Raw genomic sequence first — 144,179 nt, 5'->3', positions numbered from 1 at the left:
CTCGTCCCCCTGGGGTCCGTTCGCCTGCAGATATTTCCGGGACCTGGGAATCCAGAACGCTGCTGGTTTGGTCCGATACCCAAAAAGACGTGGCTGTCCGGTGCTGCAGGGAGATGGAGTGACACTGCGTATGCGTGCACGGGGGGTGGGTGTTCTTGTACAGGATAAAAACATGTTGGCTGTGAATTGTACAGAAATCTTTACGTTTTTCCTCTGCCTGTGTTGTTGCTCTTCGGTATGTAGAAAGGTCTTCTCCATCTACTGCACGTAAGAAGAGTTATGAGCTAATTAAAAAAACCCATCAGCCCCCAAATCTAGATAGTTCCCATTTCCCCAGAAACCAGCAATTAGCAGATGTCTGTCTTGCTTTCACCTACAGCTTAAATACCAAAGAAGTATCTTCCCTACTTGCAGCAAAATTCAAGAAGCGTTAGCAATCAGCTTCCATGCTGTTTTCGGTGTTAGAGATGGATGGACAAATACAGTAACATTTGCTGCAGTTTATGACCTGGATCTCTGCATGCATCCTTTTTGAATACTTAATAAAAGTTTTCAGAGACCCTTTACGTGAGAAAAGAATTTTTAAATGGAAATGGGAGACCTGAACTTCACCGTGAAGTGGGAACCACCATGCTATCAGCAGGCCAGGAATTAGAGTTAAAATAAGATGAGAATAACAGATATTTTGAAGAACTTGAAAATATAGCGATCGCTTTAATGTTTGTATGAATTTGATGGGTTTGTGCATTTCTACTCAAGGATATTTTCCAAATTTGCTGACAGGTCTTACGAAGATTACACATTCTTTGGCTTAGGGACTGTGCTTTTTGCGAGGGTTGTGAAGAGCCTAGGAAAATACCCTTTTGTATGCGAATGGGCTTGCTAAATAAAAGCACTGCATAAAAAGATGACAAGTCCACCCAGTCTGCAGCGGGTGAACCTGGCATTTACAGGGCATCAGCCCGAAAGCTGCGTGTAACCTGTGGTATGGTAGCGGGAAGAATGTAAGTAGCAGCAATATGGTCTAGCTGGGGCCTTTTAAAAGCGTTTTTATATAGATCCATTACCAAGGACTCCAAAGAGATTGAGCTTTGGTCTTTGCTGTGAAGGGAACAAAGTGTTATGAGTTTGACCTGTCTGGAGAAGCAGTTCCTTTGCCTTGCTGCTAGGCAAGATTTAAATCCTGCTGCCATATTGCATTGATCCCAAATAATTGCTTTAATAGCAGTCCTGGTGTAGACAATGAGTAGCTTTCTGTCACTCAAGTAATGAAATTACGTACATTTTTGCTGTGAAAAAATTTATCCTGCAGCTCAGTGTTGTCTTCCCAGGATGAGGAAGCGCCTTGCTCTGAGCCCGGGCGGTACGCGCCCACATCTCCCAGGAAAAATGAATTAGGGGGAAAGATGGGGGGAGAGCAGAGGTTTGGGGAGATAAATTCTTTAAGGCATCAGGGCAGTTACTTCTGTCAGGCAAGAAGATAACGGATTGTTGCTTGTATTGTAGGCTGTAATTCCAGCAAAATGTCTCATGGTTTCCCTTTGTCTAGGCTCCTTTAGTAACACCCAGTGTGATTTCCCCTTTTACTGAGTAGCTGTTCTCCAGCTTGGGGTGATGCTCTTCAGTTCATCGTATGTAAATCGTATGGGTTTTGGTGAGCAAAACTCTGCAGCATCTTTCTCTTCCCGCCCCATCCCAGTCTATTTTGTGACCAAATACAGACCGCTTCTTGCTCTTCCCGTGACAACCTTGTATTGGTTTGCATTGCTTTACGTTTCTCAATTTCCAGCAGTGGGCGAGAAGCTAACAGAATTTGTAAGGTGGGAAAAGAGTAGTTTATGAACAAAAGGTCCAAGTTCAAGAATAAGCAGCACATCATCCCAGCTCAGCAAAGTGAGCCTTTGCTCCACCAGAGCTTTGGGACCTTGTTTCTTTTTTCTGTCTTTATATTTTTAAATACACACGAAGCCCTTTGAATGGCAGCCCGGGCTTCAGCCCTGTCTTTGTGCAAGCGAAGAAGATTCTAGCACAAAAAAAGACTCAGAAACAGCCCAAAAGGGAAATCATTAAAAAACCACAACAGTCACAGAGTCTCCGCATGCAATGGATGCCTTTGACTTGAAGGAGCGATTTGCAATGTAGCACTAACTGGCAAAATGGGTATGCTTGGGTCATAAATTCTCAGTAATGTGGAGCTCTAAACAGTTAGCAAAATTCACCACATCTTTATAAAGTGTGGAGAGTATACTTAAAGTATATATATGTGTTTTCTACAGCGTGGTAGTTTCATATGGGTCGATCTACTGCATACAGGCAATTTGCATGTGATTTAGTGCAACATTTATGCCAGGCATTTCATGTTGGTCTAAGTAAATGAAGTAGTGCTGGCAATCCTTTCCATTATTAATACCGCTAGAAGTAATGATTTTGTATACCAAGTTGCAGGTTTTCAGCAAGCGGATCCCTAGTTAATTTAATGTGTTTGACCTTCACGCTTAGCGGGGTGAGCTCTGATAGTCTATCTGTTGTGTAATTGCTTTTTGATTATTATTCACCAACCCTGGTATTGTTTAATGGGCAGATTAGTATCTTGCTTGTGAGCTTTGGTTCATAACCACGGCTCCACTAAACATTGTGCTATTTTGTCCTTAGTGAAATCACCATAGTAACATTGCAGGGAAAATAGTGTGCCTTATATTTTTATCCTATGCTGAAATATCCGGGCTGGCTAATATTTTTCTTACTTTTGTCCACCTCTGATCTTTAACACTTGCGGAGACTGGAGGAGGTTGTACCTTTGGCTTCAAGATGATTGCAATTTCTCATGTGGATACAGCTGGTCTGTGCAAGATCCTGTGATGCTCGGGGAGCCCAGGAGCGGGTTGTGTAGTTGCTCTTTATACTACGCTGCTGACCGCTACAAGCAATGTCTTTGAAGGCAAACTTATTTTCTCCCCTTCTTTGAAGAAGACTAAGGAATTTAGTTCCCCAGCAGACCTGTGTGTTTTGGGGGGAATATGACCACAGCTTTGCTCTCAACGATTGCTGAGCTCTCTTACCTTCAGGTTCAAAAGCATAAGCAGCACAAACTATGCTATTGCACCCAACGCGGCACACGGTGACCAAGAGCATCCTTGTCCCGGGGAGGAGCGGGGTCCGGGATCAGTCGGCCCATCCCGGTGCTGCGACGGCTGGTGCCCGTAGGTGCTGCGTGCCTCTTCCCTGTTACCCAGCCGTGGGGCTTCGGCGTGGGTTTCCCCGCTCGTTAAAGCACACTCGGCTGTGTTATGTGAAACGAGAGAAAGCTCTTGTTCAGTAATACATTGATAAGTTAAACTCTGTGATTCTGAAAATAATAATTGGGTTGCCAGTATGTGTTTAAACAAGGGATAAATTATACGTGGTTTTTGGCATGCAATTTCACCCCTACTGGTCCAGAAACTCATTACAAAGGTAGGAGTGATCGCTAGCCAAGATTTCCAGCTTCCATTCTCTTTCCAATAAGACTTTATACTATTGCCTTATAATCTGCAGCTGATATCAGCATGTATCATGCTCTAACTGCCACGGGTGATAAAACGTTTGACAGTTTTCCGCATCCCTGTTAAATAAAACCCAGTAACGGTAAATCATCTGGAGCAACGTCCCTTGGCTGGGTACAGAGCACGTTGTTTTTCAGCCTGAACCTCTCCGAGATGTGAGGGGTGATAATGTGTGTTTCCCAGCCCCGTGCAGCATTGCCCCCTTCCTCAGAAATACTGGGGATGGTTTTGGAAGACCTTACGGTTGCTGTTATGGCTCCTAAGCAAGGGGGATCCTCCTGCAGTGATTTTTCCAGGGAAGTCCTGCTGCGCGGGCAACCAGCCCAGTGTGGCCAAGCCGCGGTGGGAGGCTCCTCCACAAACCTTAATTCCTTCCCTACCCCCCCGGCAAATAGAAATCATCTGCTCTACTTGAGTTATTTTGCTTTGATATGGAGAAGAATACATTAGATGTGTTCCTTGGACTATGGCTGAATAGAGGGTCAAAAACACGATGGTATTTTTGCTTGTGATCTGAAAAAAAAATTACTCTCTGGGGTGTATGCTGAGAGATATCATACATACAGCTTCCACAAATAGAGCAGAGCTTTGGCAGGGCTTAGAAATCCCTCTTTGGCGTGATGATTTGTGACCGTGTTGCTGTGTTATTGGGTTGTCAACTTGAAAGAAAAAAATACCCCTCTGCTTTCATTTATTATGCCTGGAAAAAGGGCCCCCGCTGCTCTCCCTGCTCTTGTCTTGATTCATCACGATGTGTAACCCCGAAGCACGCGGGGAGGGCTGGCTGCATGCTGGGATCGCTGCTCCCCTCCTAAATACTTCTGTAAGTTATGGTTTCACTTACGGCAAAATGGAAGGCGAAACCTGGCCTCTTCCAGCTGCTCGCTTGCCATTTTTGAGCTATTTATGGGAGAAAACGGAACCCACATCTTTGAGGAAGAAGGCTAGAATATCGGCTGGGATATTCCTTGTAGAAATTCAGAGAGGGGAAAAAAATGGGCCACTCTGGGATACCTTTGACTTGATTTTTTTCCTGTCCTGTGCAGAAAAACGCTATGGGAAGACATGGGCCCAAAATCATTAAGAAAACCATCTGCAGATGGTACGTTGGCACAGATGGGCGTTTTGCTTCAGTTCTTGATTAATCGAAGACAAAAGTGTGTCTCCCTGCTCCTTATGAAGAGAAACTGTTCCGTGGAGAGCAGTAAAGCTTGTTTTGGTGCTTGAAGCAAAATCTCTTCTCCTCCTGGAGCAGCTTGCTTGGTGGTGTGACCAAGGTCAAGACCGCAAGCGTGGGACAGAGCCGGAGCGGGGCTCAATGCCGCGAGCTGGGGAGGCAGGGAAGATGCAGCTCCTGTCAAAGCAAGTATCTGTGCGAGGAGTTTGTGGTTTGGGTTGAAATAGTTTGATATATAGATAAATAATAGAAAAGCACTCAATCGTAATTGCTTGACATCAGGATATTTATGCATCTCCGCTGTTACAAAAATAGTATCACGTATTACTCCTCCTTATTGCCTTTCTTTCACTTACTATTCTTCTTATTGCCTTTCTATATGTGTTTTGGTTTTTGGGAAATGCATTTTTAATAGGCTGCTTCAGCAAACAGGTGTCAATCTACAAAAGCTCCAATATATAGCTCTATATATAGTATAGTAAAGTATAGGTATAGTAAAGTATACATACTTTTCATTAGTTCCTCTTTTAAGCCCAGGTGCTTCGGAGTGCTTGCACAACTCAGCATTAGTGAAATCTATCCAGGCAACACATGGAAGAAGATTCCCCTTAGCATAATGTATTCAAAATGGGGTTTAAACGTCCTGCAGAAAAAAAAGTACCCTGTGCAATTTCATTCCCAAGTCACGTTAAGTGCAATTACATTTATGTGGCTCTGAATCAGTTTCCTTAAATATCCGGGCTATATATTTAACTTCCCAATGAAATGGCTTATGCTGTAAATATTGAGGCCATCCAGGGTGATTAAATATTAAAAATGACATTTAAAGAAAGCCCCAGTTGCTGTGCAAGCTGAGCTTTCCCGGCTTTTGGCAAAGTGCAAACTGATAGCCAAGCTTTGCGTCCGGCCACTGATGCTTGTTTCTGTGGAAAAAAGTGGGAAATCCCCCAGCAAATCCCACCCGGGGGTTATGGATGGGTGTCAGAGCCCTCCGTGTCCCCAGGACAAGGGCAACGGGTCCTGAGCTTTAATGTCTTCTCGTTTCTCCCTTGCCCAGCCAGCATCTGGCCAAAAACTTCCAGCATTGCAGAGAAGGAAAAAAAAAATTCCCAGGTCTTGAGGACAGTCCTGGTGCTGGGAATGGCTTTGATGAGCTCAAAGAGGGGGCAAATGACCCTATTTTACTGTCAGCTTGCAAGGGGTTTCTCCTGCCTGTGAGCCTTGACAGGGGCATGGCATCGGGCAGTAGATTTACTCTGTGAGTTTCCAAAGAGCACAGCAGAACCAAACCACCCCAAACCCGCAGCAGAAATGCTTTCCCCTGCCTCGTGTGCCAGCTCCTCGGGCAGGAAGGTGTCTGGCTGTCCAAGCCTCCTCTCTTCAAAGGTTATAGCATCACGGAGGGCACCGGTGGAGGCACTGCTCGAGCGTGAGAGTTGTTGTAACGAGTCAGGCAGTGGGATCACTAGGTTATAAAGCACTTGGTAAATTCAATCTTATTTCGCATAGCCTCTCTTCAACAACTGGCATGAAACTCCTGAAGAAAATATATATAGAACAATTACAACGGTCCGTTCAAATGCTGCAGAAAATGAAGCAGATTTAAGGAGAAACCTTAAACCAGCCTACTTGCTTCAGGTATCGCAAGGTAATTCACTCCCCTACAAGGAGCATAGCAATAAAGACGAAAGCTCTCCTGCCCAGGGTTTGACTTCTCGAGGTCAGGACTTTCATGAGGAGAGAAGCTGCAGAGTAATAATTCAGGGAGAAGGCGCCTTACCCGAATACAAAGTCTTTCTATGTGTAATAAAAATCCAGTGCATGTGCAGCCCTTGGCTCCGTTGCAATCTGAATTAAATAGCCTGACAGATACTGTTGATTTTTCAAAATTACATTTGTACCATATTATTAAATTCCACAACTGACCTAAATGTGAAGAGGAGGATGGGGAGGGACGGTGGGTCTCCGCGCAGTGTACGCAGCGGGGGTACCCAAACGCGGGGGTCTCGTGCAGGGGCAGCTGCAGGCGGTCGGAAGGGAGGGGGTTATGGTCCAGCTCAGCCTCATCTCTGTAAGGGTACACCCCAAATCCAGCCTGGGCTTCCTGGAGCCCCACACAGGGCAGAGAGGTGGGCAGCGGCACCAGGAAAGCACTTTTCTGCACCATCCGGTGACACCAAGCATAACTTCCTGAATTACCCTCTCTGACAAGGCTTACTGTTTGTCAGGCTTGAAATAAAGTAGTATTAAAAGTCTGAAATTTATGGAATCTGAACGCCTGTGGGAAGGCTGTAATTTCAAGCCATTGATTTAAAGGGATGTGAATCAGGAGGGAAAAATAAATAGAGTAGATGTCAACTTTAAGACTGCAGGTGACATACGTTTTATTTGGTTGGGATTTTTTTGGAAGAGCGTATAGCCGTCGTTTGCTTTAAGTGGAAACGATGCAAATGGGTTGCACACTGATCTCTGTCCGAGTGGGAATGAGCTCCTGACCACGTCGCATTTGTTATCCCGCAAAACCCAAAGGGTGTCTGGGAGGCTCGTCAGTCTGAAGGTAAGTTGCTGCCTCTGCCATCTTTCATGACACCGAGGCACTTGTAGTTCACTTTGTTCAGCAAGATAAACCTGTTGTAAGCGAAACGAAGGAGACAGTGCATAAAGAGGCCCGGGATGTCTTTGCACGCTGGTCCTGCAACTGTTGTGTTCACCAAAGCAGAGTGTGTGGAGAGCACAGAGAAATCCATGGCTTCCAAAACCTCAAAAACCCAACTAAAAAAACCCCAAAACGTACAAATGACGGCTGTAATGCTATCACAGAAGCCATATACCGAATCTGAAAATACCCAACACAGCTAAAATTCTGAAACAAATTTTACAAACCATGGGAGAGAATAAAAATGTTGGTTTCCTTCCTTTGGGTGGTGAAATTCAATGCAACTGTGCTCATGTTAGTGGCTTCAGTGACGTACGGTGAATGCATGCTAATTTTAACTTTCCATTTGGAAACATCACTAGTTAAATGGTGAAGTGTCCTCATCATACTTCCTTTCACTAGGAAGGTACTTGAGGCTTTTGGAAACCTCAGATTTGAAAAGACATTTGCAGAATGGCTGAAAACCATTTACTAAACCTGTATTAAAGTGCACGTGAGATATACGGGTTTACCTGTGGAGCTGGAGGTCTGCAGAGCCAGGTGCGGAGGAGTGCTCCTCTGCGTGTCTGCTGAATCACTTCTTACAGTATTTGTGACAACCCCGTATGTTTCCAGAGGTCAAGAAATGTGAATGCCTGTCCCCTTCAATGGATTCCCATCAAGGACAGACATGAAGAAGGCCTTTTCTCAACTCAACAAGGTGTTGGGTTTTTTTTTCGAAACCCTCAACACGTTTTGACTCAGCAGGTGAGTTGCCACTTAACTTTATCCATCAATGGGCTTGGGAGAGACTTTTGTGATAAAAGTCAGTAGCTGAGATTAGTGAGAGGTTTTGTTCAGGTTCCTGTTGGGTGCCTGATTGCTCGCCAGCTGAGAGCAGATACTCAGTTTTGCCCTAGATCTTGCACTAGAATATGTAGGGCTGCCCACAGCTCCTGGTATTTCTTTTCTTCTATTTTTTTTTTCTCCCCAGTGTTTCTTTGAATTCATTTAGCCACTCGTGAATATTGTGAACAAAACTTCTTGTATGTTTTTACGCCAAATGATCTTTAGATCTGCAAGAGAACTGTGGGCTTTTTATGTTATCGCCGAGGTTACACTGAACCCCGCTCAATCTCCATCTCCAGTAGCGCTTCCCAACCCTGGAGATAATATTTCAAAATCCTGCTCCGAAGTTAACCCTTTCTTTTGGCTGCTACAGCAGATCAGCCAGGTCTGCATACCACCCCAAGCTGGGAACTATGGTAATATAAGGCAAATTAAAGATGATGAAACACTTCCCTGCTTCCCAGGGTGAAGGGTGAGTTGGGACACCACAGCTAACAAATTGGTCCCTGGTTATAGAGGAAATCTGGAGTATAGTAGGTACTTGAACCCACATATGAGGCAAGTGTCCTGTAATTGCATCCTTAGCAGGCTGTGGATAAATCTGTTGCTCAGCCATCAATGGGATAATGGACTTGCTTCTTCCTTGGCCTCCTCAGAGAGCAGGATTCAATGGATGTGTCACTGTGACCACAAAAGCAGTGGAAAACAGGGATTCTTCTTGCCTCCCCCCATTGCAGCTATGGTGGTTTGAAGGTGGAAGTAGTCTACTGAGTGTCCTCCAAACTGGTGATAACATGCGGTAGAACTGACGGTCTGACTGTGGGTGTGGGAAGCCCTAGTGCATAACCTGCTTTTAATGAGAAAGCATCAGTGGAAGAGTCATTAACTAGTTGGTATAGAGAGGCTCTGCCATGTCTGTTGGCAGCAGCAGTGTGGAGTGTGTGCTTCCCCCCGCGCAAGGACTGGAAGTTGATGTAGGCTTGTCATATCTGTGCTTTTAGGAAAACCGTAATGGAAAAAGGAACAGATGTTGTGACTAACTGTCTTTTTTTGTTCATTTAAGCTTCTCATCGCAAATGTCAAAGTATTAAAATCTCAGTCCAGGAAGTTACAGTAAGAGAATTGAACTCGTAAGCAAAATTTTTGCCTTGGCTGCTGCTACGTGTATTTCTCTGCAGCTGATTTTTTTTCTTGTCGGACTTGAATTCTACTTCTTGACTCCGTTAAAAGAATATCCAAATACGATGTGCCCTTGAATTAACTGGCACCATCACATCCAAAAGCATGTACATAGATTGCAACATACTGCAAGCTTGTGCCAGGGGAATCAGGCTCAGGTGAGGGACTTACTGTTGAGTTTTCCTGAGTGAGAAACGAGCTGAACGTATGTATATGTACGCACATTTCCTCCCCTGGACATCCCCTCTGCACCGCATCCATGCAGCTCATCAGACAGAATTATCTGAGAGTGTTTACTGCGCTGTTGTGTCCCTTCTGCAGTTGGCTGGAGAGATCATTTTGCAGTTTGTCCCTGAGACACAGGAGGGATGGTACCAACCCACTTGTCTTGCACCCACCACCCTGTTTTCCTCCCTCACTGTTAGCAAGGGGACAGCCGAATGCCACTTTTTTTGGGATAACTTTCTTCTATTTGCACACGTTGATTTGAAAACTTGGGTAAAAAGTTATGCTAACAAGTTATAACTTTCTAGGATTGCAGTACAAGAAAAACCTGTTGCTTGTGAGTACGCGGGGAGGGAATGTGAAACGTTCAAGGTGAATTCTGCAAGAAGCCACTGAAACCTTGGAGCTGGGGAGCATTGTGGAGCCCGTGAGCCCTCCCCTCTTGACCAGAAAGCACCTGCAAGCTGGTTTTTATTTACTCGCCCTTTCTTTCTGAGGTATGTGTGGTTTTCTGCTCTCTTCAGCCCCGCACCCCCTTAGGAAGCAACCCATCCGTGGCCGCACGTGAGCCAGCCTCGTGCTCGGCTGTGCGAGCTGCAAAGGGCACTGCCGTGTTTCGCTGCAAACCACTGCCGTGGCCTAATTAGCTACAACCTAATAAAGTGTCATTTTGACACGCTGGGAAGCGCTCATCGGTTTTGTGCCGTGAGAAACACTTATGATAGAAAAACTGTTCTTTTGCTTGGTCTGCGTGCTCGGCAGGAGTAAATCCGATCGTCAGTTTTAACGGGGGCTTACTTGATGGCAGGCTTTCTTCTGCTATTGGGACCATTAAAGAAGAGGCTAAATAACATCCACCTCTCCCCAGATCTGTGGATATCGCTTTTGCCCCAATGCCACCCACCCTATCAGGCCGGCACCACGGCCCCTGGCTCCTGCCTGTCTCCTGCCTGCGGGCAAGAGCTATTGATTAACTCGCTGCCATTAACTGGGTGCACACAAGATGGAAAATGCCAGCTTTATTTTAATAAATGCATTTCAGTAAGTGTTTTTTATAACACTGATATATATATATATATATATATTTCCTATAAGGGTCTGTGATACTGCAGAATCTCCTGGGGTTGTTAATACAGTTTAAAAACAAAACCGAGGTGGGTAATAGTATTCAAAATAATCCAAACACTGCTATTTTACATGTGAAGTCGCCTCTGGCTTTGTTCCAGTATAAATCTACCTGGCTATTAAATCTGCCATGACTGATGCGGTCCTTATTTTTCAAGGATGCATTAAGGGAACTGTGATTGAAAGATGACATAAAAATTACGTGGTGTTATTGCTGAGATATCTCTGATTATAGCTGCCTTTTACATCTTCCGTAAATCCCTGTGTTTGCTGTGTTATTTCCCTGCAAGGGTTTGTAAGTATTAAATTAATTTGGTGGCGTGGGGTTCTAAGAAACAGAAGATATTTGCGTGCCAAGAAAAACTGTAAACACAACCTCATCTGAACTTCATCTCCCGCTCAGAAGCCTTGTTCCTGTGGTAAGTGAGTAGCTCGAGGAAAGGACCTAATCCAGGATGCAGTTGGGGGACTGTTGACTGATTTGCAAGAGGAGGCATTACAGCAGAAATGGATTTGCTTTAGTTAAAGTTAATTTTTCTTTCCATTGTTTCCCTGAAAATCTAGGGTGTTTATCCGTAGGGCATCGCAGAATATATGTCTGTGTGCATGTATACGCACACGTGCCTCATTTGTTAGCTACTTCTGCGGGGTCTGTCTTTCCTCTGATGGTTAGGACGTGGAGCAGCACCAGGAGGATTTTAGTTTATTTAAGATGCAAATGATGGAGGTCACTCAGGTGTTTATAAATGGCTTTCTGGCTAACTCCAGAGTTGTTGCAGCCTGTTTCAGAAGGGCGACATCAAATAAGAGGTGAAGGTCGGAACTGTGTAATTGAAAAATAAGGCGAACGCAGCATCTGGTTTGCTTTCTGCTGCAGCACGAGACTTCACCTCTACCTTACTAAATAGCTCTTAAGAGAGATTATCATTAAAATCTGGCAGTGACTCAACTGGCGTACATCTGTGCAGTGTGAAATCAAATCTTTGTTTGAGTGCGGAACACTTGGATCAGTTGACTGCCCAGTTCGTGGGTTTAAAAAAAAGACACACACACAAAAAAAGGAAATCTGTAGAAACACTATTAAATAAACCCCATTTTCAGTGCAAAGCTGGAACAATGAAGGTCACTGCAGCAATTCCTCCTTCGGTGAGCGACCAGGAGGGAGCAGCGGCTGGGTCCCCAGTGCTGCCTCGTTCATGGCTCCCATTCGCCCTCACACCCTTGGGAACCAGCTCAGGAATTGTTGTAATCCAGTTTTTCCCACTGCTGGTGCATGTAGAAATACACCCCTGCTATAGAAAGCCCTTCCCGGGGCTGTGCCTCTTCCCAGGGCTGGATGCCCGCGGCCACGAGAGGAGGGCTTGGGCTGGAGCGGGATGACCAAACCCCAATGATTATCAAATTAAAGCAGCAAACAGAGATATAGAACATAGAAACAGAATGGATTATTAACTAGTCTATATTTGAATAACACGCATTTTATTGTTTTTGCATGTTTTATTCAGCAGAAATTCTTCTTACGATTAGGAAATTAACTGATGTATTGACTGTGACTATAAATTCTTACGTTGCTGGATCCAGCTTCCTTACTTAAAACAATTCGATGAATTATTATTTTGAATGAAGAATTATTGTCTGATGAAGAACATAATTGATTTTTTTGCTGATCATAATGCCAGAACTTGGGTATTCGGGATCAACAACGTTTGCTTTTAAAACATCAAAGCTGCCAGCTTCTGAATTGTGTGCCTACAGGAACGAGAATGTCCTTGGTGTGAAAGGCTTCGTAGAGCGATGCTTGGTATGGTGGTGCCTCGTAGGGTTAGACACCAAAATCACACCTTGGGGTTATTCTGGCCCGTAAGAGCTAATTGGCAAGTGCAGATGGAAAACATTGACTGCTGGCAAAGAGCTATCCATTATAATCCTTGCAGTGATCTCGTCTTGGAGTCTATCCTTTATCATTGCCTTTCTCCTATTCGTCATGTTCAGTGATAAAACGGAGGAGAAAAAGAAAAAGCAGTAAATGGTTGAACAGAAAACAGTGGAATACAATTTTTTCTGTACACACGTTCACTAAATATTTAAATGACAAAAATCCTCTTTTTAGATACTGCAGGTTTTTTCCCATAAGTAATATTTTTTCCAGTCATCTCAATTCAAGTGTACTAAATACAGTTCAAGTAGTTACTTTTCTTCTGCGTAATAGCAATCTGAAGAAGATAACATGCTTGCAACTATTTTTTCCATCAGAAATAAACCTGAATTTTGTGGATACTGAAAGTTATGAACTTGATGTGTGCAATGAGGCAGAATGCTATTTTTTTAGGTATGTAGTCATTTAGTAGTTGAAAGCAAGAAATAATGGATGAGCAGTACTGTTTTTGAATAAATATTATTCCATTTCCCTCACTAATTCTTGACCTACTGCAAAATTTCTTGTTACAAAGATTAGGTCATTAATTATATTTAAAAAAAAAAATAATCCCATTACATGCCCTGTCTTTAAAGAAGAAACTTGTGGATATGTAGAAGCTTGGAAGTAATGATTTTAATTTTCACCACAGCTTTAATGCTTCACGGAAGACCTGTTTTTTGTCATCGTTAGGCAGACGGTGCCCTTTGCTTTAGAGGAGTGCGGCCAGCTGTGGCCTCCATTGAAAGTTAGGAGTCACTGCCACTACACAGGTCTTTCAACGTGGTCCCTGCTTTGCACAGATGTTTTGCTGGTATCTTCTTTATCCTGTTGGTGAGGAAAGATGCAGCTGCCTGGGTTGGCGAGAGGCACGACTGCGGTTTCTGCAGGTTGTGCCGAGGGTGCTGGGCTCCTGGGAAGAGCTCCTCGAAAAGCCAGTGGTTCGTCCAAAACATCGGCTTCAGCAAGACCGTGCCTATGCATGTGAGAAAGGCTCGTGGGTGTGCAAGGAACGATACGGTATGGGGTTGAAGTGTGCCAGCTGTGCTCTTTGCGCCAAGCAATGCCACTCTGTGCGCTCAGCCCCATCTCTGAACCCAACGCTCGTTGAGATGAGAAGTAGACCGTAGTTTGCCTGCCATCAAGAGTAAAAAAAGACATGTTTGAAAAGGTGTCTCAGTGCAACGAAGCCATAAATGTCACACGGGCTATCGTGCTGGTTGACACAATGGTCTTATGAAGAACTGTGTGTGTATTTTGGATTCAGTTTCAGGAGGTCTGTCCCTGTGCAGATACAGCCTCCGGCATTTTCTCCTTCACTAGTAAGGATGTAAGCTTCCTTTTGAGGCTCCCTAGGACTCCAAAAGCTTTAATGTGCATTAAAAATGCACACTTTTTAGATTCCTGCTTCATCACCTTGTCAGCTGCTATTGAGCTGCCGTGGGGAAGGGGAGGGATGGTTTTGCTGCGTGTCGAGCAGTTGGCTAAAAATGCCTCGGCTCTACGGGGGGTGCTCTGAATGAAGGCTTTGCAGCGCAGCGCTAATCGCTTTGGGAGGAAAGACTGAATACTCTTCAGCTGGGAGGGAAAATTATAAATACAGATATCAGAGCAAACACATTTTTGATGACAGAGGCTTTAAGACCCCTGAGAGGCAAGAGATACAAGTCATGATAGGTGCACCTCATCTCTAAAATTAATTGAAGGGCAAATGAGAGGGAAGGCTAATGTCTGTGGAGTCCTTGGTGTGACATAGTGTTGCTGAATTCCTCGGAAACTTGTAGCACTGTCTTAGTAGTGAGCTTCCAAAAAAGCTGAAAGGATTAGATCCAGGGGGAAAGAAGAGATAAGAATGATTAGGTGGCTGAGAAGCCTGGTGGAGGGGGTAATTGCTCACTATAATTGAGGAGGAAGATCAAAAGGACTTGACACGGATGCTTGACTTAAAACAGTGGGAGGAATTATGAAGAGACTTCAGAAAAAGTAATTAATAAGGGAAAAAATTCTGCCTGTTTTGTAGCTGGAAGAAGTCAGTTAGACATTTAGCTGGTCCAAAGACCTTCTACTCTTTATCCTATAGAAAGGTAATTCATCATCCCTCCAGTCATATGTGAGAATTTGGTGTAGGATGCTCTGGCTGCTTGCTCTTTGGCAGAGGAGCAAGCCAGGCTTCATGGTGCATCAGCTTATGGAAGACCATATCAAACTACATGTAAACTATTAAATTATTATTTATACCTTAATACTTAATGGACTAAAATTGTAGAATTGGGTAACTTTGAAGGTTGAAAAACAGTGTTACGAAAAAGACGGGGGAGAGAAAGTTCAGGAAGGGGAATATTATTTTATTCATACAGGGGAATAAAACCTCTCATTGACATTTTCAAGCTGTGGAACTGCCCCATGAGAACAGCATATGCTAAATTAAAGCTAGAGTCTGATGTGCTTGCTTCTGTTGAGTAAGCACTTTGATCCTGTTAATTTTGGTGTACTGATGCATGCTCATGGTATTTTACTCCTTGAGGTACTTAAAATCCCTGGTTTCAGTGAATCACTTGAGGAGTAATCCTGCTTAACGTGAGGAGATGTATCAGGAAACAGCAAGGCTGTTTATGGAAATTCAGGTGGTCTCAAAGTATTGGGTTTCTGTCCTTTACCAGTGACTTCAGAGTTACTTATAACTCTAAAGAGGTTTAAGCATTCATTTTCACTTGGGCAAAATTTATCATTGACTCCCTTATAAGAAAAATGGATGTTAGTTCAGAAGCTTGCAAAGTAACAGCTTCACCGTAGCTGTCCAAACATTGTAAAAGCCCTGCAACTGGTACGGAGTGTGTGACAGGCAGGAAGATTCAAGGATTTCCTTTATGGCCGGACGGACGCAGACCTGACCTGAAATAAAGGCTGAGCATAAAGGACTTTAAGAAAGCCTACAAGGCAATTGAAAAACAAAGATGAGTGATGATTTGTGCGACTTCCCTTGTGCAGGTATGATTTAGTTGCATCCAGAGATGCACCGAGGTGGGAAATGATGCTGTCCTTCCCTTTCAAGTCAGGAGCCAAACTAGCGAGAGGCTCCCACGAGCCCCCTCCAGCATGTCACAGAGCAAGTGTGCTGCTCCACGGGGACGGCAAGGTTTTGCCTGAAAGGAAAAACACGCCGTCACCAAGGCTAATAAAAATGTCTATTCAGTGTCATATAGGCTAGCCCAGGCACCTTCCTTCAGCATGCCTGCGGCTTTTGAAGTCTTAATTTATGTTTCAAGTCCCAAATAACTAAGATCAGCTCCTGGGAAAGAATGCAAAGATGTTCGCTTTAGTAGCATTGTTTAACAACCACATTTACAAGGTACTTTGAGATGGTCCAGTGGGCTAGCCCATGTGCATGTACCTGAGGACGGGCAGCCCAAGCTGCCCCCCAAAACTCAGCAAGACTCTTATACAACTCTCCCCTGCCCAAAACATACACAGTCCCTCCCAATAACTGTGTTTTACTCAGATGTTGCCAGGAAATTGGCCAAAAAATCCAAGCGTTTTTGAGAGACGCAGATAATTGTAGATGGCTAAATATGTTAAAAGTGCATTTAGCTACTGCCCTGTGTCAGAGCTATTCCTTTTCCTTTACCTGGTGTTGCATTGTAACTCTGGGGGACTCTGATCATGTCCTGATTTGTGTGTGAAGAGTTCCTAGTCTCAGGGGGACTCTTCAGAAGGAAATATTTCTTATTTAGGGGGAGATCGAAAGTCTTTTTTGGATATTACACATTGAACGCTCAATGTGTAATACACATTACACTCACCAATCCAAAGACTAATCTTAATTTTCCAAAGAGAATATTGTAGTTCATTTGCTGCTTCTCTGCTTGGGTACTTGCTAATGCTTCCCTTGATGCCATCAGCTTTCCCCCAAAAGAAGCCAATATGAAGATTTTCCAGTGCTTATTGTCTTTTTCTGGTAAGGTCTTGTTTGAAGGTAGATCGCTTTAGACGTTTTCCCTCTGCAACGTAAGAGCTTGTTGCCTTTGAACTCTTTGTCTTTGCCGTGTCCTGATTGATGGCACGTCTTCACCTCCGTAGGTTTGGACCACCATGGACTGTGCTTGTATTTCCGTGTGCTGAGGAGTGGAGATGGCACCAGAGTACCCAGCCTTCTGCCGTTGTCTTCTCCCAGCTCCCAACGGAGGGTTTCTTAAGCAGTTTTCTAAGAGCAACGAGCGAGAAAGTCAGCGAGATATGCCCTGTATCTTACGTATGTGTATACATACACCTACACATAGAAATCAAGACAAAGGCCTTGTATGTATGTAGATGTGTGTATATATACCTATATATACATACAAATATAACCAGAAACCATCCTAGAAAATGACCTGTGTTCCCTCTTGTCAGAGATTCACTTCCATCTTTTTCTCTGTTCAATCTTTTTTCCACAGCAACCGCCACACTGTAAGTGCTTTTGAAGATGAGCGTTGCACTTTGGGCTGGATGGGAGGGTAAATGAGGGAGTCGTGTAGGACTCCTTCTGGAGGTGAAAATCAAAGGAATATGTAGCTTTTTATTTCCTCGGGAAAGAATTTATGCACATTGTTCAGAAGACAAAGGCAGATCAGTAGATTGGGTATGACGGAGGTATTTGAGATCATAGCTTGACTTTGGGTGCTTATTTTCTTTTTTTTTAATACTATAACAGAAGCGCTGCTTGTCTGCAGTGCTGGTGCAGGGAGGGGGTCGTGGCTGCATCTGCACCAACTCCCTTTTCCTGAGCGTAAAGCGCAAGACGACTAATAAAAAGCTGTATCACCCACTTTCCGGAGCTCCAGCACACACCTTCTGAAAAAGTCTGTAGAGCTTAATAATTTATTGCATGTTTTTACAGATCTCACCTGCATTTCCTCTGCTGCAGCAGAATGGGCAAGCTGGTGCTCAACCCCCCAGCGATCGGGACTTCGGGCACAGGTCAGGGTAGGCAGCGAGCACCCGACAGCGGCCACTTCCCAAATTGCTGCCCTGAGACCCCCCTGTTCTGGAGGGGAGACTGCTCTTGGGGCACGGAGCTGCCGTAGCTGTCCTGGCACACCTCAACGTGCACAGGGCACGTGTACCTTCCTCTGGTCCTTTGGATTTAATTCCTGCACGGCAGCGAGACCAGAGCTGCATTACAAGAACTTAAAATTGAGAAAAATTTTGTCACACACATATGTATTTTTAACGGGGTGTTGAGTTAACTCTTTGGGGTTGAAATGGGTTTCCTACCCAAGGTTTCAGCGCTGCGCTTGACTCAAGCTGGCCTGGGAGCCCCGACTGGCATTTGCAGCTATGGCATCCTCAGCTGACAGCAGGAGACCATTTGCATGTTTTGCTCTCATTCCTTGCATCTTCGTGTCTGGAAAGCAGATCATTTTCTGGGAAATGGTGAGTGGCACTAAGAAGAGCAGAATAAGGAGACGGGGGGCAGGTCGTCTCTGTTCACGGGAAAAACTTAATAAATGATGTGACAGGATGGAGTAGCATGAACATAAGTCTCTTTTGATCTTCACCGCTGGCTTAGGAATCACGTGAATTTAAACAAATTTGGTTATAGCTCAATCTATTAGTGATACATGCTGTCGTTACAGGTCTTTTGCATTGCTGTTTATAAAGCCCTATTTAACATACAACAGTCAAACTGTCATCAGTCAGACGGAGATTTATTGTTCAAACCACAGTTCATCACGTAGCTTATTTCTTCCTAGACACTTCTAGGTTTGTATGTGAATCTTTATCGTTCACTAATGAGAGTTGTGGGGATTTGCAAGAGTGAGATCTAGTTCACCTTGGCATTGATGAAATGTCAGTAGCAATAAATACAATACTTGCTTTGCAGCGGAGGAGAGGTTGTTTCCTTAATGAGTTAAGATATAAAGGTAATAAAGAAGCCATCACAATTTTCTTTGATACATGAATTAACCTGTTATTTAGCATTGCTGCTGTACATTATCATCCATGGTGATTTCTGTTTAGAAGCAGCCGCAAGCACGTTAATGCAACCCAATCCCCAACTGTCTGCTTCTGCAGAATGAAGTGACTATTTTCGAATATAGTCTTCCATTGAAATTCTATCAATATCTGATGTAACTATACACTGCCCCTTATTTGGTGTATAATCTTCAGCCTGTTCTCTGTGGTACTTGAGTCATGTAGTAAATTTTGAAAACAATTAAGTGTTGCCATAGCTGTTAGACGATGTCGGTCTTCTGTGTTTGACTTTGGAGAGACTTTGTCGCATTGTCTGTGGCTCTCATCCAAATCCTTGCAACAGATGATTTCACATATAATTTTGTGAGGGATTGTTCAACAATACAGGCACAGCAGGCTAGCCTGATGGTGAAATGATAAAACAGTCCTCAGAATGAAAATAATAATAATTAAAAAAAATCCAGGACTCTATAAAGAAGCGGTTTACAGCGAAAGGGCAGATTCTTTACTGTAAATATTTGAGCTGGTAGAAAATCAACAATATAGTGGATGATACACCAATTATTAATTTTAAACAGGACTTTAACTACTTAGCATGCTGTGCTGGTTGCTGCTGAGTGCCCAGGGGGTGGTGGAGGTTGAAGGAGATGCTGAGGAGCGCGGCTGGGAGCAGGTCCCTGCCAGGCCAGGGGCAGGGGGCCAAACCGGACAGCCCTGGAGGTTCCCGTCGCTTGGAAATTAATTTTTGGGGTAGTCACAGGGAAGTGTGAAGTCAAAAGTTAGCATTTTGGAATAAACATGGAAATCTGTGGCTTTAACTTTAGTTAGACTTTAGGGGTATGTTTTATTCAAACTGCTGCTGAGTAGAGAATTTGTTTAATAAAATGGCCAAAATCCTGATTAGGATGAGCCTGAAGAAAACTCAACTGTGGATCCACACGCATGTTAATAGCATCGGCCTCACCTCTAGCGAGTTGCGATGTGTTTCCTCGTATTTCGGAAGCTGAGCTGGCTGTGTAGTCCGTACCTTGCTGCGATAATGTGCAACGCCTGCAGCAAAGCCACACTTGCCTTTTGGACTACTGCCGTTAAGTGCTGACAGAGGTTTATTACCATTTAAAATAGCAATAGGATGAATTAAGAGTTTCTCTGGGGGTTCATTATTATATGCTACCATGGCTGGAGAAGTATCTTGGTGCGGTGCAGCAGCCGGACTGCACAACAGCTTTTGCCCCAGGACGTTTCATGGTACGTTATGAGGCGCGACGCCAAGCACTGTCCACTTTGGTGTGTGTCTGATTGAAATTCATTTCACAAAGGGAGAAAAGGAGTAATTTCAATTAAGGTGAACAGGGAAGACAATTAGCGAGACTGGCTCTGAACTCACGTTAATTTGTGGGTGTGTATTAATTTCTACATTTAGTGCCGTGGCTTATCCTCCTTCATTTTCCCCTTCATGCCAAGGAGCAAGTGATGAGCGCGATTCTCTGCCTGCCTGATGCTGGGCCAGGGATGCGGGAGGCGAAGGCGCCGTGTCTCTGCCCGGGGGGTGCGAGGGCAGCAGCGAACCTTGCCCGGGGACTTGCCTGCTGGGGGCACCCTTGGTATGGTCACTGGTCGTACTGTGTGCACGGCTACTGTCCGGCTGAGGTCTGCGGAGGTGATAGGTCTTAATAAAACGCGGTGGGTTTCAGCAGAACAGCATTGGACCGCGCAGGAGTGCGTGCGTTTTGCAGCCCACTGCCCTGCCGGTGGAAGCTGCTTAGCGGCAGGTTACGACTTGGGATCTGAATTTCACTTCAAGAAATCTAAAGAGGCTCAGAGGGAGGTCCTAATGGGAGATTATTACATGGCGTTGAACATCGAGTAAGACGTGAATTAGAAAAGATGTTACCACGGCTCAAAAAATGGCTTATGAGCATTTTTCTAAATTAGAGCAGAAATTGCAAGTTTTCCCCAGGTGACATTTAATTGACATAAAAAATAATAAATTCAAAATTCACTCATCTATTATTTCATAAGACAAGGTGCAACGCGTTGCTCACATTTGGCTGTGCTCTGATTGTATTAATGGACTTGTTGCCAGTGTAACGTAAACACGTCCATGAGCGGTCAGAAACCTTCCTGCCCCACGTGGAGCTGCGGCCCTGGGGCAGGGGACTTCGCTTGGAAGGGGAATTCAAAATGAGACGTTCATGGCTAAAGGATTGAACCCCGATGTAGAGGTGCAATGTTTTTTTATAGGTTTATACGCAGATCAAAATACCCTCTTTTCACCCAGCTGAAATGATGATTTTATTTATTTTTTTTAGCCCATCACGTGGTATGTAGTAACAGATTGCCTCTAGCAAAAACTATCGGTGCTGTGATGTGAAAGCAGTCTCTCGCATTAATCCAGACTGATCTATATGGATTAATGTATTGATTTTAGCCTTAGATAACAGAGAGTTTCTTGCAGGGGTGATGGGTATGAAGAGATGTGGTGACGCAAAGGTCTTTGCTCACTTTGCTAAAACTCGTTATGGTCTTTCTTGCATAATCTGGTATTATGCAATTTCATTAAAAAGAAAAGTTGAGTATATCTAAGGGTGGTTCCTATAATTACCAAATTTCTTTGAAAACTCAATTAAGAAGCCATCTGGCCTAGGGATTTTATTGACCTGTCACTGGCTAATTATGTTGAAAATTTAATCTTTTATGATTATCATTAGTAACTGCTCAGTGCTTTGAAAAAACCTTTTTGTCTTCAAGTGTTGCCATCTTTAAATTTCAAAAAGTAATTAGGGGAATGTTTTTATAGCATTAGAGGAAATGTTCTCTTAAGAGTGAAATCCAATATATTATAAATATAATTGAAATGTGCAGCAGTCAGGAAATGTGAAAGCTTGTTTTTAGAGCCCTAATTCAGAAAACACATGGAAGAGCTTGAATATGCATGTCCTTTCCCATAAAAATATCTTGAGACTGTGGGATTCGAGGTGGGTACTTTCTGTGCTCTGGCAGGTGGGGATGTCCCGTGTCCTTCCACGTGCTTCATCTCTTGGTGTCCCTTCTTCACACAGAGCATGTCCAAGGTCGTGCAGGTGTCTACAGACTAGAAATGAAGCCGAACCTGGAAACCAACATTTTTGGGAAGAATACTTTTGGATTGCCGTTGTCATTTTGGTTTTGTTTCATGTCTGCGTGCTGCTGGTGCTTCCCTGTAACTGCCAAGCCCCTGGCCCACTGAGCACCGGCTACGTGAGCATCAACAGATCAGCCTGAAGAAGCCTTGCTTGGGAATAATGAATCCACATGTGAAGTATGAATGGAAATTCACAGACTTCTGAATTTTAGGTGGTGGCTGGGAGGTGCCCAGCCTGACTGTTCCGCTGGAGCAACAGCCAGGGATGCTGGAGGGATGTGCCACCACCCTTCTCCTGCTCCTTGCTCTGGATTTTGTCTGTGTGAGCTTCAAACACCCCTTTGGGTTGTAGCCGAAACGTGTATCAAATCCTGCCCAAGGGGGTGAAACCCTGCTCATGTCCTGGAGCGGGAGAACCCAGGTGTGCGTCTCCCTGCCCATCCCAGGCATCCCATCTAGGCAGTGTTGCTGGGCCAGTACAGAGGATTTCGGCTTCAGGGAGGCTGAGTCCAACCTGTCCCCATCAGTCACAAGGAGATGGTGTTTCCTTGCTGGAACACCCTCTGGAAAGCTCCATCCCCCCTTTCGTTCCTTTGGCTCTGATTATTTTCCGTCCTGCCCTTGCATACCGCGAAGAGTTCCTCCATCATCTTGCTATTAATTATGGATAGTATGCCAATGTTCTTGAGTGTAAACCAATTAAAATAAATTACATTCAGGTGGGCATTAGGGCATATCACTTTCATTTTCCTGAAGCATCTCACAGCGCTTGCCAGCTGGAGACAGCTCCTTCCTCCCTGGGGACTTTCTCTGCCTGTCTTGCATGGAGAGCATCCCGTGGCATCATTTTAAATGGGATATTTACACTATCGGTTATTTCCTAGCACAGGCCTTCTCACCACTGCCATCGTTTTGGAGGCGTATCGCTATGAGGCAGCTGATAACCATCGCTGCAGACCCCTGGACCAGCTGGGCAACAGCGGAGGCTTTTACGGTGGGTCCTCCGCAAACAGGTGGAATGTGGCCAATTATTAAGTACTGTAAGGATCCAGGAAAATAGTTTTCTATCCCACTTACCCTTATCAGGACAGCCACTTCTTCTGTGTAAGCAATAATTTATCAAAGGAAGGCACTGTGCTAATCTAGTATCATTTGGTAAACCCATGTTGCCTTATAACCCATTTTTCAGCCGTTCTTGCCTTTTAAAATCTCTTTTGAAGTCTCACGTATGTTCGAGGTCAGACTAACAGGTCCCAATCTCTTTCCCTTCACAGCTTGTCTAGATGTAAATGATGCATTTGGGATTCTTCAATGAAATATGTAAAACCTCAGTTTACTAGATAACAGTAGAGGTGCTGAGTTCTGGGCTTGTTTTAGGATATATTGGATTAAAAAAAGAGTTTACCTATTAATGACTTATTATCTTCTGCAGTCCTTTAACATGAATTGCTGTTACCAAAGAAGTGCTATTTTATCTGGGTTTACAGTTAGCCTTCCTCCATTGGCTCCTTAGTGCAGCTAATTTAGCAAAATTGCATTTAAATGAGTCCCTGATGAGAGACCCAGAGTTCACATTTTTCTTTTAATAGACATGTTAGTCTTCCTGCATGCTAAAATTCCATAAATGGCTCTTTACTCTTCACATGCGAGACAGCTATTATATATCAGCCAGTGCATTATATTCCCGGCCTCACCTTGGGGAATTACTGAGTAGTCATGGCGCTTCTTTGAGCTGAAAGACAGGCTTTTTAAATTGGATAATTTATATTTATATAGTGGTTGGTGTCCTTTATCAGGGAAGTCTTGTAAAAAAGCTTCTTTCAACAAAGTTAATTTCAAAAAATAAATTAATTCAATACAAATAAGATTATGTCTTTCTTCAGGCTGAAGCCTTTGAAAGTTCAATTGTTTTAATTTTGAGCTTGCTGTGGGCAGCGTATTACATAGTCCTATGAAATCCCACAGCTGATGTGTGAAATATTTAGCTGGTGAAAATATTGGGATGATGCAGGGATTCTCTCCTCCTCAACCTCTGTTTGACTTCTGTGAAAGCACCTTTTTGGCTAGAGATGAAAAAACATGTGAGCAAGGTGGGTAAACCTGTCCTTTCTCTTTAGGCAGGGTAGCTGTAGGTAGAAAAGCCAGCTAGAATAAAAGGAATGAAGCCACAAAGTTCTCTGTAGGGTTTTGCCCTGTTTCATGTGTAAGAGGATCATCTGCTCTACAGGCATGTTGGTCTGCGGCCGCTCCGCTGCTGTTTTAGTAGCAAAAGTTGTAAGTCCAATTAAAATATTCCTCCTATTCCTGCAAGTCTGCTGCTGCGCTTTGGTGCTGGGAGGAAAAAACCTTGCTTTTCTCTAATGGGTTTCTACCCACAGCAGTTTAAGCTGGATTTTGTGCTTTGCAGGGTGGAATATTTTCTGTGAGTTTAGTGCAATGATCACAGTGTGCACCCAAAGTCAGTCTCTGAACCAGCCCCACCTGTGCTATGAGAACCAGCCGTTGCTGATATATTCTTAATTCTCCGTACTTAGGATAAGCACAAAGAACATGCTCTGGTCCTAATTACTCAGGTGCAGGCCCTGCATTGCCTGCAGCTGTCCAGAGAAGGGCGACGGAGCTGGTGAGGGGTCTGGAGCACAAGTCTGCTGAGGAGCGGCTGAGGGAGCTGGGGGTGTTCAGTCTGGAGAGGAGGAGGCTGAGGGGAGACCTCATCGCTCTCTACAACTGCCTGAAAGGGGGTTGTGGGGAGGTGGGTGTTGGTCTCTTCTCCCAAGTGACAAGTGACAGGACAAGAGGGAATGGCCTCAAGTTGTGCCAGGGGAGGTTCAGACTGGATATTAGGAAAAATGTCTTTCCTGAGAGAGTGGTGAAGCACTGGCAGAGGCTGCCCAGGGAGGTGGTGGAGTCACCATCCCTGGAGGTGTTTGAGGACCGTGTGGACGTGGCACTGCGGGACATGGTTTAGTGGGCATGGTGGGGTTGGGGTGGTGGTTGGACTTGATGATCTGACAGGTCTTTTCCAACCTTAGTGATTCTGTGTAACGTGCAGAGGAATTGGCCTTTTATACATCAAGAAAAAATAGTAGGGCGGTTGCCATCCTGTTTGCAAGGGAAGAGGGGCTTTGCATCCTCACAGGACATATATTTTTCAGATGGTCCTTGGCCGAGGCAAAATGATCTAGAAGTGGTGGATTTTTTTTATTTTCTGTCTGAAGTGTCTTAGATTGAATGTAGTAAAAAAAAAAAAAAAAAAAGTCATATTAATGAAAAGTCATTTTCTTGCTTGTGACCGTCTGTGCTACTAATTTTGCAAACCTGTTTGCAAAGTTCTCATTTAAGGTAAGGCTCTCTCTATTCTCTAACATTTGCAACTTTAGGGGGTTTTCTTGCCCCAGAAGCTGTGTTTCTGATGCATGTGAGAAGGCTCGCCAGCGGAGGATGGATGAGAGATGCTGGTGAGTAACGGTGATGTGGGATGCTGGGGGCTGGGCAGGAGAGAAGCCTGTGTCCCTTCTGCGCACCATGGATGTGCTTCCCACAAAATCCGAGCCTTGAAATGGGAGTCTCACGTCAGTGCATCAGTTGTGGGAAGTGGCACCCGAGTCCTTCATTACTTGAAAAATGCACGTGAAGGCAAAGCGTGGGTACAAAAGGTACGTTTCTGTTTAAATTAATTTTATTCATAACGTGGATGCCATACTTCACATCGATCGGCAGTGTCAGGTCCCCCTGTACCTCAGTGTCGCCTGAGCAGTCTCCCGAGGAGAAAATTCTTAAATTGTCCCTGTAAAGTCAAAACCTCTCGGGCAGCCGGTAGAACCACAGCAAATGTTTTGGCTGCCATTCCTTGCCCAGAAAAAAGGGAGGTGGTGTGGATCAAGGGAAATATTTTATGAATTCCTATGGATCTTGGTTGGGAAACATTCTACACAAAAAGTTTCATTTTGGTATTTCAAAGGAAAACATTGATTTATTTTTTTTTTCCCCCCATTCCAAATTGTTTTATTTCTAGTGTAACCGTCCTATATATTAAGTGCTGGTATTGATCACAGAGTTCTTGTGAACCATGTTAAATTGGCTTTGGCAGATGTTGATGCCTGTATAAAAAAAAAAGAAATTACGGCAACATCCCGCTGCAAAGAGGGACTTTGCTGGCGTTGCCTTTCCTGCTCGGTGGGATTCTGTGACAGCCTCCGGTGGCCCTTCATGGTTTAGTTATACGTTGCCACCAGGACAATGTGTTTGCAAAGCTGGTGCCTGCTGCTGTGCTGATGTCGAGATCTTCGCTGCACTGTGAAGCTGATGCTGATTCCCGCAGTGCACGGAGTCCCGTTTGCAGGGTGCAAGCGTGTGCTCCAGGGAATGCAGATAAATCTCCCCTGCTCCTTATTTTTGGGGGTGTCCTATATGTCTTGTATACCATCCTGGCAGCGGAGCAACTTGTCGTGCTGCGCCTTTTGGAGGAGGCTCCCCGTCAATGCCATCCAGGCTCCCGCAGCAGCGCATCAGTCAGGTCCAGGCTCAATTAGTGGTAATCCAAGGTTTTACTTTGTTTAGACTGATGCAATCTTTTAAATTTTATAAATCAGAAGAGACCATTTATCTTATTCCCCAGGCACCACTAATGACTAATTAAAAACCATAATTAACTGGAGCAAAACCATGAGAAATTGCAAGGCAGCAGAAACGCAGCTCTCAGCCACCTGGAATGGAAGAGCATCTCCCCCGGCACTTGCACCCTGAGGGCTGGCCTGGGAAGGGGGCTGACAGAGGCAACGTAATGACTTTTTTTTTACTGTTTGCTCTCCAACATAAAGGTTTAGTATATAAATAAGGTGATTAATTTTTCTAGATGAATTTTGGCTCAAAATTCAGAAAGGATGATGGGCTTCAGTTGGTATTACTAAAGCAATAGAGCCAATGAGCCGACCTGCCCTAAACAGCAACGGTACCTACACGTGTATGCAATGATGTATATACTCAGTTATTTAAGGGCTTTGTCTCTCAACAGCAGCCGAAAACCCAAAACCTTTCATTAATGCATCACTAGCATTTACTCACACGTAAGACTTCACGTTCCCTTGCAAAGGAACATGTGGATGAGGCATTGTGGGACATGGTTTGATGGGCATGGTGGTGTCAGTTGATGGTTGGACTTGATCTTACAGGTCTTTTCCAACCTTAGTGATTCTGTGATTCTGTGAAAGCTTTGGTGTTTCAGCTGGCTGTAATCCTGGCACTCCTGAAGCTACAGGCTGGAAAGAGCATTTGAAAGAACTTTCTGGTAGGAAACAGGATGGTATTTTGAAGTTTTTCCATTCATTCCTAATTCAGACTGACAGATGCGATGTCTGGATTTGATCTGAGCTCCATGGGAGTCGGTCGGGATCGCGCTTTAAACGAACAAGGGCACCTCGCTGAGTAGCCTATGGTAAGACAAATGTCGTACTCTCCAAGTGCTTCCACTTGTCTTGCACAGTGCAAGGACACATTCCAAATAAACATCTTTGAGATAAACGAGTTTCTAAAATATATCACTCACTCAAAGTGCTGTTGATCGTTGCTCTGGGAAGCCTCTTGAATGAAAAAAATAAGCACTGCGAAGCTTTAAATAGAGCAGGATTCACAATAAAATCAGAAAGGGGAAGTATAGCTGAAATAGGTCGTGGACAGGCTAGTTAATTACAAATGACAGCTAATAAAAGGGATAGGAGTGACAGCACCGAGTTTAAAGAGAAATTCATGTGAATCTGCATTATTTCTGCTGCTTTTCCTAGGCGGGCTGGGCTTTGCACCGCACAGCTCTGCTCCGGGCTTGTAAGGGGGTTTTGTGCTACAAATTTGTTGGGTTTAGAACGGAGGTGTTGAAAACGTACCATTATTTCAAAAAATGTGGTGACTCTAGTTGGACCAATAAATATATAGCAGACTGAACCAGAAACATTATCAGGGGAAATGACTTCTAAATTAGCCGTGGTATTCGAAGAATAATTAAGCAGTATTTGCTTACAATTATATCCAATAACTTTTTTGCGCTGTGATTAATTAATTTCTAAGATTTCCTCATAGTGTCTGCATACATTAAACATGGAAATTAATTTTCTCCAACAACTCATTAAGGTCCTAAAATGCTGTGGATTCCACTTTAATCAGTTATTCTTTACTTTGCATTGTAAATCTTTACATGCGCATCAATCAGTCTGAGCTCCCAAACAGAGCCAGTGGGGAGCTGCAAATTATGGCCGAAGCCACTTACCTCTGCTTTTATACAGTAAATTCTCGCTCTGTGTCTTTTGAGAAAATAAAAGCAGTTCCCACTTAAGCCATTAAAATTTTTTTTGAACATTGGGTTTTAGTAATCTACCAGGTAGGAGTGAAGTGGGAATTTCACGCCACCAAAATGCAGGCACTGAAGTTACCCGCTGATGTAGACGGGAGCATGCAAAGTCATCTCCGGCTGCTTTCACGTCTAAATCCAGTATTTGCCAGGCATTTCTATATGGAATGGGTTTATTTTAAAATAATTGTTTAATCATAAAATCTTATTCAAATACACAAATGCTTCTGTCTCGTGCACGAAATAGGTGAACGCTCCGTTTTCATCCAGACAAGGAAATCTGAAGCAAAAGCTGAGGTCTGAAAGCGGTGAGTCCTGGGGGAGCTGGGACTGGGGCTCTGCAGCTGGGGCACATCGCGTCCTATCAGAACAGGGGGGTTTTCGCACATACGGCTCGGCCCCCTCAATCCCCTTCCCCTGGCAAAATGGGAGGTGACACCAGCATCTTCAGGGATGCTAGGAAACTGCGTTTTCCAGGCTTAAAATGAAACCAGCCATTTTGAACGCAGTTAGAGACTGGTATGGATACCCTCGTGTGATAACACCCCAGCGAGCCACGTGTAGGATTCATTTTCTGTTGGATAAACGTGTCTGGAAGCGACTGAGCGCGGGCGGGATGAGACAACTTCTGCTTAGTACAATATTTGAATTAGACAGTTCAATAATTGCATTCTTAAATATATTAAAGTCTGTTTCTTGAAATTTGGTGAAGGCTGTTAAAGCCGTCCAGTAGCTTTTGTTTGGCTGTAGGATCTAAGAGCTGAAATCCCAAACAGATACAGTACTAAGAGATTGCTGAAAATTTCCAGCAAGTGTTTCCACGCTAATTAGCTCCCCAGAGGTATGAGATTTGAGCAGAGGGAGCCAGCTTTGCTCTTCTTTTCCATTGGCATTCAGGGAGTGTAGAGCTTAAAATCTCAAGCCATAGCTGATCGCCATAAATGATTAATATGCTATTTATAGGATACAATTTCTTCTGTATACAACAGGCACATTTTAGTCAGCCTTTCAAGGCTCTTAAAACCAGATTACTGTGAAAGACTGCTTGTTAGGTCCAGCGCCGGTCAAAAGCCTAAAACAATTCAACGTGTAGCCTTGCAGTCTTGTGAAGATGTATTGACACAGCATATACAACACGCGTCCTGTCTGATGATGTCAAGGACGGACCTTACAAATCCCGTTTCTTTGATAGGTGGCAGATTGCCCTGGCTGTGGCTCGGGAGGAGTTGCCCGTACCACAGATACGCCCCGGAGATGAGGGGTGAGATGTGCCTGGTTCTTGCCCCGAGAGCTGGGGATGCCAAGGAGCATCCTGCTCCAGCCGGACCACCCTGCTCCAGCCCTGCTCGGGGAGCGAGGGCCAAAGCACCACGGCTCGTAAAACACCGCAGAAATAGAGTTAACTTCAGCAGATGGGAACTGCTTCTTCGGAAAAAGCTGGTTAAACCATGTTGTCCCTAGTTAAATTATATATATACACATGTATGGTTGTATGTATATTTAGTGCTAGCTCTGCAGACCACATTGCCTATCTCTTACCCGACTACTTAGTTGGGTGAGAAAAATACTCCTTTAGCTTTGTTGATTTAATTCCTGGTTTTAAGGCTATTTATAAGAGGGTTCACAGACAGTATTGGGTGAGGCACAGGAATGCAGGTTTTTGGCTGAGTGGCTGACTTAAAATCTGCTAGTCAGGCAGAGAGCCCTCGTTATTTAAAGAAGCAAATAGGAATTAAGCAGATTGGATACGAGCAACTTGCACAGACCCTCGCTTTCGCAGCTATAGCTGTTTGCATCCTTCCTGCTCTACCAGGCACTGAGCAGGAACCAGCTCTTCCTTTCCATCTGCTGTCCCAGGGCCATCCATCAAACTCTTGCCGTGGTCGTGCTGCTGGGTCCTCAGCTCTTGGGAGTGTGGGGAAGGGCGACCACGGCTCCTGGGGTGAGCAGAGAGGGTTTTCCTGTGTGGAGGGGTGAGGAAGGGGGGCTGAAGCACAAGAGACCAAATAACTTCAAGGAGAACTGGGTTTTGGAGGCATGAAGAAGCACCGAGGGTTGGTTTTGTCCTCTTGGCATCAGACTTGGGTATGAACTGAGGAATGTATTGCCCATTGATGAACCGTCAATCTTTCCAGCTTTGTTTTGCGCTTAAAAATCAGGGTTTCTGGCTGAGAGCAGACACACTTGTACCTTTTGTGTGGCATGGTGGGAGGCAGTCGTGCAGCCCGCTGGGGAGTGCCTTGCTGTGGCTTGCAAACTTTCTTGAAAAAGGCTTATGTATGTAGTATTTGAGATGGATTTTTCTCATTTTTTTTTATTCGGGGTATAATGTGGCAGGCTTGACTCTTGCAAGGCATCATCTGCAGCATCTGGACAATGTCTTACCCCCATGGTGCCTGCAGGGCAGAGAAAATCCATCAGGTTTCTCAGTAATTCTGTTCATTCCCGCTTTAAACAAACCAGGTGTTAAAAAATGGGCATCTTTGCAGCGGCTGTCAAAGAGCAGTGCTCAGGCTTCATTTGCAGGAATAGGCGAATATTTGTTTCCTAATTCACACAGATGATTACAACATCAAAAAGGCTCTTAAAAACTAGGTTTGCTGTAGACGGGATAAAGAGAACTATCACTGCCCTGCATGGACGGTGGTCATCTCTCCTGCGAGGGGCTCAGAGTGTGCGAAAGTCCCCTGGGACCCCTGGGCAGGGCTGGAGGGAGAGCATGGGGAGGGGAGGCAGTTCGTTCTGCATCTGATGGAGCTGATATTGTCATAGAAAATAGATCCTCCTTGCCTGATCTATAATTAGCTGGCTTTGAATTATATTAAACTGCAGTTAATTTTAATTTCTGATAAAAATTGGATAATAAAAATCAGATCTTTTTCTTATGGTCCATTATTATCTTACAGATAGAGTAATTCAGCTTATTAATTACTGCAAGGCACCCAGGGCTTCCTTTCTTTAAGAAGAAAACCCACATTTCTTTTCTTCCATAATCTTGTCTGGGACAGATTAGTAAAAGTTGGCACCGTAGGTCTTGTGTGACTGTATTTTGCTGCAAAGCCTGGTTTGGGATCCCTTTCTCGGAGGCGGCAGCAGCCTGCGGCCACGGGATGTGCAGGGTCTGCCAGGAGGATGGGGATGCTGCGATGGGGTCATGACAGCCCACCCCGGGGACAGGGAGGGCCCATCGGCCCCACTGGTCCCAGCCTCAGGCGGGTGCCAACGCACCCGGTTCAGGTCCTGTGTCTGGAGGAAGAAGCACCAAGCATCATCAGCTGCCTAAAATACTTTGGGGCTGATTTCCAGGTGAAAACTCACTTCCGTGAGGAGCCACCCAGTTTTATCACGGCGAGGCCAGAGGAAAGTCCTTTTCCCTCTCTGCATGTGGATTTGTGCACGAGGTGGCTCATCCGTGGTAGGCATGATGGTTGCAAGATTGCTGTTTACTTTGCTATTTCTTTCTTCTTTTGAATTGTTTTTAGTTTAGTATGTGAAAAAGTGATTATGAATACAACCTCAGAAATCAGGTGAAACCCAAATCCTTCTGACAGAGTGTACAAAACCGAGCTGACCGTAGTGCGGCAGGCACGGGGGTGAGCACGGCTGGGTCAGGGCAGCTGCAGCCCTGCCAAAGACCTTGTTTCCTCTCTTTTTTGCATAGGCATATGATAGAAATGAGATCTGGGATCTTGATAAAGCACTTGGCTCAAAGAGCAGCCTTCTAGTGATCTTTTTATTTGCAGGAAAAATTAAATTTTTCTCTAACCAGTATTATCTGGATTAGATATGCACCTTTTTATGGACGTAACTTCAGTGCTGTTATAAAAAAAATTATAATAAAAAATCAAAATGTAAACCAAAGCCTGAATTTGGAAATGCTGTCACTGGTGCTAGGGAAGCTGGGGGGGGGGTGGGGTGTGTGCAACGTCCCTGGGTGCCCTGGCGAAAGGGGTCCAGTGCTCCTCTCCATGGCGCTCCCCCAAGTTCCCGGCACCAGTTGACCATAACTTTTTGGCACTGGAACTGGGCTTTGACAGCATGGGAGAAGGGCAAATGACTTGTTTTCATTTGTTATTTATATAAATTATATTATATAAAGTTTTATAAATTATATTGCTCTGCACAAAGCTGCTCAAAGAAGGGAGAGAGTGTTTTTCAGTCAATCATCTGCTGTTATAAATTGAGGGGAACTTTGTAAAGTGTCTAAAAGCAGAAACCCAATGCTCTGAGAAAAAAAGCCTCAGGCTCACATGAAGGATAGCAGAGGCCTTAAAGCCATTTCAGGCCAAGGTGTTTTGAGTTCCGTCTTTGCTGTGGGAGAAACAATTGCGTGTAAAGCCAAAGGAAGAAGTGCTGGAGCTGGAAGTTCCGGCTGTGCTGGCGTGCTTGTTGGGATACACTGGCTAAGAGAAGTGATGTGCACAGCACGCTGTCAGACAGCAAATAGAAAACCAGCAAAAAACCCCAACGGCAAATGACATTAGCTCCGAGCAAAACATGCTTCATCAGCTCGGCAGCTTTCATTACCTATTGGTAACGATCCCTCTTCAGTCACAGGGAGACAGAGGACAAATTAAAAAGAAAAAAAAAGTAATCTACTGAGCATGTTATACATTTTGGACTTTCAGTGCAATATGTAATTTAGGCAGAATCCAGCTCAGGAAAATCCCTTCTAGAGCTGGTATTCACACGCTGGCTCTCTGCTACCGCTCCTTCCTCTGCCCAGCCCCTCGGAGCCCGTTACCTCTAACAGCTTACGACAGCCTCAGCATCTTCCCAGTCAAAAGAAGTGTGTGTTTCTTTCATATGTCAAAATATTTGACGGAAACGGGTATTCTAAATGTACAAATGTAGCAACAGGGACCGTGGCTGAGGATAGGATCCTTTCCAAATATTTACTCGTGTTCATCGCGAGGCGATGCTGGGTCTGCGTGGCTGGATCTCGGACGTCAGGGGCTGCAGGTGGAAAAGTCTTGTGGTGCAAAGAAGGAACTTTGTCAGTTAGTTTTGCGAACTCCAGAGTTGTTTGTGCTGTGGGACAGCTTTTCTCCCCAGCTCCCCCCCAAGGTGTGGAGCCATCGTTTTGGGGGGATGCTTTAAAATTGATGGACTCTTGCACAAAACCCAGGAATATTTCCCGCGACGCAATTACTCCTCAGATTAAATCCTGCAAGTGGTAGGAGATTCTTTTTAATCTTGATCCTTAGAAAGGACCATTGATCATCTGTTATGACCTTTTCTTTATCACAGGCCATTAAGCCTCAGCCGGGTGCCTCTGTATTAAACCCACAGACGTTAGTTAGACCCAAGTGTTACAGTCCTTGAGAAACTCACTGTGCCACGGGAGTGTGAGGTGCCTGCAGAGGCAGGGAATGGGTGAAATAAGATACATGATCCTACCTTTCCTGGGTCTCCCAGCCTGCACTTCCTCCATGCAATCAGAGATTTCATCCATTTTTATAGCCCTGATGAGTTTTCTTAATTTTTGGTGAGGTTGCTTGCTAGACGGTGAAACTGGCTGCTTCGGTCTTTAGGTCCTTTCCTGCCGTGGCAGCAAGAAGGCTTGGGGGGAGCTGCCGGTGCTTCGCGGGGAAAGCGGGGAGGGTGTGAGTGAGCAAGTGCAGCTATCGCCAATGGTTAGGGTGGGAAAATTAAAATAGGATGCGGGAAGTGTGCTGCAAATCAGGACTGCCAGTGAAAATATTTCTCAGGTGATCGGCGGAGGTGAATGAAGATGCGTGGAAAAGCAAACTCGCCACAAAAATTCACGGAGCATGGAGGAGTTCTTAGAAAGTCAACCCGGATTCACATTAAAACACACAAATCCATGCAGATGTGAAAAGCCAGATGCTGTCCCCCACCCGCCCGGCCTCCCTCGTCCGTCCCCGTCTCAGGGGCATGTTCCCGGGGCGGCTGCTGCCAGTACCTTTCTCTTCATTATTGATTTATTAATAAATAAGGGAGCGGGGCTTTGCTGCTGCTTTGCGTGCAAGTCCAAGCAGGCTTGCTCTGAATTCAAGCGCTGCAAGCTCAGTCTGGCCTTGGGAATTCACACTTTTTTCTGCTCCCTACTTGCTGCCAGCAACAAGATCCCCGGCCGAGAAGCCGGTGGGTGACTGTGCTGGTGGACGAGGCAGGTGAGGAGACAGCTCGCCCCGCTGCAGCATCCCCGGCTCTGCCCCTGAACCCGCCCAACCCGGGATCCTGCTGGGAAATGAAGCGCAGTTTGTAACCAGGTCTCCAGGTGTCGACCGTCCCACCGATGCTCTGTCTGCTTCTGCATCAGTCTTCAGTTTCCTACGTTCGTGTTGCCAGCCTGTGGTTTGCTCAATAATTTCAGTCCAGCTTGGAGGCAGAAAAAACCATCAGCCCCATGCCCAAAGTGGAGTTTGCCAGTGGTTTTAGACAAAAATGTCCAGTATGAACTTGAAAACGATGGTACATGCAGTCTCCAAATTGCCGCTTGTGCCTTCAACAGTAATACTGCCTGGGCCAGTTTCTTCACGTCCTGAAATGCCTGATCTTCCCTACTTAGTTAGAGATACCCCCTTTAGCTTGTACTAATGAAGCTATTAAAAAACCAGGTTATCTACCGACATAAATGCCTGTATTCCCTAGTAAGAAATGCAGATTTGCAACGCAAACCGGAGAGTAAGTTTTGGACAGTTTTCAGCTTATGTTTCGGGAGCTGTGCTCTGCTGGGTTGGCGGCTCAGCCACTTCCAGGAAACCTCCTCCTTCCCAGCCTACCCGCGGCATTGGCTTGGCTTCAGCGTGTGTGTCCGTGGGGAAGAAATGATCTGAGATCCGGAGCAGGACACCCAGCTAGCCCCGGGATCCGCACCCGGCAGTGGGGCTGGAGGGTGGCCAAGCCGGGATGCATTTCCCCGGCGCTCCCATCCAGCTGCGGCGTGCCACCGTCTTTGGAGGCAAAGGGAGGTGCGTACGAGAGAAGACAAATGGGATTGTTTGAAAAATGCCTTTGTGCTTACCCGGATGGCAGATGGATGTGGCTGGTGACTACCAAACGCAGCCATGTTCCCAGCGCCGGGGCGGTGGGGCCAGCCTGGGCTCTGGCAGCCATACGGCGCCTTCCTGCACTTGCATCGGCACAGCTGGGCACAGCTGGCGCCTCTCGGCCACTCCATCTGCAGGGCTGGAACCGAAAACTGGAGATGAACCTAATGTTGTAGCGTGGCTGACATTAAGGGTGTTTTTGCTTCTACATATCCAAAAATAGGTGGCAAATATTTTGCTCTTTGTCACAGAGCTCTTCTGCCTTCCTCGGCATCGCCTTCTGTGTCACTAATGAATTCCAGTTTGTTTGTTTGTTACTGTTTGATTTTCTTCCCACAGAGGACTGATTTATTAATAGGAAGAAAACAAGCAATAAAGAATCCCTCTAGTTATTTAGCTTAGCTTGACTTCTTACTCTTCTTTGTTAGCTAAATTAAAAGCAATCCAAATCTACAGGAACCTTACTTCTAATTTGGAGAGCTGTAATTATTAGGAGCTATATTTACCAAGACACTGTCTGAACTTGTAACCAGATTTTAAATGAGTGCATTATCAGGGTAGGGAATAAAAGAAGCTGAATTCAGTTACGCAGTTTAACCCACACTGTGTGGAGCCTCTTTTCCCTTTTCATGCCAAGAAAGTGTTTATTTACAAATTTTTCATGAGTTGACATTCGCTTTGCATATACACGACTGCAAAATATCTAAACACAGCAGACTGCACATCCCTGAGACGTGCTGGTGCCAGGGTTCAGTGCGAAACACCATAATTAACCATATTCACTATGAGCATTTAAAAACACCAATTCTTGCATTTTCCACAAACTCAGATTTAAACGCTTTCTTAGTGATCATGGTTGCTTACGCCTTACGGAGTCCTTTGACCTATGAAAAATTTGCAGCTAGCAATATTTCTTGCCTATTATTTCAACTACGGACTCGTTTATTTTCCTTCTATTGGCTGAAAATGCATAAATGTTTGGACAAGTTTAGTCTCAGTGTGCTGACACTTTTGCTACATGCTTGAAAACATCAGAATTATCTCTGTAAAATGTATTTTAGCTTCCTGGCAAGACCAGAAAAAACCTAAACAAATTTGTTTATGGGCCTAAAGAGCATTATAAAACCCTGTGAATCCACTTAGATACGTAATAGGAATTTGAGTTGCCACTGTAACTCTGTGCTGGGTTTAATAAAATTCACAGCAAATAGCTGATGGAATGAGCCATTTGAAGTTTGTGCTTGGCTTATATATGTGTGTGTGTGTGCATATACATACCTACCATGCTATTTAATTTTCGATCCAGCATTGTTCGTAGATGAGCCTTGTAAAATGAGCTGAGCTGCAACCTGCACATCTTTGCAGAATGATTAGAGCAGGATCCAAATCCGCCTGTAAATTCAAGTTTCCCTTCATTTCCATCGCTATACGTCTCTGAATGACAGCAAATTCATTCCTGCGCTGGAGACTTGCCAGAAGTTTCTCATCTCGCTGTCTGTGGGCTGCTCGCTCCCGCTCTGGCTCTTTTTTTTTTTTTTTCTTTGAGGTTTTTCTGATGCCTATAGAGTGAGCTCAACTCAAAGCTTTGCAGCTTCGCTCTCGTCTGCTATTCTGTACGAGCCAGCCTGGGTGCCGGTACAGTCAGGAGTAGTGTGCGAACGTCGGATTTCTGCCTTATTTCCCCGCAGGTGACTCGGAAACTTCACAATGCGGCTGGTAATGTATTTCATTTTCCAAATAAATACTTAAGCGGTTCTCTTGTGCGGCTTTGTCAGCTTTTGGATAGACCGGCTTGCTTAGAACTAATTAAATGAAGAGATGTCGGGGGGTGGCGGATGCCTACTGGGACATGGATGCTGTTTGTTTTACTCGCCAGCCAGAGATGTACAGGCAGATTTCCTCAAGGAATCTTAAATCAAGCAGCACTTTTTCCTGCAGATAAGGAGGCTTGAACAAATACAGATTAGCAGACGCAATTCCTAATGTGTGCAGAGCTGCAGTAAGTTTATTAGGGAAACTGAAATTTAAGGCTGCGTTACGTTGTAGGCGCAGAAAGGAGAGAAATTGTCTTCGTGTGCTAACAATTTAAAACAGTGTTTGAAAAAGCTGCCTGAGGATTCGGAGGGCTGTGCTGAGCAGTGGTCATGCTGCTGTGGCAGAATTTCTCTAGGTTTTACTGCCCTTTTCTTTTTGCTCTGCAATTATTGGGAAAAAAAATGTGGCTACGGTCCATGGGGTAACCCTACAGGGCTTTTCAGCTTCGGTATTCAGCAGGCATTTCAGCTCCTCTAAATACAAGCCCTTGAATAGTAAGCAGATCAATGTAGGGCTCCCGTAGCCAAGAGTTCAGCTGTTTGTCAACACGTAAAACCTCATAGCTTTTGTCGGGTGCAGCACAGGCAGCTTGCTAGATTCGTATGAAGTCATCCAGGAACCGCTGCGGGGACCAATCCTGGCTCTGACCATGGGCACAGGAGTGAAGTAATTAATCTCAGATTGGGGGTGGGGGGTGGTGGGGGGGTGGCATTCCTAAGACAGTAGTTGTAACGGGCAGAGATTTTGTTTGGAGGGGCTAGTTGTATGTTTTTAGCATCAAAGCTCTTTTTAGAGCAAATTCTGTCTGTCTTCCTTTAGCAATACTTCCCTCAAGACTAGCTTACGCAGTGTGTTATCTTTACACCTGATGCAAAACGGTCCATCATCTCAGTGCGGTGCTGAAATAGCCCATGAGGCTTTTTCATTTTCTTCTGCTTACAAACAGACCGCTTAAATGTTGTAATGCATCATTACAAAGCTCTCCATCAGAAGGCGACGTATTGAAATGACTACGTGTAAACACCACAGGGTGATAAATAAAACTAGGTGCTGTTAACTCTGAAGAGAGAGAGCGGAGTAACGTGCTTCTGAGACAACACATGGGAGTTAAAGCTGATTGTGAGCGGTAGCTCAGGCATTTCACGGTAAGGTTTCTGGCGCAGCAGGTGAGGATACATCCCGCACAGGCAATTCCTTACCGCGTGGTATCCGCAGCTCCTCTTAATTCAGTGGGAAAGGAGGAGGAGGTTTATCATGTTGGTATTGATATATCTGACATGGCATTGAAGATATGGCTCTTAGCTCCTGTGTGGGTGGATGTAAATAGGCAAATATTAAATTATCATTTCTACAAAGCTAAAATTAATCTGAACTTTTGTGTTTTCCAGGACAACTTGTCAGACAATGTAAACTAATTTGCTAAATTGCATGGAAAAAAGAATGCATTAGGAATATCTAATTTACCTAGAGTTGAATATATTTTGATTCCCTTTATTGCCTGCTTCAAGTTTTTCAGCTTTGCAAAAGCCTAGATAAGCTCTATAGGTAGTCTTATAAATAATAAAAAAAAAATATATATAAAGAACTTACCCCGGTAGTAAGATGCTGGGATTTACTTAATGTTCACAGTGCAGCATTGTCAAGCCTCATGCATTGTGTCAAATAATACTTTTCTCACCTGCTTGTACTATGCATTTCAAAGTACAGACACTATATGAGACCTTCACTTGCTTTAATTCTCTGGCCTCTTAATACTCTGGTTTTATGTTACTTAACGGTCTTGCAGGTTGTCACTCTTGCAGTCTGGGTACTCATGTAATCTCAATGAAATGAAGGAGACTATTTATTTGCCCAAGGGCTAGATCATCTGGTTTGTGTTTAAAAGCTTGTATAGACCTGCAATACAGAAATGAGATCAAATGAAAGGAAAATGTTTGTACGTACAGTAATTTCCCTGGATGCCAAAGAAAATACTGTAAGAAATGCCATTGTTTGTTAGTATGCCCTCTGAAGTTGAAGTCTTATTGTTTCAGAATACCTGTAACTATGATAAAGACTTGTAGCTGTATGTAAGCTTCACGGTAAAACCAATATTTAACACTTTTTACATCTGAAAAGCCAGCATTGTAGCATCCCGGAGCATTAGAAAGGCAGTAATTCAGGTGGATAGGAGAGGTGTAGCCTTCCGGTGTTGTCCCAGGTCGCTGTGCCATCCACCAAGCAACGGGGCTGTTACCCGAGTTCCAATATACTCCTCCACAACAGGTTGGATGAGTAAATACAGCGTGCAAAATCACCCGCAGCAATACCAGAGGTAGCATTAACATTTCTCATGAAACAATGATGTTGTCAGGAGTTTAACTAGAGTTTGGTCACAAGACAGATGAAGTCAGCTCTGCTTTCCCTGGATTCGGCAGAAGCAAGATGTGGAGACACTTTCATTTCGCAAAGTCGGATCCTTCGAAGAGTACATAATGTGTTTTTGAGAAAAAGCAGTCCTTGGGAAAACACCTACTAGGCAAGAGTAATGAGCAGGTCTCCCCTTCAACATCTCTATAAGGATGGGAAAGTCAATTGAACTTTGGCAATACTTCATTTAAAGGTATGTCAAATAAGTGAAGATAGATGTAGCCTAAAATTGTCCTTAGGAAAAACTGTGTGTGATGATAAATGGGTGTTGGTAGAACCAGGCTAACACGGTTTGTACATAGACACTGAAACGGGCCATTAAATTGGACGAGACGATCTAGACTGAGCTGTTGGGAGACAAAGTGGAAAGAAGCTCCCAGCCCATACGACTGGGTGCATTTCCCAGGCGGTCTGCGTGACGGAGGTAGAAACCCCTTGAAGCAAGAGGCTTCAAAGAGGAGGCAGCTACCCTTGGAGACGGCATTTGACCCCGAGCATCGACCGTAACGATGCGCCTCAGCTGCGGTCAGTCCTCCTGCCAGCCACGATGGCTTGGAGGAGCTGGTTCCTGGGAAGATTCTAAAAGTGAAAGACACATAATTTGGTTAAATAGGAAAGGATTGGGAACATAAACCACCCACCAGTCTGAAACTCTGTCATTTTCAAGGAAGGGAATTGCAAGGAATTATTTATTGCGGTAGGAAGAGATGTAATGAATAAGATGATAAAGCCATAGTTATGCTGAATATGGGAAAATTTTCCTGTTGTAGGGTCTTTTTTATAGTATGCAGAATAACCTCTACAGGGAGCCAAATGAAATTTTACTACTTAAGCACTGAAAAAGAGCTGTGACGAGTTCTGTGCCCAAATGAATACGGCACATATTGGATCAGGTAACTGGATTCATCTTTTTAAAATCTCTATTACTATTCTGTGGCAAAAGAAATTTGTAGTAAAACTTGAAGTTATTTTCGGAATTCAATGAGGTGTTTAAATAGGACTATTAAATTATAAGTGTCTAAAACATCTATAAAATGTAGGTGTTCAACAGGACTATCAAATGCAAAGTGTAGCTGAGGTGCATTTCAACATCAGCAACACCGTTCAACCTTTCTGGCAAGAAATTGGAACAATAAAACCAGGAGAACACGGTAAACTTCTCCCATAATTCTTGCCCAGGACTGAGAACCGTGTCTGATGCTCTGTGCAAGCCAGCTGGATGTGGCGACTGGGGTAATCAACCCACCATACCCAATTTTAACTGACATATCTGAAAACAGCTAAGCTACTTAAATGCAAAGGCATTTGCAGGAAAGTGCTCCTGCGCCCTTTGCCTCTCTGAGGGGCGGCAGCACGGTTGCCAGTCACTTTACGGAATTACCCGAAAGTGCGTGTAAAACCACTTTGTAGCATCGGTACAATTCGCAGCGGCACGAATCCACTGCTCCCACCAGCAAGAGATTTTGCTGTACTTTCTCCACCCAAAGCTCTCCTTCCCACCCGGGGAAACAGCACAGGAGCAAGAAGAAATGAAATGTGTTGGTGGTCTCCGAGCACATTTCCCTCCCGAGAGGTTTAGTTTTTGCAGCGACTCTGAGGTTTTATGAAACGCTCTCATCTTAGTGCATCAAGCTAAAACCAAGAGAGGGTTCTGCTGCAGGGTTTTCTGTTGTAATTACTCTTATTGCTGCACCTGAAATACCTGTAATTAGCCCCAGCCTGGCTGGCTGAGGGTCTAGGAAGCCAATTACCCAGGTGCCAGCATCTCCACCCCACGGGGGTGGGAGCCAGCACTGTTCCCTTCCCTGCCTGGTCCCTCGGGTAAGAGCCAGTGCCTCCCGGAGCAGGGAGAGGGCAGGTTTGCCTTTCCATCGCCAGATGTTAGAGCTGTCCTTCGCCTCCTGTTTTGCTGTTGTACTTGAGTGGTGGTGGGGAAAAACAGGTAAGAGAGTGTTATTCCTCTTCTCTTCTTGGAAGGGCTGGGGATGGGAGTGCTGCGCCTGCTTGCAGGAGAGGACTTTCCTGTGGTTATTTGCCTTTCATATTTGCACCTTAAAAGAAGGAATCTTAAAGCACATGGGGGGGAAAAATGTGTAACTTATCTAGAAATATCCTGCGGTCTCTGGAGAGAGAGGACTGCTTTTCTCGGGCACTCCCTGCCTGCACGGGTCCCAGATGGGTCATCCGGTGGCTCTCTGGAAAGCAGCCTTTCTCCCCAGGTTGTGGTGAGGTGGGAATGGGAAAGTCTGTTGAGATGCTGTTGGGCAGAAGCGGCTTTTCTGAGCAAGTAGGTTACAACCATATTGTCACCGAATCATTAAGGTTGGAAAACACCTGTAAGATCATTAAGCCCATGTCGATGCAAAGCTTCTGTGACTCCCCATACTGGATGTTGTGGCTGTGACCTAAAGCTGAATTACCTCCACAGAGCCTATAGCTAGTGTATTTTCTTTGACTAGATGTCAGTGGGATGTACCTGACCTGGCCACGGTTGCGTCACTGCTTCCACGTTTAATGACTGTGTTTGATCAAATTTTTATACGTGGGAATGGACTGTACTTTGTAACGTTGTTCACGTGGTACATTTGTCTCCCTGCAGAACACAATGTAGTATTTTCTTTAGAGCTAGATATTTGCTGAACTCCAGATTTGAGAGGAAGCAGTTTCCCCTGATCACAAACTAGAAAAAAAAAATATAAAAAAAATGCCTTTTGTTCTTAGCTGTACCAAACACACAGAAGCTATTCTGTTAGTGTGTGCTGATGCTTGGATGCTCCTCTGGTTCATGCTCTCCATCTGCTACGGCATCGTGAGGGGGTGCAGCCAAGGCCTCCTGCATAAATGGGACCGAGGAAGGCCCCACCACAGGTCCTCCTCAGTGGAGCAAGACCCACCAGGGATGGGCTGTGACCAGATCTGGAAGGGACCAGGGGCTCAGCGAGGGAAGGGGCAGAAAGCTCCTGCCTCTCTTTCCAGAAGCCACATAGCATTTTGGTACCTGGAGACGTTGCAATACCTGTTTGGCACTATTATAGTGACAGATCCGTGGTACTGCTGTTTCCAAACCGTGTGTTGAGTCAGAAATCTCCTGGAGTTTTTACAGAATACAGCGTTACAGATGGGTGAGATACGGTGCAGATATGAACCATCATCTATAGTCCTGACGAACCTTGTAATGTGGGCAGGGCTGGGGCTAGAAAGTTCGTGGTGGTGAAAGGTGGCTGCACCCGTGTGTTGGTGGGTTTTGGCCCTGCCAGACCCTCCTGCCGAGGGACTCGGGTGGTGGCAGCATCGTGGTGTCCTGGTTATACCATCTAGCAGTGTTCTGCTCCAAGCCATGGTCATCTTGGTTTGCATATCTAGAGGGCCAGCAGTTTCTCTCATCTTGTATCTCACTTTGTCACCCGCTGTTTGCCGTCTCGGTGCTGGAGATGGCTCCCGAGTCCAGGAGCTTGGCTAGTGTTTCCAGCGGCATCAGCTGAAAGATATTAGCTCTGCCCACAAACCTGCTCTCTCCCACAAAAGGGAAAACAAACACACCCACTGGGAAGTTGAAACAGGTGATTTTGTTCCCTCTGTAGTTTCAGGGCAAAATATTTTTCCTTTCCTGTATTAAAGACGCGCTGGGCAGCGCTGCGTCTTGGGAAGAGTTGCAGGGGTTACCTGCAGCCGATTTAATTGCAGATAAACGAATACTGTTTGCAAGCCGCCCCACGGTAACCTTTGAGTGAGAAGTGATATGGTATGGCACTGTAAAGCTTGATATTAATTTTTAATAGTCTTTAGATACCCTTTGGAGGGATGGCCTCTATAAAATATTAGTCCCCGCCCTTCAAAGCTCCAGCTTTCCTGCGGGATAAATTGTACGGTAGCATATATCTCTTTTGCCTCACAATCTTCTACTTTTTTGAAAGTAAATGGCAAGGACTGTGTGTCTCCTGTCCAGAGGCATGTCTGGTTGCAACTGCTCAGGACAGAAACTTTTGATTATAGAAAATATAAGTTGTTCCTAGTCTGATAGGAGTGTTCTGAGAAACTCCTAAGGAAAAGGTAAAGCAATTAGTAAGAAAATGAAAGATACCTTTTTTCTATTTTGAAGAAAACCTAATAGACTGCTTTGTAGGCTTTTCTGTGCTAGCTTTGTTTACTAGAACAGAAACATCTTTATACCGTGCTAGAATACATCCAAAAATGCAGTTTCTTACAACTTACAACTCTGCTTACTCTGAGAATGATCAGAAATGAGGAAAAACCTTTTGGAGTGACTTTCCGCCCCCCCCTCCACAAGTTCCACCATACCTTCATCCATGTTAGTGAGTCCTAACTCTGGTGTCTTAATTTAGTGCACGTTACTTATTCTTGATAAGCATGAAACAAATTAGGGCATGTTAACATCTACTGCAGTCCTGCCTCAGATTGCCTCTTGGCAGATATCCTCACATCAATTTCTGCAGCACTGAAGGTAGCTGAGCTTAATCTTTCTTTGGCCATCCTGGGCATAATCCCAGAAACATTAGGTTTGGAAATTTTTCAGTAGAAATTGCTGGTGATTATGCTAGCTGCCTGCCAGCACGTCCCTTGCCAGGAAGCGTCAGGAATAACGGCCACACCTCGACAAATGGCCTAATGAGCTGAATTCACGTCCGTTTGGGAACAGGTTATTCGTGAGTGCAAAGCAAACCCAACAGCTCTTGCATTTCCTTTTAGACCCTTCTCAATATTCTGTTTTCTTGCTCTTGGTAGACCCGTTTTGAATAAGCAACTACTTCCGTGTTGATACTTGAGCGCTGGTGGGACACTGGTGTCGCAGGAGGAGCTCAGGGGCTGACGATGGATGGCCTTTACTAGTTCCCCAGCTGACCCGTCTCTGCTGCTATGACGTGATGTGGCCAGCTCTGCCAAAAGCCCATCTCGCGTAATGTAAGATATGGCAGACTTTCATATTTAAACCAGGAAATAAATGACTCATAAAAGCTCAAGGAAAAAAATATCTTGAATGCAAGCTCAAGGGATGTCGAGATTAGCAGAGCATTGCAACCTGTAAACCAGTGAAGGGCAACCAAGGGTGTTCTCGGTTCCCAACACTGACCTGTTGGTACCCGCTGCTGACAGGATTGGGTCACGGTGGACGTGTCTCTGTCACCAGCTGTAGGACTTCTCTTTTCCTTTGTGTTTTCACATCCTTCTCCAGGATGAAACTGCAGCTGCAAAGGTCGCCAGACGTCAGATGCTGCAAGTCGCTGTTGTTATCCTTGGAAGAAAATCACATCACTTAAGCTAATTACCAAATGGCATTTCTCCTCTGAAAAATTACATACCTGGGCTCTCTAGGAACACAGAGTGCACAGCTTTGGAAGCAAAGTCATTCCTAAGGTTTTTTGAGCGATGTGATTTAGTTAACCTACTTCCTAAGGCACAATTAAGTGTAGCTGAATAATGGCTGTACAGGAATGACCTTTCCTCAAAAAAATCTGGTCCTTGTGCATTTGGTATTTCCCTAAGAAGGTTTGCACAGCAGCTAGCATACCTGCAGTGCTCAAAGAGTTACCAAAGTCATTCCCTGGGAGGGTGAGCTCCTCTCCGCTCTTGATTTCATCTTGGCTGCAGAAGGGTTAGCACGTACGAGCTGCCAGCCAAAGCACCCTCCCTTCAAGTTATCAGTTTCATGGAAAGCAATGGAATGAAAATCTCGGGGGGGGGGAAGCAGAGGTGTTTGGGGGTGTTGGCTGGTCTATAGGTATCTGTTGGAGGGGCTGACAAGCAGAGCAGCTTCTAGGGTCTGTGGATTGTATTTGTTTTGATGCTTTTTTTTTTTTTTCTCCTGTAAGAGGATGGGTGAACAGATTGTTCCCCTTTTGTATGTTCCCAGCAGTTCATAATTTACTCTGGATAAATTATTGCACAAGCCTGGATGTTAACAGCAGTGGTACAACCCAGCAGAGGTTTGGTCTTGTTTCTGAGTACTTTTGGATATTTTAAAGCCAGATGCAAAATTCTTAATTTATCCCTTTCTTTCCTGTGATGCTTCCACATCCTTTATTAATAAAAACCCCCTCCTCTAATCAGTACAAGTGAACAAGTTTTGAAATGTTGTAGTCAAAAATGTGACCTCGGCTCTTATTTCTCAAGCCAGTAGGTTATCTCGCAGTCTCTAGTGTGAGTCCCAAAGGCAGGTTTTAATGTGGCTTTTTGCCATCAAAAAAAGTACTGGAAGAGCAAAACCTGAAGAGGGAAGATTGGCTAAGATCGCACTTTGCAGATTCGCAGAGCTTTGTGCATCAGATCTGCTGGCAGGGTGGGATGAGATACTGTTGATGCATCAGTATTAAGAAGAGCTTGCTGTTTGTTTTCCAGCTCCGCATTTTGCAGAAATATTCTTGCTTCACATTTTTAATGAAAAAATATATTTCTGGCCTTCTGTGTTTGCAGAGGGTAGCTTACAAACGTGAAGCCCAAGGGCTCAAAAACCCAAAGGCAAATAAAGCACCAATATTTACAGCTGTTTAGAGTCACTCTTTTTAAACTGAGTTTCATGACATTTGGTGTGTTGGTTTATGGATTTTGAATAATACTACTCCAAAACCAGTATATCTTGCAAATTACTAAAACTGGATCAGGTTTTGTAAGTTAAATGTAAATGTTATAAACTGCCATTTGAAAAACACTGATTTTTTTTTTTTTAAACATAGAATTATATTCTATAAATCCCGTTTTGAGATATTTCCTCCCATCTCATAAATTACTTGGAAATTATTTAAGGAAAGAAGAAACAGAGAGTAAAATTGAAACCTTTGATGTCCATTTTTCTCTATTTTTATCTTTCTCCTCACTTTTTATCTCCTTCCCATTCCAAGTCTTTCATGCAGTGACTGAGGACAGCATCCTTGTCCTTTGTATAAAACGTAATACATGGTAGGCTTATTTTTAACTATTCCTACATTGTCTAACCGTCTAGATTTACCAGCTATTATGTGCGTTATACTGGCAATGTGCAGTCTCAAGAAGGAAAAAAAAAAATATCCCTCTGTTCTTATTTTCCTTTTATTATATTTAAAACAATCTGTCTTTCGCTGAAGCCGCAGGCTCCGGGCGCTGCACTGGCCATCGTGCAGAAGTGCCCCCGCCGCAGCGGTGGCAGCAGTAGCCTGGATCCCGAGCGGCGGTGGTTGGGGCGGGCGACATCCTCTTGGGGGAAATCATCCACTTCACAGTCCAGCAGCTCAGCTGGACTTACATCCTTCTGTGGTCACCTATACATTGCGTTATCCTTTCTCCCTGTACGTCTAGACCGGTCTTGCCCTTGGCATACCGCTGAGCTGTGTCTTCTCCTGCCCAGGAGCTCCTAAGCTCAGGGCCCGTTGTATGAGAGCATTTCTCCTGGTCATATTTGAATTTGCTGCTTATTTTCCAATGAATGCCAATATTCAGTCCTGAAAGTTGCTGACCTACAGTCCCTGCAATGTGCCGGGGGGTTTATGGGGACCGCTCCTCTCCATCCCCTTTCTGGTGGGAGAAGCTCCAATGCTTTCTCTGGGGGTGAGAAGCTTTCTCTATAGCCTGGCCAGTCTGGTGGCTTGTCTACAGGCTGTCACTTCTCAGTGAAGGAACCTGGGTCTAATAACCCAGCTGCAGGAACGTTGCCATTAGGTTTGCTTGTAAATCTAATTACATCCTCTGGTGTCTGTTGCATTTCATTTGTTAATGGTAAGTTTAATCTGCCCTCAAGTTCACCAAATTTCAGTGCTCTTCATGGTCTTAGGTTTGACAGAATACTAGCATCATCTGCAAATCTTGCACCCTTGCTGCTCATCTGTTTTTCTATATCAATAATAAAAGTAATACTGTGGAGCTCTGTGAAGCTCTTTTCAAGCTGTGAAAGTTTTGCTCATTTTATTCCTGAATGCTGCACATGTAAGTCCTGATATTCAAGCAGGGAATTCATTTACATGCTTTGTATAGCTCAGCTACCCCTCAACTACTGCCGTTTTGTCCCTGTTTCAGAATATTATTTACATTTATTAAAAAACAGTTGAACAATGTTTGCCCAAGTTAGTTTATTTAAAAAACCCAATGTAAACCAGCTGCTTTCAGAAATACATGGACACTTCAGACCAGTTTGCTATTAAGACTTTAAACAGCTTCAATTAGCCTGTTTTTAAAGTATTTAAAGTGTTTTACATGCTTGTAACTGAATAAATGGGCAGTTCTTTAAGCAAGTTTTTAACACAATCTCTGCAGCTTGTGCATCTTCTGTAGAAATACACGGTTGCCAGGTGAGAGTCATTTTAGGTGATTCTGTGTTTGTGCTCCATGGCAAATAGTCTTGATTCTGGTAAAAGGTTACTGGATTTTACGCATATCTCAAAGAATTTATTTTCCTTGAGCAAAAGCTTGTTGCACAAAGGTAATTTGGTACCAGCGGTGCTCCTAGATGGGCAACTTTTGATTTATATGGAAATAAAAGTGGCAGAGCTATACTATTTCCTACCTTAGGAAACATCTCCCCTGCCGTTCTCTTGTCATTCCGAACGAGGCCACTCTTGCTGGTTCTCACTGCATAAACCGAAATGTTCCAACCCCTTAATGTTGCTGGCCCTATGGTATCTGTATTGAACTTAAATGCTTCGCTTGCTAGAGCTGATGCAGGGGTTTGCTTCACGTGGGAAATGTGTTGTCGTTGCTGTCCGGACCATACATTACTCATCTGAATTTCATATATGTGCATGTGATACACAAGGTATGAAGAATATCACCATCTTTTCACCGTGCGAGAGGGAGCAGGGAAAAAAATAATCCTCAAAACTCAAATAAGCCACATAAACCCAAAGGCTTGTTCTCTCGTTGAAAGTAATGTTCTCGTTAACAGGAATGCTGATTTTTCTGTTAACCCTACCGGGAACAGGCTGAGGCAAACACTGAGAGCATTTAAAATTCCCTTCTGTATATTTAATATAATACTAAGAAAGATCTTAGTGTCACAAAAAAGTGTCAGATTTACTACAAAAGTTGTCATAAATCACACAGCAGCTGAGTTATCGTCTCACTTTTGAAGAGACATATATCAAGATGGGGCCAGTCTGGCATGTCCTACCTATTTTTATATCATCACGAAGAGGTAGAAGGTGCTTTGTGTAGCTAGGCTTGTCTCTCAAATATGAAAGTCTTGTTGGTTTTGTAGGCTGAGTGGGATTTAGTGGTGAAGCACTGGCAGAGGCTGCCCAGGGAGGTGGTGGAGTCACCATCCCTGGAGGTGTTCGAGGAACGTGTGGACATGGCACTGCGGGACATGGTTTAGTGGGCATGGTGGGGTTGGGTTGGTGGTTGGACTTGATGATCTGACAGGTCTTTTCCAACCTTAGTGATTCTGTGATTTCGCCCTTTAAGTTCTGTAGGCGATTTTTCAAATGTAATCTGAATACGTAGTTAAAACCGAACATCTTCTGTGTTACTTTGTTTGGATGCTAGCTTGGTGCGGTTTTGCATCTTCTCTTGGTGCGGTTTTGCATCTTCTCTTGGTGCAATGGACAGGAAAACCTGTCTGGGTGAGCAATGGGTCTTCCTTGCGGCTCATCTCTCTGGAGTCAGTGGGCACCTTTCAGAGCTGGTGCTTGGGCTGGGGAAGGCTTTCAGGTAGCCCATTGTGCATGCGTTACTTTTGTTGTCTCCCCACCTCCTTCACCACTTCTGCTTGGGAGAGAGCATTGTGACTTTATTCCAGTCATTTTGTCTGTTTATTTTTGTTCTCTTGCCTTGGATGAAAATTGCTGGTCAGGGCAAATGCTGGCTTCAAGACTCTGTTTCTACTACACAGTGAGGGTGGCTTCCTTTTGGGCGCTACTGTAATGATTGCTTTTTTTGGTGGGTTTTTTTTTTTCATTTTTTATTAATGTTTTATTTTAAATCCACAACAGAAGTCCTTGAGGCTATAACTTCCTGTTCTACTAGAAACCTAGAGAGTGTAGCATTCAGTGTTTCTTAGCACTTAGCTAGGTGCCCCTAAATTTTAGGGTAGTATTTAAATAGCCTACCTTCTTTTTCCTCTCCCCAAAATGTCCCCAGCTACTAGCCCCTCTCTTTCCTTCTTTCTATGGCAAACGCAAGAGGCAACCCGAAAAAGCCAGCAGTGCCTGATGGGGCATTTTCCATCAAACAGCAACGCGGTGGTGGCGATTATTGATCTGAAATGTGGGCAGCAGCATCATTGCTTCCAAATCATGATGGAAAATGTCCACTCGCAAAGGAAGAGATGCAAGAGCTGGCTAGAAATGCCGGTGGATTTTAGGCTCAGCAGAGATTCATGTGGTGTATGTGTGTGTAAGCCCCTCTCGGGTACATTTTTTGGTAAGCGTTTCAGCAACCTGTTAGATTTGTGTCGAACTCCTCATCCTGCTGGTCTTACAAAAACGGGATCTGCTTATACGCAAAAGTAAAGACCCCAACTGGGTAAAATTAAACTGGAGTGTTAAAACTGAAATGTATGTCCCAGGCAAAATGATTGACCTTAAATTATCCATTTAGAAACATCGCTGCTAATTGAAAATGATTGTCAGTGGAGGCCTTAGTTAAATGGAGTATCACAGGAAGCATGTGGACGCAAAGTGTAACTAATTTTAAAGTGATTGTGACTTTGGGCAAACTTATCTTTTCATGAAGTCTGAAAGCAAGGTAACATCATCTCTTCCTTAGTACAAAGAGCACCAGCAAATTAATGTCACTGAAGCAGAGAATTTAATGGCTGTTCTGCAAATTAAAAGCTACTTTCTCCTTAGGTTTATGATTTGAAGTAACGTTGCTGAGTGAAGTGTTGTAATTAAAAGTAAAACAGAGGCCTGAGGATGATAGATGTGACCCGCAGCGCTCGCATGCTGAGAAGTCTGTGTAATTTTTCCCCAGCAGAAGGTAGATGGGAGATTCATCATCAGGACAGCAAACATATTCAAGCAGGGGTGGGGGAAGCAATTACATAGAGACCTGTCACTGTGAGAAGCCTATGAATATTCTCACACAAATTTTAATTTAAAATATTGGTTTAATTGTCTGTTGGGGAACTTGATGTTCACTTCATAAGCAAAGCAATGAGTTTGGTGATGGATGTGCCCCATCAGACTGGGAGGTGTTCTTCCCTGGCGTGAAGATGAAGTGGCCTAAGACACTGAGTACTAATGGTGCCTGTCACAACCCTAAAAATAACAGCATTAAGTAATTTAGCATCTTACATTTATAACTGAGTATGACTTATCCCATGATCTCTGACAGTGTAAATTGTATTGTACTAGGGGAGCCCCAACCAGGGGACAAGATTAATGGCCATATAATGGGAAGAGAAGTCTGAAAACACTTTCTTCATACAGAAGTTAAGAGGCATTAATTTAGACATAAAAGGCATAAATGTTTGAAGACATTGGCTTGCTAGGAGTGATAACATGTATAATAACAACACTTTTCAAGTTTATTACTGTTTTCAGTATCACAGATGGCTGCAAATTGTAGGGCTCTCTTCTATTGTGTCTTTCCCCTCTGCCAAATTAACAAAAGAATGTTAAATCTTGGCTAGCCTTAATACGGTGCATATGTTAACGATGGAAATTGCTTCATTGTGCTGCTAAATTGATGGAAGCAAGATAAGATGTGGGGAAATGTGTGTTTTAGTTGGTACTGGGTATTATTTTGGGATTCAGACTTATGTTCTGTACATAGAGGGGCTCTCTGGAAGATGAATACATTTGCATTTCATGTTTGCCAGCACATTTCTGTTTTGAGTGCTTTCATGTTTCAGTTGCTACTGGGTGTATTTTGGGACAGAAACTTATGTTCAGTATAAACTGGAGCTCTCTAGAAGGTGAATAACTTCATATTTGGCAGCAGGCTTCTGTTTTGAGTGATTGCATCCCAACTGGCCACGCAGACACACATTTCTGATCAATGTGTTGCTTTGAATTATAAAGAGGCGATTGCCCTGATCTCAGCCTGGCTTCTGGTGACTGGAGAGGCAGACTACGAACAAGTCCTGGAGATAAAGCAGGGCTGTAGCGTGCAGGAGGTTATAACTGGCCGAGCCCTGTGTCACTTGTTGCAGATTTTGGAAAGTGTATAGGCGAGACAAGGGACTGCAGATAGGTAAGAGTGAATGGATTTGAATGCTGGGGGTGGATCTTGTCCTCTAAGCTTATTTCTATGACAACATTTGTGTGGGGGTCACTCAGGTCATGTTTCGGAGACCCTGGTGTGATCTTTGCTCTTCTGGATGCTCAGCTAATGACCATGGGGTCTGAGCAGTTACAGTCACATCTGAAAGCTATAGGTACCTCCAAGTATTCTCCAGTTCTCCCTCCCTGTTCCCCACTCCAGACTGCGTACCCAAAATGAAGGAAAAGCTTTGGTCTTGGTCTCTCTGTGCCTCTGACTGAATTTTGCTTCCATTTCTTCCCCAGACTGGATAATGAAATGCCCTGATGATACTGTGATGAGCCACATAGGAGAGACCAGAAAGGAAAGTAGCGATGCAGACTGAGGTTTGAAATGTATGTGCAAAGATGTTGGTTCCCTCACCAAACAAAGAGAGGAAAACAAGCCGTATAGACTAGAGTATTGCTTATAGAATAAAACAGCTTTTTGTGGAATAGTTTTAACTTTGATGGACTCCGTCCTATGGAATAGGCTGGGGGTGGGGTAGAGTAGGGTTGTGTAGTTAGAAAAAGTATCAGGAACATGTGAGGGGGCTGAGTGTTTGGGTGAGCCTACTTAAATGCCAAATTAAATGCCAGAATTCAATTCTCGTAACTTAAATGCTGACATCTAGCGTGACATCACTTCTCGTGCTATTCATGTAAGGTCTAAGACCTTTCCGCTCGTCCCAGCTTTCCAGGCAGGCACAAGAGCTGTATCTCTGCTAGTCCTAATCTACATTGGACCTCGCTGGCAGAGGTCACTGGGCCAAGAAAGCATTGCACCTGATGGATTTTGGTGGTCAGCATAACTTTCTATCCTTGCTTTTTCAACTGTGTGCTCTTAGTAGTTCCCTTATCAATTTGCAAAGCAGATAAGAAATTCCTATATATCCATATACCAGAAGAAATTTTTGTAGGGACCATTGTTTGACATGGAAGTCTTCCCTTGTAAAACCAGTAGAAAACTGGATATTCGTATATTCTTACAAATAGACCTGCCTCTGCTAGTGGAAAATGTTTCCTACTCTTATATACCCATGGTCTAAGGAAAACAGACTGATGTGAGAGCACAGCCGCTTTGCTCTGCACTGGTTTAGTATCACTTTTGTGCGGCTCAAGTTGCTCTTACTGAAAGTCTTAAATTATGTGTTTAGTGCTTCTTTCCTGCTCATTTTAGGCTCAGTGGGAACAATTGCATTGCCTTTGTCCACAATTTCTTGGAGAGTCAGCAACTGGGCTTTCCTGAAGCCAGTCCTCTTCATTGTTCAACAAAACAAAGCTCTGTTTTTATTTATTCTGCTTTGAAGCCATTCTGTAAGGCATTGTGTGGCAGAGAAGGATGGGAAGAATGCAGGATTTTCTCGTCATATTGACTTGCTGATCACGTGGGCGTTTTCATGTCTTTGCCCACTTGTATATGTACAGGTGCAAGTTGGAACAAATGCGTTGGTCTTGGTATAGATCCCCCTTCAAACTCCACCTGGAGCGGGAATGTGATGATCTCCTGAAGATCCCAGAGGCTCTCTGAGGTCCTCCTTAGTGTTTATCTTGAGCTGTAACAATATGGTTTGCCAAATAAAGACCAACGCACTAATCAAAACTTGATATAAATAGATTTCAATGAGGAAAATATTTGCAGGGAGGTGTATTACATTTTCTTGGAAGTTAATAAATTGAGCTAAAAATGTTAGAACTGTGTTCTTTAAATAATAATTGAACTCATACTCTGTGTAGGAATGGTAAGGAAGAAGATATTCACTGATAGTGTATTTATTTCAGCCTGCTTGGAACACAACCTGCTTTATATTTTGTCTTGTGAGAAAATCCAAATGCATAACCAGAAGCTCTCCTTGACCTTCTTGCACTGGAGTAGCCATCCAGCTAAGTCTGCTAATGGAGTTCACTTTAATGCAGTAATGTTGGTGTTTGGAGCACGTTCAGATATGAATTATGGCCACAAAGAAATCTTTTTCTGATTCAGCTCTTCCACCTGCAGAGCTGCCCTGTGCAATTGCTGAGCCTGCACCCCAGCGCGGCTCTCCAGGGCCACCTGCGATCCATCACCGTGCACAGGCGCTGCCGAGACCTCGGTGCGAGCAACACGGGGAGCTGAAAGAAAAACCCGCGGTGTGTTGTGACATAATTTATGCTAGTAAGCAGATTTAAATTATGTAAATTACTGTCTGCACTGAATCTGCCATCTGGAAAAAGTTATGCATACAAAAAACTGTCGGGGCAATGCGAGGGACAGAGTATCATTGAAAAGGGAGAAGGGTTGATGAAATAAAACCAACCTGCTCTGGGAAAATTTATTCACCTGCTACAGTCCAGTGGTAAAGCTATTCTTCTGTAATAGCCAGTTTAATTTAGTAGGACTGAAACAATTGTTTAAAGCTACTTTGGAATTTGAAGACTTCCTTGTTATTGGGACCAGATAAACGCTGGTTAGGGTGCGAAGAAGGAGCAGGAGGGAAAGCTGGTATATCCAGAGCCGCAGGTGTGCAGGGGCCAGTCAGCAATGTAAGGGTAGGCACAGAGGAGACGAGATCCAGCTTGACAGAGGATAGGTTCTGCAGCCACCCTACATGTAATGTTTATTGCAGTAAATGAGAATTAGAGGGGTAAAAGGCTACAGCATTTACTGCCTCTCTAGCATGTTAGCCATCCTGGTGTCTCTCAGGTCAGAGCAGACTTGCCCAGTTTCTTCTCTCCCAAAGCAAGAGCTCCCATGAGCTGGAGGAGTGTGCATCTTGCAGTTGCATCACCTAATGACATATGCTTTCTGGGCAATATGTCCTTTTATGAGCAGGTATTACCTTACCTTCTGCTCCCAAGAGGTCCCAAGGTAAGACCTCTGCAGAGCATGCTACAGAAATCAATGTTGACAGGGGGATAAGGACTTCACAGAATCATTAAGGTTGGAAAAGACCTGTCAGATCATCAGGTCCAACCACCAACCCAACCCACCATGCCCACTAAACCATGTCCCGCAGTGCCACGGCCACACGGTCCTTGAACACCTCCAGGGATGGTGACTCCACCACCTCCCTGGGCAGCCTCTTCCAGTGCTTCACCACTCTTTCAGGAAAGACATTTTTCCTAATATCCAGCCTAAACCTCCCCTGGCACAACTTGAGGCCGTTTCCTCTTGTCCTGTGGCTTGTCACTTGGGAGAAGAGACCAACACCCCCCTCCCCACAACCCCCTTTCAGGCAGTTGTAGAGAGCGATGAGGTCTCCCCTCAGCCTCCTCCTCTCCAGACTGAACACCCCCAGCTCCCTCAGCCACTCCTCATCAGACTTGTGCTCCAGACCCCTCACCAGCTCCGTCGCCCTTCTCTGGACATGCTCCAGCACCTCAATGTCCTCCTGGTAGTGAGGGGCCCAAAACTGAACACAGCATTCGAGGTGCGGCCTCACCAGCGCCGAGTACAGGGGCACGATCCCCTCCCTACTCCTGCTGCCCACACCATTTCTGATACAGGCCAGGATGCCGTTGGCCTTCTTGGCCACCTGGGCACACTGCTGGCTCATCTTCAGCCGGCTGTCAACCAGCACCCCCAGGTCCTTTTCCGCCGGGCAGCTTTCCAGGCACTTGTCCCCAAGCCTGTAGCATTGCATGGGGTTGTTGTGACCCAAGTGCAGGACCCGGACTTGTAGGACTGCCTAGAAAGGCAGAGTTTTGTTCTTCACATGCTCTTAAATAGTAAAGCCTCTTGGCTTTTCAACAAACCCGCTTACATGTTTCAACTCGGCTACTTCTGTGTGCCTTCAGTTTAAGGCAGCAGCAGGCTCTCAGTGATGTGTCATTCATTACAAGAGCGGCACAGTACGTGTATTAGTAATATTCTATAAAGGAGAGCAGTAATTACAGAATGCTTTGTCAAATTTTATTATCTGTTACTACAAAGTATTGTGTGCACTATTACATGAACTTATAGAGAAACCTTACTGACTGCACGCCTGTTAACTCAGTAGGCATGGCGTTTAATTTAAAAAAATAACAGTTGGAGACTGTCAATGATGCTCCCATAAAAAGTACGCCAGCTTCTGCTGCAATGCAGAAGGGAAACAAATGGTTCCCATTTAGACTTGGCATACTGTAACCCTACGGAGCTGACTTACCATGATAAACTATTGTCATTGAATTGTATTCCCACAAGCCATTACTATAGCCTATTTAAAAAGCGTAACGCGATCTCATGTATTTCTAATTATTTGCGAGATGAAGGGATAAACGCTTCACACTGCTATTTTTTGCTTACCATTCTCATAACTTGCGAAGCAGCTCCGAGTGCCTTGCCCCTTTCCATTACCGTTTATTAAACTGCTCTTTAATGAAATGGGTCAGCAATATTGTGAGACACTGAGCTTTTTGCCTTGGACTGAAAAGTCTGTATTGATAGCTTTAGAGAGTGGGTTGCTGGACAGTGGAGGAGCAGCATCAGTTTTTGAGACAATAATGCTGGTTAAATTGAAGATTACAGAGCCCTGAAGAGGAGAGCCTTTGCAGCTTGGTTTTTTTTGAGCAGGCTTGCTCTTCACAGCATACACTCACGTCTTTGAGGATTAGGTTGTATGTTGCTGAGCTAATGGACTGGCAAAGTTGGTACTTTTTTTTGAGGCAAGCTATGCGTGGCAAGCTTTGCAGAGAGTATCAGTAAAGCCTGTTGTGGCAGGGATAATGAGGGAGGAAACACATCACCCCCGTGCTGCATGCTGCGAGTCACTCCCTCCTTCACAAAGAGACTTGGGCAAAGCAAAGCTGGTCAGTGGGAATCATGCGGGAAAGGACTAAGGGGATAAATCAGTGCTTGCGGTGGAGTCCGAAGTCTGTGTAGTAATTCAAGCTTAGATTCCCCAGTTCACCATCTTTGAGCCTCTAAAAAGACCGGCAGCAGTGCACTCCACTGCTAATTAGTTGCCTCCAAAGCTCATGTTCTTACAGTGTGGTGTTTCCGACTGTATCCTGTCCTAGCGCTGCTCGTTTCAACCAGGGCTGTTGCGTGCAGCGCAGGGCATGCATTCTGTTCACCACTTCCTCCACCATGAGTGTTTGGGTGGTTTGTTTTGTGTGTGGTTTTTTTTTTTTTTTTTTTAAAAAAAGCCATCCAACTTTCTTCACTGAGGAAAATCTGTAGTCCCTGCAGGTAGTCCTAGAGGAAGGATGATTGTACCTGTGCTTGATGCCACGGGGCTGCTTTAGGAAAGATCTCCTGGGAGGAGTAGCTGCAGCACATCCTCTTTGCAGGGTGCACAAGCTCAGCTCAGTACCCTCTGCTTTCTGCACTGTCTTCCCACAGGGCATCGGGTCTGGCTCACCTGGACAGCCCTTATATCTCAGCTTCCAGAAAGAGATGAATGCAAGTAGAAAATGAGGCCAAAACAATGACATTTGTAAGGATAATCAGTGACCAGAGCCATTTGACTATGGGTGTGGTGGGTCCTCTCTTTCTTGGAGTCCCCTCATTAAGGCTTGGGGGTCTGGTTTCTAGCAGAGGTGTCTTTGCTCAGCCAGGAGTTATGTTCTTCGGCGCTGGAATGGATAGGAGAAATTCTGTGTGCTGTGTCAAATAGCAAATGAGACTAAGCAATCAAAACTGCTTTATGTCCTTAAAAATCCATTACATGAAACTGCTACGAACAGATGGCTTGGTGCTTTGGTGTAAGAAAGAGCAGCCTGTTCCTCTAGCTAGGTCAGTCTCTGGATTCTAGCCAGGCAATTGTCTCAGATGTGCTTTGAATATGTTTTCAGACCTTACAATATTTAAATAGAAGGGTCTGATGCAATAAGAGTCGAAAAGCTTGTTCTACCCATGAGAAGAATCAGGCCCAGAACAAAGCTCCTCCATCTGCACTGTAGACAGGGCTGTCACTCCAGGGTGTCTCACAAAGCCCACGCTACTGATATTAGGGTTTTGAAAACGTGCAACAACCTAATGTTCAATGGCAAGAAAAGTAATGACTCTACCGTAGAAGCAATAAGTATTGATTAAACGTATTGTGCTGCTTCTCTGTCTGGTGAAATTAAAAAGGGAAAACATAAGATTTAAATAGAAATCCATTTACTTTCTCAATAGCTTTTACTGCCTCTGTGCTAAATTTAGTGATAATTAAGTTCTCTGTGCTTGTAACAATGTGCTTCCTTCTCCTGGTAGCTCTTTCCCAGTGGTCAATCCTTCTGCAGAAGCACACGTGTTTCCTGGTATCAAGTAGCATTGTGACAAGCAATAGTTCATGTTATCCTGTAGTATGGGGACTAGTCTGAAACAAATGATCTGAGTAAAACCTTTCCCTTTGTTACAGGGTTTGGGTTTCTTGAGTAGGCAAGAAAACCTCCTTGAAAAATACCTTAGTTTTCCTCTAAGCATCTCACAGGAAAAACTTCCAGGTATAATGTTTATAATAGAGATACAAATGTTTGTATAGCTCCTTGTATTCTGTTATGAAAGCACTAAATTATAAAGAATCCATACCAATTTGGACAGGAACCTCAACTGATGAGAGCCAGACTTCCTTTTGGTATTTGGCTCTTAAAATAGTATTTCAACTTTAAGCTAATTTAGAAAAATACTTCATCCCGGTTGTGGTTGGCTTTTTTTGGTGCAGAGATGAGCTTGGCTGTGCTCATAGAGGAGCATAGAGATTCTTGTTCACCTCTTAAGAAACTACAAGTCCTCTTGTAAGGGAGCATCATAAGAACACTGTGGCCTTACGGTTGTTTCTGGCTGCTCAGGAGGAGCTGCTGGGCTGGAGGCATCTCCCCACTGCCTTCCCCAGCGGGAGAAGGTGCTAGGGAGGCTTGGGTCTCAGCAGAGGTTGCTTGGGTTGGGATTGCAGTGCTTTGGGGTCACAGTGCTTTTGCATTTTGGATGTTGGCTTCCTCTGCCTATAAAAATGGACTGCCCAGCAAGGGAGTGCACAAATGACCAGAGAAACCTCTTGCCTATGAGAGCCATTTGATACATCTAGGCTTAAGTCCTAAGCCTAGGGCTTATGTTTTGTGGTAGCTTGTAATGCTTTACAAAAGACTCTGATGGAGAACTAGATGTTTAAAATTAACCCAGCCCATACCTCCCTTTCACACCAGAGAGCCCAGCACAGGGGGTGGAAGGGCTGGTTTTCCTTTGCATGGCTGGTACCTGCTGGCATGCCCAAAAGTGCCCCAGCAACAAAACGATCTTTGCAATCTTCCAAATCACAGAATCACTATGGTTGGAAAAGACCTGTCAGATCATCAAGTCCAACCACCAACCCAACCCCACCATGCCCACTAAACGATGTCCCACAGTGCCACGTCCACAGGGTCCTTGAACACCTCCAGGGATGGTGACTCCACCACCTCCCTGGGCAGCCTCTGCCAGTGCTTCACCGCTCTCTCAGGAAAGACATTTTTCCTAATATCCAGCCTGAACCTCCCCTGGTGCAACTTGAGGCCATTTCCTCTTGTCCTGTCACTTGTCACTTGGGAGAAGAGACCAACACCCCCCTCCCCACAACCCCCTTTCAGGCAGTTGTAGAGAGCGATGAGGTCTCCCCTCAGCCTCCTCCTCTCCAGACTGAACAACCCCAGCTCCCTCAGCCGCTCCTCAGCAGACTTGTGCTCCAGACCCCTCACCAGCTCCGTCGCCCTTCTCTGGACACGCTCCAGCACCTCAATGTCCTTCTTGTAGTGAGGGGCCCAAAACTGAACACAGCATTCGAGGTGCGGCCTCACCAGCGCCGAGTACAGGGGCACGATCCCCTCCCTACTCCTGCTGCCCACACCATTTCTGACACAGGCCAGGATGCCGTTGGCCTTCTTGGCCACCTGGGCACACTGCTGGCTCATCTTCAGCCGGCTGTCAACCAGCACCCCCAGGTCCTTTTCCACCAGGCAGCTTTCCAGCCACTCGTCCCCAAGCCTGTAGCGTTGCATGGGGTTGTTGTGACCCAAGTGCAGGACCCGGCACTCGGCCTTGTTGAACCTCATACAATTGGCCTCAGCCCATCGATCCAGCCTGTCCAGATCCCTCTGCAGAGCCTTCCTGCCCTCCAGCAGATCAACACTCCCGCCCAACTTGGTGTTATCTGCAAACTTGCTGAGGGAGCACTCGATCCCCTCATCAATAAATACATTAAACAAGACCGGCCCCAAAACTGAGCCCTGGGGGACTCCACTTGTGAGCGGCCGCCAACTGGATTTGACTCCATTCACCACGACTCTCTGGGCTCGGCCGTCCAGCCAGTGTTTTACCTAGCGAAGAGTGCGCCTGTCTAAGCCATGAGCCACCAGCTTCTGCAGGAGAATGCTGTGGGAGACAGTGTTGAAGGCTTTACTAAAGTCCAGGTAGACAACATCCATAGCCTTTCCCTCATCCACTACGCAGGTCACCTGGTCATAGAAGGAGATGCACGTTGGCTGGCTCTGAGAGATTACATAGCATTATTGATCTGACCTTTCCTTCCTGTGGCCAGAGTTTATCCACTTGTAAGGAGTTTTCTGTAGAAGTAATGATTTGACCTTTATCGCTTTCAGCAATCCATGATAAATGGAGCAGATGAACAACCAGTGCCAACATTTGCTTTTTTTAAACCTGAATCTCCAGATTTTGACAGATATATCCTGTTAATACTGCAGTTTCCAGAGATATAACCATAGCATTAAGGCAGCATCTTCAGCTTAACATTTATATAACATTTTGCTATAGCTTCCACCCTCACCCCACCATACGCACACACACAAACTGAATCTGTAGGGATGTGACTCTTTGTGACCGTTTGACCTTTTCTTCAGCTTTTCAGTCAATAAAGTTCACTTCTGTGACCTTATTGGAGCTTGGCAGTGGTTCTGTTTTATGATAGTGGTATTTCTTACTTTCTTGTAGTATTAAACTTGGCAAAAATGGGGTGTTTCACTTGTAGGCTCAGCTGTGAAAGATCTTTGGTGTAATGGGCTGACTTTAAAAATCGAAGGCACTATAAAAGCACCTTGAAAAGAAGAGGTATAATCAGGCAGGTTCTTTCATGTGCGAACCTAAGGGCTCTATCTTGCTTTCTGATGACAGAAAATTACAAACTTCTGGTGAATTGAGTTTTTGTCCTCTCTGTCACTTAGATGGAGGAAAGACGCAGGCATTTAAAAGGAAGGTTTTTGCTGTGCTCTTTCTGGCATTTCATGCTTTTGAGTTCAGTCATATTCAGTTTTGCTCTTGGGAACCCAATGTAGAGGCTACAGTGTCCTTCATGGCAGAGACCCATGTGGTGATACCAGACAGTGAGAAAAGGGTTTTTCTTGTCACTAAGTATTTGGGTTTTCTTTTACCCAGAATAATTATTGCAGTATTTTTGTTTAGTTTGGAAAAAAGGTGGATATGGAGGTTCAGAACAAGATACTACCCCTGGGGGTTTTCAGTGAGTGAAGAGTGGTGTTGGTTTGGGGTTTTTTTTGAAGCCATCCGAAAACTCAATTACCATTATCACAGTGTGCAAGCTGCAGCCGTATCGCACCTTGTGCAGCAAATGAAATGACAATCCCAGCTGCGTAGGATATCTCAAAGTAAACCCACATAAATATCCTCCGGACTATCCAGCTTTGCACACTGTATCAAAGACTTCGGTCTCTCTTCTCATTGACCAGCCAGGCTTCTCTTAGAGCACAAATTAATAGGCTCATTAGTGGAAATGGAGACTACGTCTTCTGCCTGCCTGATTTACTAATGATCCGCAGGTGCCTCTCTGCTGATCCCCATCATGTAGTGAAAGAGGTGGAAAGTATTTACAAAAATATATTGAATTGGGGGCATGGTTTTTGTCTTTGCCCTGGCCATTGCTCAGAGAGTGTATCCACCATGGTCTTCTGCTTTGCGTCAGGGAAAACCATCGCTTGGAGTGGTGGTGTGGCTTGGGAAAGGGGAAGGGAGGCCTCGACATCCACCAGCAGCTCCAGTGGGTGCATCAAGGGTGGCCCAGGGTGGTTTTATTCCCAGAGCAGCTCCCATGCCATTGCTCAGGATTTTAATGAGACTTACGGGTTAGGTCCAAATCCGCGTCCTTGAAATGGTGACAAACCTGAGTGTCAAAAGGAATGGGCTGGTTTTACCTTTCCCAACTGACACAATCTGCTTAATGTGTGTAGTTCTTTTGTTTGTGAACACCGTGATTTTTATTTTTTTTCCTTCTTTTTTTATCGGATCTTGTGACATTTGGGAGATGGGACCTTAATTTCCTGTCCTGTTGGATCTGTCCTTTAAAGCTTTCTAAGAATGTATATCTTCAGGAAACTGGGAGTATGAAAAGGCCCCATCTGCACATTTACTCGACAACAATGCAGCCACAAATCTCACATAAGGAGGGCAGAATTAACAAACCAAATCAAGCCAATATTGTATAATGCGGTCATTATAGACTGACTGCATCTGACTGAATTAGCTGAAGATACTGCAGTTCATGAAGTCACCTTTAGATTTCACAGCAAGAAAGTTCAGTGGACCAAGACGAATGCTGCAGAAAGCCAGCAGCTCCGAAGGACAGGCTTTTTGCTCCGTGATTGCAGAATCAAACTTCGCTGGTATGTCTCAGCTGGGATTATTTGCTATTAGATTCTCAGCCGAGCAGCAGCAAATGCAGTTTTATCTCTTAGGGAAAGCTGTAACCTGTTTAAAAACTTCAAGGTAGTTATAGTCTTGTCAGACTGGGGACTCCCACAAAGTCAGAGGTTTTTATTTCATGACTCTCTACTGGCTTCTCAAATTATATATATATAAATATGCACACGCACACACACATATATGAGTGGCCCTATGGCAGGTTTCACTTATTCAGTATTGTAGAAGTGTAAGTGTTGAGTCTGGGACTTGTGTGTCTGCTTGGGTAGAAAAGCTTTGAGGAGGAAAACCTTTTCAAGCTTTTCAGGATGGAGCAGCCACAGAAATTACGAGCGACAAAAATTCTATGAGATGTTGAACAAGCTTTCCTGCCAGCTCCGGGTCAGCTCAGTGGAGCTAGATAAAACTGTTGCCAGGTGAGGAGCAGGGTTTAGGGGCACCTAGAGATTTTTGAAGAAAAGATCAATTTTAGTCTGCCTACAACCTTGTGATTAACTTATCCTGACTCTTGTTCTTTAGAGCAGCAAGTCTGCAAAATCAACACAAAATCACTCTGGAGATGATCCTATTTCCACTGTCTGGTCAACATCAATAGATGTATATTTTCTTATTACTTGAAAACTCATTAACAATTAAACGTTGATGCGAACATTTAATGCATGTGGCTGAGAGGAATCTGCTTCGCGCTAATGCCATGACTGGTGCAACTTTAAAAGAGATGTTCTGGGGCTTCTTCAAACCCTGTCAGTCCACGGTCCATCTAACCCTGTCATTTCAAAATCTCCATGAATCCTGCCCAAACAAACAAACAAAAAAAGCATTGAGGGAAAATTCTGCAAGGAGGGAGGCTGTGGGAGGAAGCCCTGCAGCAGACCAGGGTGCACGGAGGAAGGCTGGGGGTGTCTGGAGCTTCTGGAGCCCTGTTGCTAGTTCAGGGCTTCCAAGAAAGGTTTCAGTGTCTTATCAGCCCTAGTGACTCTGTCTCCATTTCTTCTTTAGACATGAAGCTCTTAGGCAAAATGGAAAAATGTCTCAGCAACAGAAAGCCAAGTGATTTTTTTTTTTCTGCTTTTCTTTTAATCGAGCAAAGCAAAACCAACAAAACCCCTGTGGCTTTATCTGATTGACATTGTCTAAAACCATAAATATCTACAGCTCCATTGCCTGCAGCTTTTCAGTAGGTGCTTTTCAGGCCCTGAGCTGCATTTCAGCACTGCAGGAGTGCTAAGGCTTACACTTGCAAAACGGGGGCTTACACACTTGCTTTGTCCTGGAGGCCTTTTTTCCCTCCTTCCTGTTGCTCTCAACTTGAATGAGGTCTGTATAGGTGGATTTTCTTGAAGATCACAGTTGAAACATTTTTTTTTTCTACTCCTGGTAGTGGTTAATCTGCTAAGCATGCTGATTTATGCAAGATGTGTTGAAATTTTCACTTGGATTTTCTTAGTACTATGCACCTATATAGCCAGAAAAATAATTGCAGTACAAGTAGTAGTATTTCCTGAGCCACATTTTCCTCTCTTAACGTTACTTCCAAACATGTGTGTTGACAAATAAATGGCAAATTCTCTGTTTTAATAAGTCAAATGCTCTATTATAGCATCTTGCAATTTGACACGGCCTAAACATGTGCATAAGCGTGAACAGCATACCATGACCATGAATTAGCAATGCAGGGCCTTAGGTTATTTAAACCTTGATACCCTTGTCCAGGGTGACATGTAGGAACGCACAACAGAAGATATCTGTAGAAAAAAAATAAATACCCGATGTCTGGATGTTTTCACGTAGCCTGTGAATTTTTTCTCCAAGCCCTGAGGATGACTACATCTGTAGCCCCTTTTGGGTTTGATTTATCCTCCCACATGACCACATAGTTGAGCCTTCAGTCCATGCCTAACCTCAGCCTGTCCCCACCATGGCCCAAGGTCTTTGTGTCTCTACCTCCCTCTGCCCCAGGTCTCCCACAGACCTGCGGTGCCTCTTGCTGGTCCCTCTCCCACTGAGCCATGCAGGGTCCTCTGCAGTCACGTGGTCACAGGGAGGTTGGACTACGTTTCTCTGGGGATATTCAGAATATCACAATATTATTACTGCGCTTCTCTCAGTAACCACCATAGTAAAGCAGGGTGTTAGAAAGAATGGGAAACAAAAAATCATTGTTGGCTTAATAAATCAGGATAAAAGATCAAGACCAAAATGATGAATCACACTGCAAGATACCTACTGAAAAATTCTGATGGCACTTCAACTTCTGCCTCAAGCAAGCTGCGAGATTAAGCTCTAAATTTGTTTTTAAATCATAGAATGGTTTGGGTTGGAAGGGACCTTAAAGATCATCTAGTTCCAGCCTGCCTGCCATGGACAGGGACACCTTCCACTAGACCAGGTTGCTCAAAGCCCCGTCCAACCTGACCTTGAACAACTCCAGGGTTGGGGCATCCACAGCTTCTCTGGGCAACCTGTTCCAGTGCCTCACCACCCTCATGGGGAAGAATTTCTTCCTGATATCTAATCTCACTCTGCTGTCTTTCAGCTTAAAGCCATTACCCCTCGTCCTGTCACTACCTGCCCTTGTAGAAAGCCCCTCTCCAGCTTTCTTGTAGGCCCCTCCAGGTGCTGGAAGGCGGCTGTAGGGTCTCCCCGGAGCCTCCTCCTCTCCAGGCTGAACAACCCCAACTCTCTCAGCCTGTCATCACAGGAGAGGTGCTCCAGCCCTCTGACCATCTTCGTGACCTTCTCTGGACTTGCTCTAACAGGTCCATGTCCCTTCTCATGCTGGGGACCCCGAGCTGGAGGCAGCATTCCAGGTGGGGTCTCACAAGAGCGGAGTAGACAGAGAGAATCCCCTCCCTTGACCTGCTGGTTCTGCTTCTTTTGAATATTTGTTCTTATTTTCTTTTTTTCTGTTGGTGCAAATCTGTTTCCTGATGGTAGAACTACAGAAAAAATGCAAATCCTTAGACAGCCTTTTAAGTTTCTACAACAGTTTATTGCAACATGGAAAAGAATAATTCATGTGTAGGTGGAGAGCGGGGGGGGGGGAAGAAATCAGACCTGAACAAAGTATTTTTGGTGAGCTTTTTGCCTTGTATGTGTAGATGTGTGTGCATGTATGGTTATATGCATAGTACATACACAGACGAAGTATAAATATGAGTTGTGCTTGGACATAAAATCCAAGAATCAAAAGACAATTACAGGATGTTTCTTATCAGACCCTTTCCCCCTCTGAGGGAGAAAAATAACCCTGCAGTACTATGTGATAATACCAGTAGGAGTTTTATTGTGATAGTGGATCAACCAGGCTGATACAGATCTGGTGATAAATGACAGACTGCGTTTTCCCATCACGCTTAAGCTGGTCTTGAATCTTGACTTATGACTCTGGGATCTGGAGTGTAGTTTTCCTTTCCATTTGCTTTACATAGCTCTCATCTTCTGACTGTACAGAATTTCCATTTTCATAAGCCAAATCAAATTCACTCCACTCTTAAACAGGGACGGTTGTGGGAGGTTTCTTGCTTTTGTTTTTTTTTTTTTTTTTTTACCAGGCTTGAAGTGGAATATAGAAAACTGGAACATGTTTACTATTTAAGGTCTGGATGATTAAGAAATACTTTCTGCCAGGTGTTTGAAATCTAAATTTCTGTTGCTATTAAAACATTTCTCTTAAATGCTGAGTGGAAGAGATACGTCTGCTCAGGTCGATGAATAATGAAGCAAGATATCCTTTTTCCCTTTGGAGTTCCAAATAAGAATAAGCATGATTATCTCGTCGTAAACTTGCCATTAGAAAGTATCAGTGTATGAAATGGCGCTAGGTGACAAACTAGATATTCTTCTTTCCTTTGAACCACATTGATAAAAACGTAGATGTCTTACTAGAATCTAATTTCTCTGCAAGCCTGTCCTGAGAAATGGACTTTTATTTCAAGATTGGGTCAATAAGTACACCTAGTTACCTCTTTGAAGTTTTATCTTTGGATTATACAGTGGCAGTAAGCTTTGAAAATTAAGTGGCTGTTATTTGAAGATTTATTTACTGCCCAATCACTTGCCAATATACTACCTATTTTATCTGAAATTTTTATGTCCTCCCATGACTTTCTGAAAAAAGGGGTGACTAGGGCAGTTGCAGTTTCCTTAGGGTGCTACATTATTCGGGTTAGTGAAGGTGGTTGGTTGTGAAGAATGGCTATACAAGCCAGTGGCCAGGCATTACATTTGCAGATGAAGTACACTATGGAGAATGTAAATTGATGCGTATATATGTGGGGGGAAAATCTGCACTTCACATACAAAATGATGGGCTCTGAGCTGATCGTTACCACAAGGGAGTGAGACATTAGCACTGTAATAGATATCTTGATGAAAATGTCAACTCAATGCTCAAGAGGAGTGAGAAAAGCAAATACAATCCTAGTCATTATTAGCAAAATAACAGAGGAGGACGTCATGACTTTATCCTGATGTTACTGTATGCGGTGGTGCCCCTGCATCCCAACAGGACAGAGCAGAGCTGGAAATGCTCCGAAGGAAGGCAGCAAACAAAATCAGTTGCAGAGGAGCCTCTCTACACGGATGAATAAGCAAGGGCTCTGCAAAAGGAAGAACTGAGGCTAGGCATGGCAGGCGGTTTATAATCGTGATTGCAATGGAAAACATGAGCAAGATCAGTCGTTCGCTGCTTCTTCCACTAACAGACCCAAGGCACAGGCAGTGGAGCTGGCAGGTACCCAGCTGGAAATGAGTACCATGGGGTGAGGGCCATGTCTCTTCCTTTGGTGCATGCTTATCCAAATAATTGCAAGGGGTAACTGCCCATCGCCCATTCTGGTAAAACTGGGCTCGAGCAGCTTCTGGTGGTGTTTCACAACCATGTGAACAGGCCAGCCGCACAGCCCCTCAGCTGGGCCTGCTTTTTTAACTGTGTATTTTCTGTTCTGAAATCTGTTTGTTACTCGGGCATCCCATTTAGGGAAAAGAAACCAGTAAGAGTCAGCAATAAAGTTATTAAACCATAATGTATGCAGCTAGAATTATGTTTAAAATGGGAAGGTGAGAACATTAATCTTCCTCCAGATTAATAAAGAATAGTTTTCAACCAAAGGTATTGTATGCATGCCAATCACTTTTTTTAAGGGCAATTTCACAGAAATTTAAAAAATGGAGGCAGTCAGTTCCTTAACCAGAACATGACTCTTTCTCTAGGCAGGGAGTAAGGTTCAGATTTTAAAAGTGAGACACTTTGGGTCCACATGAAAGTGTTAATTTAAATAAGTGAAATCACTCAATAGAGCATTCTAAGAACAAGAATGAGCTTTTCCTGTTGGCAATTATAACTGTAAATATAAAGAATGAAATTGTTTAGATGACTTGTTCACTGTCAGTTTGCTCAGCATTAAGACTTATTAACAGGAAGCCTAGATAAGGCAGCTCTGGTAATCCAAATGATAAATTATTAAAATTCCCATTAAAAACATGGAGCTAATATTTGGAGTTATACTAGTGTGCTGGGGAAACTCCATTAGTAAAACCTCCTTCATTGCAGTGATGCTGTCTCAGGCATATGTTAAGTAAAGGAAAGTCAACCGAACTCTTGGAGCCAAGGTCCTTCAAGTTCACAAGCCATGGTACGAGCAACTATCAGCTCTGATGGTGCTCATCCCAGTCGGGGAATTTAACTGTTGGGAGGTATGCAGCTGCTTGTGAATATTTTTATTGAATTCCCCCTGAAGTGCAGCCACTCCTCCAGCACAAGCCTAAGGGAAGAAGCTGGGCAAGTAGCAGGACTGATTTCTGGGAAAGGCAGCAATGTCCAGAAAAGAAGAGCTGAAACTATAGTGAGTTGTTGCTGCGGACATGTAGAGGGTGTGGACCTGTGCAGGGATTGCTGGGCCTAAGAAAACCTTTCTTTTCAACAGACCAGTTTATATAAAACCCCCCAAATTCCTATTGTGCATCAAATGCGTCTAAATGAGAACACATCCCATAAGGTTGTGTTCCTCATAAATATTCACCATGACAACCCAGTTTCTAGAGTTACAAGAAACTGTGAATTCATTTTGGGAATTAGTGTTGATTATAATAATTTGAGTTTGGGGCCCAAATATGTAAATAATTTCTACAGAATTATGAGGCTAAAGCTGTTTGTCGCTTGTTCGTACAAAGTACCAGTTATGCCACCTGACAGAAGTGAAGGGTTTCTGCTGGCATTGCCCAGGTGTCACTTCTAGCAGGGTAAATTGCTGTTTTAATTAATAGAAATGTTACTTGCAAAGATCTGATCCAAGAACCACAGAGCGATTAAGTTGAGGAATCTTCCTTTTCCCGTAGTATTAAAGAGAACAGAGCTTGATAACTGATTTCTCTAAAGGTGAAGTTCTATTAAAAAGTTACCTGCATTTGGGACTTTTGTCCATGAAAGCAGTCTTTCCTCATTAATTTTCATTAAGCTATTGTATTCACACAGGTCCAGAGTGAAAGCAAGCCATGTGCAGCCAAAATGATGCTTGAAACTATTTAAATCCATATTTTTTTCACTTTGCAATGCAGGCTGCTAGAGTTCATAAATTACGTCTGTCTTCTGAATGCATCTGCTTCCTGGTGGAGAAATCTAAATTAGCACAAAACTTAATTTGTCTAAAGATATTTCTAGTTAGATGGAAGTTCACCTTCCTCATTATGGAGAGAGGAAGGAAAAATTCTTTTCAAATCTGCTCTTAAGACCTTCACAGTGTCCTGGCCATAAATGTTTTGTTGTATGTGAGGAATCCTTTTTTCCCTTAGAAGTGTTTTGAAACTTAATTAGTTCCAAAGAGGACAGAGATGGGCTGCGTCTAAAAATGCTGCTAGTTTCCAGCTGGAAGGGCGCTTGTTGGCTCTTCTGTTCATGGCCAAATTGCTCTGACTTTGCTGGATACGCACGTCCGTCACTTGGTGTTTGGCCAAGGGGTTCGGGAGTTGTAGGGCTGTGGGGTGGGCGGATATGCAGGTGCATGAACATAGATGATGGGATTTTTTTAGGGAGCAGCGCCGGAATAATGAAAATAACTTTGCTCTTCTGAGGGCTTGTATGCTGATAATTATCCTGGTGCAAAACCTGTGAGAAATTTGAAAGGCTCCAACCTTTGGACAAGCACGCTTGGGTGGAAGCACTGATGGTGTAATTACAGTGGGAGAGGGGTGGAGATTTGCAGTGTTTGCAAGGATCTGCATGGTTCATTGCTCCAGGAGGACAGCACGGTGCTGCAGAGAAGGACCCCATTACTGTGTGGTTGATGTAAATCCCAATTTCTCTGCAACAACTGCTTTTCTCATCCCACCAGGATTAAGGACCTGGAAGAGGTGCTAGTGTTTCCACTAAAATGAATGATTGCTCAGCAGTTGCTTTTCATACATAATTTTAAATATGTGGAATTTCTACATGTATGCACACTATCTACAAAATTGTGCTTGAAAACAAGTGGGTATTTTTTTTTTCCCTTTCCTCTTCTCTTTTCACTTTATTAAGGGTTCAGAGGATAATTCACAATTTGTCGTAAAAGGCATAACATGAAATTCAGGATTTACTTCTGGGCAGAGCACTCCCAGCCTCTTGGGAGAGCAGGCATGAGCAGCCCTGGGTTTTTTTTTCCACAAGGAGGGCCCTGGAGTCCCACGGACAGGCATAACTTAATCACTGTGACTCTATGTAAAGTGAGAAGCATAAATCATTGGTTTAAACTTGCGCTTAGGTGTTGTTTCTGATGATGTTCTAAATCTGCTGTATTTTTGTGAAGTGTAGGTCAAGGGAGGAAAATTGTTTTTAATGAATCACTTAATAAAAATGGGCTTCTGCTTTTCACCATGTAGAAAACTTTAATTCAGAATTGCAGTGTGTTTTGCAGGGCTATTTATATTAATACTTACTATGCAGCAAAACTAACTCAGATAAATGGACAAAATTAGAATGTCTTATTTTCTCCTAAGTATCCTTAATGCAAGGGCCAATTCTTTCACCTTGGGGGAGGGAGTGAATCTCAACTCCAATAAACCTCCTCCCATGATGATGCACGGAGCAGTCTCCTCCCGGGTAGCTGTGCATTCAGCTGGCAGAAGCCATTGAAATGACTTAGGTAGTCTTCGCTGCTCTTCATTTCTCCAAATCCAGCCTAGCTAACACAGCCAGGGGAATGAACATGCTGTATTTCTTCTTTTGGAAAGCATCAGCAATATTGTTTACCTTGAGAATCTACCCATAGTAACTAGGTTAAGATGGAGCTTGTACAGATGTCAGGGACAATTCCTAGAAATAATGGAATTAAAGGCTCAGAAAAATGTTTTTAATCAATGTTTTTATATGTCGTGTTCCAATTAAATGCTAGAAATGCTTTTTGACATAACTTTGTTTTGTTTTGGGCTTTGGGATTTTCTCTTCTTTCTTTGTTCTCATCCTATTTCCTTAGGAGAAGCTATCTTGCAAAGAGCTATGAATATTTGGGAAGAGAAAGACTGGCTTTATAAGCATGTTAGGGTTTCCACTTGCTATTTTTTCTTTTTAATTTGCTGATAGCATTAACTGATCCGCAGCCCTCTGTAGCAGTTATACAGCCTACAGCACTGATTTCTTACATCCAAAGTAATTAGGAATGTGTGTGGGAATGTTTTGGATTCCTTCTCTAACCTAAGGTGACCTTTTAGCTACTGGAATTGCACCGTGTTCATGGTTACTCACGTTCCTTGGCAGACTATACAGGTTTTTTGACATTTTCTGTGCTTGACTGTTATTGTGTTAAAATCTTCCTACATAGCAAATAGCAAAGTGGAAGACTGACCATGAAGAATGTGTTCCTCAGTATGCAAAAGTGTTTTGAAGCAGATGCGTTGTCTCTTCGTGCTCCCTCTCTGTGCTGAGCAGAGCGGTCTGGCTGGCAACTGCTGATGGGTTCGATGGGAGAAAGATATGTGGGTTGGGTGGGAAGTGCCTGAGCAGCAGAGGAGGTGGTGACTGAACATGATGAACCTCAGCACCCACAAAATGGTCTCTCTCTAGTTGATGTCTAGCCAAATCATCTAGGACAGGGTGAATATATTGTGAGTAGATAACATATTGTGGAAAAATTGCTTGGGGAGAGTATGTTTGGCTCTCCCCTCCGGGATCTGGGGCTGACGGCAAGCGCATCTCAGTGGGCTGAATAAGCCTGGTTGGTAACCCAAGGCATGGTGGTGTGGGGACATGGACAGAGGAGGGTGAGCAACCCAAGCCCCTTGTCACAGTGATGCCTGAACTTTAACCTGAGCTGGGCCAGACCCGCAGCTAGCTGCAAAACCTCAGTCCCACTGCTCTTGCATAGAGAGTAGACACAGTCCTCACTTGCTAAGGGGAGATATCTTAAAGAAAAATGTAACAAACATTTTAAAAACCGTAATGGATAAGTATTTCTGAATACACAATTACCATTGATGTGCATTGCCTAGGAAACCCACAGCAACTTATCCAGCAGGTTCTCGCTACATATGCTGTGGTGGCACTTAGTGCTTAGGTTTTTCTCTATGTAGTTGAATCCATCAACTGATATTAAAATGGAGATGACCCCCTGTCTTTGAAACATAGCATCAATGTGGAATGACTGTGTCTTAGTTTGGAGGTGAAACTCCCACTGGCTGGAGTTTGTGTGGGGCGGTGGAGTAGGTTATGGGTGCTGGTGGGGCTGGGAAGCTGCAGCTGAATTCATGGAAGGGCCATGGAAACAATTCATAGAATAATAGGATGGTTTGGTTTGGAAGGGACCTTAAAGATCACCTAGTTCCAACCCCCCTGCCATGGGCAGGGACACCTTCCACTAGACCAGGTTGCTCAAAGCCCCGTCCAACCTGGCCTTGGACACTTCCAGGGTTGGGGCATCAACAGCTTCTCCGGGCAACCTGTTCCAGTGCCTCACCACCCTCATGGGGAAGAATTTCTTCCTTATATCTAATCTAAATGTACGCTCTTTCAGCTTAAAGCCATTAGCCCTCGTCCTATCACTACATGCCCTTGTAAAAAGTCCTTCTCCAGCTTTCTTGAAGGCCCCTTCAGGTACTGGAAGGCTGCTAGAAGGTCTCTGTCTCTCTTCTCCAGGCTGAACAACCCCAACTCTCTCAGCCTATTACTGACTTCATCTGTAAATAAAGATCCAACAGCCTATTTTTCAAAGCGTTGTTGAATAATATCCAAAGGCATATCTACAATTTAGAAATCTGGCATATTGCACAACGTCTCAGCAACAGATCTGGGCAGTGGAGTCATATCTCTATAGATGTTGCATAAAAGTAGCCATAGCAATGTTAATTTGTGTGTAGTCTAGGGAGCAAACAAGACTAATCTCCCTCTATGTTTTTTCTAATAAAAAGGAAGACCACTAAATAATTAACATAAACAAATGAAAACTAATTTGCCAATTTTTAATTTTTACCCAGTTGCATGATCCATGTTAATGAATAATTTATAAGTCAGAAACGAATATAAAATCAAAATATTTCTCTGGGGTCTGCTGTACATGTTATCTGAACATCCTATCTGACTGTTTGTGTGTGTGTGTGTGTATATATCTGTGTGTGTATATATATATAAAAAGAGTAAAAAATAACCCCAGAGAAAACAGCATTCAGCACGAACCAGGCTGTAATAAAAAGAGCTGCAGACTCCAGAGGTTTTACCATTTCCTTATAGACCTGGGATCATTTGTCTCAGGCTGTTTTTGAATTATTCATATAAACTGTAGCTCTTTGCTTTCAGAGATTGAATGCGACCAGCTTCTATCGTACGGTTTCACATGCTGCTTTTTTGTTTGCATTTAAGTTTTTTTTATAGGGTGCCCTTTATTCAAAGGCTCTGCTGGATGCTGCAGGATTCTATCAGCCACACATTAAACATTAAGAACCTGTATTGTGGTTAATACTGAGGGTTTCACACAGCAAACAAGGCAGCTGGTGGGAGGGTGAGCCAAGGAAACAAGGGAATGTAATAACTGAAGAGCTAATAAACCTTGGAAATAAAGCCATGGTTCTGCTTTGACTTTGGAGTGCTACCACCGAGGAAAAAGTATTTATTATTTTAGCTCCAAATGCTACATGTTGGTTTACGAATCTTCTGCATCCTGATGCCCCAGACCTACGTAAGACTAACAGGACATTAGGTTGACAGCAGTGTCTCTATATTAACATTTTAGTTTGGATCAGGAGAGTGTCTTTTGAAACGAATTTCCCGATTGCCCTCCCTTACTGTACTTAGAACATCTTGCACTGCACAAACTGTATTTGTTGTGGCTGGAGCTAAGCTGAGAGCCAGGAATGGGTGTTTGCCCCTAGGACCAGGTTGTTGATACCCTCAACTTCTTATCAGACCATTGGTTTTGCCATGCAGATCTGCTCCCTTTCCATCCCACTACTTGTTCACGTAGACACTGCCATGGGTCCAACCAGGGCATCACACCACCCCTTCAACCTCCCCACAAGAAACTTGTGATGCTAGAGGGAAATGCAGTGGTTTAACTTTCCTACCCCTGCCGATGGCTAATCAAGTCTGAAGATGGCAAAGAGGGAAGGGAAGGTCGTCTTGGCCCTATCGGAGCTCCTTAGACCCTGAAATACAGGTGTGGATTGCTCTTTTTAGAATTAGAAGGGCATATTTTGGGAGTAGCTGTCTGGGCTGGATGACTACATAAGGCTTTAAATTTTTCTTCCATCTTAGGTGGATGACTTCTCGTTTTTCTAAATAAAACTGAAAATGTCAGTGTCCGAATATCTTGCTGGCAATATTCTGGTCAAAAACAAGGCAGCTCTATAGGATCTGTTTTTGAGGAGGGAAAGAATTTCCTTTGGCTATCTTTATTTTCTCCTCAGTTGCTCAAGGACAGAATTTTCCAAATATTACTTTAACTTCCTTTTAACCATCAAATAGCAGCATCCGCATGTAAAGTGTTACAACCTTATTGTCGTGAGATGAGCGGCATTCAAAACTGGCAACTCCCTTAAGCTACTCCTCTGTGCTTCACTTGCCTCGTGTCAGGCATGTGGAAAACTGTCCCGTCTCTCAATTTTCAACTGCTTACTAGCTCTGTTGAGATGAGAATGAAGATCTAAACCACGGAATAATAACAAAGAATGGAGAGTTATCTAAGAGATTACAGAAGATTAAATGGAAAAGAGGAAACTCGGGCTTATCGTTTAGTTGATTCACGTGGTTTACAACCAGTGATTCAACATGATTCATCCTGCAGTTAAAGAATACTTTGGATCAAATTCTCTATGGTCCAGGCTAATTAGTACTTTGTCTACATTACAGTAACAGCCCTCCAGAATCTGCACTTCAGCAAATATCTCAGTCACTGCAGCCAAGCTCCAACAGGGATGTCCTTGGCTCAATGTTTTTGAAGCGATATTAGAAGACGTGACAGAGCCCTGCTGTGTATCCTGATAGTTGTACCGTGATACTGAGATGCTGCATCAAAGGCAGTCTCAAGAGTACTTGCCAGGAGAACACACATTTTGTAGCCCACTCCTGCAACACCAGCTGAAGGTTTGTGTGACTCACCCTGGGAGAGCCAAAAGCCCAGGCTTTACTTCTCATGGCGAAGGCTGAAGCTTGGTGCGTGTAACACTGAGAGAGACTTCTATCACACAGAATCACAGAATCACTATGGTTAGAAAAGACCTGGAAGATCATCAAGTCCAAGCACTAACCCAACCCCACCATGCCCATTAAACCATGTCCCACAATGCCACGTCCACACGTTCCTTGAACACCTACCACGTGCTGAAGTTCATCCTAATCCTAGACAGCAGATTAACATGTTTTTCCAAGTCCTATTTGACATGAAAAATCTAAACAGATGCTCGAGTACCAGCTGGAGCAGAAGGGTTTTTTCTGAACTGGGACCTTTGTGGTGGTTAGGTGTTCAAATCCAAGCCAGGTAAGTTAAACTTGCCTTGAAAACCCTCCCAGCACACCTTCTTCTGGGGCTTGCTCTTAGTAACTTTCCAGGAACCATTGACCTTCCTGGGAGCTCTTTTTGCAATTGTTTTTTTTTATTTGAAATGTCAAGGCTGATGAGAAATGTCCCCTGCTCCTCAGTCCAGCTGTCTGGATTACAATCTCGCGCTCTCTCCAGCCCCCCTTGCCACCTCTTGCCCCCGTGGTACCAAGCCAGGCTGCTCCCCACCCCATAAGCTGGAGTGCTGCTGGCGAGCAACCCTCCGAAGGTATCTGGAGACCTGAGCGGTGCATCTCGTGCGCATGTCTCTGAGCATTCAAATAGACAGTTCTCTGGGGACTCATAGCCTGTTACTCTGCAGTTGGTATTAGGGGTTTTTTGGAACATAATAAAGGCAACAAGAATAGCCTTTACTTGGCAAGTTGCATTCTGGTCATGGCTGGGACATGCAGCTGACTTGCAATGGATGGGGAAATGCATACGAATCTTTTCTGAATCTTAAATGCTTGATTGGTCATTGAGTGTTAGACCCCGACATAGCAGATCACTAACATGACAAGAGTAAGGGATAAATGTTAACATTTATACTAACATTATAGAGCAAAGATGTTAAAAGTCAGCTATTCAAGGGCTTAATACTCTTTGTTAGAAACGCAGTAGTAGCACCAATAGCCAGCTCTTAAGCAGCTTGTAAAGGCTAGTACAGTAGCAGTCTTTAAATAGTCATGTCCAGTTAAAAAAGTTATGAGGATATCTTTTTCTTAGTGGTCTGGAAATGTGCTTTTTTTTGATGCTTTGCAAATAATCTTAGGCCTGTTCAGAAAAACATCTGTGCGTGGTTGCAAGTGCTCTAGTATTTTATCATTACGTGTTCAACTGCAGCGAAATCTTTCGAGCAAGAAAAATCCTGCCAATGCTATCACCCTCTTGATAAGCTCCGGTTGTGAGAAGCAGACCGAAACGTTCGCTGGGCAAGAGGAGAAGGGAGCCCTTCTAACCTGCAAATGAGTTTCATCGGGTTTTCCCTGCTGATGGGTATCAGGTTAGAAGCATAACTTCTGGAAAGGCACTTGCATCTCGTTGTAGCCAGCGATTTCATTGCTGCTAATCAGATTTGTAAAGTGCCATCCTGATGTTTATCTGCTCCAGGTGAAAAGCATCGCTGCAGCACACGAGATGCAGTTGCTAAGCAACCGCCTTCAATTAAAACATCTTCTTAGATAGCTGCAGTATAGAGAAATTAGACTGAACTCCTCAGGAGCTCAAACAAGAGCAACCTCTGAACCTAGCAGATACTGCCATAGGTCCCTCCTCCTTCACATCAGCGGTCGCTGTCACTTCACCTATAATATAAAGCTTGGGAGTGTTGTTTTATTTCTCTCCAGGTTAGCGATGTGTCTCTTGCACGTGCTTGTCATCAAATATTTTTGGAGTTGCAGGCATCTTGTTAACGTTAGATGACCCTGAGGGAGAGAGGCTTGAACCAACCTCTGACCTTGGGATTTTTGGACTTCTGGCCTGGGAAGCATGGAAATTCAAAAGGATCAACCATAGCCTCAAAACAGAGCTCAGATCTCAGTGCTGGAAGAGTGCTCATTTAAAATAAGCTCTGAATAGATGAACCTTTCAAAACAGATTCAAGCCTAGATTTTTGAAAGGAGTTTACTGCCTCTGCCCATCACCGCCACCTGCCTCTGCTCCATCTACCCTGGCCGTGGTGGTCACAGCTAGTCCCTTCCCCTTGCTCCGAAGGACTCCAGCACGGACAGGCTGTTTTCATGCTCCGACTCTTGGTGATGCAGACCTTCACGTAAAAGCTTGCAAACACGACCTTTGCTTCCTAGGCGCCACAGACTCCTCGGGTTTCCTCCTACAAGCAACAGAAAGGTGGTGTTTGGAAGTGCTATCATTTTTTGCATGCTGCTTTCAAGCCTCCCAACAGCTGGAGTAGAAATATGAGGGGGTTTCTTTTACAAACTAGAAATATTTGCTGCTCGATTTTGTGATGTCCTAAATTTCCCGGCTGGTTTGTTGTTTGTGAAAGGTGAAAAAAACCCAAAGAAATGGAGAGCACTTGGAAGGTGAAGTGCTGCTGAAGGTTGAGGAGGGACTGGAAACACAAGAATGAGGCGCCTTTTACATTGGGAAGTTCAATAATGTTAAACTCTGAAAATCCCACTTTCTAATCTCCAAAGTGCTCAAATGCCTAAATTTTGTTGAAAACTGAAAGGATCTCAGTGCTTTTTCTTGTATCCTGTGAAAAATCCCACCTGAGCTGCTTCTGTCCTAAGATCCCAGGCAGGACCACGGCTCTACTGTGGGAGACGTTTCACAGTATTTGGAATCTACCTCAAGCATTTTGTTTAGGACCTGCGTGGCTTTTGGAGAAGCCTGGACAAAGCCAGAGTATTCTGCTGCTTTTTTGAAACAATCTCCTAATCGCTTTCCTGGATGAAAGTGAGCCTCCTGAAGGTGGTATTGGAAGCCTGGAAGTATTGGAGGGAGTAGATAGTATTCGAAGCTTCTACATGTTGGATTTTAGAAGTTAATACTAAGAAGCATAAATACAGAAAAGCAGCAAACATCTGTTTCATTATATTTTTACAAGGTCCAGTGCCTTCACTCTTTCCGCTCTGTTGGAACACCCAACACTTAGCATCCTCCAGCACCTCAAATTACCTAATAGAAATAACTTGAATACTGAATAGCAGCAGAAATTTAGCATAGGCTGTGAAGTAACTAAATCCTAGCTTTTAAATGAAATAACTTTGTATACCTTTTGTGCTCTTTTAGTCCTTGGGTTTTTTTCTTGTTATTCACAAAAGAAAGAAGTCCGCATGGTTGCTCAGCTACTGAACAGAGTATCCCACAATTTGCAATTATATTTAATTTTTATGCAGAAAATTAGATAGGTGGGTTTCAATGGGTATACTTGCTCTGAAACCTGCTATGTTCTGTGATTATTTTTTTTTCTCTAGGATTCATACAGCTATAGCTAATGTGCTAAAAACACAACTGAATACTTTTGTAATTTGCCTCTGAGAATAATCTGTGGCCATCTTTTTAATGGGATTGTAAATTATATGCACTTTATAAAGGGACTACAGTAGACTGAACAATTGTGTTAATGACTTTTATCAAGAGATTAACTAGGAAGGCAGGGTGTAGAAGATTAGATTATTTCACCTGTGAGATTGCCAAGGGAACATTTTTATGACTTGTCTAATTAGCTCGGTACCATTTTATAGTGGTCCCCAGCAGTGCTACAAAAGTTAGAGGAATTTCTGCTGTGATCCCCCTCTTAAATCGCACTGTGACTGTTTCCAATTGCATTGGGGTGAAATGCCAGGGCATAAACAACCTCTTTTTGAAGGAGCTGAAAAAAATCATTTAGCAAGGTGCTCTGTGTATATGAAGCCTCATACACATGGGGATTGTTCTGCCAACACAGGGTCCCTGCCTTGATAAATTTGCTATCCAGTTTGCATACAGCAAGCTGAGGACTGAAGAGAAGAAAAAAAAAAAAGAAAACAAAACCCTGCTAAATTAAACTGATGAGTTTTGTGAGAGGTTATTATTTGGAGCTGTTGGCTCATGCAAAAACAGTAGCTGTAAGCCATGTTGGCTCCCTGGCTTACAGCTCAGCGCTGGCAAGGTGGTAGTGATATATGGATGTAGGGTGCTCTTATCTCAATCCTAAAATGCTATCAGCGTTGGGATCCAAGTGAGGACTATGGCGTTTGCTTTACCCTAGGTAGCCTTTTTGCTAATCTCCCTACTGATTTAATTGGTCTGTGTGTGCCTCTTAGACTACTTATACCCATCCTTAAAATGGATCTGATGCAGATTTACTACTTGAGAGCACTGAGGAAGCTTTATGGAACTTGCAGTTAGATCTGCACAGAAAAAGGCAAGTCTTTTGTTACTGCCTAATGTCTGGGATGTAGCATGTGGAGTGGATGATGAGGGACGTTGGCTAGGCTGGATGCGGGGTGCTGTCCTGCTGGAGAGATTCAGCTCGGAAGACTGTTTCTCTGTTTCTGCAGCTGTAATGATCTTTATGGCTGAGCAGTTGCTGGCTGCTAAATATAAAATACTTTCCACTTGTATTAGAAAATATTGTATTGTATGATCAAGAGATGGTGGGGATGGAAAGGAAGGTGGAGAGGTGGAGACTGTGCTTACGGTCTCTAGCAAGCATAGCTCAGCTGGCACATTAGTAAGTGGATTGCTGGTTTCTTGGTGTGCTTGCATAGTTATAAGCATCAGAATGAGTGAGTAGTTTTATTATTATCAGCATGGAAAAGCTATTTCTCATGTTGAAGACAAACACAAGCGTGTTTGGTGGAAATTACAATATACATAAAGATTAAGACCCTAATCAAAACTGCTCGGTATGTAGTTCATCATAACAGAGAAAATAATAGTGTTTCTGTGAATGCACATGTTCTTCCCTGAACCTGAAATCTGTAGACGTGACTGCTCTTCTCTGGGGTCCTCGACCAGAGATGTCATGTGGCTGCTGACTGTGCTGGCACCTCTCACTCCTGTGCCTTGCAGGAGAGGGCCCATGTTAGGGACAATATCGCAAACACCTGAAAACAGGAGCAAAGCACAGTGGCCTGTGCGTTTGGGCTGCCTGGGAAGTGGTGGCCCCTTCTGGGAGCCAGCATTGCTCCTTGATGCTGCTGCCGAGAGCAAAGCTGCCGTATAAACAGCAGCTATGCGGCGTGGAAAGGCTTGATGAGCCAGGCCATGCTGGGGCCATCTCCCTTGGCAGCCTTCTCCGTGCATGCCCATCCGCGGGCTCAGAGCTGCTTAATGCTTCTGCCTCACCTCTGTCCTCACCGCCCTGGCACGGGGACGCCTGTCCTGCCCAGGGATGGGTATTTCCATGCGTGCAGTGTTGAAGGCACAGCTTCCCAGCATTAAATCCTTCATGTGCATTGTCCAAGCAAAGGCAATTGTTGTGAAGTTGATGGCTTGGGGACCGTTTTGGAAGTGTTGCTACAGTGCAATGTAATAGACATCTGTGCATGCTTTCTGAAAAGCAACTCTTTTGCTTATGGACCAAATACATACTGCTTGGCCTAAATGGCACTTTCAGAAATGTGAGAAGTGTAGAAAAGCATTTCTGTAACAGATGTGTGATTTTTATTTTTTTTTACAGTAACCTTCTGATTCCTAAACTAGTTCATCAGTGTTCTATTTCGTGAAAATTAGTAGACAGTACCACAGCTGAAAAGCTGAAAATTGGATTAATACATTTCTTTTCAGTTTTAAAACAGTCATCTGTTGTTGTCATTAGAAGTAATAGGCTCATGAGCTATAAAAAGAGCTGCTTACTTCTTCTGGGGGAAAAAACCTCCACTGGGAGTTCAGAAGATGGATCTGTCATGTCAGATTTTCCCCCTGCCTTCCCCTTCCTGGCATGCTGAAATCCACACTGGCTTGGTTGCAATCTCATCATATTTCTCTCAAAATTAAGCTGGACTCAACTGTAATTTGCAATGAAAACCTTAGAGGGAGATGGCAGGTGTGGGTTTCTTCCAGTAGAGTGGGTTGGGTGCAGATTTGTGTTCTTTGTAAAGTAACTGTTAGACCAAAACACTGGTGTCTTTTTAGCAGGCATAATTCTGCAGCCCTTCAGAGGAAGGGTAAAGTAATGGTAAAGATGAAGAAACTTGGACTGTTGATGACAGTTAAGGATGGACGTGTCTCTTCTCCATAAAAACATTCACCTACCATTCCCCACGTAATTTGGCCAATGCTGTTCTCTCCAAGGTGCAGGTTTTGTGCCATACAGTAAAACACAACACTAGGGTTGCCATTTCCTTCCATATCTTGAAGATTCAAGTACCTTTCCACATAAAAGGATACTGGGTTGGAAAGCTTCATTTCTTCTGAAACATGCCGTTATTAGGCTTTGCTGCCCTCTCTGCGGTGCAGTGTTCACAGGTGGGCAGCTCTGGTGAGTTTTGGCCCTGTTGCCTTCATGGCTCTTCCAGCATTGGACAGGCTCCGTTGGGATTTTGGGGCTGCCTTTTGCTCTCCAGGACTTGCAGGGAAGGCTGGTTGTTCTAACAGTGGGTGCGATGGTATTTGGCACATCAAAATTGTTGGGTTTCGTTCCAAATGGATATTTGCTTTTGAAAAAAATCAGCATTTCCTTCAGCACATTGGTTGCTGTCTTGACCAGCTCTAAATCTGGTGTAGGTAGTCGCTGTAGTAAAGGCGAGGTATAACGGACAACATGTAATACACATTCTCTGCTTCGGTGAAGCTGTGGTGGTTTACACCAGGTTTTGCACTGTCACGTTAGGTCCCATGCAAATGGCATTAAAATCCTAGATATGGTTATAGCATGTCCTCATCCTGTAAGCGAATCATTTACTGCCTGCTGCCACTTGTAGGGTAGCTGTCATAGCTGACTCCAAAAATTTCTAGACTTCAGTGAGAAATTGGCTTTCTTGCCATGGACTTGAATCCCAGTGTGTGTATATAAGTCTGTATATATGTATTTTTTTTTTCTTTTTCCCTTGAACTATAACCTATGAAATGCTTTATTTGCTGAGTCTCCTACAGCACTCGTGTTGTTCCAGACCTTTTCCTCAGTGTTCAGACTGGCTGTAGTTTCAGAAGGACTTTGGCGACAGAGAAGCCAAGATGTCAAGAGGCTTCGTTCTCTCTAGCTCGTTCCCTTGGCAAAAGTTAAAAGCTTGTGTATTTTGAGGCAGAAGCAGTGCTGTTGAAAGCCCTGACCGCAGTGACAGCATGAGAAAGCAGAGGCTTTTTAAAAGGAATCTAACTTGGCTTTTTAATGGTATTCATCCTTGTGCAAGGTTTCCAGAGCTGCTGTAACTACGAAATAATGTTCTGTAGCAATGGTGTGATAGATTACTCTTCCTGAGGGCAGAGATGAAGGAAGAAAAAGAGAACAATTTATTGATATCACGGAAAGTGGAGAAGAGCTCAACAGGTCATCCTGTGAGTGCTCCCGTCCCCTGGGAGATACCACCAGCATTGCTGCATTTCCCCTCCGGCCGTTTACACCCACTTATGAGAGGAATTAATATATCAGCTGTCCTGGGCATCCTTATGTAGCCAGGATCGTAGCAAAAGTATGAGGCATGAGCTCAGTTCAAATATATGAAGGCCAAGACTTGCTGCTTTTGTTCCCTATGATGGGCTTACACTTAGTCAATGAAGTTTTGTACTGAGTCCTATTTTGATTAAATGATGAGTGAGAAGAGAGCAATGTCATGATTTATAAGACTTGGAAAAGAAACAATTAGGTATTATGTTCATAGGGTATAAAAAGGGAGGAAGGTCTTTGCATGAAGGAAGTGAAAATATTACCAATTCATCTATTAAGTGATGAAAGTGTCCTGTGAAATAGGAGTCAAACGCATCCCCTGGGAATTTTAAAAGTCATGAGTAAAACTCTGAGAAATGATGCAGCAGGGAGTTTACCTTTGGCAGAACAGTAAATTCACTGCTCTAATAAAGCTTTTCCTTCTCTGCCTCGTTAGGCTTTCAGTGAAAGGACCGAGGGATGTACCTACAACCCAACATTGGGTGCCAGATTCTGAAAGCCAAGCTGGCCCCGGGCGGGTGGTGGGGCTGTGCTGCTGCTGGGTTCGCAGGCAGGTGCAGGGTGGGGGACTCAGCTACCGGTTGCTGTGTTGGGTCACACCGTGTGCTGACCAGCACGGGCTGCAAAAGGCAGAAAGCAATCTAGAAACTATCAGAAGTGCTGGAGAATTTGTGTTGCTTTTTTTTTTTTTTTTTTCTGTGGGACAGTTACAGGAAAGCCTGATTCAAACGATCCCAAACTTGCACCCCTAGCTCCATCCTGAACTCCCCTGGAAAACCTCAGAAGTCAATCTGAATGCAGTCCTAACCAGCACAGAGATTTCAGAGTACTTGGATGAGAAGTCCCTTAGCCAGAAGGGACTTCTCAGTGCTAGCGTTGTAGGTGATGCTCCACTGCTGTGTGTGTGTGGACGTTATAGGTATGCACTACATGTGAAGGATGGGAGGAAAAACGATGGTACAGCAGAAAAAAAACAATGGCACAACAGATTTATAAACACACCAAACTAAGAAATTAAGAAACCAAGAAATCACAAAAGACTTGTCAACCGAGTTACACTGGACCCGGAGGAGGACTCCAGAAGGAGGACCTAAGGGAACCTTTGGAAAATTAGATCATATTCTGTAAAGTTATTAGCTAGTAAACTTTCAGGAAATTTGATTTTGAAAAAATTCCCTGAGAGCTGGCCTGTGCTGGAGAACAGTGGAAAGCAACATGGTCCTTCTTGTCGGAGAATAATCTAAATTGTAGCAATTGGGCTCTACAAGCATAACTTTGATTTTCAATAAACTAAGAAAGTGCATATTGAGTGAAGTATCTCTTAAGTATCCAGAATAATGGAAACATGAGCAATAAACTGTGAGAGTTAATTGCCTAATGGCTACTGTTCCCATATGTGCTCCATTTATCAGCCAGATCCTCAGAAACCTTGCTGCAACATCAGCGCACGCTCATTTGTGCTGAACAGCCATGCTGCTGAACGCTCATCCCAGTGGCACTCTAACTAGTGGTAACCTCTTTCCAGCCTGAAATGTTGCAGTGATGCCTGCCCTTTGTTTCCTACTCTTGGCCTCCTTTTCTGCTCAGCGTGACACACTCTTCCCTTGAGCAGTCCTCAGGGTTTGGCTGACACCTTCTTTGGCTCATTTGGAAAGACGTGTGCATGGACAGAGCCTGCATACACTTACCCTGGGCTCACCAGGAGTAACGTTTGTAGCAGAGGGACTGTGTTCCCCCTGCAGCGAAGGTGAGGCGTGGAAGGGAAATAGAGGCAGTATTTGGTAGAAGAGTGATGGAAGAGTCTGAAGCTCTTTGTTATTAATTAGCGGTTGCTAACAACGTTCTATTTTAACTAATCAAGGTCAGAGCCCTGGTGCACAAGCAAAAACTAAGAGCTGTTCCCTTCCTTGAAGATATCGTGACCCAAATGGACATGATGCACACAAGAAAAGAGGTGGAAAAACCTAAGGTGCCGTCGGAGGTCAGTGACAGGCCAGGATACAGGATCCGACCTGAAAGTCCGTGCTGTGTCTCCCTGCAGTAACCAACCCATTTCAGCAAGGCTAATTCATATTTTGTTTCTGAATCTGAATGTGAAGCTTGGCTAAGTAGGTTTAGGTAACTGTATTGATGGCACAATTTCTTTCAGTGATCTGGCAAATCGTTCTGACAGCTGTGGATCACACAGCCCCTTTACTATGTTAATCTTGTGCAGTTAATGTGCTTTTCTTGAACGTTCATAGCTGAAGTGTTCAAGGTCCCTGTTGAGTTGCCAGAGCAAATAAAAGAGGACCTTCCCCCTCCCACCCCCAATATACAAAAGCCACTATCCTCTGACATGTCTTTTTGTTCCAAGATATGAAGCAGTTGTCATCATATGACATTTAATTACCAACTTTACGGAATTCTCAGTGTATTCAGGGCGTAGCATTAGCTTTTATGTTCCAGCCCCCGAAATGGGATGCAGAACACTCTACACATCCCTGAAATGGGAATCAATGCAGATGGTTTCATGTCTACCCAAACTGGGGCTCCCTGGGCCTCTGATGTACCCCCATAGTGGGCACACAGGTGCCACCAGAGATGCTGCTTTGGGGACAACCCCCCTGTCGTGTACCGGGAGTGAACAGGAGCTTTCGGGGGCTGCTCGTGTAATCTGGTGTGTTTCCCATGGGAGCCGCCCCTCCGTGCCGGCATGAATGGGTGCCCAAAATAGTAGGGAGTAAAAGCCTTCACCAAAAGGATCCTGATCTTTCTATCCTCTTTAGACTCATTGTATCCTGCTAAGAGGCTTAATGAACACACTGCTTGGCAGGCCTTGTCAGACTGAAACACAGACTCTACATCATTTGATATGGGGACCATGGTCTTCCCTGGGAAAACAGGGCAAAATATAAATGAAAATGAAGAAAACGAGAGATGAAAAAACATAAAATTAATAAAACCCAAGATGCTTCACGGACACAAAAAGAGTGTGTGGGAAAATTCTTTGTTAAATGGGAAACAAAGTCTTTAAAATAGGGATAACAGCAGACCTGGGTGTAAGCAGCTCAGAACAGCATTGGCAAAGGGACTGTTCCCGGTAACTAAGACCAGATGAGGTGTTTGAAAAGCCGCTGGGGCTGCTGCTTCTCTGCTGGAATACAAACAGCACATGGATCAGAGCGGGTGCTAAAGGTGGTTTAGCACTGCGTGTGCTGTCCCCAGACCAGCGCAAAGGACTTGGGGAGGTGAGCAGCAGGAGAGAGAGCTTCATTATTTTCTATCTGCCTCTGATGACCACAGGATTGGAAAACAACAGGAGGTGAGAATGTTTAAGCCTATAAATTGGCTTCCTAATAGGTGACAGAAAGAGGCATCAGGTGGCTTTGATCAGAGGATGGATCCTGCGTGGCTTCTGGTCTTAACGGCAGCAGGCATTGCAGTGTTTCTGGCTTCAGACTGCCTTCAGCTGTGCTTGCCCTAGCTGTGCCATCACTTCAGAGGTTGTGCCGGGAAAGGAATGATCGGTTTTTGCACGTGCCTCTTTCAGTGCTACAGAGAAGTCGTCATACATTTGTCTCTAAATGCAGCAGTTCTGGAACGATGAGACAGGCTAACACGTTCGCTGGCAAGAGCGGCTGTGAAAGCTCCAGTGATCTTTATTGACATTTCCAAATTAAAGCTCTTGGCACTAACTCCCTCCCTGCGTAGCACCTGCAGGCTGATGAGACATAGTTTGCCTTCAAGGCTGTGCTCTGCTCTGCCACATCTCACCCAGGTGGTGGTGGGCAGGGCTGATGCTCCAGGCCCTTTCCAGCATCCTGCTCCAATGGGGCGAGAGCAACCGTGCTGCTCCAGCGTAGGGTTTCTCCAGTCACTGTGGCCTTTCTGTGCCAGAAGAGGAGGATCTCGAACTGGCACCGTGGTGTTTCGTCAAGCGACTTGCAAGTAAGGGGAGGAAGAAACGGACATAAGTGCAAGTTTTCCTGCGTAATAGAAAATCAGCGTTCAACAAAATTTCGATTAAAATTTGGAATAATGGCAAAAAAATAGAGAACTACCCAAATCTGGTATGTTTGAATAACTACTATACTCACTCTTAATTATAAAATGGAAAACCAAACCTATTTTACTGCTATTTTTGGGCTGCGGTTCTACTGAAATTGAAGCTTTCTCTTCCAATCTCCGTCTCTCTGACCTCTTGGGAAGCACTGTTGTATATTCATTCGGCACCAATCGACAGACCTCTTAGGCAGAGATACTCAAACAATAGCATGCATGTCCAAAAAAGATTTTGAAAATTAATTTTTAATATGTGGCCTCTGCCCTGATTTCTCTGTGCTAGTCTAAACCCACGGGTATAAATAGCTCCACTGACCTGAATGGGTATTTTTAGGTACAGCAACAAAAAAGAGTCATTGCCTGCTACTGGAGGTAAATATTTATCTAGGTATGATTTAATGTCTGAAGATTTCTTTTCTTTCCCTTAGATTTTGCAGTAATAACTGTTTTTTGAAACAGACTTCTTCAAAAGGAATTTAGAGACTAGTGCATTTAGATTGTTTTAGATCTCTGCTCCTCTGTGTCTGAACCTGCCTCAGATGGCTGGCTGCCGTCATCTCCACGGCCAGTCAAACGAGAGGTGACATTTCTGTGCAAGCCCAAACAAGGACCAATGTCTACGACAACCTCTGGGTCCCTCCATTAAAAAAAACCCTGAAAAGTGCTGAAGGCAGCTGGGTGAGGCTGTTAAATCATCGCACTGGACATGCACACACAGAGCCTGTCCTTGGGCTGCTTGGAGCCAAACACAGCTGATCTGCAGTGGAAAAAGGTAAAATCACAGAGTCACTCAGGTTGGAAAAGACCTGTCAGATCAGCAAGTCCAACCACCACCCCAACCCCACCATGCCCACTAAACCATGTCCCGCAGTGCCACGTCCACACGTTCCCTGAACACCTCCAGTGAGGGTAAAGGGACCCAGAATCTTCTTGCTCTAACTAAATACTGACAGCAAAGCCAAGCCAGGCTTTTCTAGCATGTGGACTGTGCTGGGAGACAGCTCAGTTCAGCTTAAGGCAGCTCTTTTACGCAGGCTTCTCCCCGGCGAGTCTGTAGACTTTGAGCCCCTTGGTCTTTTCTGTCCCACAAGGTTACAGGGTTTCCTGGCAATAATTAAGTCATTGCAATAGCCTACTTTCCTAAAAGTACAGACCTGCAGGCTGAAAAATAATTAATGCATAAACAGAACATACACATTAAAGACTAGAAAAAGACACTTTAGTTTGCTCTTAACACTGGTCTTGCACATCAAGCTTTCATTGCTTTTTCTTCCTTAGGTATCTATATGTGTCCATAGCTACCCGATTTCTGTTAATGTCTCTATTCAACTGAAGCAGGAAAATGAAAACTGCAGTAAATTTTACAATATGTTTACACTATCACAAGGTTTATAGAGGCATCCTTCATTGTGTACTCCACCAGAAGTATGGATCTCTTCCAATTTAATTTTCTGAAGTTTGAGTTTGCAGCTGGGTTGCTCCTGGTGTAATCTGGGAGATGCATCTCCTAAGGCTGTGGGTCGGAAGAGCAGCATCCCGGCTGTCACTGCCACCCATCAGTTACCGCGCTGGGGGCTGAGGCCGGAGCATCCGAATCGCTTTCTGTGGGCGCAGCAGCATAGCTAGCTTCATAAATTTTGTTGCAAGGAGCAATAATCAATACTTCACGGTTAATGACGCAAAACTGAAATTAGTATAGATTTTATGTCTCCTTCTCTTCCCAATTATGCAAACATTACTATGCCCCTTCTGTAGTTGCCTTATATTACAGCTTTTATAAAGACTGTCCGGTGATGTTTAATTGAAAGACTGAATAGTCAAAAATGTCACAACCAATTTTGCTTTTTACTTTTTTTTGTTCAGTCTTCACCCTGAGGTTAATAGAAAATGATGTCAAACACAAGAAATGATTTATGTAAGTCATGCAGGTTTTGTCACCCAGAGCTATATATAAAGTCAATTGCAAATTGTTTTCCTGTTCTAAATTACCTTACATAGCTCTGGGATATGCTGAAAAAAATGACCAGCGGAATAATATGGGAGAAGAAAAGGTTATCTTCTGAACTGGACTGTGCTTCAAAGAAAACAATTTTGAAGGTTGCTTGGTTTTAATATGCCAGAGGAGGATGTTCTGCAGAGCAGGCCAAAAAAAAAAAGGAAGGCAAAAATAAAAAGAAGTTTCACAACTGGATTATTTCCAACGGCCGATGAGCAGTAGGCAGCAGCCGGGCCTCCCGAATCACACACAGTGCTTTATCAGCCGCAGCGTGTCCACAAAATGGTGCCACAATTAGAGACCCAGAGGAGCAAAGACTGGGGAAACATCTAACTTGTCATCTTGACAAATGTGGTTTATGCATAAAACGTATTTTGCAGTAATAGTCCTTCCAAGGCTGGGAGGAAATGGAAGCTGTGTTGGGAGTAAATCAGCTACCAACTGTGATCTTGTTTCATGTCGAACAGGGTAGAATTTGTACAGGATGAAAAAGCGCCACGTAAAATTTCTCTGTTTCACAAAATCAGCTTTATTTGGGAAAGCAGAAGGTAGAGTTGGCTGATCTGTTGCGGTCCTGGAGATTGCAAGAGTCTTACTGGATACGAAAATCTTTGATTCATCCCCAGGTCAGATAAGATATACAAGATGAAAATATCCTTGTTTTGCCTTTTTAATGTCCTTCCCCTTCCTGGGAATCCTGTATCTGTATGCAAGGTAGGCGTGAAGTGAATTACCCTCCTTCCTTACCCTGAGTAGCTGTTGCTTTTACATTTGATTCCCAACTTAATGAGCTAAAAGAAGTCATGAGTTAACATCCTTGTGTTTTGCATAGACTTCTTATTTCCCAGTGTTGTTTAACTATCAAACAATTAATGTATAAACACAAACCTGAAGGCATAGCCCTGCATCTCGGGATGGTGATACTCTTTGCATTGCATCACAGGGATGCGCTCTGGCGGGTTCAGTGTTTGCTCGTCAGCTCAGCTTTTAAGGAGACTGGGCATGTGTCCTCTGCGCCTGCGTGTCCCAGCAATGCCAGGGCACTCTGTGGGATTGTGCCCTGCGAGGGGATGGAAAGTTCAGCCCAGGAATTGCATCCCCCGGAGCACACACTTTATTGCAAGCAGGTTCTCCTCACCCCTCAACTCCCACCCCTTCTGAACAATAAAACCCTACCAACCTGATACAATTTAGTTTTCTAAGCCGTATCTCTGTGCTGAATATCATGGGTAGATTTTTCCTAGGACATTAACATAGATGCAGGGAATGCCAGCTATGCACCTGCAGTTAAATTTGTGACATCTCTGCTATTGAAACAGGATCTGATGCAAATACCCTGGTAAAGGCATCGGGCTGTAAATCTCAGCCAGCGACTCTCTTAATTATGAGACTGAATACTGTTTGATTGCAGAACAAAGAGAAGTGCCTGAAAGTACGAGTTCATGCTCACTTGCCTCTTACCAAGACCATCTCCTCTGAAATCAAAGCAGCCACACACCTAAGACATGAAAAAATGCTTTCCTCTTTTGCTCTGCCTATTATTTTTGTACGTCTGATATTTTCTTTCAAACTTATGTGCTGGACATATTGATAAATATATTGGTTTCTTATAGTTATTTTGGATATCTAAATTTGAAAGCAACCCTGTAGACCTTACCCAAGGGACCGTTTTGTTTAGCAGTTGGCTTACAGCGTCTTCAGGTTGAGGGGGAATCTCCAATGTCAACCAAGGGCTTCCCATAAGCACATTGAAATGTTTTTTCTCTCCTTGTAGGAAGAACTCAAAAGGCTCCAGCACACCTTGGAACAGGTCAATGATGGCAAAGACTTGCTTCAAAGGTAAATGTGTGATTTCTGCGGTATCTCACATGTGGTAAAGTGAAATGGCTTTTATAAGGTAACAAGCCCCTTCTGAGGGACAGACAGTCTCTTTGTTGCAGACTATGTTTCTCTCTTGGTAATATACTAAATATTCAAGATTTTGCACCTCTCCCATAAACGATTCTTATTTTTAGTTACAGGAGGATAATTTCTGAACTGCTGCTGATTGAATGATGTAATTAAGTGTCCAGTAAAGTCTCAAAATAACTCCACAGGTTGGGGTCTAATCTTACAAATTTTCATGCGAAGACACCTTTCATTCATGTTGCTAGTCCCATCCAAAGCAGCGTCCCGAGATGTTTGATTTTTATCTTCTAGCATTTTAAAATTGCTTTCTCAGAGCAATCAGTTTGCAGCACTGATTCCTCAGCCATCATTTATTACAAAGAATTTTTTCTTCATATTCCTGTATGGCTCTTGCTGATGTAATTCATTTGCTACCGGCATTACCATTGTTACTTTCCATTTGACTCTCCGGCTTTTCAAATGTAGCCCCAGGGATGAAAGTTAATTTAGCAAGAATATCTATTATATTTGCCAGTGTTTTTTTATTTGCAGTAGCTTCTTTGCTGGGTGTGCCTGTCTCTGGTGCTGTGGCATCTGGAAGGTTTATTGCAAGGGCTCAGGCAGGCTCTGATCTGGAAACTGGATCCAAATTGGTACTTTTGGCTAATGGTCAAATGGGCCTGGAGATGGGGACCCAGATGCCTTCCTCCAAAGACAGCGATACCTTATAATGAGCACCTCTTTGTACGTTGCTGTCAAAATTTCTGAATTAATTCATAGTGATTGCAAAAACATCACACTGAGACACATTAAACCCCCTTTTTTTTTCCTTTTCCATAGCCATCAGCTTGCCATGGATGAAGAAAATAATATCGAAAAATATCATATCGACTCACAGCCCTTGGAATCAAAAGTGAAAGTGTAAGTAACAAAGAATGTCTTTTCTGCCTTTAAATGCAGCTGAGTTTGTCCGATTCCTGAACCGCAGAACCCCGTCTGTATCCATCGTGGATTTCTGTATAGCTTCAAGTATAAAAAAGCCTCAGTTTCACAAGGTAGCTAAGCTCTTCTCTACCTTTATGCACAGGCACGTTCTCTTTGAACCGCATTTCAAATGTTAAACTTCAATGTTGCACTAATTTTGTCATTTCCTCTGTGAATCTGTAGAATATTTAAAAATCTGCTAGATTTTTCCTATATACAAAGACCATCCTGGTGGGGGGACGTATAGTGCAGAGCAAGCAGAAGTCTCTTGAGCCGTATTTTTCACGTCTAACATGAAGCCTGGTTAAAGCTCCCCAGGCGGCTCACGGCACTCCTCTGCAAGGAGCAGTCCTTGGGTCTGCATGGGGATGGAGACGTAAGTCTGAGGGGACCAGGGGGTGCAGCACAGCTATACGGCTCTGAGAAATCTGGTTTTTATGGGCAAGCGAGGCAGCGGCTAGCGCTCAGCCAAGGCACATGGATGACACCTAGCTGCACCACCCGGAAGGAAGAGATAAGCATCACTGTGTTCTAGTAATGAACTCCCCAACTTCCAAATGCAATCATTTTAGCCATTGTAATACATTTCCCACATATTGTACAGTTTACCATGGGTCAGTTATTCTAAAAGGCTTGACTGTGCTGTAATACCTGTGATAATAGCAGGGATGGAACTTAAAACTTACCCACACGTCTGTCAGAGCAGAGGACTCCTCCTTGTGCCTCTTCCAGCGTTGTTCCTCCAGCCCTGGTGCAGGCATTAGCTCCATCCGGCTGGCACCAACTCTGCGCTAACACGGTGCCCTTGGACTTCCCAGCAGACGGCGAAAGTTTAATATGGCTCCACTTGCATCAAAAAATATAAACATCTTTATGCTGAAGCCCCCGACTACTTCATGGCAAAATTTGGCGACATCAGGCACAGCTTTAAACAGCTGTACGCGTTGCTACATTACATACTGAATTTCACTTTCAGTTGAAAAGCTACAGCTAACTCGCTATGCAGGACGTTAAAATATTAATGCTATATTAAAATATTAAAAGGACATGAAGTTTCAAATTAAAATCCAGCCAGCATCTTTTAGTCATGCAAATATAAGCCAGATGAAAGAATAAATTTTCAGACAGCTTTCTAGAAGGGTAGTTATGACTTCACCTCAGTATATTCTTGAGCTTTAAAATAGAAAGTACGTGTAAATATAAATCTGTAAATACTACTTGTATATATTGTGCGGTAAAGCTTGAAACTTAAACAATGCAAAGTGTAAACGCTTGAGGTGTGAAGATGTGGGGGTTTTTTAAAGCAGAATGCATTTACTGAAAGCCCCTCTGTTGGCACTCGCACAGGCCTTACCCTCCCTAAGTAGCTCTAAAGTGCACCTATCCTGGTGAGGGTGTAATGAATGCCGCTGTGTTTCTGATCTGGTATTCTTCTAAAAAAATAACAAAATATATATATTGGATTCTGTCAGATGTTCAAATTGCCATGTGTGTTGGGAGCATTGTTCCCTGACCAGGAAAAATTTCACGCCAAGAGGCACTTCCCACTCTCCGGAGTTCCCAGCACTGTAGGCAGTCAATGGGAAGTTGTAGGTGTCCTAGTGTTGAGCTTTGTCCTCCTCCTGCAGAGCCAAGAAGTTGAACGGGCCGCTCTGTAATTAAATGCCTTTTCAGCAGTGTCTGGGCGCTAAATGTTTTTCTGGCTTGTGGAGGTGGGAGCAGAAACGACACCTTAACTGTTAAAAAGGCAATGTAAAAAAAGAAAGTATTCCTAGGACAAAGTCAATCCATGCCGAAGTCTTTGAACCCTTTGATTCGAACCATAAAGCGCACACTAAGGTCCCTTCGGGAAGGAGCATTGCCCTCTGCACTGCCCCGGGGTGCAGACACCGCGGGTGGCAGCAGGACCAGGCGGGGTTTGGGCGTGGGACCCCTCCGGGGAGCACCCCAGCAGCAAGGCTGGGTGCTGAGCGTGCCAAGCCCTTCGGGAGCAGGCAGGGTGGAGGAGTGCCGGCTCCCACCCGCTCCCTGCAGAGCCGCCTGGGCAGAGCAGCACAAGAGCTTTGCACCACTGAGAACAACTTAAGCAAAGGGCAGGGTACACGACCTGATTAACAGACACACTGAGGGGTTTACTGACTTGATATTCCCGTGAATAAAATCCCAATTGCTTAAAACTCCTAAAAGGAGCTTTTTCTAGCTCATCGCACTGTAGCAACACTGCCAAGTCTCAGGTCAGAATTTAGCTCTTCTGCAGAGTTCACAGATCACCCTGTGTGCAAACATCCACATACTTTGTGTTAATGCCATTACTATCGTAAACACAGTTTCAGTCCCCTGCATCTCTCCCTGGTCTCTCCGGCACCTTCGGAAAGGCACAGGCGGTCCGGCACTGCCACCTGGTGAGAGCCGCCCCGGCCTCCAGCTCCCCAGCGAAAATGGTGTTTCTTTACAGAATTTCACACCAAATTTTAGAAACTTGGTGAAAGTTTAGAGTTTGGAAGAAGAACCTCTACCACAATCCCCACGCGTTGCTTTGGAGGAGGTTTTCAGTCCCCAGCTACCTAGAGCGGAGGAGATTTTAAAGGATACTGGTCTGGCTCTGAACTTCCAACTGTATCTGCATTATAATCTGAAAGCTGATATAAATATAAGATTTTGAAGGCTGTTCATTCTTTTAAACAGATAATTGCATTTTTTTTCTCTGTTTGCAAGATGTAAGGGAATTGCTGAGCTATGCACACTCTCAAATTTAAATCACTGTAGGTTTAAGAATCTGAAATAAGGAATTGCTTCTACTTAACAGATATCTCAAGTTATACTAGTAGTGGCTAATAGAAGACCTACAGAGGGTAGTTATGTGTGGTCATTATCCAAATCGGAAAACAAAGGGCACAAAAAAAGAGAAAACCACCCAAACCCACCTCTTCAGTCAAGAATATATATTTTAAATCCTTTCATTTGCTGCATTCCCCCTTAACCCTGTGCCTTGGTGTTTGCCTCAGTATCCAGCGAGCATGGCGTGAGTACCTGCAGCGACAGGACCTGCCGCACCACGAGCAGCTGGAGAAGCGCAGTCCCTCCCCGCCGTCCCTCTCCTCGGACAAGATGAGCAGGTCCATCAGCATGAACACCTTTTCCGACAGCAGCACACCGGTGAGCACAGCGCTGGGGCCCGTTTTGCCTCTTTGTTGCTTTTTGTTGTGTTCCTTTCTAGGACTTTGGGTAAATGAAAGCTAAATTACAGGCTGATCGGGAAAAAGGGACTTTTAGGGGAGTAGTAGTGTCTCAAATGAACCTGCAAGAAGATGTGCCTCTTGTAGGTACAGTTGAATGTGCGACTGTGCGTGTTAGACGTGGATCTCGGCAACGTCGTGTATTGGACACAGCAGATATTAGCAGAGCTCTTGATGGGAAAAGGTGTTTCCAAATGGTGTTGCGTTCTTCTGCGGAAAGCAGGGATCTTCACATGTGTTTAGCACTTTGCGTTCTCTAAAAAACCAAATTGTGGTGCTTTTCCTACAAATAAATGTGGTTCGTAGGATGGTTTTTTTTTTTTTCCTAAAAGATACTTAGAGAAGTTGATCTAAGGATTAAAAATTAAACTTGATTTTGGAAGAAATGTTCATGCCACCTTGCAGCCTGGGTGACTAGCAGCTGGAGGCTGCACTTCTCTTTTTAAGGTGACTCTAAACTACAAACCCGAATACAGAGCCTGTTCTTTTGAAAACATGGGGCTTTGTGACTGTCGCTGGAGTGGGATCTTTTAGGTCACTAAATCAGATGTAGTGCCTGTAAATATTGCTTTCAGCTTTTTGACAGGATACATCAGTTTTGAGGAAACATGAAATAATTCCATAGTTTAAAAAAACTCCAGGAGACAGAAATTGCCATGGCGTGTGTTAGACCAGCTAAATAAAAGCAGGATGTGTCCCACAGTTTGACTGGGGTGTGCAGGACGGGGGGAACAGGTTGTTTGGATCCTTGCTAGGCGTGCATGTTGGTCAGCTATGGGAAGCTTTGTTGCTGGTCCCAGGACAGCATTTGGTGGCTTCTGAGTTGAGTACAAAAATCTAGAAATCGTTGCTAGCTGGGTTCTTAAAGTAGATGGAGCCCCTGTGCAAGGAAGAGATGTTTGCTAGTTTAACTCTGCCTTCAGCTGCAAAGCTGGAGCAATGCCACCTAATGTAAAGCACGAGGCAGGCTCGCAGATCCAACGTAGCTTTCTGGTAAGAACTCTGGTCTTGGACTTACGGGGACAATTTGACTTTTTCCTCCACTGAACCAAGTTCAAACTGAAGCTAGGTGAGCTGTTTCCAGCAGCTATTCTTTTTGTGACACCGTGGGTTAGGCAGGCTGCATTAGATTTGACAGCATTTAATAAAATATAACTGAGAGCGCGCTGTTTTATTTTTAGATGCCTTGTGTTCATAGCTGGAGACCGGGATGATAAACTAGGTTGCACTATTGGGTTATACACTAATGTCTCGTGTATTAAACGAGTTAGGTTCCTCTAAATGAGAGATATAAATTTGGATATAAATTTTTCATCTGCCACTGGCCTTTCTGGAGCCAGCCGCTCGGCCACCACAAGAGGGACCTCGGCCCCTGCACAGGGAGGCTCCTGGATGCTCTCAGAGGTTCTCCATCAGTAACCTAGTTTGGAAAAAGATGCATTTTCAATGCGTTCAGGTCTTTCGGGGTAAAATGCATACGTCTGGGAGTTATATATATGTGGGAAAAGGAAGCCTGGACACTAGAATTGCTACTTTGTATTAATGCAACACCCACTCATCTCACTTCTGCATCCTACTTGTTTAATGCAAAGCAAGATGGGAATATTTTCTTACACTTTTCTCGTGCCAAGCCTGTCAAAATGACCTTTGAAAAACCAGGGGACAGTTTTGAAGGCAAACAAATGCCTATCTATCTAGTGTGTCCTTGATTATTGCAATACCTGAGGCTGTGAGGGACCCACACTTCTAAGTGCAGGATGGTCCTCGATTCTGTGACGGGGCACTACGACTCGAGGCAAATGCTGTTGTGCTTGCCAAGGTCCTCACAAATAATTTAAAACCAGACCTACTGATTTAAGATGTTTATCTGCCTGCATCAGAGAGTGCTGTGGGGTATCTTGAAAGTAGGGAGCAGCTTAAGGAGGTGAGGAGAAGCTTTTAGTGTGAGAGCTCAGCAGGTGCCCGAAGAGGGAGGTGCTTGAAAGCATGAAATCTGGTGGGGAGGTGTCATATGGGAAGGGTCTGAGAACAGCTAAGGCCACAAAGCAAAAAGGCAGCAACACTGCCTGGGGCAGTTTTGTTTCCTGATTGCTTCTGGTGAAGTAAACCAGCGCTGGCCCTGTGTGGAACCTGTTCTCAGCTTCCGCAACACGTGGTTGGGCGCATAGGTGTGCGCACAGAAATGCCACCAGTGCGTGTGCCTCTCAGAGCTGGGCTGGGTCATCCTCGCTAGACCTTGGACACATATCCTAAGGATAGACTTTGATCTAATGCAGGAGTGTTTCTGTCTGATACACATGCGCCTTCCTGATGGCAAATGTCACGTGTTTTTGGTTTGGAATTGATACTGTCGGGTTCAGGGCAGGGCAGGGATAAAGCCAGAACAGAACAGGGACAATTAACCTTTAACTGTTGACATGTGAATGGGAGAATAATTGATTGTCTTAACCAAATAAGACCTGGGCAGAATTAAATGCACCATTTGTACTGTGAGCCACATTTTCTGCTCTAGTATAAGGTAAAATTAAGGAAGGAGAAAAAACATCTGAGAGCAGAGAAACCACTGCCAGACGCATCTGCAATTTTACACTCTTCTGAAGTTTTGTGTTTACGAGACCCAAACTGGAAGCAGCGAAGTGGAGCTGGGGAATAACCAAGCAGTCAAACACATCCATTTCCCAAGTCCTCAATTTGGCCTACGTTCCAGAACAAGACCTCTGAAAAATGGGGCAAATTCATTATAATGCCATTTCTTTTGCATTAGCAGTGTTGCTGGTGCCCTAAGAAATACTCCTGTGCCCAGTCTTTGCATAAAAATATGCTGTGCTGAGCAAGATGGAGTCCCTCAAATTTGTCTTGCTGTCTGGCAATCTTCCTCTGAAAAACTTGGAGGAGGGAGAAAGTCTGAAATTTGGACTATCTGCAGGTTTTCCCATTTCTTTTTCAAAGAAGTAGAAAGCAACTAGCATGTCAAAATATGTTAGCAGTAAGCATTGATACAGATGGGATAGAGAAATTTATGAAGTATTTTGAGAAACCACTGTCACAACACAGCCACTTAATTCAGCTGAAATCTAATCCTGGTTTTCACTGTCCTTTCTCAGCACAAGCCTCCGGTGCTCAAATTTACTGGATCCTTAGCTGGATCTTACACACTCCTGGGGGCAAAAAAGTAGTTGGCTACTTGACTAATGAAAGACAGAAAGGATCTCATGTCCAAAAAATAAATGAGAGCCTGTGGGCTAACAAATGCATGCCACTGTGGCAGGATGGGTATTGAAACTGTGTACACAGAATATCTATTTATACCGGTACGTGGGACCAGCAGTTGTGGTGGGGTAGAATTTTGAAACTCTTAATTGGGTGAATAATACCTAAACCCAAGGTTTATTCAGACTGTTGAGGACAACAGAGAGTGTCAATGTCTGCACTCTGCAGCTGCATAGTTAAGAATGATGTTTGGTCATTTGTAGTTGAAAGAGAAGGTCTTCGAGCTCATTTCCACTATTACTACAAACCTTCAGAGGCATTTATAAGGGAAAACGGGGAATTACTAGGACTGAGAGAAGTCAGAGTTTCAAAAGAATTTTTCCTCTCTTGCCCTTGAAACTTTTCCATTCTTAAAAAAATAAGACAAAACATGCAAATGGGAAGTAGAAGTAATTAAACCCATAGGAAACTAAAATCCAGTGAGAATTCTGTACACCCAAAGTAAAAAAATGCCCCGAATCCAATGTATGGCCTGTTGTCAGCACACGCACAGCTTGTGTGCAGGGTGGGAGGGCAGGGCACCAGCACGAGTGCTAACCCTGGGAGGAGGTAGCAGTGATGGCCTGAGCCTTGACAGTAGCTGTGCATTCCCAATATGCAGGCACTTACTCATTTGTAAGCATTAGAACTTTGTAAATTCATCAAACATGATGTTTCCTTGTTGCCCCAGCCAAGAAAATAACTACAGAAACACAAAGCAACAATTTTAGAGTAACTTTAAAGACGTGAGGAGAAAGGGAGGTACCAGGAATACTTCTTACTTTGCTCAACAGCAGCAGGGATGCTTTCTGGTCAGCAGCTTTCATGGTTAGGAGTTTTCATATTACTTTTTTAAAGCCATTTGCTTCCCATGAGATGGGGATAGCTAGGCAAATGGGCTTTGCCTCTGGCCAGGGTGAGATGCTGGCCATGTAATCAATAAGTTCAACACTGGTTCATTGATAGAAGGTGATGTGAGCTCTCCCTGACTTGCTGAAGATCACGTATTTCTGTTATGTATTTGGCTTCAAAAAACTATAGCTTAGCCCTGCTGGCTGTGGTTACCGTATTTCAGTTCAGAGAGACAACCTAATTGTGTGATTCTAAGACTCAGAAGCTTGATAAATCATTAATTATGATACCTTTGAATCAAGTGTTTGAACTTGGTTTGGATCAGCTGGCTGCCTTCATGACTGCAGAAAACTGTTGCGCTTCAAATGAAATACTGATGAGAAACTTGTGAAATAGAAAAGGAACTACTAGATTAAGGAGGAAAAACCTCCACAGTTGAAAAAAAAATCCTTATTTTTGCTGCTACATCCAAGTTTTGATAATTCCCAGCAGCTCTCCCATGTGAAATTTTGTCTTAATTTTATGGCAGAGGAACAGTGTCTTCTGGGCTGTGGGACACTGAATCCTTGCGGATACTGAAGGAAAAAGACTCTTCCTTCAGGCTTTGTTTATATGCCTCTGCTCTTGAAGCCTGAGCATCTCATCTCAATAACAATTCATTACAGTTGTGCATGTCCTTTCATCAGCGGGCTCAAAGGTACCGGGTGGTAAACAAGGCCACAATTAATTTTTTTTTGACTGGCACCACCTTTGTCTTCCTCCCTCTGGATAAGAGCTGGTCAGAATGGCAGCTGAGGAAAATAGATAATTTAATTCAAACTTGTAATGATTGATCACAGGTACCTTGAAGCAGTTCTAGGTAGTTGGAAATCAGTTGCTCTGTTACTAAACTTTAAAAATAAGCGTATTTTCAGGTAATATAGTTTAATAAAAACAGAAAGATTGGTAAGCCTTTTCTGGGATGCAGTGACTGAAAGAGCAAGATGAATGATTACTGTTCCAGAAAATTACTTGGAGAGTAACATATGCATCTCTTGGAAAAGTTTTCTGGTTTTAAGGCATACTTTTATGCTTAATAAAGTACACTCAATTTGATCTGAATATTTGTCACTGAAAATATTCTTCTTTGAGATTCACATCCCGTCAACATGTATTTCTGTTAAAACAGCATGAATTCATCTGCTATGACTCTGAGACACAGCACAAGGCACAAAATAAAATAGGGCATAATGAAAAGCAATAAAAATTCCCTATCAGAGATGTAGAAGGAAGAAATAAAGCAGTGCCCTTAGCAATCAGAAACTCACAACCAGAAAAAACAATACTAACCCCAAAGTATTATATACATTGTAGAGTTGATGAAGTCCAGGTTTTCACTTTTTAGTATTTTGAAGGTAAACTTAGGAGGATAATGATCTGTGAACATTCACAATGAGATTTCATCTCATGTTTAAAGAAAGAAAAAATTTTCTTTTAAAATGTCAGGCCAAATTGCCTGCTCTGCTGCACTGTTTTTATGTGGATTTGACTCTGACCTATAATTAATAACATCCCACCTGAAACAGGAACAAATCCTCTTTTCTTTTCATTCGGCTTTCTTCTTTGCCATAAACTACACCGGCCAGTCCTAGAAGGACTCTCACAAAGGCTGCGTCTAACCAGGTCATAAGACATGTGTATGTGTGCTCAGTGTGAAAGCACTGTTAGCTCCCTAGACTCCTGCCAGAGTGTGTACTACCCTCTTAATCCAAGAACCTTTCAGGTAGATGAAATTATCAGGTAATAGGTGATGCTTTCTGTTTACAAATAGATAAATCATTCTTGGCATTGGGGAAAAAAAGTGTTTGTGCTCTAGTATACAACGTGCCCTTGGGCCTGCCTCCCAGCAGAAAACTGATATAATGGGCAGAATGACAGAGAAAGGACATTGCTTGAGTGATGAGATGGGAAACAGACTTTTCTTGTTAGGCTGCTGCTTTGGAGGCTAGCAAAGAAAGGATTTGCCAACCGTGTGTGTGCAGCACAGGCAGTTTCCTAACCATTGGAAAAGACCTGCTGTCAATCACTCATCAGATTATTGTATTAGGAACACACAGGCAGTATCTGTACCATCTTTAGTTGTTTTTGTTTCCGTTGTGCATGTTTATTTTTAATCCAAAAATTAGGAGCAAGACAATAATAGAGTTGAAAATAATGTTGTTCTTTATAAAGACTTTATTTCTTTTTATTGTGTAGAAAGGTGGCAAAACTTACTTTCCTATGTGGCGTGTGACTGAGTTTCTGCTTTTTTCCCCAGAAATAAACAACTGTATCTACAGTTACTCAGAAAAAGAGATGATGCCAGGTATGTCCCACTAGCATGTAGTTGTGGCTGTGACCTGTTTTCATGATGACATCATTGTGTCTTTTTAAATGGTTCAGCTGCAAAGACATGATCTGTGAAAGCCACAGAAAACCTGATAATCCTCAACAGACAAGCAAAAGCTGGTGCGAGACATACCTGCATCCAGAGTTCTTATAGAATTGCTGTGGGATCTTGATTTTTTTCTTTTTTTACTTTGATCTGAAACATTGGCATGGAAACAAAAATAATTTGTTCCGCTCTGGGCAGAAGTGACTTTTGCTGTGCGTGTGTTGAAATTACGTGTCCAGGAGGACACGTTTCCCCCAGCAGTCATCTCCCACCCTGCTATAGCTTCCGAGGAGAGAATGGCAAAACGCTGCCAGAGCCGCCAGCCCCCCTCGGGGTCTGCTCTCAGCCGGGGGCGGCGGGGGCCGCGCTCCCTCCCTGCGGCGGCGCCCGGGCCATTCAGCACCGCGGACAGCGGCGGCGCCCGGGGCCCTTCAGCACCGCGGACAGCGGCACCCCGCGGCACAAGCCCGCCCGCTGGGCTGGCTGCTCGCTGCCTTTTAATGCGGTTCTCCCTCTAACCGTTTCACTCCTGCCCAGGCGTACCGACAAAGCACGTGTTTTTTCTGCTAATGATGTTCTTTCTGATGTTCATGAGGATGGCAATAACTGATTCTGTAGAATGATCCTTTTTTACTCGAGCGCAGTGCTTGAATAGTCTGCTTTCTACCAAGAAATACTCGTTAGAGCTATAAACATGTGAAACATGCTTTTCCAAACGTGAACATATGGTTATTTTTTCTACCCTTTCTCCATTGGTTGATGTTGCAGAAAGTAATTTCCAAGGTCTTTCCCCCTCCCCACGAGCTGGATTAGCTGCAAATACAACATAAACCAAATCCACATTAAAGACCAGATTCCTATTTTGTCTTGCAAGGATGTTATTGACAATAAAAGAAATGTTATTTCAAGCTAATTACAGTGTCAAGTACCTGATAGTCATTCTCTAATGTTAAGGACAAGAGCAATGAGCACAAACTGAAAGACAAGAAGTTCCATCTGAACCTTAGGAAACACTTTTTTTTACTGTGAGGGTGACCGAGTACTGGCACAGGCTGCCCAGAGAGACTGTGGAATCTCCATCCTTGGACATACCCAAAAGCAATCTGGACATGGTTCTGAGCAAACTGCTCTAGGTGGCCCTGCTTGAGCAGGGGGATGGACCAGGTGACCTCCAGAGGTGCCCTCCAACCTCAGACATTCTCTGATTCTCTAAAGTAAGAAGTAGGAATTGGAATGAAATAGTTGGACATGGAGCATAATACGGAATCAAAGATAATACAGAGAACTGCAAAGAAACGTTTGCAGCTCATTCTGTCCATAATTAAGCCTCTTCTCTGGCTGGATTTCTTATCTTGTAGCTTGGGGAAATTGGGCTGCAATAAAAAAAACATTTCCACTTAGTAAGAACTGGCACATAATTTACTAAGTTTGCTGTTGGGGAGGGAGGAATTCTTTGTAAAGTAGCAAAATAAAAAGATGCAAAGTGTTTGATTTCTTTATACAAGTTTTATAGAGAGAGAGAGAGAAAGAGAGAGAGAGAGTTTAATAGTGGTGCATATACAGCTTTGCTAGCTTCCACCATTTCTCCTGTGTGTAGTATGTAATTTTCTATACCAAAAATTTGAAATAGTAACCTTTTTATGCAGTTACTACTAAAATCCATAACTACTTACTGTGGGCAGAATTTAAGTGACTATTTTTCATTAAATCATAAAATTTACAATGTGCAACTACTCATAATGTGTGGGCGGGTATCTCTCCAGAAAATCAACAGTTCAGAACATTTTCTTCGTAACTTGCAAACTTCTGTAGATGGAACAAAGAAAAAAAATAGCCACGCTGTTACCACATGCTGCTCGCTGAAAATTATTTAACTCTCTGATGGCAGTTAGCTTCCTTTTTAGCTATTACCAGCCCTTTAATAGATGTTATTTTTAAACACTGAGTCGTGTTTGGATGAAATATATGCCTTTGTTTCAGTACCGGTTACCTCTGGTGATCTGGGACTGCAGCGTAGCCTGGGAGTTTTGGACAATCTCATGTGTTTTCATATTTAAATTGCTCTAGCAGAAGTTGTCACCCTTATGGCTTAGGAAAAAAATGTCCTGAATGCTTTCTAACATCATATATTTATAAATCTTGTCATCTTTAGCTAAAGTGATCTTGGCTTTGTGTACTGCAATGCAGTGCTATTTAGAAGCAAGAAAAAGGTCCAGGGTAAAACCTAGGCTCCAGTCATGGCAGGTTTAAAACTCCTCTTGACTTAATGTGGCCAGAGCCCACCCCTCCAGGGCCTGTATCTGGGGGCTGGGCAATTGGGATTTTTTGCATTATTATCAAATTTTTATCTATTAAAAAAATGTGAGATTTAACATACAAGATTGAAGAGATTCTTTCAGTCCATTAATTCACCCTGTTTTCTCACACTGATGGAAACTCATACGTCATCCTGCCTGACGTAATTTAAAATAAGACATTTCCAAAAGAAACCTGCCTTCAATCAAAATGCTGCCTTCAACATTTGAAAGAAAGGACTTGCGATAGTGATATCTCCACCCTAAATGTTCTGATGGGGCTTGGACCCTCTGGCTCGTAGGCTGGTTGTCCCCATTTGTGGTGAACTGTGTGAGTGTTCACTTCACTCACTTTGGAGGCTAAAAAAATTCTGTGTATTACAGCCATAAGAATTTCATGTTTCTTGCTATATCTTGCCTCAATGGATTGCGCAATATACTGTGTTTAAAAGACTGGTATAAAAAGGGGTGGAAGGCAAAACCAGATGCCACCAAACCCCGTGCCAGATGGTACACAAACTGAAGGGAAGGTTTGCTCTCCTCCCATCTCCAGCACTGACTCCTTCAGTTATCCAGTAAAACCTTAGTGCCATCCTGAACTTTAATTGCTGCTCTGACACAGGACTTGTGACATAATGGCACAAAACCTGGAGATTTTTAGTTCTTGCTGGATCACATCGGTGCCCGCCCCTGAGCTTGGTTTCTCTTGGGCACTCTGAAGCTCAGCTCTAATAACTGACTGAAGTTGGTGCACTTAGGAAGGTGGCCAGGTTAATCAAACCTGGTCTTTGAGACATTTCTCCGCACTGATAGAAAGAAATTCCTTTTCCTTCCCCACAGCACCTGTGCATTCCCCCACCCCTATTTTTTCTCCCTTTCTCTTATTTCCTACCTCCCCTTCTGCTTGCTGCATCCCTGCAGTAATCCCCTGCTCACACCCTCCCCCTGTGTGAAACTGCGAATGTGTCCTGAGTACAGCATAGGTACACTAACTAGTCCTGCCTCTGCAATTATCCCTCTGGGTTGAAATGACAGCCCTCATCTAATGCTTTCCCCCTAATTCTGTTGGGTTTGGTTTTTGTCTCCTGTAGAGTCTTTTCTGCCCTGTTCCACAGTTCCATCTGCTTCAGCACTACACACCAATCCTGCCCTTATGGTCCTGCTTAAAATAAATAAGAGAGTACACTGTAATGCATTAAAAAAAAAAAAAAAAAAAAGACAAAATTAGGATTCCACATTTGGATTACCAACTTCCCAAACAGAATTCCTACCTTGTCTGAGACTGAGCCCAGGACAGCTCTGGTGAGAGGGATATGTTTGAGAAAAACAGTATTCTTCTGAAAAGTAGAGTAGTGATTTTGTAATGAATTAGTAATCCTAAGTCCTGTTGCTTTGCCCTCATTCAAGCTAAATATTACTTCCCTTGGTTTTCTCTATGGCTGATTTGTTACCGAGAGTAAATACTGAACTATTAGCAGGAATTGTTCCAACATGCACGGGTAATCCCGTGTAGCTTTAAACAGACATGGATTAAGGTAGTACACAGTACGAGCTGGGACTGTAAAATAGATGTTTACCTCTGGCAGTAACCAGGCAGTATTAGCAGGAGGGTGGTAGTTTGTTTAGGTGGAACCTCACCAGCTAATATAATCTGTGATGATTAGCAGAACGAGCTCCAGTGCCAAACAGAAAGCATGACTTGATTCACTGCTTATGAATCTGTGACTCAATATTACAAAGAATCGCAGAGACGTTAATTGTGATAAATGTATTAATGTTCTTAATGATAATAACATTTTATATATTTGCAAACCAAAGCACGCTACAATACTGAGGCCTGTGCCAGAAAATCTCATAATTTTGTTCTGGAAGGTCAAAGGAAGAATTGTTGTTATTTCTGATTGTCTGGAATGGATTAGTACAGCCATCATAGCAAAATGAATCCAAAACTAAGATGTTTAGGAAGTAAGAGCAGATTTTACATAGTATGAAGGTAGTAAGATGGGAAAGACAGGTCCAGTTGGAAAAAGACCGAGTGTTGAACTAATTCTGCCATCAAATCATAGAATCATAGAATGATTTGGGTTGGAAGGGACTTTAAAGATCATCTAGTTCCAACCCCCCTGCCATGGACAGGGACACCTTCCACTAGACCAGGTTGCTCAAAGCCCCGTCCAACCTGGCCTTGGACACTTCCAGGGTTGGGGCATCCACAACTTCTCCAGCAACCTGTTCCAGTGCCTCACCATCCTCATGGGGAAGAATTTCTTCCTCAGATCTAATCTAAATGTACCCTCTTTCAGCTTAAAGCCATTACCCCTTGGCCTATCAAAAGCCCAGTTTGCTTAGCTATTCTTCCTCCCCTGTGTGGTACCTTCAAAGCTGCCTTCATTTTGCTCAGTGGTGTGTTAAGATTTGGTTCTAAAAATAGAACAAGATCTATTTGCAGCTTCTGTGTTTATAGGTCCCCACACCTGCAAACAATACCTGTGCTTATGCCGACTTTCCTCAGGCGTGTTTTGCACCTGCAGGAGCGAGGAGAAGGCAGCGAGGTGAAGGGGATACCAAGTTATTTAAGATGGTGCAATCCTAGCAAGCATTCTCTTATCTTTACAAAGCTATACCTAAAAGGAAGTGGTGTGTGGGTACTGGGAACACCCTCTCTTTTCTATAAGGCTGGCTTCATGAATCTGTGAACAGCAAAGGAGAGAGGGAGCTGTTTGATAAATATTTACAATGTGATTTCTGGATAATGTAAAAATGCAAATCTTTGCATTTGTTCTTCAGCAACGTAGCTGGAAACACAGTTAAAGACGAGGAAGACAAATCCAGCAGTGGGATGAAAAGGGCTTAATTAGAAATCAAATATTCAATGATTTTGTGAGAAACATTGATGCTGGTGTGGGCTGTAAGATAACATTTGAAATTAAGTGAACATGGAAACAAAGGTTATTTTCAGTTTCTTTATTTTGCTTCAGGTAATTTCAGCTCTAAAGGTAAGCAGACAATGCACAATACTTCTGGCCTAATACGACATTTATCTTTTGAATGGGGATTTTATGTAGAAATACTTCTTGCAGTGAGTTTGTGTATATATGTGTATATACACATAATAATCCAGAATGACTATGTATGTTTAACTCTCTTACAAGTTCTGTCCCACGGAGCTTTTCAATGCCGGGATACAAAAGGGCCATCTCAAGTCCTTTCTGCTGGTGGTAGCAGAACAGCAATACATTTCTTTTTCTTTGTGTTGTGTATATTGAATGTTGACTATCGATGTGGTTAGTCAATTTGATACATTGCAGTTTTGTAGCAGCAAAATCAATTCAAAAATTATCTCAGTTGACAACAAAATGTCTAACAAGACATTTCTGAACTACGCTTCTGCGGGAATATTCAGTAAGGACATGCTGCTTGAGAGAACTGAAAACAATTTCAAGTACACTTCTGGAACGGGGGCTGGCTTTGGTGTGATGGCTCACAACAGGATTACTCTGTTTGGTACTGATGGTAGGTCTTGAAAGTAATAGGTTTATTTTGGAACTTCTACTTCAGAAAATTAGGCTGAACACTTTATAAGTGTTTTCTAAGACAACAGATCAGAGAAAAAATTTATCTACAATATCTGATTTATTCCCATGGCATGGAAGCTCCACACCCTGCCTTTGGCAAAGCCAGGCCCCAAAAATGAAAACAATAGTAATGAAGACTTTGAACTGTTCATCAAGGTGGTGGGTGCAGAGCAGAATCAGACCATTATAGAAAGTTCTTGGAGGGTTTCTCTCCAGCCCTGTGGCAATATTCACCTCGAATCTTGTGTTCAGTTTTGGGCCCCTCACTACAAGAAGGACATTGAGGTGCTGGAGTGTGTCCAGAGAACGGCGAAGAAGCTGGTGAGGGGTCTGGAGCACAAGTCTGCTGAGGAGCGGCTGAGGGAGCTGGGGTTGTTCAGTCTGGAGAGGAGGAGGCTGAGGGGAGACCTCATCGCTCTCTACAACTGCCTGAAAGGGGGTTGTGGGGAGGTGGGTGTTGGTCTCTTCTCCCAAGTGACAAGCGACAGGACAAGAGGGAATGGCCTCAAGTTGTGCCAGGGGAGGTTCAGGCTGGATATTAGGAAAAATGTCTTTCCTGAGAGAGCGGTGAAGCACTGGCAGAGGCTGCCCAGGGAGGTGGTGGAGTCACCATCCCTGGAGGTGTTCAAGGACCGTGTGGACGTGGCACTGCGGGACATGGTTTAGTGGGCATGGTGGGGTTGGTTGATGGTTGGACTTGATGATCTGACAGGTCTTTTCCAACCTTAGTGATTCTGTGATTCTGTGAATGTCTTGAAAATCCAGAATTTCATGTGTCTGAAGAACATCCCCCAAAATCACATTTCACCATTTTACAAGCTGTTCTAGACATCTGTTCTTTTACTTTTCTATGTTATTCTTATGTAGAACAGGGCTAGAGTTGGGGTGGGCGGGGGGGTGCATTGCTCTACGGTTATTTGCCAACAGGCTCGTGTGCTGGCAGCGGGGGTAGCACACCCCGAGCACTGACAAATGCTGTATGCTCTGTGACCAGTGAGTCTTGATGATGGTATTTGCAGCCTCTTTGGGGAGTGATCCTTCTCCTGTGGAAAATGGTCTGGTTTTTTTAATTTAGCCCTAAAAAGACCAAGTCTTTTCCTGCTATTTAGGGTGTGCAGCTAAAATACACTAAAATATGTAGTTACTAATGTGAGTCTCTGAGAGCCCAGCTTTGTAGCTTGGGTGTCAGTGACAGTTTGAAAGCTGGGCATGGATGAAGAGACAATATGGCAGAGCATGCTAATCCTGGTTCCTAGCATGTGTTGGGAAAGAACAGGCGTTGGCAAATCCAAAATATGGAGATCTGTTGTCGTCAACCCTCCCCACGTGTGGGGACAGTGCTGCAGAAGACAGAGGTCAGATAGGCAAATGTACAGAGGCAAATATTTGAGCAGTGCAGAAAATGAGAATGGCTTTTGAATGGGAAAGAGAGGAAAAACGAAAAGCTGAGCAGAGGTTCTCTGTGGTTTGCTCTGACCTGGCAGCATCTCACAGGTGACACGTCCGTTTATCCCTACCACCTCCTTGGCCACAACTGCTTTTCTCATCTCATGCACGGCTCCAGGACGGGCTCTGTTATGGTATTCCTCCAGTGCTAGGTACAAATTACTACAGAGAAGATAAGATTGCAGAATTGTTTTTCTTTCCAGCAACTGCTGTTGCTGTTTAATTTTTCCATCTATCAATTGTGTGGGAGGAGTACATGGTGGTATGTCTCCAGTTCTAAATTATTTGAGACTGGGAGATTTCCAGCCGCAGGTTTTCCCTGAGGCAATTAACTTCACTCACTGGAATTAATTATATTCTGATGTTACCAAAAAAGGGGGAAAATTGTAAGAAATCTGAGTAACAGACAATACAGTCATGATTAGTAGGACCAGAAGGATTTAAATATATAAAAGAAATGTAATAGAAACTTATTAGTATGTCAGGAAACCCCTATTGAAATAGCCAGAGCCAGATCCATTAAATTATATTAGTGGCTATATCGACACTGAAATGTGGCAGCATCACTTTAATGGTGTCTATTACAGAACAGTGTCTCTTTCCAAATATATTCAGTATATATCCTCCCAAAGTGGAAAGTATTTATTTCTGCTTATCAAATAAATTTTTAGATTAAATATACTGGAAAAGTATATTTTTGCCTGAATACAGACTATTTTAGACTATTTCTCTCACTGCTATGAATTTAAGCAACCAAATAGCAAACATTATCCTGGTCTTCAGGAGATTCTAAACCTATTTCAATAACTACGTTTTTTGAGCCAGCTTGACTGCTTATGCATGTGAAATGACTTCTTAGGGTCAGCTAAAGTTCATTAGTAAGATGTATATGACATTTTAGGAGGGAGAATGTGGTGAATGGTTCTGCCAAAGGAACACACTTAAGGCAAAAGCCCTTATTTTCTTAGGCAATTTCTCTCAAAGTGGTGAATTTTTTCACATTGGGGAAAAAAAAGCCATTGCAATTTTAGCAAAGAGCCCGAACTGGAGCAGCGAAGTGCCTCGTTGTTAGCAATTCATTTCCCATCTGCTCTGCACATGGCGGAGGTGAGCCCGGGCCACAGGGGCACGGCTTTTTGAGAGGAAGGTCTGGCAGCTCTGCCTGCTGCCCAGCAGCTCAGCATCCCTCCAGCACCACTCCTCAATGAACAGAGTAAACACCGCACAGAGCAGCAGAACGAGGAAGCTGATGGGAGCGGCTCTCCCCAGCTCAGCGTAACTAAACCCAAACCGACTTTCTATGAACAGCAGTTTAGAAGCCCTGAGTACTTTTGCAAAGGTCTTAATCTTAACATTAAGATGAGACATGAACTTTCCATACAGGGATTATCAAATCTTAGTCATAACCTGAATTCGTTAGGTGTAAATTACTACTTGGTTGGTTGACCTCTTAATGTTATCTACCCATTTTTCCTTTGGTCAAATTCCAAGAACAAATTACTTTATAAAATCAGCTTTATCCAGATTGTCTGTCAGTTTTTCTATTAAAAATGATCATATATTATTTCTCCGTGCCAGTAATGCGCGGGAGGGAATTGTTTTCAAAATCAGTTCTTGCACAACTAGGTGCTAACAGTTTTGTGATCCAATCCTTCCCTGAGGTAATAATATTTTTACTTAAGTGGATTAAGACACAATTTTCTGATGTATTTGGTCATTGTTTTGTTTGAGAATAGATTCTGTGGATATTGGACATTAAATTATCACCTAATTTGCCACGTTCAGTAGCACTTGTCATGGATACATTGTCACAGATGACATGGGTTTAAATAGCATAAATTTAAGCGCAACCTTGCACCATGCCCTCTGTACCACGCGTTTACCCTGTATATGATGCAACTTCTCAACGTGGAACCCAGGGGGGCAGCCCCAGGCGTGAGGGGCCATGAGGGCTGTGGCAGCCCCAGGGAATCAGAATCGGCTGCGTGGAGGGGAAAGCAGGTGGGGGAATTCTCCGTCTTGAAACAATGGGAAGAAATTAACCCTCTGTAGCCAAAGAAGTTTTGTTCCCCAATGATCTCATTTATTTGGAACATGTAAGCTCATATGGGTCTTTATAGTCATGGATTCTTGGGTGGATTTAACATTAATAATGTTACAGCCTTGAATTCATAATATTTCTTTAAAAATACGGGTGAGGTGGCAGCCAGTAACATTGCACTACCCAGAGACAGCACTTTTATTTTTTTATTTATGAATAGAAGTCATTAGTTTACTGTTTTAGTAAGCAGTCGGGGCTTCTTTGGATTAGTTGCGTGGATGTGACTATTCCAGGACTTCAATAAAAAAGAACAACACAGGGCATAACTATAAGAAAAGGTTGCTCTTTGAAATCTTTTGGAGCATGTCTTATTAACTTATTCTAATGGATGGAGAGTCATACGTTAGATTTATTCAGGTCTTCACATTTTCTCCAGACCTCATTTCTGATAACAGTATTTTGTAGCAAGGCCACCCTGCTTTATCAAAGGCCTTCAGGAGATCTGAGGATGGCAGTGGACCTTTGTTTTTTATTCTGTATTATGAATTACTTCCATGATTTGTTTGATTGTATCACTCAGTTGCCTGCTGCATATAAAGCCCATTTGGTCAGTGCTTAGAACTGAGGGAGGATTGCTGCTTTTCCCTGGGTAAAAGTCTTTGAAAATATTTTCATATCTAGAGTGGGGTTGGGCCCTCCAAAGAACCTAAATTTTTATAGCAGTATATATATTCTATATTCTATACTCTATATTATATTCAGTTTTGTCTAAACCGTGACTGCAATAGGAACAGGTTCCAGATGGTGCTTTTTTTTCTCTGCAGGGGTAACTGCTCTTCTTTTACAACTTTATTTGTCCTTGGGATTGTTTGTGTTGCCACTAATTGCTTTTGACCATTTTCTTCTTAGGCTTTTCCTATGGTGAGGCCGACAAATAGATGTTTACTGAGCGTGGAGTGGGAGCAACTTATACTAGGGAGGAAAAAATCCCTTCTTTTCCATTTCTGCGACTCTTTCTCCCTTGCCTCTAAAGGAACAGCCACTATGAGCCTCCTTCACTTGATATCCCAAAAATTCCACAGTCCTACCCTAGTAACAGTAAATTTTGAAGGGGTTTCCCATTTCCTTGTTCTCATCTTGTGCTCTTTTATACAGTAATATTCTGTTTCTCATTGCCAGGCTACCTAAAACTGCTCTCAGACTGATGACACGAACTCCTGTGGTTTCCTCCCTGAGGAGCTGAGCTGTGGCCGCAGCTTTGCCAATGCACCACTCATGTCCTTCTCCCACCCGACTGTGGTTTAAACTTTTCTTCAGTGGTGCCTTCTGAAATTTTAGACTTCATTTTGCCCGTTCAGGATGGTTTTATCCTTTTTAACATTCTACTCTCTCACTTGCACCCCATCCCGTTTGCAGAGAGCTCTCCTGCCTGCTGAGCTAGCTGTGCCAGCTCTCAGCCCACCTGCTTATGAGACAGCTTTGGGCATGCCTGGATGTCACTAATTGTCCCTTCTTAGGGGACATTTAATGAAACATTTTTCCTCCTGTTGGACAGGGTAATTGTTGGGGGGAGCAAAAATGTTGGGATCTGGGCAGATAACATCAGGAAAACCTGAGGGTATCAAAAGAGCCATAGGTGCATTGCAGAGTATTGCTGTAGTATATTATATTTGACATTTTACTGCTGTGTCTAATAAGGCATTCTTCACATCGTGTGCAACAGTCATGTTGCTTCATTATTTTAAAATTTAGAAGCTTTTGTTTTTCAAACTAAAACCCATGTTTCCAGTCCCTCATTATGGTGCTGGTTTAATTGCATTACTCCTCTCATTGTGAGATTGAATATGGCCATTCAGCTGGAAAAATGCTGCTAGAATAATGTAAATGGCCAAGCTTTGGTCTTTCCAAGGTATTTAAAATTCTGTTGCTGTTCCCATAAGCCACAGACAGTGGATTATTTTTCATGGACAGACAGTACATCCTTCTCTTGGGGGTTTTATGGACAGAGTGTATAAAATGATAACACAATGAATGGGGCACCTGCCATACTCTATCAGCTGCCTAAATCAGCTGTTTCAGACAGAAATTCAATAGAGTAGAATATGTTTCAAATAGATTTTCAGGGACAAGGTATAACAAGGAATTTCAAGAGTTTTCTTGATACATTTGCATCCAGATAGCTTTAAAGACATTTATGTTGCTTCAATAAAGATGTAGTTAAGATGCTTTCAAACCATCTTCAAAATAATAAAAGGACTTTGGTACTCCGAGGAGCTAAGAAGAGTATCATATTATTATTATAATATTTGATTAAGATAGTGTCCAGTAGTCTTAGATATTGTATTACCTGTTGGATAAAATATTACTGTGTTAGTGAGGAACAAAAGGAGCATCTCGTTCTAAAGAGCAGTTTGGGGATGGAAAGGAAGAAAAGGCTTTGCATGCAGGAGTAAAATCCTTCCCAGTAATTTCATTTTTATGCAAAGTAAGTGCAATGATGAAACATAAATAGATTAGCATGTCATAATACTTTACATGCTAACTTCATGGTATTTCCGTACACCGCAGTGCTGTTTACCCCAACCTGTGAAAACCGGCTGCACACATTTCTGAGCAGCCCAGACTGCTTATGATTTATATCGTCTCTTGTGTTTAATTTTGCAAACTTGGAATGTAAACCCAAAGATTAAATCTTGAAGCCAAATTTCCGAAACAGACTTCCTACCTCAAAGGAAACTGAAATGCAACATGGAGGGGCTATGGAGAATTCAGCGGTTTTAGTCCGGGGCTGTATTTGTTGGCACGCAAAGCAGTTAAAATTATGACCGTGGCTTCTCTACCAAAGCCTGACAAAGTGCTGTAGACAACACCACAGGAAATCCTGGCATGGCTTCTTGCCCACGTGGTCCACATTTTGATGTTTCTCTTCCTGATGGTAAGATTTCTAGATTTTCTTCCAAAATAATTTTAAAATCAACTTTGTGGGGTGGAGTTACATCAGTTGTTGTTGGGCAGCTCTGAACATCTGTCTGCCCCTTCCCATTTCTGAGCGTTCTGAATTTCTGCAAAAAACCCCAACCCACTTGATTGAGACATAAATCTTCTCTAAGATGGCAAGAATCAGTGAGGCTCAGAAGAGCTTAGGTTTTGCATGTATAAATCACGGTTTGTCTTTTCCATTTCTCCATTTCCACCTAATACGTTTAATCCCGATATACTTAGTTAAGTATATCTCCAGGAACTCCTTCATTCTCTTCTAATGAAACAGCTCCTTTGCTAATCCTTAACCCAAATGAAAGGGAATTGGACAACTGGTACTTTGCGCACAAACCGTGACCTTTCAGGAGAGACCCTTGCTCCCTCCTGCCGAAGGCTTTGTGAGGGCACTGATCTCCTGCAAATGTGAGCTTGAATCACCACATTATTAGACATCCCCAAACCCAACTTGATGCTGTAAAAATATCCCAAAGTTTCTTAACTCGCTTTCCAGGAGGAGGTTTAATGATCCAGAAAATTAAGAATATTCACATTTTGTCAATGAAGAGATATTTTCATTTTGAATGCTCATACTTCATTTCCATCATAGCCTTTAGCATAAGCATAGACCTTTGCTCCTGAACACTCTATGTGGTATAGATAGCCTTTCAACTGTCCTTATCTTCGGGAGTATATTTCTGCCATGCCCCTGTTTTAGAGCCGACTCTTTTAAACAGAAAAGCGTTATTTCCTGCATTAGAGGGCACGCACAACTTGAGATTCTGCATAATCACGCCAAAGAAATTAGAGGCTGTTATTGAATCCCTCTCACTATGAAAAAAGAATGCCAGTGCCTGTGGCTTACAATGAATGTATTTTCCAGCATCACTGAAGGGCATTATTTGGGTCTTCTACAGCACCACTGTCGTTTGTCTCAAGCCTTTGCCGTACAATGTAACTCTTGTGTGATTGAATCGTTGATGCCATCAGTGTAAAAGGTCCTGAGAATTTGTGGAATCTTTCTGGATACATGAGCCTCACTCTAAATAATGCTTTAGTACATCAACATGAGTATAAAGCTATATTAAAAGAGAGGTAGAATTATAGAAAGCACTCACTTAAAACATGCCAGGATGAATCACGTCTGGGCAGGTTTATTTCAGCCTGTGCATCTTGGTTTATTCTCAAACTGTGGCTCTTCAAACAGGGATTTTTATTTTTTAATTATTATTTTGTGCAAGTCTAGACTCTACATATGGTTGGGTTAAAAGACATTTTCATCATAACCTAATGTTCTTATTCTTTTTTCCCCCCTTAATTAGGACTAAAAAGCAACTTGAGTATTAGTTTGATATTACAGCTGTTGTTTTCCTCTGTGTAAGGTGGAGTTTAGCGTGTCCCCTAGTCACTGAGCAGCAAAATCAGCGGGGACAGGCCGTGTTTCTAATTCCCCCAGTGTTTTTTGCTGCAGTGCTGAGGGGTGGGTGTTCTGGACTGATTACTGTCTAAAAGTGAACCCTTACTGTCTTGGCTCTTTTGCTCCTCCTGTGTGTTTTAAGCATATGCTGCTCCCCGCAGACCCGGGCTGCCACCCTATTCTGAGTTCAGGCGGTTGGTGTTAACCAGGGCACCCATTAAGGAGTTGGGGAGGGTGTCACAAGGTGTCATTTATTTACTTGGTTAAATAACAGCTTGTGCCTGAGATAAGCTTAATTTCTGTTGAACTTCATTTAAAGCATGAAAAGTGCATGAGTTTTTGAGAACTAACCTTGACGTAAATGATTGGGAAAGGTAGCTGTATTTTAATAGAGGTATTTATAACTGAAAGTCATTTATAATTGCATGAGCGAGATACTTGCCTGTTCCATATAACCTGCATGAACCCGTGCAAATGCAAACATACTTTTTTTTTTTTTGCATTTTCTTCCTCCTTTTCTTAGAAAGTTGACATGCACGTTTAAAGAAAGAAAATATGCTTTGCATTAAACTTCCTCGTTTCTGTGACTGAAACACAGACAACCTTTTTGCTGAAATAAGCTCCAAACAGAACTGGTGTGAATAACATTCCCAGGCAGTGAAGTGAAAAAAAAAAATAGCATGCCTACGTTATTTGCCTTGTTTTAATGGGGGTTTCATCTCCACTATTGCAAACATCATACCCATACCACTATTGGGCTAAAGAGTTATTACAGAGTATACTATGGTGGTATCTTTTATGAATTATTTTAATTGATGATGGTGGCAAACAGAGCTATACAATCTTCTCCATGTGAAATGTTGGGTCAAGAGTTTTAACACTTAAATGCCGAGAGCACCCTCTCCTTTCAGCACTACGTCTTTACAAACTGATTTATCATGTGCGGAGGAGGGGTTCGCAGATGTATCCAAATCCATGTCAAAGCCATGGTGACAAATGGGCATCTAACGCATGCTGCTCTCCTCGCCCACTCTCCCTATGAGCCTCACCATAGTCCAGATGCAGAATTTAGCTCATCGTCCAACTTTTATTCCCAGCTTGATCAAAGATCTAACCCTAACTTAGTCCCATCTGTTTTTCTTCTTTATTTGACTCTGTTTTGCTGCAGCTGCATGATGACTTTCTTCTCTGCTGCCCAAGATCTGGAAGAACCCTGGAAATACTCTATTTATAGTCTAATTCTGTGGGATAGGGTAATGCCAGGTTAAATGTTAACTTGCAAAGATGTACCTGTGAAAATTTAGGGCTAATTCAATAGAATAAGTAGCAGGGGGAAAAATGATGCTGTGCACCAACTGACTCCAATAGTTTGGCGAGCCTAAGTTGCAAATGGAGGTAGAACTGAGCACACAAGCAGTGAACACGAGCGCCTTCTTCAGCCTCTCTTCAGTGATTTCTTAGTGGTTTAAAACCCCAAAATCTTGTAAATTTAAAAATCTACCTAAACATTTAAGTGAAAGACAGAGGAGGGAGTGTTTTTCTGAAACTATTCTGAAATAGTTGGAAAAGAGGGAATTTGTTTGCAATAGCAGGGTTCCTTGGCTTATATGATCGTGAAGAGTTTATCTATTTGGAAATAATGTAGAGAGTTTATGTTTCATAATTTTTCTTTATTGCAGAAATATTTTATGCAAATATTCAGGGTAGGAAGATGTTGCCAGATGGAAATGCAATAGTTGTGGAATTTTTCCTGGCACTTTTGACAGAATATATAATACTGAATGGCTTTATGCTAATGCTTTGCACTGGAATTCATATTTTATAGCTACTTTGAAATGCAAATTAAAAAAGGTTTCGAAACTGAAACCCTTACCCTCGAAGAAATACAGTAGTATGCAAAGAAGTATTTAGCTATGTTAGCTCCCAAGTATTGCCACGGCTGGTGTGCAAGAGGGTGATCTTTACGCTACAAAATGTGAGCTAGAAATCTTAAAATGCCGCCTGTCCTGCAGGGACCTTCTGCTTTGCCGGGCAAGTGCCATTGAATTGAGCTTTTGAAAAAAGTCTTTTCTTTCCAGTGGGGCTGGTGAAATATTAAGGCTCCAAGGGTCATTGTAAATACCATGGAATTAATGTGTCAGGTAGTTAGCAATGCCCTGATAGTAAAACTGCCTCCCTGGGCACATGGGGTCTACTCACAATGACCCAGCGGATAGGATTGGGGTCTCAGATACCAACTAACCTTTCATATAATATTGCAGCGGCAAATACCAAGATATCAGAGAATCTAATTTCCTATCAGATATGTCTCCTGTGAGTTACTGCTAAGGTAAAGTTTTATTGATAGTCATAGAAAGAAAGAACAACTGCAGGAAAGCTGAAAGGCGACAATACTTTATCCACTCAGAGCTCAGTCCTGTTTCCACATCTCTCTGTTCTCCTTCTCCACTAACATGTTCAGATCTGATTTAGGATTATTTACACCCTAACGTAAAAACTTCTCAAATTACCAGGAGTTTATGCAGTGACTGCAGTGAGTGTCTATGTAACCTAATGGTCCTTAATCCTACCCAATTCTCAGATCCAGATTTACCAGAGCGGCTAAGGGATTTGTAGCCTCTCCAGCAGTCACGGTATCCCGGCCCCTTGCTGCAGCACCAGTTCTGGCACCACAATAAGCTTAAATCCCCAGTGTTTAAACAAAAATTATTATAATCCAAAAAGTGGAAATTTCCACATAGCTCCCAGCAGAACAGAGTGAAAGTCTGAAGGGTGCTGAAGGTGATCCAAAGCTTGGGGGTTTTTGGGCTGGCATTCAGCCACTGCAATAAATTGCAATTCATAATCTGCTAATATATAGTGCCAAATCATGGTTGGATTCTCAGTTTAATTTATAAAGCATGTATTTCACTGATGTGTATTTTACACGCTGGAAATATTAATGTTCACTGTGTGCATGATTTGCTGTTTCAGTATGGTGCAGTCAATTCATTCACCATCAATGAGCACGCCAAATGACGAGCTGACAGAAATGAAAGTATGTAAAAGTGAAAGGACCCGTCTAATATTCACCCGTATTGCAGCACAGATTTTCCAATTAGGTCTTGAAAATTGTTTTGCTGGAGCTGACGGAACTCCATGGGCCAGAAGCAGAATTTGTACAAATTGTTTCAATGTAGAAACATGATATATGAGAAAATATGTTCTGCATTTGTTTTTTCTTAGGAATCTTAACAGTGGAAAAAGCTGAAGTTGTGTTTAAGTTGGTTCGTTGAAAATATTTTTTTAAATGGAAAATAATTAGTGTATTCCCTGCCAATCTGCAGATGAGGAGAGGATAGGGAGCTGATTTAGGGACTCGATAGATACCTGCAGCCACAGTACTCGTGGAGTACTCACAGCATCCCTGGTTGCTGACTCAGTGGTGGTTCTTTTCCACAATCATAGTTTTAGGTCAAAGCCAGAAGTCCCATTAATTCTTAAATAGCTCGGATATCAACAGAAGGAAAGACGCACATGGTCATTTCACGGGGTCATTTCAAATAATTTTTCATAGCAAAAGTGTTATTTTACACATTTGATCAACCTCAGCTAGTCAGGAACAACTCATGCTGCATCCAACACATTTGAGGTAAATTAGGGATCACCATCTGGCAGAAAGATTCCCTTAAAATTGTTCTCCCTTTTAAATTGAAATATGCTTTAATTAAAAACAGACTTGTGAGAAGTGTTGTGCGTCAATTATTTTAGCGACAACAATTTCCAATTTTGGAGGGACATGTGCACCAGGAAAGGATCTCTGCCTTTTCTCTTGGGTAATGTTGTGCCAGCTCAGGACGAGCATGGAAATAGCATCTTACACTTCATTAGCATAATATATAATGTCATCAGTGACCATTTACCAGAACCCAAACTAAACAGAACGTTAGGGATATTATTAGTAAGGAATTGTACTTTTATGTTTCGCAATCTTGATCTCAAGATTGCATGAGGTTAAAAGTGATGGGGATGGATTCCTGTATTCAGACTGGCTTTTAAAGGGTGTAGCTGCGTGGGGGAAAAAAATGTGCTTTGGACACCAATTATGCACAAAATTATTAAGATGGTGCGACATTCACAGCAACCAAATGTCTGGGTTTTTTTACACATTTCATTAATCATCCACATGCACAGTGGCTGCTGCTGCCCACACAAATAATAACTGTACATGTAAATTAGGCAGAGAGATAAATGTGTGTTCTGATGTGCGCAATTTTCAGAAAATCTATTCGCTTAGGTCTGAAGCTTTGCAACAAACTGCCCGTCTCAGGCTGGCGCAGGATGTTGTGGGGAACGCCAGTTGTAGGGAAAGCACTTAAGCGTGCACGTGTGTTTTTACATACGGTAGGAATAGGCCCTCTCACTCGTGTAACTTATTCTTCAACAAGCCGTAACAGGTTGATCTCATCATGTCCAAATTTATGACCACGACTGTCTAGGACATACCGAGGCTCATGTAATGTTGTCCCCTGAGCTTTGGGAAAGGCAGCCAGCCTCGAGCAGTACCAAGTATACATTCGCGCATGCCATCGTTTGTCTTTGGCTCAGTTGGCCAGTTGCTCATTTCCCAAGTTTGCTGGGCTGCAGTCATCGCGGGGTTAATTAATGATGTACAGGTCAAAAGGCAGGCCGAGACTGATGGGAAGGGAGGCTGCCCACTTGCTGTCAGAGAAGCATACGGTTTCAAGGCAAGTGCTTTAAACAGTTACCAGCTTATTTTAACAGTTCACTTTGAGAAAGACTAAAATATCCTTAGCTGTGCAGTATCAACTTTATTTATTGTTGGTGGCACCAGAGTCATGGAATAAAATGACCTAGATATCATAGCCCTGAAACAGATTTTTAACAGCTGGCAGATGGGATTTATTCATTCATAAAATGCTGATTTTATGTGAAATAGTGAAAATATTCCACTATTTTCATTGGGGGAAAAAATTACAGAAAAGATGACAATCCAATCTGTCCGTCAAGTATCCTGGGGCAAACAACAGATCTACTGGTGAGAGAGAGAGGAATTAGGGTTGTTAAAAGCAAAGCTATCATAGTTTGATGTTCACCACTGCAGGTGGCAAGGTTTGAAGGTGGAGTTATATGTATTCAAATGACCCTCAGATCTCAGACACCTTCCCTGTTCTTTCTCTTCTGCAAATAGTATTTCTTCTTCCCATTTCAGCAGAGCAAATCTAATAAAAAAATGAGCAGGAATAATTTTATAAATATTCTCTGTTTGAAAATACTTTCTAATTAATCACTTTGGACCTTCAAACTGTCAAGATATTCAGACACTAATGAGTAACTTATTCAATTTACCTTATAAGTTCTCTTTTGAAGATGTTTTATCAGTGTTAATAAAAAAATAATTAAAAAAAATAATCTGACCCTGATATAGAAAGTTCCATGTGGCCTTTCATAGTGAAGATTTTGCAAGACAGAAATGAACTGAAGAGTTAACTTTCTTAATAAGGCTCTCTTTAATTGTGCCTGTCCCAGAGCTTAGAAGTACACCCAGTACATACCAGTTTAATCCAAGCTGCTGACTCAAAAACTGATAGCACTGACCGATACTGAGGTAAGGCTGGTTAGGGTTGGAGCTTAGACACTAAGAAAGCCCTGCATTCAGCGCTAATTTCTTGGTAGCTTTGTGGTTGATGCTAACTGATAATTTCTGATTTGGCCAAATGCTGCTTTTTCAGAAAAATACTGAATCCCTTTTTTCTCTCTTTCATTAAGTTCTGAAACACAGGACATGAATCAGTGGCATTATACACAAGAAAAATCTCCCAGTACTTCAGCAAGCTGATGAGATGACTCAGACAGCAAGAAATAGTTGTATCAGAAGGGAGTGAGCAAAAGGCATCCGTCTTGTCGTTATTCCTCAAGAAAGGGCTATTACATGTCATCAGATTGCACTTTCTGAAGACCTCTGAAATTCGTTTGCCAGGTGCAGGCTTTGGAAACTTGGAAACTTCCTTTGGAGTCCATTCGTCATCTGATACCTGCCCCTCTCTCCCTGCCTCCCTTAGGCTCACCTTGTCCTGTACCTCTCCGTAGGTATTTCTTCCTTTCCTTGAGGAAATGGCCTCAAGTTGCCCCAGGGGAGGTTCAGGCTGGATATTAGGAAAAATGCCTTTCCTGAGGGAGCGGTGAAGCACTGGCAGAGGCTGCCCAGGGAGGTGGTGGAGTCACCATCACTGGAGGTGTTCGAGGACCGTGTGGACGTGGCACTGCGGGACATGGTTTAGTGGGCATGGTGGGGTTGGGGTGGTGGTTGGACTTGATGATCTGACAGGTCTTTTCCAACCTTAGGGATTCTGTGATTCCCTCACCTACTCTCAGTTACCAGAAACTCAGTTTGGTAACCAAAATTGAAGTATGTAGGAGAAGCAAAAGTTTGTGGTTGCATGGACCGCAGGGCGGCTGGGGTTTGAATCTATGCGAATGTTTGTTATGTGAATATTTTTACCTTTTCTTTAGTTTCTGTCCACAGAATATTTCACTATTTTCATTGTGATTGATTGTTTCAAAGTTGGAAAGTTTTGTCCTTAGTACATAAGCATTAAAGTCCCAGTACACCAAAAAAAGCAAAATGTTCGCCTGTGACGTCCTTTCAGTAGGCTGGAACGTGTTCTGTAAATTGCTTGGAAAATTGCAAATCATGAAAACCTTTATAAAAGTGAGATTAACGGAAGTAGCGCACAAGCAGAAGAGGTTTGAGTAATTCAGAAAATAAAAATCTCTCCTCGTAGGCCAGAGAGCTGCAGTCAGGAGCACCCAGCATCCATCTGCCGTCCACCACTTGCCCTTGCTCCTGCCCACCGGCTCCCTCGCAGCCCTGGCAGAGGGATGCTGCGGGGTCCCGGTCCCTAAATGAGCTCCCAGAGGTGCTCTCCAGCCAGCATCTCCCCGGCTCCATAACTGGGCGATCCTTCAGAGAAACCTGACCTTTCCCAAGGAATAATAGTTAAACTTCTGACACTTAAGTAACCAAATTAAATGATGTGAAAGCCTTGCTCAGTGCAGCTTGGTGATTAGGACAAAGGAACCAGAACTGGAAATCATTGCTTATTAAATATTTCCTACCTGCAGTAACCTAAAAAAGCTGAGTTTTGAAAACCAGCTGGTTTAGGAGATCAGCAGACTGGTGTGGAGATGGAGAAGGTGCAGTGAACCTCTCCTGATCCTAGCCAAGAAGCCTAGAAAAATGTTTCCACAGTGATACTAAAATCTTAATAACCTGTCAAACGTGCTGCTCAAAGACATTTGGAATGAAAAATCGTTCCAAGATTTCCAGCTGAACAATGCAGAGTTCATTATACATCCATCAAAAGCCAAAGTGAAAGTTAATTTACCTCAAGTCACGCCGCTGATGAAAGCCAGAGCCTACTTTTTAATTTCAGAGGAGAAAACTGGTAGGTTCAGCCGTGGCTTTCTAACTGCCCGCGTTTATAGGTACCATAGTAGCGAAATCTGAGCATGGAAAGATAAATCTAACAGCGAGTGGCCAAATACTGGACACTATCTAAAATAAGTGTTACCTAAACACGGACACTGGGAAAAATAAATAAGTAACAACAGAGCCCTGTGGACTACAAGCGTGAACTGTTTAATCAACCCGACAGACGTAACTTGAGAATTACAACACTCAAGCAATTTTTTTGGACTATCTGTTCAAGAAGGACAGGGAGCTGCTGGAGAGGGGACAGCAAAGGGCTACAGAGATGATTAGGGGACTGGAACATCTTCCTTATGAGGAAAGGCTGAGGGACTTGGGGCTTTTTAGTCTGGAGAAGAGAAGACTGAGGGGGGATCTTATCAATGCTTCAGGGGTGGGTGCCAGGAGGATAGGGCGTATTTTTTCAGTGGTCCCCAGTGACAGGACGAGAGGTAACGGGCACAAACTTGGTCATAGGAAGTTCCATCTCAACATGAGGAGGAACTTCTTTCCTTTGAGGGTGGCAGAGCACTGGAACCAGCTGCCCAGAGGGGTTGTGGAGTCTCCTTCTCTGGAGATAATCAAAACTCGCTGGGACACATTCCTGTGCAACTGCTGTAGGTGACCCTGCTCTGGTGGGGGGGGGTTGGACCAGATGATCTCCAGAGGTCCCTTCCAATCCCTGTCAGTCTGTGATTCTGTGAAAAGTGGATCCTCTAAAATAAAGTACACTGGGGTCACGCAGAAGAGAAACCAGCCACCCAGAGGTCTGGAGCACAAGTCTGCTGAGGAGCGGCTGAGGGAGCTGGGGGTGTTCAGTCTGGAGAGGAGGAGGCTGAGGGGAGACCTCATCGCTCTCTACAACTGCCTGAAAGGGGGTTGTGGGGAGGTGGGTGTTGGTCTCTTCTCCCAAGTGACAAGCGACAGGACAAGAGGGAATGGCCTCAAGTTGTGCCAGGGGAGGTTCAGGCTGGATATTAGGAAAAATGTCTTTCCTGAGAGAGTGGTGAAGCACTGGCAGAGGCTGCCCAGGGAGGTGGTGGAGTCACCATCCCTGGAGGTGTTCAAGGACCATGTGGACGTGGCAGTGCGGGACATGGTTTAGTGGGCATGGTGGGGTTGGGGTGATGGTTGGACCTGATGATCTGACAGGTCTTTTCCAACCTTAGTGATTCTGTGATTCTGTGTAATAAGGCAGTTTTATAGCAGGACCTCGCTGCATCTTCCCAGTGGCACGAGCCCCACAGGGAGGGCGGCCAAATTTCACCTTATCTCTAACCTGATGAGCTGGCTCCAGGAGTTACTGCTGGCATTCAGGAGAGCCTGGGCACCCACGCTGTTGGTGCTTTCGGGTGTCCTTCAAACTATCAGAGAAGTAAGGGTTGTTCTGAAGGAGTTTGTCTCTGAGTATCGGCAATCCATGCCTTTTTCTGGTGTTAAACTTGCACAGATGCGCTCTCAAGCTTTGCATTGTTGCCCATCAGCATGATGTTTGACTTGTGAGCTGTCACTTCATTTTGGGGGAAGCTAATGTGGTCACAGAAATATTCCTGATTTTCTTTGGGAGTGACAGGTTCGTTTATAATAAGGACTTTTTAGCAGGCCTGCTGTTGAAGAAAACATAAATTTTCGATCAGATTTGAAGATGGTTTTAGTGAGAAAACTAAAGCTACAAGTAGACACGGCCCCTTGGTTATCCCATTAAGAGCAGCAGCAGATCTCTGAATGCTTTGGTGTAATAAGCCACAATGATAACTTTTGTGAAAGAAATCTTTAACAGTAGTACAGACAAATTGATGACTTACCTTTTCGTGTAATTAAAAGCTGCTATCTCTAAAGTCTTTGGCAGAGAACAAATTAGGTGGGAACCTAGAATAGGAAAGAGTCATTACTCTTAAACCAGGAGGCTACATTTCTCAAGTGCACAAGCTGATAATTAGGATGTGGAATCTAATTTAATGAAATGGAGGAAGCTTAAATTTAGGTGTTTCAACTAGAGATGAAATGAGGAAATTTGAATTCCTTCTGAGAATGTACAAAAAGCATATGATTGCTGAGGCTGTGCTTTCTCATGAACACCCAGTTCCCAGGGGTTTCCTCCAGAAGTATGTGGGGATGGTCACCCCGAGGGGCATGGCTTATCATAGAATCATAGAATTGTTTAGGTTGGAAAAGACCTGTAAGATCATCAAGTCCAACCGTTACCCTAACCCTGCCAAGTCCACCACTAAACCATGTCCCCGAGCGCCTCATCCACATGTCCTTTAAGTACCTCCAGGGATGGTGTCTCCACCATCTCCCTGGGCAGCCTCTTCCAGTGTCTGACAACCCTTTCGGTGAAGGAATTTTTCTGAATATCCAGTCTAAACTTCCCCTGATGCAACTTGTGGCTATTTCCTTTTTGTCCTATCACTTGTCACTTGGCTTGGTGTGAGGCCACCCAGAGCCCCCCTGTGCCCACGAGGGCACCCAAAGGAAACGGGAAAATACCCAGAGCAAGGTCTCCTCCTTTCTTTCCACCTTTTTCTCACCAGCTTCTGAGTTGCTTCTCCCGAGATTGTTGCTCTTTATTGCTACACATGGCACACAGAGATAGTTAAACATAAGATCAAATCTCTTATTACGAGTCTTGTAGGAAAGGTGCAAATAAAGGGCTTGTGCTACACATTGCATCTGAACGACAGATAGAGCCTGTCTTTGGCTTTTTTTTTCCCTAATAAAGGTATTGGAGTAAGTAGCTGATTTACTTGCAGTGCACACAGTATTAGGTACAGTACACGTTATATTCCAGAAGATAAACTACAGCTAGTGATGACTCATCCCCACTGCTGTAATAATTACAGTTCATCCAGGAAAGATGTAACAGAATTAATTCAAAAATGTTTAGCCTGAAGGCATCTGACAGTATTTAGAAAACATGTGAAATGTGTTTTCTTTGGGTAACTTTGTTAGAAAGAAGACTTTTTGTAGCTTGACTTATCTGAGTGGAATGACCTAAAAAAACCCCCACAACCAAACCCAAGTTCCGAGGGTGCCCCAAACACCCTCCAAGATAGCCCAAGGGAATGGGGCACCATCCAGATGTATTTGGCTGTGTATTTTATTATGTGCTGGAGGAAAAGCAAGAGGAGGCTGACCTCACTTGTGCCACATGGACTGCGAGCATTTCCCACCTACCCAGCTCAAACCCAACTACTTTTGCTGGGTTTTTTAAGGGGATTTGCCATCCTCTGACCACAGTTGTGAGCAGCAGCCTGGATTGGGCTCTGCCTGTGTGCCCCTCATGCAAGTAAGTACATAATAAATACAATTAAGTGTCTAATATCTACAAAAGTCTTACCTACATGCTGTGTATTTTTGTGCTAGATGCCTCCAGTTTCCTACATAAATTGGTTGATAACTGTCTTAGCTTTGCTTTTCCTTAAAAAGTTCTTAATTACACAATACGTGGAGCTTGAAAGCCTTGTCTCATCGGCCTCCAGACAATGGAAATCAGTGACAAAATGCATTAAAGCCTTCACTGGTATTGTTTACACATTTACAGCAGTGGTTGTGGTCTCCAGCGATAGAAAAGGCAATAAATAAAAGCTGTTAGGATTGTTCTTTTCGTTATCATATGATTTTATAGCCTTTGGTGTCTTAATCACCCATGCATAAAATTGACTGATACCACTCGTAATTACTGGAAATAACTACTCTTAATTCTTCTGACTGATATTTAAAGTTTTATCTGCGATCCCAATGGGCTCTGACACCACTGCTCTGTGCTGCACTAACCCGGGCACGATCCTGAGTGTGAGAGTGGGTGAGGAGGGTGCACATCTCCTCCTAACAGCAAGACCTTGCCTGCAAGCAGCAAGCCCATGCAGCTGGAAGAAGCGGCCAGAAAGAGCGTGCGAACGTGCAAAGATGTTCATGTTGCTGCAGAAGGGGTGGGAGAGCAGGACTGCAGCGGGGTGCCAGGCCACGGCACGTGGGAGAAGCAGAGTTCAGGTCACCCGGTGGCATGGCAATTGATAGCTATTCATAATGTCGATGGATGTGCGTAATGGGGAAGCTGATGGCATTGCAAAATGCAAAGGGAGAGGGAGACGGCCGTGCTCAGGGCATTACTCATGTTTACAGAAGAGTCTTGGGGAGGACTGGCTGCGTCTCTTTGCACACATGGTCTGAAGATGAGTGCTCAGGATTTACTAGCTGTCCCTGGAAGTGGGGTGGGGGAATTGATTTTTAATAAAAAGTAGGTTTTCTACCAAGCAAGCTGGATTCTATGTATATTTTCCACTTCCAGTTGAAAAATCAAGATCTGGTTGTTGTCTTTTTAAAAAAAGTCACGAGTGCAAATAAACCCCCTGTTGCTGTCTGGTTTTCTGTGTCTATGCACAGTGACTGGGACACCAGTGTCCTTCCTGGGGTCTCGCTGCACCAAACACATAGCACAGGGGAAAGATCTTGTCCCTTCCTTTAGGGAAGGGATGGCAGCAAGCTGGTTCCCTTCCACGCAGGCAGGTACCGGCTTTCCTGCCTGCAGGGATGGGCAAGGACCTCACTCTTCTTTTTTCCACTGGTCAAATTCTTTCATCTCCAGTCTTCCCTAGGAAGTCTCCTTGCCTTGTATTTGAAGTAATTGTATCTGAAGTAAAATTTGAGATGTTTTCAACCTGACACCTTCCCAATTTAAGTCAGGGCCCTATGCTGGAAGAAAGCTGAAACCTCCATCAATTCTACTGACAGAAGGTAATTCTTTGTCATCGCAAACTCATCCTTAGGTTTGTTTTATGGCTGATGAAGAAGATCTGATCATTCTAATTTATTGATTTGTTTCCAGCCTATCTGTGACTTTGATTTCATCGCTCTAGCTTTCCATCTGAGTAAAATTGCAATGCATTAGCCAGATAATAAATTTGCTTAAATGTAGGTTTATTTTTTTAACCGTCTTAAAATGAAATCCAAGGAAAAGTACGCAGAACTGATTTATTCTACCGTGAATCATCAACTCTGAGCTTGCTGGTAACCCTAAGGAGGAAAAGTGCAAGTCACCGAGCGCTGCTCCCCCAGGAGCCCCCGCGAGGTGACGTCGCGTTGGGGCAGCGGTGACACCAACTAAGCCGCCGAGCTGCAGGGTCAGTCTTGTGGGCCCCCGGGACTCACCAAGTTGCACGGGAAGAGTTGCGCTTACCGTCCTGTCCCTCCTTCCACCAGCCTGGGCTGGGCAAGGCAGGGGTCGTGTACAAGGGACAAGTTTGATTTACCTTGATGGGGTTTTGGGGGTTGGGGGTTTTGGTTTTTTTTTATAATTTCTGCACTTCTGTCATGTTCCCCGGTACTTTACTCTTCCCCGCAGTAGATTCCCTGGGAATGCTACATATGCATAAGGAAAACCAGAAAGGAGTCTTAAACCTGCAAAGCTATGTGAAGTGCATTTTAGTTTTACCTTTCACACAATCAATCATGCCTTTAAGTTTAGAAATTGTTATAGAACAACCTGAGACAGACAGTGTAATATTTTTTTTTCTGCTTTAAATGTCTCTCAGTTATACAGTATTTTATGAAAAAGCGATGTCTCACTAGTCAACATAAGGAATGTGGAGACATACTTTAAGGAGTTTATTTTAGCCGTTATGCATTTAAATTTTTCCATTAGAGTGGACATGCTCTCCCGTCTGCCAATAAAGATCAGTCATAAGAGAGCAATGTAGGCTCTTCAAGGAATTATTTTCTCTATTTCAAAGTTTAATCTGCTACTCATTTTATGAAAACAATGATTTTATACAAACGAAGTAGTCTTCAGTTTAACCTTTGTGGCCATGTGATGTTGTTATCTATTATTACAGATTCACTGAATAAATGAGTTAGCAGCAACCTGATCAGGCCCTAAAGGCACCGTATGGATCCAGACTTCTTGATTACCTGCTTTTCATTGCTCTCTACCAGCCAGCAGCAGTCACAAGGTCGCAAGTAACTATTGTGAGCATTGAAAAATAGAGGTGGGGTACACAACATTTTCCTGCAATGGCTTTTGTCCAGATATGATAATAACAAGAGCTAAAATAGGAAAAGGCAGGACATTTAATGCCTCTAGTATTCAGTACTGCTTCCACTTCTAAAGGATTTAAGAGAAATTTAAATATAAGTTGAAATATTAAAAACCTCTTACAATAAGTTAGATGATCCTAAAAAATACTAATACCTGAAAAATATCTCTACAGAAGTCTAAAGCAAGACTCATTACAAGAGGTAATACTTGTGGGACTCTGAAGCACGACTGATGCCAGAGACTGACCGTATTCACCGTGTTCTCCAGAGGACCTAAAATCTTCCAGATTGCTTATTAAATGACAGCTGGGTAATAGCTACAGTCTCTTTGAACTCATCATTGCCACACTTATTTCTATAAAAGAGAACAAGAGAGAAAAACAGTTGATATTTCCAATTACCACTTATTAAGATATGAAAACATGGCCCCTCACTACAAGAAGGACACTGAGGTGCTGGAGCGTGTCCAGAGAAGGGCGACGGAGCTGGTGAGGGGTCTGGAGCACAAGTCTGCTGAGGAGCGGCTGAGGGAGCTGGGGTTGTTCAGTCTGGAGAGGAGGAGGCTGAGGGGAGACCTCATCGCTCTCTGCAACTGCCTGAAAGGGGGTTGTGGGGAGGTGGGTGTTGGTCTCTTCTCCCAAGTGACAAGCGACAGGACAAGAGGAAATGGCCTCAAGTTGTGCCAGGGGAGGTTCAGGCTGGATATTAGGAAAAATGTCTTTCCTGAGAGAGTGGTGAAGCACTGGCAGAGGCTGCCCAGGGAGGTGGTGGAGTCACCATCCCTGGAGGTGTTCAAGGACCGTGTGGACATGGCACTGCGGGACATGGTTTAGTGGGCATGGGGGGGTTGGGGTGGTGGTTGGACTTGATGATCTTTTCCAACCATAGTGATTCTGTGATTCTGTGATCTGTGATTCTGTGAAAATAGATTAAAGCAGTTGCTGACAGAATCCAGTATTTTTTTAAAAAATCGCACCTACATAAATAGCATTTGCCCAATAATGGCAAGAGACTGCCAGAACAGTTCAAGTCGGTTGGATAAATCATATACAACAGCCCAGGATCCAGGAGCCCCTCTAAGACTTTGATGATACCACTGCTTTCCCTTTATGCTGTTCACAACAATTAGCGTGAAAGCGATGTACAAAGCCCGGTGCGACCTTCCAAAAAAATTGCTAATGTACAACTCCATAGAAGAACTTCTAAATTAAGGAGGAGATTAAAGTAAGATTTAGTAAAATAAGGGCAAATACATATTTGTGTTCTTTTCATCGGAATTTAGGTCGAATAGTAATGGGTGGTTAGGACCTCGCTTGTCCTGCCCAGTGTCATATATAACAGCGTGGCGGTTTCAAGACATATGTACCTGCATGCACAGACACACATACACATACTCACACACCCCCTAATCTCCCTGACAATTTCTTTTATCCCTCAGTTTTCAGAGAAATGTTAAAGTCCTTCAAAATTCTCAGTGCACGTGAAGGAGTTTGTGCTGTATCAGTCAGCAAGTGTTTTAAAAAATAGGTGTCTGAGCATGTCCGTGCCCTGAAGATGCATATTTCTGTGGAGCCAAGGGAAATAGTACCCAATTCATTAGACTTTGGGGCCCTAGAAACTCAGGGAATGCTAATTATTGTGCATCCAGAAAATGATCTAATTCTAAGTCCCATTTCAAAGCTCATTTTCCCTCCATGCCTGGTAGCGTTGGCTTTCAGATGAGCATTTTGTCAAGCTCGCTGCACTTCATGCTTGAGACAGCTTGTCTCAAAGCCAAGTGAAGGTGAACCTGCGTGCTGCTGGTTTACCATGCTTCCCAGGAGGCTTGTACCAGATGCAATAGTCTTTTTTAGGACAGCTACTGTTTGTAGAAGTGGAAGCAAAGCAGCTTTTTCTAGGGAAGGTGGAGGGCATGGGTCAGGTCCTCTGTCAGGGGCTGGAGGAGGGGGCTGACTCTTCTCCTGGCCTCTGTTGCTGCTCATCTAGCTGAACTCATTAAGAGTATTTTGACCAACAAGTCAAATACTCTCCTCTGGCTCTTCTGACCATGGCTGGTTTGTTCTGGCCGGCGTTAGGTGAAAGGCTGTCTCAGCAAGGGTGTCCTGCGGTCTTCTCTTTGTCTCCATCTGTATCAAATGTAACATTCATCTTTCCTGTATTCCTCTCTGCAGCCTATTAGCATTATTACTTTTTAAATTACCCTAATTTTCTCTTTTTACCTAAGAAGCTATTTGGAAAATATATTTATTTTTAAGTATCTACATCTCATGACTTGTAGCTCTAATTACAAATAATAATTTGATGGGGCAAGTTAAAATGATCATCCTGGTGAGTGAATTGCAAGGTTCAAACAGCCAAGAGCTCTATCTTACCACCTGCAGCAATTTCAGGAAAAGAAAGTGTAGAATTGCATTAAGTGATCATTTCCATCGCTGTAAGACATGTAGCTGCATCCTCTGCGTTCTCACAATAAACATCTTCATGGCAAATAGAGCAAACTTCACTGTTGACATTTTCCCCATGATTTAACCTTGTCCAACACCAGCCCAAAAGATTGAATGATTTTTATTTTAATTTTTTTTTTAGAAAGAAGTGCTTTTTTGAGATGTGGTACAAGGAGATGTGCTGACCTTTCAGTAAGAAGGATTAAGGCAGGACAGCTTTGATTATTGGTCGTCTGGTTAAGCTGCAAAATAAGATGTGGTCTTGTTTGCCAGGGACGATACAGATAAGAAGCTTTGAATTTGATCACGTGGCAATAGATTGGGATGATGTAAAAACAAAAATTCATCACCAAAAGCTGTCTGGTTTTTAAAATGTTGCTATCAGTCTGTGCCAGCATGGAAATGGGACCATTCAAAACCTTCCATGTGTGGGAAGAGAAGAGGTGAGTGACTGAGATCCATCAGAAAGCCAGAGCAGCCCGGCGCCGGGGACACGTGCACAGGGTATACAATGCAAAGACATCGTTGCAGTGTTTGCTATGGTGTGTTTTGACCAGAAGTTTCCTCTTGGGCTTGAGAAACTTCCTCAATAACAGTTTATAGAGAGATGCTTTGGTTCAACGTAGCAACGTTTAAAAAAAGACAGTGAAAACTTCCTTGCTCACCTTGACTCAAAGATATCTCCCCTTAGCAAAACTTGTTCGATAGCACCCTCTTACTTTTTGGCTTTGGCGGGACGTAAAGCAGATGACTTCTGTTTGCATCATAAGGGGCTCCTAAGCGTGTTCCCTGAGTGATATAACCTGACTGGCAGGAAAACGAGGGAACCAAGTGTCGCGCTCATTTAAAGAAACTGGGTAATGTTTTCAGAGAGGTTAGCCAATATTAGCACTGCGTTAAGTACTGACACGGCTTAGGATGTGTCCCAAAAACCCAGGAGATCTGGGCATTTACTGCATTTCAGTGCTATCCAATTTTTTCAAAATTTGGACCAATGAATGCTTGTGCGATTCAGCAAATAATTCTGAGCAGAGCTGGTAAACAGGAGAGAAGCATGTAGGCAATGCTTTTACACAGTGTTTTGCCAAGGATGGAGCAGAATTTGGTGCTGTCTCTGCCAACCTGCTCTTCAAGCAGAAACGAGTGCTGGGGAGATGCACAGAGCTGAAACCAGACACGTTCTGCTGCTTCTCCGTGAAAATTGGGCAAGGATGGAAAAGACATCTTTCAGGGAGCCGAAGGGACCGTACACAGAGCATGATCAGTGTTTCTTTCCAAATGATAAAAAATAAAAACAAAAAAGAGATTGAGAAAAAGAAAAAGGAAAAAAAAAGAGAGAGGAAAGAAGACATATAGAAGAGTTATGACATTTCTGTTGCCATCTACCCTTGATTTTTAGAATAATTTGTTTCCAAGGGTTATGAGTTTCACTCAGATGGAGCATATGTATTAAATCAACCTGATGGTTTTGCCAGGATCTTTATTTAAAACCTTACCCCTTAAATTATAGAACAGTTATCTGACAGAAAGATGGTTGAATTAATGAGGGATTATTACAATATTCTTGATTTGAAAAATTAGAAAACAACACCTTCCTCTGCCCCCAGGAGATCTGGCTGTTTCATTAACAATTAATAGGAAAAATTGACACTGAGAGCGCTGCAAATCACACTTACCATGAATAATATAAACTAGAGAGTGTTGGACTCAAATATAAAGTATTTTCCCATGAACCTGCCAGCTCTCATTTGAAAAAGTTCTATGTCCATCCGCTATCTTGTCTGACAGTAGATGGAGGAATGGAAAACCAGCAAAGTAAATTGTTCTTCCCCCCCCCCCCCCCGGTGATAAAAAAGTCATTACCATGAAGACCATTTATCTTTCTGAACAGATATGGTATTGTTTGTCGAATTTCTTTTCACATAAGTTTCCCAGGTAAGGCTGTGGCACTTAGGGATGTCCTGAGATACACTGCTGTCTGGTTTTATCTATCGCTTAAGTGATAGTGAGCATTTTACTGAAGCCATTCGGGGCAGACCTGAAACTGGTTTCCTCTACTGAAAGCTCAAATAATAAGGTGACAACAGAGCATCACACTCGCCCAGCTGACTTGTCTCCTTATTATAACCACACTCAGAAAAGCTCTTCTGTAAAATCACCATTAAATTGCCAGTTTGTGTGCCAGGCCCGCCTGCTGCGGGCAGCTGGGAGGATGCTGCCCACCGGAGATGGTGCGCTCCAACCCGCCAGTAGAAAAAAATAGATATTATGTGTTGTTTGGCCAGATCTCCTCGCATTTTGCGTTTGCCCCAGAATAACTCTGACAGTAAAGTCTGATGGAGCACTAGGAGTAAAGAAAGTTGCTGATGAGGTCCATCGTTATTCTGGAGATGTCGCCTGATGTTTCTGGGCTCCATAACGGGATCTAGCGCTGCTTCCACCAGTGGATGGGAACAGCAAGGGATGACTCAACTCATTTTTCTTGGACATCTTTTAAATGCTTTAGTGCAGAGAGAGTGTGTCAGCCATGAGGGTGAGCTCCAGGGAGCACAGTTACTGGTCTCCAAGCCCAGACCTGTTCTGGCAACGTGGTCCAACATAGGTGAGGGATGCTGGAGAGTTCATTTACTTTGATTTTTCATGGTATCAGTGAATTGCTTTCCTTTTTCTCGTCTTAATACTTCATCTGTTGTGCCATGCAAATAATTTCTAGTATCTGTCAAAGGAGTATTTATTAGCACAGATGTGCTGCCCATATGCAGCTGCAGTAAAACACCCAGGCAAGGGCTATGGCCGCAGTTCTTCACTAAGAAAAATAACATGATGTGTGGAAAGTGGTGCTGAGAGAAGGTTTTGACAGAGCATAGCCTTCCTGGGAAGTCTTAAAAGGCTTTGGGCCATCTTCACATTACTCAAGTGCAGTGAGACATATTTTGAGCAGAGCACACAAGCATAAGCATCACAAATTGTCAAGACAGAGAATCTTCCTTATCCTTGCCATAAGCAAGCTTGCAGTGGCTGCTGCAACAGCAGAAGGCAGCTGTACCATCAGATCTCCAAATCTACCTCTGTTCTGACAGACAAGGCACAAAAATGACTGAAATGTTATTTCCTCTTGGTCCCTGTGGAGGGACAGTGCTCAGCAGAGTTTCTGCAGAGAGAATGTGAAAGTTTGACAATATTACCAAGTGTCTCCAAAGCCCAAGTCGTGTCAGTTGAATATTTGTGAAGTAGCTCAAAAATCTGTGAATGAAGTGTTCTGTAGTTTCAGCAAATAGTGTTACTTAGTCATTTTCAAGACTTCCACTGAAGAACTTAAGAAGGATTTTAAAATATTTTCCAGCCACAACTTTCATGTTTACCGCATATTATTAAATTACCACAGCCCAGGGCAGTGTTTTTGGTCAACGCTTTTAATGGTTGGCTGTAAACATGGCACTCAGGAATTTTTCCAGCCAATTCCTCATGCAGTCAGCTTGTGCTGATGCCCGGGTCTATCAACACCTGGGCACGGCATATCAATGCCGACCTCATCCACTTGAGATGTCCCCCTCAACCTAAACAAGAGCTGGAGGCACCTCGAGTGCAATATTAACTCTCCTTAAGGGAATAAGCTATAAATCAACACACTCTGCACATACGCACACCGCTCATGAGCTGCGTACCAAGTCTGGAATAAAAAAGGCTCCTGATTAATATAAAATGTTTATTATATTGAGCTTCCAGGCACTCATGCATGGGAAGGCAGCATGGAGCTGGTGGCAGGTAGGACCCGCTCATGAGCATCTCCCTGGCTGGGAGGAAGAGGGGGAAGGAGGAGGTGGATGGAGGGCTGATGTGTTCACCCCACGGTGTTACTCCTCTCTGCCACGTCCATGCGACTGCACGTCTGTCTGTCGGTATTTACTCTGCCATTTTACGTTCAACTGAGCCGGCAGGTCAATTAAATGTTATAGACTGCTTTACTGTAACTTACATTAATTAAAAATAGACTGCTCCATTCCTATGGTATTAATCATTTAAAAAGTAAACTGATACCATATTTTCACTTCAGCATGATGGCTGGTAGGTTTAACTTTTCAGAGGTATTTCTCAGAGGTTTCCTTTCCCATCGGAGTCCCTTCAAGGCTAGAAATACCACTTTTTTTAGAGTTGCTGCTTTCCTGTTGATCATTTTAGCAGCCTCAGAGACACAATACGTGCATCCACGCCGACCTTCCCCAGGGAAGGACTGCATGTCAAAACAGCACACAGCTGCTTCGAAACCTCTCCTTTCCTTACTCCTCAAAACTCTCCCATTTCAAATTAAACGAAGCAGCTGCCGAGTTTCCAGGCTGCTGCATCGCGGAGCCGCAGGACCCAGAGACCCTGCCTGGGAGCTGACAGCTGAGCTTTGCCAGGATTTTTACTTTACTGGTTGCAATGCCTTCAGAAAACTTGCTTTCCAGTACATATTTAAGGGGATTTATTTTTTTTTCCTGGAAAAGATTAACTCATTCAAGGTTTGCAGCAGATATTTCTAGCTGCTTGGATGAAACATCACCCTCGCAAAAAGCCAGGGAGCAAATATCAGATCTTGCTGAAATGTTGAAGAATGTTCAGATCATCAGATGCACACGTCCTGGTTACGGCGAGGGTACAACGAGGCGTGCGAGGCATGGAGGGAGCGGAGACACCCTTCCCTGGCTGCGATCCTCCCGCGGGGCTGGTTTGTGCTGCTCAAGTGCTGGTCTCTTATGCGATACATGTAGCTTTTAATCAGGAGATGTGTAATTGCATTTCATTAAGACCACTGCCTTCGGTGATAGAAAGCATGAAAATAGTAAATAGAGAAGTCAAACGCAGATTGAACCTTGAGCTATTAAGTGGTGGAATGATTTAGTGGAGCACCGACTTTAATAGGGAAGCCTGTTGGATTTATAAGGCATTTCAAGACGTTGTTTTTGGGCAGGGTAGCGGTGGGGGTTTAACGAGCTGCTCCTCAGCTGGAGCAGAGACATCCCCACCTGGCTCGTGGTGTCGGTGATGGAGGTGGAGGTGCTGATTGGTGCTGAGATGGTAGAAGTGCTGCAGCAGGAGCCTGTGGGCTTGACAAAAAGGGCTCCTTGCGAGGGGCTGTGATTCGGCAGCACCGGGGGGAGAGGCTGCCTCCATGTGCTGGGATGGCTGGGGAAGGCTGCAGGCTTCACCTTGCGGAGTAAGAGCGTGTCTCTGGAAATCTCAGGTATGGTTTTATGTTTCTGTGTGTAAATCAACCGTCCTGTTCAGGGCTGTGTTTTCTGTGCCTGATGAGAAGGAATTGAGGCAAAGGGAGGAAGGTCTCTGCCTCTGTAGCGGAGGGTGGGAGCTGCTGGCAGTGCAGCAGCTGAGGAAATCCCCCAGCCTCTGGGAACGTGATCTAACCTGGGAAAATAAATACTGACTGATCCAGAAGGTGCTGATAGCAGCGGATGCACCAGTTTACACACTGTCTTTGCCAAACCCCGTCCTTGGTCGGAAAGGTGATGCTGGGGAAGGAAGGTGTGGGGCATCTGTAACCCCTACAGAGCTCCCCTTGTGAAGAAGCTCCAGGAAAGGCTTTGGAAAGAAATAGTGCTTTGCTTGCACCGTTCCCCCTCGGTAGAGGAAAGACCCTGATGGTGGCTCTGGACTCGCTTTCCCCTTTGGGTTCCTGGCAGGAGAGAAGGGTTGTGCCCTTCGGCCAGGGCACCCATAGGGCCACCCTCCTCGGGGTCGCAGCTTTGTCATGCGTTGGCATGCAGGCAGGATCCTGCCTGTCTGGCCTTGCCTACAGCACTTAGTTGAAACAGTTTGCAACTTGGCAGGCTGCACATCTTGTGAGAGATGACGTGTGAAAGCGCCTTCCAAATCTGCACTTGTAACTCGAGTGCAACGGGGACGAACTGTACATTTGCCCTCCGGCCCCAGCGTGAGCACATGCGTGTTCTTTGGGGATCTGATGCACTGGAGGAACAGGAAAAAATGGTAACTCTAATGATTTTTTGTATTTTCATGTGTACAACACGGATGTTAAGCAAATACTCTCCTAGTAATTATTTGGGAGCTTTCTGAGGAAGCCCTACATTCCCTCTGGTGCAGCAGAGCATATCTGTATTGCTCTTTTTTAGAGGATCTCTCTAAAAGGCTTTAAAACTTCAAGTGTAACAGCACAAATCCTGACTTGATGCAATTTTGGGGTAAAGAAGTAGTGACAAGCACTAAACCTGTCTTTAACCTGAAAGATGAAGTCCTGGGGGAAGAGATTATGCTGGGGCAATTGGAATTGATAACACGGGGATTATATTTGTGCATCCAAGAGGCACAAAACAATTGATATACCTAATTCCCTGTTTGTCCGCACTCTGAAAATGTCTTTTCTCGCAGTGACAACTGGAAACTAAAGCAGAACAAGCTTCAGTATTTTAGTGAAGTCTTGGGCGATGTGAGCCTGCATGTTGCTTTACCAAGTAGCTTGTCTTTCTGATAGGCGTAATTAAGACAATTAAGGCTGTTTTCTCCTTTTTTGTTGTTGCTCGCAGTATAGCGAGAGCATTCGAAGGGTTCCCGCAAACAAGCTCTTCAATCATGTTTATTGTTCCTTGACGTTCTTTACAACATCTTAAAACTCGCAGCTGCGTAGCGATGCGGCTGCCCTGCGTGTTGAGTCTCTGGCGTGCATCAGGGGCTTTATAATGCCTGTATTAGAGCTCAGCGAGTTAATTACTGCCATTAGAGGTTATGGCTCAGGAACTGCTAATCAAAAAATGGTAATGAAATGCATGTTCATTCTTGCCCTTTTCATTATTTTCGGCTCATTGTAGGGGATCAGCACAGTGTGCATCTCTTCACTGTTTCCAGGTTTCTTGGAAAGAAATGAGGCTTTGCCTACAAATAATTATTGCCACTTTAAGAGGCACAGGAGCTAGAGAATCAAATCTGTACAACCCCTCAGACCCCTGAGAAGGGATCTTTTAGGAAGAGAAGGGTGCAAGTCAGCAATATTTTGAAATAGGAATCAATGTTTTTTAGAAGTGAGACCCATAGTCATGTCTGGGCTTGACATGCAGATGAGAACATTAACTCCTCATTCCCCAAAGTTGAGCTGCAGAGAAAATAGTGTTTGCACATTCACTGCCACGGACAACTGCAATTTTTCACTGGGCCATAGGCTGTCCTTCGTAAAACAGCCGGTTGTGCTCCGAACTGGTGCAATCAAGTGCTGGGGATTTAAATTGGGCAAACACCGTAGTGTGGTGGATGGAGATGGGTGGTGATGCATGGGGAAAGGTGGGGCAGAGGAAGGCAGATGTGGGGTTTTGGGGCTAAAGGTGGAGATCTGCAGTCGGACCATCCCATTTGACCTAGCGCTGTGTCCCACCAGGCTGAACACCGTCCCTGTGCCTTCCCTGGAGGTCCATGGGACTCTGCCCCGTGGTGGCTAAGCACCTTGATAGGCAAAGGGCTCAATCTGCATGCAGCAGGTTCCTCTGCAACTGTTAACAGACTTTGGAAAAACTGAATGCAGGAATTTTTCTTTAACCTGTTGTCAACATTTGGCCTCGAGTAGAACTGCCAGGAGTTCATCTAATTTTTTTTGCCTGAGTTTATCATGACTTCAAGCTCGCGTTCCACTGTACCAGCCATTTCTCTCAGGGATGCAAATGAAAACTTCAGATAATTTTTGAAAACCTTGTCGCTGGCTGTGACACGCTCCTATAAATTTTCTAACACATTAAGTTGTTAGTGCTTTTACTGTGTATACCTTGAAGATGTATTTTAACAACGATTGTAAATCTCTGGAGCAGATCAATGTTATTTTGAAATCCAGTGTCTCTGATGCATTGCCGTGTGATGGTGTGGATGTTCCTTGCAATACTAATGCACAGGAGTATCTAGGCTGGCTGTTGCTCTTGTTGAGGTCAATGAAAAATGAACCATTGGTTTCAGAGGCAGAAAGATGCAGCCTTCAAAAAAGAAGATTATGGGGGGGGGGAATCTCCTTATTTCTGTGTTACAGTAGATGTCTAATATTTTCACAGAATCACTAAGGTTGGAAAAGACCTGTCAGATCATCAAGTCCAACCATCACCCCAACCCCACCATGCCCACTAAACCATGTCCCGCAGTGCCACGTCCACACGGTCCTCGAACACCTCCAGGGATGGTGACTCCACCACCTCCCTGGGCAGCCTCTGCCAGTGCTTCACCGCTCTCTCAGGAAAGACATTTTTCCCAATATCCAGCCTGAACCTCCCCTGGTGCAACTTGAGGCCGTTTCCTCTGGTTCTATCGATATTCTATATATTTTTTATATATGAAGGTGAATTCAGCTCAATCTAAACACCAGTGTCAGAACCCAAAGAATCAACACATGTTGTGGAAACTACCCCTAGTACCCCATCTTGGCCGCCCCTTCAAGGGGGAAATAATGCAAAAACTTTACTAGGAAAGTACTATAAGAATTTATAAGCCCAAATATAGTTCGTAGATCAGTGTTTAAACAATGATTGTTATGTACATGCTGAACAAGATGTACAGCATCATGCAGCTTTGAATGGTACAGAGATAAAATAAGCAATGCTAAACAGGCTGCTGCTGCTCTTAAAAGATCTTCACTGTTCATTAAATTATCTGATGCTGTCATCTAATGTTTTGGGATCAATGATACTCTGGGCTGCTATTAGTTTTTGTTACTGTATTTCCTGTGAAGGAAATTTATACTTGTGCTACGTTAACACCATTTTGCGTGCTGCTGTGCCTGCTGCCCAGAGGCTTGGATTGATCGAATGAGAGAAGCCTTTGCTAGCTCATTGATTTTCATTTATCCAAACCCATCTGTTTACTCTGTGTCCAGGTACGGGACTAGTGCATTTTTAAAGTGTCCATGGAATAGGCTTGCTACTGTAACCAGGTATTAGCAATGTCTCTGTGGTGGAATATGAAAGCCAATACAGTTCCATGGTTTTGGAAGGAGAAAAAAAAGTAAAAATAACAAGTGTCACCCCAGTTAAGAACTTGTGGGTTCAGCTTGGAGCTCTTAATGCTGTGGGTTTGTCTGGTTCTGCTGGTGTCAAGGCTGTGTGCTCTGAAACCCTGGTCTCCACCAACTTGCGCAGCCCTTCAACTCACTGGCCTGAAATGCAGACCATAACCCAAATGCAAAGTACTTATTGTTGCTTAAAAAAACCCAAAACCCAAACACCTCATGACCAAAGCAAGATATTGCTCTCTCCAGCTGGACTGCATCTGTCCTTAGGCAGAATAACTTTGAGATCACAACTGGCCTTCTGTTGTAGAGCAAAGTGACTTCTTGGGTGCTGCTGATCTCGCGGCTGAGATGTCCTTCAGGGAATGTAAGACAGCTTCTCCAGCACGAGGCTATAGGCCTTTTTTGGGGGATGATATATATATAATCCAGGAGCTCTCTAGTGTGCAGGCAGTTGCTCTCTTGCCCCATTTGACAGTTGCTTCACAGGGGAGCAGGGATGGTACGTGCAGCCAAACCCAGGGGCTGGAGTTATGAAGAGAGATGTTGGTAGGTGGCTGGGCAATGGGAAACCTCCGGTTGGCTGTGTGGTTTGTGTGGCTGATAGGGACCACTTGCACTGTGGCTATCTATAAAACCGAGACCAAACTCCTCTCCCATGAGGTGGTATGGTCATAATTATCTGGTTTAACCTTTTTTTTCTTTTGCTGATATCAAAGTATTTGGTAAATGTGGCTTGGTCGGTTATTAGGGTTTTTTAATCATTGAAAAACAAATAGTACATATCTTTGGTCATAATATTAACTCAGATTTGGTGTAAGCCTCTTGCGTCCCTGCAAGGCAGGAAATGGCACACCATGAAAACAGGTCCTCCTGAAAGCAGAGAGAGCACTTGGTGACCTCCAGCCCCAAGTATTGCAGCGAAGAGATCGAACAACAAGATCCAGTTGTGGCCTTCTGACATCTTGTAACTGCTCAGTATTTATTTGCAGTATCTGTTCCACTAAAGTCTGTTGCTAATGTTGAGTTGATTGAGTTAGGGACCTTAAAGGGGAACCAGATTGTGTTAGGCTGTCTGGGGAAGCTGAATGGGTCTGTAGCAGTGTGGGGTCTTTTTTTCTTTTAAATGCACCACGCTGTTTTTTCCTCCAAAGTATTGAATTTCATTCGACTTTCAGGGCTTTCCTAGATCTAAATTACTCTTTAGATTCAAACCACTGTAGGAGACCACAGCCTCTGCGTAGTGCTGGGCAAGCTCTTTCTCCCCAAACAGACTTTTCGGATGCTAGGAGAGAGTTAGCAGCCATACATGCAAATAGCTTACCATGCAAAATGTCCTGGAGCAAGAAAGTGGAGGCCAGACGGGATAAATTCTCCATCAGATACTTTCATTAGTAACTTCTGCCCATCTCTGCAGGGTGAGGAGGTCCCGTGGGATCCTGCTGGGCAGACAGTTATGTTGCTCCTGCCCTTCATCTTGGGGTCAGGATGAAGTGGCATGCAGCAAATGCCAGACCCTGGTAAGCCAGTTGGAAAAGCCAGGAGAGCAGCAGGCAGTGACGTCTGACCTGCTTTGAGGTGATTCTTGGTAGGGACAACCTTGCTTAGGCTGAACCTGGGGCTTATTTGGGGTCACCCCTTGAATCTGGAGGAAGACACCCAAGAGCATCATGCCTAAAATATCCACTGGGGATGGGAAGGTGGGGGCAGGAGAGGAAACTGGGAAAAGTACCTTGGTTAAATCATTGAAATAATCACTTATTGGGTAGTTTTAACAAAGAAATGTCACACGTAATGTGGGCAGTGGAAGTATGCAAGCTATAAACTTCATAAAATGCTTTACTGCCAGGTCTCTGTCTGTGCCAGGGAGTGGTGGTGAACTGCTGGTGTCAAACCTGGCACTGTGAGCTGGGCTGGCATCCCCAGGAACGGGCAAAGTGCTATCCAAAATACACTTGGCAGGAAACACTGGAAAAATTGGCCTTTCCTGCTCTGTGCTCTTACTGTGGGGTGTAGTTACAGAAAAATGTATGATTCGGGTATTACATTTCCCTGTAATAAATGGATATTGAAAGGCAAAAATTGAATAGAAGTAGTCTTGGTCATGCCGAGCTACAACTGCTCTTTCTACACAGCGATTCTGTTTTGGGGCTTTTCCCAGATTCTTTGGAAAGTCTTATCCGTAACTTGTACATGTGTATTATGGAATCGGGTCTAGATACCATATTTTTTATCTTTTGATGGCTGTGGGATTCCAGTTCTTTAACTCCGCCTGTACTCAGTATTAGCTCATCTAGCTTTTTTCCCCCAGAATATGGGAATGTTGGGTACCTCCCAGGGATTAAAGCTTGCTTATTGTCATTCTTCAGAGCCTTCAGCGTTCAGAAGTACGCATGAGAACGTGTTGCATTGAATGTCAGCAAGTACCCGTGCTGCCCAGAACTGGTAACTCAAGCCACAGCTGAAATCTCTCCGTAACTGTTCAATCCTATTAATGGCACACTGGGCTTATTTTTTCTGTTCTTTATTACTGATACCTCCAGAGGAAAAATAATGATCGCAGCAATTTTTTTTTATACCTCATTTGCTCTGGGATTTCATTAGGGCGAAGCCCTGTCCCCACACCATTCTATGGGGCTGTGTAACACAGACAGTCCTCTGCAAAGCTCTTGGTGAGGGACTGCCAGGCAAAGGATAAACATTGCCACAAGGTCTGATCTTAGCACCTGCTTTTTTGTCTTTTTTAATTTATTTTTAAATAGAGCAGGTCTTGCTAAAGTAATTAGCCTGCCTGCGATAGCTCTGCTGCTGTTCTTGGTGCTCCCGTGATGCTAGGGCTCATCTTGAATAAAAAAAGCAATTTGGGGCTCAACTGTGTGTCTCAAGGGTCCCTTTTCATGCACGCTTATTACACTAGCTCAACAATTACGAATTTGGGCAACATTTTAATTGCATTCACTTCTCTGTAAGCAGAAGTGTAGAATAAGCCATGCCACTGATTAATTTTACAGTTTGATTAAACTGTGAAAATGCAACATTTTTATTTTAATTATGCTGCACATACATTTGCATACATTCTCACGGACCCTGCAGTGGGATTTTTGGTTAAAAACCCAACATGAGAATGGCTTTTGAGGCTTTATACTTGTGATCTAAGTGGTTTTAAAGGCAGTGGGAAGGGAGGGAGTAGAAGGGCAGCTAAAAATCAGAAGGGTAGTGTCATGAGGTTGTCATTATTGATTGTCCACTAACGAATATATGCTATAATTCATACCATGGGTGTTAGTGTGTGCCACAGGATGTAGCCAGGTCCCTTCATCTCAATCCTGGATAGTGCCAGGATCGATTCAAGCCTTTGAGGATTTGGGGCCCCAGCCGGGAGCAGGCGTAGCTCCCTGGGATGAGAAACCCCAGGCTGAGGGATTAGGTGTCTGCACATCAGGTTTGCAGAACCCATAGCAATTAAGGAACCTGCCTGAAAAGCACATTTTTAATTATTTTCCTCTTTCTTTTAAAACATAGCCATGGCTGTGGTACGTGATACTCTGCTATGGGGAGCAGCAAGGTGGTGGAGCAATAACCCTGAGCTCCAGGGGACCCTGGTGTGACACACGACGGTTTCAATAGGGTGTTTAATATCTCTGAAAAATTAAATCCCAACAAAGCATTGGCGGGGGGGAGCATACTAAAGTTTACTTATTTGCAAATTCACCATTCTTCCTGCATGCCCAGAAGCACCCGCTCACCTGCAGTAACAGAATTACACCTACAGAGAAGGCTAAAAATGTCTCTACACGTTGAAATTACTCACATCACACTGATGGATGTGCCTCCAAGGAAATAAGCAACGGTTCCAGAAGTTCAACTCCTGTTTTAAATTAGATCTACATAAGCAGATCGAGCAATTAGCTTTGCCTGCAGCTTCTCTGATGCTGGCATTTTCTCACTTGCATCTTAAAATGTTGTTCAGATAATTATCCCAAAATAACAGGGAAAGCAAACCAGAGGCAATTAGCTTGCTCTTGGGTGTATTGTGGGGGATAGCACGTGGAGAGGACAAAATGCCGTTGTAGGACAAGAAGGATGGCCAGTTCAGTGGTGGCTCCAAAAGCAGTGGACTGTCTCAAAAAGTAGTTGATTATGTGGGCTGAAAGGTCTGAAGTTTTGATGGGCTGTTTAGTATTTCTCCTAAAAACAAAACACACACCAAACCACGCTGCCTGGATAACATAGGTAAAATGCTATAGTAATTATATGGTCGCATTTCCCCTGGCTTTGCCAGAAATATTCCTCAAAATCTGGCTGGTTGTGTTTATTACAGAATCACTAAGGTTGGAAAAGACCTGTAAGATCATCAAGTCCAACCATCAACCGAAAAAACACCACCATGCCCACTAAACCTTGTCCCACAATGCCACATCCACATGTTCCTTGAATGTTTAATGTGTTGAAGCAGTTCCTTTGCAATTACCCTTGGTTTTATCAGGATCTCCACTGAAAAGAGGTTGTGTTTTTCCCAGTGTGTTCCTGTTTCTCAGCTTTCCTAATCCCGCGGGTGTGCTAACAGCCCTCTCCCCACCACGGTGGGTGTCGTGGTGCCCCGTCCCCTCTGGCACTGGGGATGGCTGGTGGGATGCCCCACCGGCATCCTCCTGTTCGCAGGGTAAATGAGGGGGGACATCCCTGTCCCTCACCTCCCCTGCAGAGCCAGCGGTGGAG

This window comes from Gavia stellata, chromosome 11, assembly GCF_030936135.1.
Source record: "Gavia stellata isolate bGavSte3 chromosome 11, bGavSte3.hap2, whole genome shotgun sequence".
Classification (NCBI taxonomy): domain Eukaryota; kingdom Metazoa; phylum Chordata; class Aves; order Gaviiformes; family Gaviidae; genus Gavia; species Gavia stellata.
The sequence above is the reverse complement of the archived record's forward strand: the minus strand, read 5'-3'. Positions refer to the sequence as shown.